The 141,632-nt window shown below is 42.3% G+C and overlaps 5 protein-coding genes across 28 annotated transcripts in view; 4 read left to right on the top strand and 1 right to left on the bottom strand.

Moving 5' to 3' along the window:
* Positions 1–7,770: 7,770 nt before the first annotated feature.
* On the top strand, positions 7,771–46,082 carry ACSL1 (acyl-CoA synthetase long chain family member 1). 2 transcript variants are annotated; one of them, XM_035557884.2, is made up of 22 exons: positions 11,741–11,812; positions 15,308–15,415; positions 16,852–17,079; positions 23,183–23,297; positions 23,692–23,756; positions 25,022–25,123; positions 28,898–28,997; positions 29,154–29,332; positions 31,864–31,896; positions 32,057–32,108; positions 32,887–32,960; positions 34,033–34,110; positions 35,686–35,820; positions 37,412–37,546; positions 38,438–38,533; positions 39,526–39,598; positions 40,277–40,365; positions 42,551–42,667; positions 43,226–43,369; positions 44,035–44,136; positions 44,215–44,286; positions 44,478–46,082. In XM_035557884.2, the coding sequence occupies exons 3-22, from the start codon at positions 16,885–16,887 to the stop codon at positions 44,616–44,618; spliced, it is 2,097 nt and encodes a 698-aa protein (XP_035413777.1). In that variant the 5' UTR covers positions 11,741–11,812; positions 15,308–15,415; positions 16,852–16,884; the 3' UTR covers positions 44,619–46,082. The 2 variants fall into 2 exon arrangements, with proteins under 2 accessions (XP_035413776.1, XP_035413777.1); XM_035557883.2 differs by lacking the exons at positions 11,741–11,812; positions 15,308–15,415 and adding an exon at positions 7,771–7,907.
* Positions 46,083–49,621: 3,539 nt separating this feature from the next.
* On the top strand, positions 49,622–64,505 carry CENPU (centromere protein U). 8 transcript variants are annotated; one of them, XM_035557857.2, is made up of 13 exons: positions 49,622–49,706; positions 49,984–50,139; positions 51,178–51,295; positions 52,303–52,408; positions 53,105–53,192; positions 54,270–54,345; positions 55,361–55,478; positions 55,881–55,959; positions 56,711–56,758; positions 58,189–58,250; positions 59,581–59,737; positions 60,251–60,373; positions 62,600–63,489. In XM_035557857.2, the coding sequence occupies exons 2-13, from the start codon at positions 50,089–50,091 to the stop codon at positions 62,618–62,620; spliced, it is 1,047 nt and encodes a 348-aa protein (XP_035413750.1). In that variant the 5' UTR covers positions 49,622–49,706; positions 49,984–50,088; the 3' UTR covers positions 62,621–63,489. The 8 variants fall into 8 exon arrangements, with proteins under 8 accessions (XP_035413750.1, XP_050566227.1, XP_050566228.1 ...); XM_050710270.1 differs by having other exon boundaries at positions 49,622–49,701; XM_050710271.1 differs by lacking the exon at positions 62,600–63,489 and having other exon boundaries at positions 49,623–49,706; positions 49,990–50,139; positions 60,251–60,559.
* Positions 60,702–79,427, bottom strand: PRIMPOL (primase and DNA directed polymerase). 3 transcript variants are annotated; one of them, XM_035557855.1, is made up of 15 exons: positions 79,347–79,427; positions 76,962–76,992; positions 76,501–76,610; positions 73,704–73,885; positions 72,570–72,661; positions 71,483–71,624; positions 69,923–70,070; positions 67,225–67,515; positions 65,540–65,702; positions 64,376–64,470; positions 63,967–64,053; positions 63,787–63,895; positions 62,571–62,653; positions 62,442–62,488; positions 60,702–61,415 (listed from the first exon to the last, which is right to left on the bottom strand). In XM_035557855.1, exons 4-15 carry the CDS (start codon positions 73,878–73,880, stop codon positions 61,110–61,112), a joined length of 1,740 nt encoding a protein of 579 aa, XP_035413748.1. In that variant the 5' UTR covers positions 73,881–73,885; positions 76,501–76,610; positions 76,962–76,992; positions 79,347–79,427; the 3' UTR covers positions 60,702–61,109. The 3 variants fall into 3 exon arrangements, with proteins under 3 accessions (XP_035413748.1, XP_035413747.1, XP_035413746.1); XM_035557854.1 differs by lacking the exon at positions 76,501–76,610 and having other exon boundaries at positions 79,347–79,412; XM_035557853.2 differs by lacking the exons at positions 76,501–76,610; positions 76,962–76,992 and having other exon boundaries at positions 79,347–79,412.
* On the top strand, positions 79,399–92,768 carry CASP3 (caspase 3). 3 transcript variants are annotated; one of them, XM_035557862.2, is made up of 7 exons: positions 79,399–79,499; positions 85,471–85,563; positions 86,933–87,057; positions 87,554–87,682; positions 89,596–89,771; positions 90,227–90,344; positions 91,255–92,768. In XM_035557862.2, exons 2-7 carry the CDS (start codon positions 85,490–85,492, stop codon positions 91,479–91,481), a joined length of 849 nt encoding a protein of 282 aa, XP_035413755.1. In that variant the 5' UTR covers positions 79,399–79,499; positions 85,471–85,489; the 3' UTR covers positions 91,482–92,768. The 3 variants fall into 3 exon arrangements, with proteins under 3 accessions (XP_035413755.1, XP_035413757.1, XP_035413756.1); XM_035557864.2 differs by lacking the exon at positions 79,399–79,499 and adding an exon at positions 79,874–80,067; XM_035557863.2 differs by lacking the exon at positions 79,399–79,499 and adding an exon at positions 81,546–82,234.
* Positions 92,769–110,615: 17,847 nt separating this feature from the next.
* Positions 110,616–141,632, top strand: part of IRF2 (interferon regulatory factor 2) — a 41,648-nt gene continuing 10,631 nt past the window's right edge. The window contains exons 1-9 of one of the 12 annotated variants that reach the window (XM_035557870.2): positions 110,616–110,927; positions 115,868–115,971; positions 116,738–116,796; positions 127,203–127,329; positions 128,270–128,377; positions 133,810–133,909; positions 134,532–134,706; positions 137,215–137,263; positions 140,882–140,993. In XM_035557870.2, the coding sequence (XP_035413763.1) occupies positions 128,291–128,377; positions 133,810–133,909; positions 134,532–134,706; positions 137,215–137,263; positions 140,882–140,993 (523 nt within the window). In that variant the 5' untranslated portion in view covers positions 110,616–110,927; positions 115,868–115,971; positions 116,738–116,796; positions 127,203–127,329; positions 128,270–128,290. Of the gene's footprint in view, positions 110,958–115,867; positions 115,972–116,680; positions 116,797–125,863; positions 126,400–127,202; positions 127,330–128,211; positions 128,378–133,809; positions 133,910–134,531; positions 134,707–137,214; positions 137,264–140,881; positions 140,994–141,632 lie in introns of those variants that run through there. The other 11 variants (XM_035557874.2, XM_035557867.2, XM_035557873.2 and 8 more) reach the window with 11 other exon arrangements.

A 141,632-nucleotide genomic window follows, 5' to 3' on the forward strand; every position in this document is an offset into this window, starting at 1 on the left:
GAGATGAAGAAAATGGACGCTGAAAAATAAAGGAACAAGTAAGATAACCAAGTAAATGTCTCTTCTTGTAGTTTAATACTGGCCAAATAAATGACAAAACCAGTAGGAAGCATCCAGTAAGGCTGGATACTTGTCTTCAGGTCACCTTGTTATCAGGTGACTAAGAGGGTTATGTGTGTCAGGAGACACAGGTGAGAGAAGAGGAAATAGGAAGACATGGTGGGCACTGTGAAATGTCACAGTGAATGAATGCTGCGTGGCTAAGAATGATGATCAGCCTAATAGTTTAAAATAAGCCATTGATATGGAAGCGCTGCAGTGCTGTAGTACTGCTGGAAGACAAGTGAACTCATGTTAAATCAAAACTGCTTCTGATTTTTTTTTAACTTTTTGAGTGCAGAGCTAGATATGCCCCTAATTCCCCAAAAGGATAGACTTTTTTCTTAGAAAAACTTTTATAGCTGGAAAAATGGAAAACTCCTGGACATAAACCCTTCTTTGTGCCTGGAACAAAAGTGGCAGCTTAAAATTAAGCACTTCATATGGCACATGCTTGGGTGCCTGTCCCTGTTCCGCTAGTGACTCACTGATAATGGATCTTGCTATAGGTCATGCACCCCAGGAGTAGTCCTGTTGAAATCATTGGAAATGTTACTCTCGGTTGGAGCAAGTATGGGACTTCACCCTGTGGGGCACAGGGGAGCACAGCGCTGAGATCCTGACCTAGCTCCTACAGGAGGGCACGTTCTGGGTGAAATGTGGACCTTTGCAAGGGAAACTTGTGTGTGTGTTGCTGAGCCATACCGTTTTCCTTTTGTTAGAAGAGGACAAGAGGATTTATTGACAAATACTGAATATTCTGTCACAGGTGACCCTGCTGGGCGAGATATGTGACAGGCTGACTCTTGAGGCTTGTAGTACGTGTTGAACTCTGTAGTAAAAGAAACTGGATGTGGAAGAAATATCCAAATGGATGATGAACTTTAAATCTTATTCATTCATTTTTCCTGCTGAAAAGGCCGTTCAGCCTCACTAGGAGATAGCCGGTCAGGTGTGTTTAATGCTGAGGGAGAACGTGGAGCCTTGGCTTTAGGAAAAGCCACCCAGACAAGCAGCACAGTGGTTCCACACTGCCAATGGGATTCTGCCTTGTGCTGTCCCTCATCTGTCGGAGTACCAAAAGAAGGGAAATTCTGGGCTGTGAAATGGGTCCTCCTGGGCCAGTTAGTACTAAGACCTCATGTGGTCCTGTGCAAACTTAGCTCATTTCCAGCTCACCCTATCTGTTTCAGCCCCACTTCAGTCCTTCTGGGCCAAACTTGGCTCCAGCCACTGAAGCACTACATTTTTTCTTCTTTCAGATAAGCTGTGTAGCTGTTATCCTCCTTTCAAACACCTGTTTGTACAAGTGATTTTTTTTGGAGACTATTTGAATTAAAACCTCAGAAGTATGTAGGAGATATAGTCGTACAAAATTTGTGTTTTCACACAGAGGTTAAACAACCTTGAAATAAGATCTGCTGCTGTTGCATAGCAGAAAAGATAAGGAAATAACTTATTTTAGACACAGGAATTTAGGTTTCTTTGTCTCTATTAATGTTTGTTGCTAGTCAGATATTTGGAAAATCAGTTTTTTTTTAAGGACCAATGTGCAGGTGTCCACAAATGTTACATAAAAACAAACAAACAAACAACAAAAAAAAAAAAGCATTTCAAACAATAATGTTTTAAAACAGTAAGAAGTTTTTTACACGAAATGGCTCTAAAATGTTCCTCCAGCCCCTTCTCTGTGTAGGACAGAGGGATTTTTCTGCACATCTGTGCCATCCAGATCTCACCATGTTGAGTCAGTGTTGACCACCGTATCTTCATCAAGTCATTTCTCTGGAGTGACCACTGATGCGCAGCCTCTTAGATTGTGTAGGGTAGGAGAAAGGAAGCAACCCCGTGCATGTGCCACTGGGCAGGAGCTTGCACACTGGTTAGGGAGGACAGCTTGCAGGGATTAATGTGCTCCTGTGTGGGGCAGAGGCTGCAGCATCCCATAACAAGGCTCCCTCTGGGATGCTGCGTGAAATGATGCAGGGGGAGGCTGATGACAGGACATGGTCGGAGCCACGGAAGATCAGGGTATGGTAAAGTGAGGTCTCTGAGGTGGGTAGCTGGGGTTGTAAGTGTCAGCATTGGGATGGGACGGGATGGGATGGGAAAACACCAGGTCAGAAGGGATGATTTGACCCACTTTTGCTGTTCAGGAACAGGGTAAGGAAACAATTTTGAAGAGCTACTCAGTGTTTTGTCTCTAAAGCTTGGGTCCATGCATGATGCCAGGCTGCATGCTATCCAGTGCTCACCATCTGGGAAACTGTGCCAATACCCAGTAGCTCTTTTCTGTGGAAAACTGGATATATGCTCAAGGTGTCATCTGATTTTGGTGGTTTCCTGATAGAATACAACAATTATTTTCTGCTTACTAACAATGTTTTACCAGGGAGAGGTATATTTAGCCTGTTTTCTATGTCCATTTCCTTTAAAAGGGAGCTTGGATAGGAAGGTTTGTCATCCAAAGCCAGACCTATTTGTTTTACTGCACAGCATAACTCAGTGACTCACATCATCACAGAGAGAGGGTGGAATTGTTTCCACCCATTGCAAGAGACAATACAGGTAATTTATGATGAAGAGCCTTGACAAGATGCTGCTTTAATCCCTGGGCTGGCTTTTATCCCAACTGAAGATGTAGTTTACTTACGCACCTGGTTGTGGAATACTTTAGTGGGGTGTATGTTGGCCGTGCTGATCTTATCCACATCTTTTATTAAAAATATTCCCAAGGTTCCTCTTCTCCACAACGTTAACCTGTGAGTTGGCTCTTGCCATCACCCTTTCTCAACACAACCTTGCAAAGCGTGAAGGAGTATGCAACCTCGGCCCTGTGGCCAAGGAGATAAAGCCTGAGCTGCTCCAGCTGCCGATGCACGTGTGCTGTGCTTGGTCCCCAGCTCCCAGGCACCCACACAGGGCAGGCAGGCTTTCTGCAGTGTGCTGCCAGGGTGCTCAGCATGGCTTACTTCACACACGGGTCACAAGGTGTATTTGGAAACTGGTGTTTCAGTGCCTTTTTATAGGCGGTGGCTCACGCAGGTGGCTCCTGTGAGTTGTTTCACTTTGCTGGAGCTGTGCAGCTGGGGATCCATCAGCCCCACTCTCCCAACGTCTCCCACTGGTGTCTGCAGGCTTATTGAGACTTTTTTTGAATAATAGGCACTAATTTAAAAACAAAATGTCACATTCACTATATACGAGCTCTTTGGCTTTTAGAAAGGGCGATGTTCTCATTAATTCTTTATGTATTCCCCTTTGGGACCCCGTAGGTGCTAGCATGGAGTTGAAGGGGTTCGAACAAGCCCTTGCCCTGGTGGAGTGCACTGCTGAGCCGGCAGGCTTGGGGATGGGGACACACCTCACCCCAGACATTCTTTACAAGCAGATGTTTCTTGCTTGCTTTTGGGGCTGAACTTGTACTTGTGCTCCAGGGCTCCTTGCAACAGTTATTGCGGGTGTGGGAAGGACGTGAAAACACACCGGGCGCTTGGAGGTTGGATCTGGCGAGGGACTTTCAGTATGCTGTAGTCTTGCACTGCTTTGGGCACTGCTGTTCTTTTTTGTGTTAAACATATTCTGGCGAACTGTAGGCTGTACCAAATAAAACAATTCACTCTTTTTGTCAGCCAGAAAGGATTGTGCTCAGGATATATTCCTGAGATGGTCTTTTATTTTTTGACACAGACACTTCATTTTTCAGCTGGAGTTTAGACATAATAAATATTTAACTTCTACACTTTCTTGCTCTGTTTATCTTTGTATAATATTTTACTTAATATTCAGTTAAGCAGACTGCATTATTATCAGTTTATATGTTTCGGTAGTGTACCTTCACACGTTGTAACTTCTGTTCTCAAGCAGATTTTAGAAGTAAAGAATGCAACCTTTTATCTCCTTTGTGTGATGCCTTTAGCACTCAAAGAGATAGAAAGAGGAACAGTCATTGGGAAATAAATTTTATAAGAGGAAAAGTTAACAAACAGGCATACTTGGCTTGTTTGTATTACCCTGCCATAAGCAAGCAGCAGAACATCTTTCTTATGTTTGAGCTTTCATGGAAAAAAACTCAGATTTGAAAGGCTTCGTGTTGCTGGTTCAGATAAGGCAAGTAGTAAACTTGGGATTACGTACAGCTTGGAGGAGGGAGGGGGAAAAATGCAGCATGTGAAGAAGAGCTCAGAGAAGAAGAACTGGTGGCAAATGAACTGGCTTTGGCACAGTTGAATCTGCTGCTGTTTATGCTGTTTTTTCCAGTCCTATGCCATTACATCACACCTTGTCATTTGAGGAAATAACATTTTTGGTAGCCTGACATAAGCAAGCTGAATCAGTTATGGCCAGGTCGTCTTCTTTTTACATGACAAATGCCATTTCCACAAGAGCCTGCTGTCTCCTTCCTATTTGGGGGATTCCCACTGACTCTACTGCTGTGGAAAGGGCAGGTCCTGTGTTCTGAGGGGGAGCTTTGGCAACTCATGCCTGCTGCTGGCCATCAGAAGATCCCAACCCATAAGCTATATATTTTTCTTAAAGGCGAAAGAGGGGCAGGAGAAGGAGAAATACTTGATAAACAAAGACAGTAAAAGAAAGTGGAAGGCGTAGTAGCTGAAAAATCCATCCTGTGTTTGAAAAGAAAAACACAAAAACCTCGAAACCCAACAAAGTAATTACATATTTAAAACCACGTGTTTGCCATTTTAAGTTGGCTTTCTAGCTATGTTTCTGTTTGGTTTCCCCAAATATCCTCTCTCTATATATTTGAGTGTGCATGTATGCACATATATATCATGTCTCTCTTCTGGTATGCCATAGAAGTTTTGCCGTTATTTTTCTCTGCTTTTATACAGAGGATTTCAGAAACACCCTGTTTTCCTGGTTCAGTATCTCATTGTTCAGAAGACTTGTATTTCACGGAACTCATTAAATTCATGACTTCCTTACACCTGTGTTTCTAAGCTGATGAGTGCCTATGTAAGGTAACGGAGTGGGACTGAAGCACAGTTTGGACTGGGTCCATGCAGAGCTTTACCCAGAGCCCCACCAGTCCTCGTCATTTCACCTTCCCGGAGCTGTCAGAAGAACTGATCGTTGACACCTGCCCTGCTGCTCTGGGACTGCAAAGGGGGCATTGCCTCTGCTGGAGTCCCGCATGGCTCCTCACTCATTCTCCATCACACCCTGGCAATTGCCGTCGGGATTTATAACCTCTTTCCCAAGTGTATAAAACAGTTACAAATGCAAAATGAAAATTATTCCATTTCCCACTACAGAGAGAGCTGAGAAGACATAAGGAGCTGTGCCTGTTCTGAGGATCCAGTAGCTCATGGCTTTTAACTGCAATATATGCTAGACATCTTGAAGTGCTTATTTACAAGACATATCTTTGTTTTTTCTTCTCTTGATATTTCAAGCAAGTGTAAGCAGATGCAGATAGAGTACAGTAGAAGGCTAGACAGTTTATGTTGTATATAAATGATGCACTTGGGATGGCTTTCAAAGAGGAGAGGCTGATTCAGTACAGTGATGTGCATACCCTGTAAATCAAATTGAAAAGAATGCAGCTAAGTGATTTTTCTGCCAGGTGCTTAATTTACTTCATCAATGATAGCTAACAGATGTATGTAAGAGCAGTACTTCATTATCAGTATTATTATATCAGTGCTGGTGAGGCCACAGCTGGAGTGCTGGGTCCAGCCTGGGCTCCCCAGTGCAAGAGAGATGTTTGTTGTGCAGGGAGAGGCTGAGCAAGCTGTAGTGCCTAATCTCAAGAAGGAAAACCTTGGGATAGGGACACGTCTTGTCAGTGTGCATAAGTGTTTATAGCAGGCATGGCAAGAAGATGGAGGCAGATTCTTCTCAGTGGTGCTCAGTGAAAGAACAAGAGGCAATGGGCACAAACTGGAATACTCTCATCCACAGGAGCCAGTTTTGTTAGCTCCGCTGTATAAGATAGCCCAACATTTTATTATGGATTTTATTTACATACAGCTTCCCTGATTTATTTACATGTTTTTCCAAGTAATTTGGTTGAGACTAGATGTGGAAAAAGCCAATTTCAGAGAGTAATGGGGTCCCTGGATGGATAATCTGGTGAGTGTCAAATTACTGAGACACATACTCAAATTGCTGGCAGTTTTGCACTTCCATGTTGATGACAGGAATCACAAAAGGGTACATGCAAGTGATAGAGAGAGACAGACACACAGACGTACACTTCCTAGAAATACTTTTTCCAGTGGGAGACAAGGCAAAAGTAGGTTCACTTAAGTTTCTCTACGAGGGCTAAAAATGTGGTTTGTGTTCTTTTGAGACCCAGATGTGGAGAAGAATGTGATAACAAAGGATTAATTTGCATAGTAGATAAAATCGTAGTAAGTTTTGTTGGTTGGCAGATAGAAGCATTCAGGGAGCAAAAAAGTCACCAGTGCCTGAGATGGTCTCTTTCTACATCACTTGATTGTTGCCTTCATCCAAAACTATGGACATGATGCAAAAATCAAATGGCAGAGGCTGGCTCTGTCTACACGAGCAAGAAGTGTGGTGCGACAGGGACAAACGAGCGGAGTGCAGCTGTTCCAGATAGCTGATGTCCATGCTGTCCGTGCCTTGGGGCTTTAGTTGCGCTGTGGACTCCACGCCCATTAGCAGCTGCAGTGACTTAGATGCACTCCTGGATGACATGTCCCCATTTCCTTTCAGGTGAAAGGGATCTATTTTGCATTTGTGAGACCCTCCACAATGTGACCCGAGTGCAGTTAATCGGGGACTATCAGTACATGCACAAGTGTGCTCCTCCTTTGTGCTGAGAAGGGAGTATAGGCTCTGGGCCTTTGGTAGCATTTAGATTTCATGGCAAGTCCTACACCTGGTATGCTCCAGTAGAAACTAAGAAAGAGTGGTTGTCTGTATGTAAAATAAAAGTACCTCCTATACTTTACAAAATATTATACATGTATAGGAATGTGTATAGTCTTAGCTGACACTTAAGGTAACTCAAAAAAACCCATGAAACAGAGGAGGCTGAAACCCATGGCACTACTCAGTGTGTACGATATGGCAGAACTTTGAGATTTGGGTTGATGATTTACAAACGAAATGGGCCAGTGAAGCACACAGCCAAACCACAGCAAGGTAACTTGACTTTCAGAGGTCCGCTGAAACAACTCCAAGCTCCTCTGTTTTGTCACAGCACGCCTCAAATCTGCAGTCCCCTCACAAGCAAAATTTAGTGGTTGGTAACATAGGGTTCTTGGGGTTGCGATGAGTTCATTATCCGCTTTTATCATGAAATGTGCAACTTTTCAGCATACTTGTACTGGATGCAGACGGCTTTTGTACAGCTGGGAGGAGAAGTTTCCCTCACAAGCTGTCACCTTGGCTTTGTAAGGTATAAAGGGCTGCACCCTGTACCTCCAAATCCCGCGAGCGAGCAAAGGAGGAACAAGGCGGCTCATTGGGGCTCCTTGAATTTAGGGGGATGAAGTGAGAGGGCTGAACCCCACAGGGAGGGAGGGACAAGGCGACTGATTGCCGGCCTGTCCCCGCTCCCTGCGGGGGACCGGGGCTGGCCGTGAGGGGCCGGGGCTGGCCCTGAGGGACCGTAAGGGGCCGGCACAGCCGCAGGCCCCGCGCAGGAGGCGGTGCAAGCCCTCTCGCCCTCCGTGCGGCGGCGGCAGGGGGCGGTGAAGGCGGAGGAGGCGGGCTCGCCACACGCACCCGCCGCTCCCGCCGTGCTCCGCTTAAATAGGGCGGCGCCGGGGGAAGCCGTGCATAGCCCTGCTCCGCCGTGCGGCCGCCGGGAGGTGAGCGAGGCTCGGGGGGAACCGCCGCCGCCACCGGGGAGACGGGGGCGAGGAGGCCGGGGGGCTGCCGGGCGGGTGCCGGCGGCTGTCAGGGCCGGGCCGGGCCGGGGCCTGCCGGGGCCGCCGCCTCGACCTGCCCGCAGCCCCGGGGCCGGGCGGCCTGCTTGGCCGGCTGTCAGCCGGGCTGCGGCGGGCACAGGAGCGGTGCCCGGCCTGCCGCCAGCCGTGGCGCAGCGCAGGCTGCCCCCGGAGCCCTGTTTGCCTCCCCCGGCCTCGCCGGGCTGTGGGTTTCAGCGTCTGGGTGCCGGACCTAGCCTCGCTGGACCCGAGGAGGCTGCTCTCGGATACAGCGTGTTGTTGAAGCAGCATCTGTTTATTTATTTATTTATTTTTTTAAGCGCGCGTGGAAGCGTGGTGTGAGGTGAACCGGCCTAAAATGGAAGGCTGAGGGGCTGGGAGTCCGCAGGCCGCCTGCCCCCCGCTAGGTAGGGATACGGAGCTGGGGGTTTGTCCGAGTTCAGCGATGTTTTTGTTCCGAGGTGCACGCGTTTGTTGTTCCTGTCGAACAGGAATCGCAACCCTGGAAGCCTTCTGAATTTCTAAAGGGCAAGCCTGTGAGCTGTCTGGGGTATTACCAAAGCGCTTCTGGACCGAGCAATCTGCCTAAAGACTTGCCTCCGTTGGGTTGGTGTCAGAGATATGATGGTCCTGTCCTGTGACAGGAAATAGTGACATCTAAACTAACTGCTCCTGAAGCCCTGTGCTTTTATATTTGTGCCTAGGTGAAATTATTCTGTGTGGTGTAAGCAGGCTTTTTGGCCACGTTGCTTTGCAGGGAGCAGTGCCGTCTCCTCAGCCTGCTTGGGAGCTTTTATATTCACACCTATGTGCTTGGGAATGTGCCCTGGCTTGAGGGCTGAGGTTTCTCAGATCAAGAGATTCAGCTCAGATTTCTCGGATCAAGAAGGCATTGAGCTTAGGGGAAAAATGCCTTTCTTTTCTCTCCTCACCAGTAACACCTAATGAGGGGAAATGAAATACGGAGCTCCTCATGGAGCTGTACTGCTGTTGGCTGATTCTCTGAAACAGAAAGATATCAAGTGTGTTTATATTGGAATACAGAAATGATTGGGGGGCTGGATTAAAAGCTTGTAGTTACAAATATCTGTTTTGTGTAGTGTACTCAATTCAAGGTCTTGAGCAACTGGCCTTAGCCTATTCTGGGGGCTGCAGTGACTATGTTGAATCAAAAGGCTGCTTCTAAATTTGGTAGATACTGTTTTACAACTACAAATCTCCCAGCTTGAGGTTGGAAGTAGGTCATCAGTTCTTGAGAAGCCTGCCCCTGAGTAGCCTTTCACGTCAAGGGCAAGTACAAGGTTGGTATCTGTATCAGTGGAGAAATAAAACCAGCAATTCAAATGGAAGGAAAGAAAACTCTCTTCATAATACTTATCTGGGTAAGTAACTCCCCTGTTTCTTTGAGTAAAGCCTCTGTAGCTGACTCTCCTACCTGATCGCTCCACTGCAAATTAATGCTGCATTGGATTTTTGGAGGAGGTAGATCATACACTTTTCAGACCTGAGTGTGTTAATCTCCAGTGGGGAGGCGTAAACTCTTTCTATTTCCCCTACAAGAAGACATTTTAGCTAATGTGAGCAATAGAATACAATAGTGGCTTTGTTTTTGTTTTTTCTATTTATTTTGTACAAGTCTTGATAATGCAGATGACTGGAATGAGTAGACTCAAAGGCTAATGGCACCAGATATTTCAAATGTGCAGCAGAGGGAGAGGTTCTGGCCCAAGGGAATACAGTGCTTGGTAAATTGTGCTTCTGGTAGTGTGATGCAAAGATTGGCTGCCTTATTCTACTTCTGTGCTGTGCTAAACTACAAGTGGAAAGTACACAAAATATTTTATTAAAATATAACCAGTGGTAACTCCCTAGAAATCCTCACAAATGAGAGGGGAGATGGCATGTCTGTAGGTACAGGACTTTGTGTGGGAGTTCCTCATGCTGTGTGGCTGAGGGAAGGGCTGCTGAGCAGTGCTGACCTTTGCAGGCAGCAGCCTGAACCCTGCCTGCAGGTGGGGGGGCTCGCTCTTCTGCAGGTCCTGCCTCCTGGTAACACACAGGCTTCTGCTCTCTTGCTGCCTCCTGTTTTTGGAGTTAGCCATCTACAGAGGGTAAAATACTCACTTTGGTTGAGAATTGAACCTTAGTACTGGTAGTTTGTCCAGCATTGACTGAAAACTGCTTCTATAGTTCGATAGAGAGGAGGAAAAAAGCTCTTTCTTATTGCTGGACTTTCTTATTTAAGGCTTATAGCAGAAATGCATGATGTCCTGTGGCAGCAAGCTGTTTCCAGAAAAGGACTTCTGGCTTCTTACATGAATCGCAGTTCGTAAACCTAGAACTCTTAAGCTTTTCAGCTTGATACTGCATGTGCCTTGTATTTGACAACTTGGTCTCTGCAGTTGGGCTGCATTAATAGGCCGGTGAGGAGGGGTGAGCTTCCTGGAAAAGCAAGGTCCCTTTGGAGGAGATAAAGGGGTACCTTAATACCTGGTGCCAAGGGGGGGCTGCTTGGTTTGTCATAGCTTTCCTGTGGTGCTAGTGTTGGGAGAGCACTGTGGTGAATTAGTTGCTTCCAGTAAGAACTTACTGATCTGTCTGGCCTCAGTGCTGTGGGTTACACTCTTTTAAACTTTCTGCTGAATGTAAACACTGGTGTGATGCACCATGGCTGAAGTATGCCTGACCCAGGTTACCCTTTGCTATGGCTGTCAGGTGACCGAAGCATGAGTAAGAAACTCACTGTTGCGTGGTCTCAGGTGAGTACTTGAAGCATATGTTACCTTGAGGTACACACAGGACTTTCCTGGAACAAGTAGCATGAATAAGTTGGCTCAAGCTGCTAGTGCCACCGGAAAGCTGCCAGCTCAGGGCAGTCCCCTCTGTGGGGTGATCGTCATCTGCTCGGTGTTTGGGCTGAGATAAATTAACAGGGGAGTGTCACGATGCTAGCCAGGGTTGTAGGGATGCAGTTCTAAAGGGAGAAAGTAATTTAGGCTTCAAAGAAGATGTCTGTAAGCGTTTTTATTCCTCATTGAAGAGGATAAACTGGTAAGACTTTTAGTGGTTGCTGTGTGTGTATAGGTGCCAATCAATGGAACACTTAAAATTGGTCATGGTCTCACAGGCTTTAGAGGGAAGTGCTGATTTCTTTAGCGTGGTGTTACCGAGTGCTACTGAAGGGTGCTAACTGCACAAAAGACATCGATCGAGCCACATGACAGGAATCCACTTGGCTTCTGAACTGGAGTGAACTCCAGTGACCTCGCTGGTGTGCACTCAGATTACTTGTTGGGCCTCATTAAGAGGCAAGAATCCAGGTGCTGTTCCGTTTGATTGTAGGAGGGTTGCGGCCAAATGGCTGAGGACAGGGCTGTGACTTTGCCTGTCAGTGGGGGACAGAGCCTTGACACATCCCTGTCAGATGCAGTGCTTCAAGGTTGCAACAAGTCTTCACTGCTTCAGCTGCGGCTTATTGAGTCACCGTGTCCCTCCTGCCTGGTGGGGCTGAATCGAGCTGGCAGGCTGCTTCCCTCCAGCCATCTGCCTTGTCCCAGATGAAGGGACACAGCCCTCAGAGGCAACCTGAACCACTGCACGGTGCCCCGTGCTTGCTCAGAGCCAGACTGGGGGGGCTGCAGGCAGCTGGGAGGCTCAAGGTGTCGAGGGGTGAATATTAGGGACCTGCTTGTTCCCATCTGTGGGATGGGTTCCTCATTAACAGCTTATTGATTCTTTCTTCATCGCTGTTACAGGAAAGCGAATTTGGCAGCCAACTACTTCAGAAGCGGGGTTTGTAGCTCTGAAACCTGGTTGGGAGATTCTGGGTAAGATGTGATATTTAGGTTTGTTTTCCTTGGAGAGAAGGGGATAGGGGAGGAGAGTGGAGTAGTTGATGGGGACCATGTTACATTTCAACAGTATTTGACTTGTTTGGGAGAGCCCTTTGTGGCCAAGGCCAGACTTGCATGTTATATGTGCCATGCTGAGCACCGTGCAACACACCTTGCTGCAGCATTTATGTCAGGAGGCTTAATCTGAGAAATCTCCTCCAGGCCTTAATTACCTGTGCTCCTTTGTGTCTTTAGGGTGCTTGTGGTTTCCCTGCTGGGTACGGCTGGCTCTGACACAGGTGGTTGCAAGACCTCAGTCAAGTTACTGCCTTGACTGCAGGGCAGGGGGGAGAGAATCCTGGGAGGCCTCGTGTGCGGTGTCTGGAGTTACGTGCTTGAGGTGTAGCTCTGCAGCTGGAGAAACCAAGGGGCAGCTGTGCTGTCTCGTTTCCTTCTGGGAGCTAATGGCTATCTGCTCATCAAGCCGAGAGCCGGTCTAGCTGAGAACTAGCATCAGAACTAACCCAGGAAAGCTGGTTTTGCTAGACCATGTCCCGTGTGTGCGTGTACCACCAGCTGAATCCCTGGCCAGCAGAGGGTTGTGGGAGCGTGCATCTGGGAAGGATTGGGCTGGTTGAAACTTAAGCTGATTGTAAATTGCACCATGAGATTAGAATTAGGTATCTATTCAGGCAAGGATTTCTTTTGTCAGTAGCCAAAGCTATTAGTTGCACCCTCTTGTACTCTGCATTAAAGCTAGAATATGATTCTGCACTTGGCTCTTCTTTAAAGGATGAGTGGAAAAAGACTTGAGCGTTAGGGGGACACTGGGAGCTCTGGGGTGTAACCTGTAGCAGTAAGAAAAACAAACTAATTGCTCAACAGCTCTGAGGCTAACCCAAAGGTACATGGGTGGCTGGTAACCTCTTCTAGCCTTTCACAGTGAAAACATCTTGGGGCCATACCGCTCACAGCGAGAGGAACCGCAAGAGAAGCTGCCCTCCTTTCTGTAAGAGCGCCGAAATAACGTGGCTGCTCCTTCCAGGCCGTGTGGGGAGCTTGCCTTTATCACCAGCCACCAGCGCTGGCGTCCCGCTGCCCTCAGTGTTAGGGCAGGGGGGAAGAGGCCATCGGCTCTTGGGGCTGTTTTCTCTGCAGCAAAGGAGCTGACGGCTGCTCTCCTGTTCTCTTCCGTTGCACTCGAACCATGTCTGGCCACGGGTAGACAATGGGCAGGCTGCTGCCCTCTGTAAATAGCCCATTGTGTGCCCAGAGTAGGAGCAGCAAAGAACGGCCGAGTGCTGCCAACTTGGGTCGTTGCCTTGAGATACTGGCTGTGCTGTGAAGAATGAGCCCTGGGTGCTGCGGGGTGTGTGTGTGCAAAGAGAGCTGGCTTTGTCTGAGCTGTGCAGAACTCTGACTGAACTGATGCGATGAATGTAGAGGGATGCTTTCAGGGGCTGGGTTTGGAAACCACTGTTTCTGCAGAGCACAGGTAATTACCTCTGATGGAGTTCTTCTGCCCTGTTACTAGAACCTGTTTCCCGTGTCTGCCTGGTATAGTTTAACTAAAACCAAACCAGCCAAGGTCTATTGGTTGCTTTGAGGAAAGTGGTTTTTTGACCTGCTCAGATGTTGTCCCTCGTGCCCCAAGTAGCAAGCTGAGTGTCAAAGACGGGTGCTTCTCACCTGGGATGTGCCTCCTTTGAGTCTCCAGCCATGACCTGCAGTCAGTCACCACCTACCATCTCACGGTAGGACCTAGTTCCACAGTCCATTGCCTGCAGTCCAGACCCCATGTGGTTAAGAAGCGATTTCAATACCTGAGTTTTTGGAGAAGAACATGGAGCTGCAACCACTGGTCTCGGTGAATCTTGTTGGCCTTGCACAACTGCCTCTGTGAGTGTCCTACCACCAAGTTGTTCAAGGTGCACTTCTCCAAGCAGATGGCTCATGCTGACTGTGCAGTTGGAGTTAATAGCTTACTGATCACTCTTCTAGTCTTCTGTTGGCTGAGGTGAAAGGTGGGGGCAAAACTTCAGTGAAGCTTAAAAATGGGGAGGTCCATAGGTAGCAATTATGGAGTGTCCGGGTGTGGGTGGGCTGCATAACTTGAAGGATAAGTTGGTGCTTTGGGGTGGAAGTAACAGAGGTGAGTGGAGTGTATGAAGCCTTGCTGGGCTGTTTTACTCGTCTGGAGTAAGTAGACTTAGCTGGGCACTTACTCGAGGAAAAGGACTGAAGGCCAGGTCTACTTCAATTGAAAAGACCTTTGTGGACTTTAAACTGTTCTCCTTGATCATGGGGAAGACCTTGGATGTCTGATATGATTGGAGCATAAGGCAAGTAATTACTGGGATGGATCAAAGAAGGCTGAAGGGCATTGAAACCTCATCTTTTTTGAGAGGGCATATTCATGCATGTTTATGAATGTGAGTGTTCTTGTTGCATCTGACTTCATCTTAACTACAGAAAGAGTTGATACGACCTAGTTGATAGTGTCAAAGCTAGGAATTGCTTCGTTCTGCTGAGAACTTTGTCCTGATCTTGCCTCTCTGTGCTGATGAGGCAGAAGGTGTAATGAGTCTCCCTCAATACAAGCGTAAGCAGTGGAGTAAGTTATGTAACTGAAATTCAAGAATGTTTTGTTTATAAATTGCTCTCCAAACGACTGGTCAAAGAAATGAAGAGTGGTGATGCTCATTTTTCTTTACCTAGTCCTAAATTATCCCAGCTTCTTGACTACAATAGGACTCTTATGTGAATTAAATGAAGGTGTTTACTTCAGTTCTTGTCAGCTGTAATAGCACACCAGCTTTCTGAAAGAATAATTCTCTAATTACCCTGCATTCCTGAATTATATAGTATGTGAGCAGGATATATCCTGACTAATACAGAGAGGAAAGCAAGTATTTGTTTAAGTCAGAGCTGCTTATTGTGAGGCTTGAGGAAGAAAGAGCTCAGCTTGCTCTTTGCCCTTACATATACTTTAACCCCCCTTTTGCTAATCTGATAGTGTGGTGTCTAATAGGATATCCAAAACTGATTTGTAAGCTAAGCCTTTCTTGTTGGGATTGACTGATTCTTAGTGTTCATCTATGGGAAGCTAAAACACCAGAGTTTTCATGCCTGCAATGCAAAGAAATGTAGCTGTATGTATAAAAAGCGATGGCATAGTGATCCTAATTGAGTCAGTAATTTTTTATGCTAAGGAAAGATGAAGAGATTTCTTGATGTACTCAGTTCTTCACCTTTCGTTGCTACAGTTTGAGGTGCCACAGGTCTGTGATGTGGTCTGCTGCGTATTGCAGTGCAAATAATCAGAAGGCACTTCTGTAGTGGCCCTATGCAGCATACCTAGGCCATGCAGACAGCTACCCTGAGATATAAATACAGGGGAGAGTGGGGAAAGGCAGTGCCCCCGGGCTTGGGGGGGCTGGGACCTGTCCAGAGATGGACCTGACACCCCTGTCTGTGACCTTATTTCAGACTGTTCTGCTAACGTGCTCTAGGTGACCCTGCTGGAGCAGGGGGTGGACTCGGTGATCTCCAGAGGCCCCTTCCAACCTCAGCTGCTCTGTGCAGCGTTGTGAAACGGTGGGTCCTTTGAACCATCTTAAGGTGTTTTTGCTGTCTCTAGCAAATCCTTCTCAAATACTGGTTAGTCTCTTTATGGACTAGACGACTCCCCTGTCTAGCTGAATAACTGATGGCAGCAACAAAGATTTCATCGGCAGATCGTAAACTTCAGATTTTTTTCCTGTAGAAGTGTGAGATGTTAACCTGGTATGCTTGGTCTCAGAAATGAACGCACCTCTAATTCTGGCTGCTTGGATTTCAGCATCTCCTATACTACCACTGTGCAGTAGTGTATGGCTCCACAGCACGTCGTAGCCATCCAAACAAATCTGACGCTCTCTAGGTCTCTTGCTGTGTCGTCTCTTGCCAGTGGCTGAGCTGCAGGGACCCAAAGGAGCACACCACGGGGCTGAACGCAGGAAGATGTGGCTCTGGCAATGTCCCTGGGCGGCAGGAGGCAGCTGGGAGCTGGCGCAGGGCAGGCAGCCGTCCTTCAGCGCTGTGGGGTGATCGGCTGCGGGTCGCCATTGGCCTGGCAGGGCCCGCTGCCTGCCTGCTGCTGCTCACCTCTAACCCAGTGGGCAGGAGCCCCTGGCTCTGGCATGTGACAGACGTCCCTGGGGACCTTGGCTGGGGAGGAGGGCACCAGCTGAGCTGACGGCGAGGCTTTTTTTCCCGCGGCCGCTTCTGGCTGCGGAATATCCATGTCAGCTCGCGCTGAGGCACGGGCGAGGAGTCGCCTTTCCTCAGCTCTCTGTATGGACGTGACGGGTAAAACGTGCTTCCTGTGCCTGTTTATGCCACTGTTTGCCGCGGCCTCGCAGATGCTGCTTTGTTCTGCCTTGTGTCTGAAGATGAATTGTTGGTGTGACACCGGGAGAAAAAGGAAGCTAGCTAGCACGGTGGGCTATAGGGAGAGCCTTCCTGCGGAGGCTCTGCAGAGCTTTCTGTGCACGACTGAGGGGAGAGTAGGGAAGGGGAGGTGAAAACTCCTGCTCTGCTCCCGCAGGATTAGGTTGCTCTCTGTTGGGTTAGTGCCGGAAAGTAAGCCAACATAGCCCTGCCCTCTCTCCCCCAAGTCCCATGTGACACTCACTCTTTAAGCAGCCTTGTGCTGTAGCTATTCTGTCAGTAAAGGTCTAGCACTTCTGAAAGACTATCCTTCAGACAAAAACCCAATCACAGAATCGTGTTTTGTTACAATGCAATGCAGTGTCTTAAGTGATATTAAAACCCTGGAGCCTTCCTGTCAGCCACACCTGTTTTTCCAGAGTATGAACTAGTAATTGCTTATTTACGTAATTGCATTACAGGAATCTAAAGATATTGCTTGCTTAGTGGCAGATAAAGTCACTTTGATAGTGAGAAGCTGGTAGGACAAAGCATACATTGCTCTCCCATAACAATACTGAATTGAAGCAGAATTTCAAATCTAATTCTTTTCTCGTCAACAGATTCCAGCTCTGGGACAACTGCACTGAACTACAATGCAGGCACATGAGTTGTTCAGACATCTACGGATGCCGGAACTTGGGGATGTCAGGCAGTATGTGCGCACCCTTCCAACAAACACGCTGATGGGTTTTGGTGCTTTTGCAGCTCTCACAACCTACTGGTATGCGACAAGACCGAAAGCATTAAAACCACCATGTGATTTAGCAATGCAGTCTGTGGAAGTAGAGGTAAGTGTCACTTGATGCTGTCATTCACTGAACTTTGAAGCCTACAGCAGTCACTGCTTATGCAGTGTTTCTGAACTGGAGGGGGGGAACACTTCTCTGAAGTGTGGCTTGGGCTCTTTTTTTGGCTTGCTGAATTTGAAGACCAAGTTGAGGTTTCAGGTCACTGTGGTGATAACTAGCATGGGAGAGAGACTGGTGAGAAGAGCTTCTGATCTGAGTGGTGGCAGGAAGCTTGTGACTATTACAGCTGGCACAGTGTAGTTTTTACTTTAAAACTGTTTAGGTGGTGACTTATGAAATCAGGCCTTGGTCAGAGTGTGTATGGTGGGGTATACTGATTAGACTAATACTATTCTGTTACAATATCTAGCTTATAATAGCTGACAGATGAGACTTTATATTAGGTTACAAGCATGAAGAGGGTACTAACTGTCCTGAAATGATCTGCGGAAAGATATGAGTCCTGCCAAGAGAGCCCAGCCATAGAGTAAGTTGAAATTAAAGCAACCATGTACCAAACTCTGGATATGCTAGCTTAGTTTTTGTCTTGATTTCAGAGGCACAATATTGCAGTTAGGTGGTGGTTTTAATACTGAAGTCAAATATGGAAACGGTTTGACTGGGAAGAGCTGTTGCTTAGATGGAAATACGGACAACTGATTACATGGTTGGCTTCCTGAGCAGCAGTTTTATCAATTTCCTTGTTTACTACGGAGTCACTGTTTTATGATGGATTTCATTCTCTCACGAGTGCCCCTCTATTTCCTCAGAGTAGACAAGGTATTTCCTTTTTTGACGGAAGGAGATAGCTTTGGACAGTTGTGATCTTCAGGTGAGGTATTATAAAATATAGGAAAATAAGGGTGACAGTTTACTGCATTACTCTTAATAGTCAGAAATGATATCTATAGATTTCTTTTCATACATCTTTGCAACAAAAGAATCCCATTACAGCAGATTCTTTTGTGTGGCTAGACCCCATTTGGGTGTCGTGTGTCACAGGTAAACTTCATGAGCTTAAGAGAAGATGTGACAGTAAACTGGTATAAACAAATGTGGCAGAGCAGTTAGAAATTTTGCAGTAGGTAACCTTTCATGAGCTCTAGCAAAACACTCCTATCGTAGCCTCAGATCACGTTTCTTTCTCTGCAGTGCTTCATGATAGTGGAACTGAAGAATTGAAGCATCAGTTGGCCCCACCATTCAGAAGCTTAGCTTTTCTTAGTCTTTTTTCCAGTATGATATACTTCTAAGCTTGCCTACAAGTCATGTCACAGTAACGAAAACCAAGTAATGGTCCACTGTTAGAATTGCAGGAAGGAGACAAATGTGTTCTGGCAACATGATAGTTACAAAAACATCTCTCTACAAGAAGCACATGTATTTTAGGGATTCAGAGGCTAGATCTCACTTCTGGTGAGCTTTCCCAATCTGGACGGTGGCCATTTAGACAGTGTATAGAATATTCTTGTAGAACAACATGTTTTAGTGGCTGCAATAAACAAGCAGTGAAGCTTTCCAGCTGTGGAGTGCCTCACTACCCAGTATAGACTGTATCAATGGCAGGCTGGGGGGGCTTTGTGCTGGAAGATGGTGGAACAGCAGCTTTTAACAGGCCATAAACCCAGTGACAAATGTTTATGTGCTTGAGACTAGACAGCAGTCTCAGCTCACTACCTTTACCTCTTCAAGTTAAACTGCTCATCACTCACGGATTCCATGATTAAAATTGTCTGTAGTATGAGACCTCACTAAAAATACTTAATGTGCAATTGATCCATATTGTACTAATTAACATCAGCTCTGAGCAGAGCAGAATAGGTAGAGAGGGATTACTTTTCATTGTCCCTTCAGAAAACACACTAATAGAAGGAATGGCTAGTATTAAATGAAGAAAAGCTGAATGTTATGTCTTGGGGATAAAGAGCTCAAACTTTAATATCTTGAAATGACCACGATCTGCCCAGTTTTGTTTGACAATTCAGATAAAGCCCTTTACAATATAATGTTGTAAGCCATCTCAAACTAATGAAATGAGAATGTATGTTGAAGCAAGTTTCACATCTGTTAGAACTGGTGCTTTTAATGATAGCACCAAGTGTAATGCGGTGCTTGAGTTTCAGTTTCTTGCTATGTTTGCTCAGAATTTCACTTCATGTACTCCATTCTCTTAGCTGTTTTAAGATGGATTCCCACTTCTGTGGGAGGAAGAATGCAAAACGCTGCTCTCAGATTATGCCTTAACTTGATCATCTTTAACCAGAAAAGATGTTCAAACGTCTAGAGAATCAGCAACATGCTCCAAAAGAGATGTAGCAGAACACAAATATTCACAACTGTGAATATCAAATCTCTGTTCATTAATGGTTATAGCTTTGAGTTATAAATGTGCTTCTGCTTAATTCTTACTTGTGACTTATTCTCTTGGTGTCTAATGAAGTTAAATGAAGCCAGTGGCTGGCATAGGATTTCTATGTATTCTGATGATAAGCCTTCATAGCTCCTTAAAGGAGGAAAAATATCCTATTTATTGCTGTTCAGGGTCACTTCGTGGCTCTGAAAAGCTTTGGTTTAGTAGGTCAGCACCCAGTGACCTATTCTAACCAACACTGAGGGAGCATAGAGATTGTATGCAGAGGTAAATGGGTGCTGAGTTACTGAAAGTATCTGCTTTCTTTTAGAGTAGGTGTCACAAAATACGTGGACTGCAGTCTTTGAAATGTACATGCCACAGTTCCATTTCATGAAAAGAAATCCTGTTTTCAAAGCTGTAAACACAATATGAATTTTGTGAGAATCTCTGAGGCCTAAGTGAAAATCTTTCGGGATCCACTTGAATCTACTGTCTGTGGAAGGGAAGACAAGATTAAGAGTGATCATAAGCGTGAGACTACTGCTGAGACTCATGCTGTACTCAGTTGTGCACTGTACCAAAGATTTCAGTGCTGCAATAAGGCCTTATTGTAAGAGTGACTTTTTGCAAAATCATGTTTGTGACTCTTAGGTGCATTTGGATCTGTCTACTTATGGATTGCTTTTAGTTGGTGATGCATATTTAAACAACTTGAACTATTGATTTTAGAGTGCAGGATGTATGGCTGTCAAATATATTACGTCATGCTTCAAAAATGCAAGTACTTCTATTTGGGTCAAGTTCTGCTAGAGTATGTAGAAATACGGTGTGTAAACAGTAAGGATGTCAATATTGTCTTGTAGTAAGAGTTTGGGTTGGACTTCAGCTTTCTTCCCTTAAGAAAAGACATTCAGATATGGAGAGTGGCATTCCTCTCATGAAAGCTCTTAAACCTCCATGCACTCTCCTGATATGGTACAGGAGCTCTGGCTTGCCTTGTCTTTCAGTAATTGCTTGATTAGCCCTGTGATTGTCTCTGTATTAAGGGATTGATTTTTAGCAGTTGTGTGCTCACCTGGGGATTAGCTTTCTCAAAACTATATGGCTAGCTTGAAATCCTAGCTTGTACTTCTTGCTGCTCAGAATGTGCATGTTAGTGACCCAAGCATCGCTTGGCAGCGTACTTTCCCTTAGGAACATGGAAATCATCTCTCAGAGAGGAGAGGCCTGGTTGGGACAGCAATATGTTTTGACAGTACTGCTCATCCTAAGCACCTGTATCAACAAGAAGTAAGCCTATGCCTAAAAGTGGCTGTCTTGTGTTACAATCAGTGCCTGTTTGGGTTATGTAATATATCTCTTATGGAATAAACTTCTTTCCTTAAGATGCAGCTATTACAAACCGATCCAAGGTCTTACTCTTAATGTCTACAAGCTGCTGCATAATTGCTCATCTTCTTGTGACAACCTGAAATGCTGCCCTGGCTGCCTTAAACAAGTAACCCAAGGCTGTTCTTAGCATTAAAAAACTTTATTTCTTGGCTCCTTAAGGACACTTTAAAACTGACAACCCTTCTGAGTGCTTACTTTGTACTGGGTCTGCCTGTTAGATCCCATTCAGGTAACTTGCATGGAATCAGCCAAACATCCAGTCCTGAGGCTGAGATGTCTGACTAGTAATGAGCAGTGTTGTTCACAGCAAACTAAAAAGCACTTCTGCTACAAAGATGTGCCTGATGGCTGCACAAATATTTTGGGTAAGGACCCTTTGTACAGGCTCTTAAAATAGCGTAATTCCAGTCCTTTATACTCCAAAGCAAAATTAGACCAATACCATAATGTCACCTAATAGATGACTTAAAAGTGGCAGCGTGAGGTAAGGTCTAAATGATCTTCAGCATATCAAGGTGTATTTCGCCACATCTCTGAAGAATAATGTTGAACTCCTGATGGTCTTCACGCAAGAAGCTGCCTTCTTCAGTGGAAAGTGAATTTCTAGCAGCCCTAGAGTAAGAGTTTTACTTTGTGTTGAGAAAAGGAATTAAGTAAGCAGGACGATACGCTGATTATGCTTTCCTTTACTGATAGAACAGAACCAATGGGTCTCGGCAGTAGTAGTCTGCAATAGTTTCTTAATTTTCTTGTTAAGAAGGGGAGTGCAGTCAGCCCTGAATCTAAGCAGTGTGCTCTCTGCCTGGTAAGCGTTGTCCTCAGGTTCAGCTAGTGCTTCAGGCCCTCTGAAAGCTGCTTTTTGTAAAGCTGCTTTTGTAGCTCTGAGTAGTAGGACATGTAAACAAAATAGTACCAGCTCAGCTGAGAAGAAAACCAACTTCTTGACTGTTGCCCAAGGAGTGACTTAAGGTGTGATACTCACCTACACAGAAATTGGAGTGCATCGAACATGGTGCCAATACATTACATGCAGATGTTTCCTATGGCTGTGGTCACAAACTATGTGGCTTGATCTCCCTCTGGTTAGCTCCGGAGGTGGTAAAACTGGGAAATCTAGAAGCTGACCCTGGTTATCCAGTGTCTGTGAAACAAGTGCAATAAAATAAGCACTCTGGCTTTTCTTTCCAGGCAGAGATGTGTCCAAGTGATCAGCTCATTTCCTATAGAGTAGATGTTGGTCTGAGGGCAAGTATGCTCTTGAATTTCTAATGTTATGACTGTTTGGAGGTAAGCTAGTCATTAAGTTGTTCTGGGCCATATTCACAGTGTATGTTTCTGCTTATGGTCAAAGGAGTGGCAAGCATTACACATAGTTCTGCTAAAAACAAGTCCAACTTGTTTCAGTTTTAAAATGTTTTTCCTTCTCTGATGAATCACTAATGTGCTAGCTCCTTTCCATGGACATGTGTGATATGACATCTTCAGATAAACCTGTATCTTTCCAGTTATAGATAACAACAGGTGCTCTCTGATCTTCCAGGGTACCTTGAAATCAAAACCAGACCAATAGCCTGGGAAGAGTCTAACTGCATCTGATTAGGTTTTTGACATTGTGGGTGATGATATAATAAATGTGTAGATTTAGGTAGTCCAAAATTTCTTTGAAAGGGCCACAAACTGACTACAACCCCTGATAAAGAGGATTTTAGGTAATATTTGCTTGAAACTGCTTAACCGGCTGTACTGTCTCCCTGTTAAGTCTGCTTGTAAGTGTCTGTCACCTGAACAGAACAAGTATGGCCCAACAGTACTTGCATAATTACAATTTCTGAAACTTTAGTTGGTGTAAAATGAGATTATTTAACATAGCCTATTTTATAGTAGCAGATTAAAACTGACCATGCTCAAAATCATTAAGGTTTTGAAACCTGTCTGAACATGGTTGCTTACTATTTCTAATTGGAAAAGTAAATTAGGATCTGTGTTAACATCTAGAATGCCCCAGTTGAGGTTGGAGGGATTTAGAAAGCTTAACTGCTGATATAATGGGATAAAATGCTTTTAAAGATGATCTTTGTCTAGTGAGGGGTATCAAAGGGCATTTTGTGGTTCTTACATATGAGAGCACAGAGCAAATGTAGCTGAGGGTAGGTTTTTGCCTTGTACTTCCAGTAATGCAGGGAGAAATCACATATCTTTAAATGATGTCCTGGGAAACAGAAATGAAGTTCTCTCAAGCAGAATTTACTAAGACTCATAACAAAATGTTTGAAATAGATGAGAGGTTTTTATTTCTTCAGGAATTTCCTGTTCATTTGTATCCAACAAGTGTCCAACCTTTTTAATTGTCTTTTTTAGGGTGGTGAGCATGCTCGAAGGTCCTCTCTCCTTAAGAGTGATGAATTGTTAACTTGTTACTATGATGATGTGAGAACAGCTTATGATATCTTCCAAAGGGGGTTGCACGTTTCAAGTAAGTTTAAAATTAAAGTTACTCTTTTCAGTGGTGTCAAGAACTGAAGGTCTGGGCTCCTGAAGCCCCGTTGTGGATGGGGGGATGTCTACCCATCAATAAGATGAATGCATTAAATGTGAGCATCTTGAAGGCAAATCCAATTGTGATCTCTTGCGAAGCAGCATTGTGTGAATTAAGTCAGTGCTGTGTTCCTTAGCCTAACCCAACCTTCACCAGCTTCATTCCCTGCCTGTCCCCCTCACCAACTCCAAAATGGGGTTTGCATTCTGAAGGTATCCCCAAAGAATTCATGGGGTGTCAGCTTAATGCTGGTAGGTGTGTAGTTAGTGTGCTGTTAAGACAGAGGAAGCAGGGGTTAAATTTTAAGTAACTCTCTCATTGCTGTTTTTAGATAACGGTCCATGTCTAGGTGTTAGAAAACAAAACCAGCCATACGAGTGGATATCCTATAAAGAGGTAAGTAGCCTTTCTAGCTTTGAGCTAGATCTGCTTTTGCTTACTGAGACCGTTGCCACAACATCCAGTGGTGTGATATAAAAAGACTTAATTATTCATGGTGTTTTAAAGTAACATCAAAATATTGCAGGAAGATTCTAATTCTTGTTAAAATCCTAAAGGAACAGTCACAAAAATGTACAAGGGGAAGAATACCTCCTGCACTTTGTTTATTCATTGTTTTATTCCTGAACGTATTTTGGATTATCTTGGCAGCTCTCAGCATTTTATTGAATTGCGTAGAATTTGGACACTACTACAAAGCTGCAGCCTTTCAGAGGCAATATTTGGAGGCTCAGAATGCTACTATTACAGTCACTCGTTTGAGAGGCTAGTTTTACTTTACAAATGTTACCTGTGCTTTTTGATTATTTGTCTTCAGTAGTGCTGAATAATGCTTGTACAGAGTGTTAATAGATACACTTCTACCTAGTAGCACACTGCTTCTTCATTATTGCTAAAAATACATCTTTATGCAAATCTTCTTTGGGCAGCTCTGCATTTTCAGGTTGTACCCGATTTAGTAAGTGATATCTTAAACTTTGCATAAGCCTCGTCTAGCACGTAGTGCTAGGGTCAGTAAAGACCTTCTGTATATAGCAGAGGTCACTTCCCAAGGTGGTTTTGCTGGGTATTTATTAGGTACAGCCTCTCATTAACAAAACTCTTCTGGTCAAGACGTGTGACATGTAGATTCGAGTCATATGCTATATGGAAGGAGGAATTGGAAAACTACTTTCCCAAAAGCTTTATTTATTGAACTGTTTTGTCTCCTTTATTTTTCTACTTCTTGAAAAGTAGAATGGTATTCTTGTAGGCACCGGGAATTCAGTAGTTCAGTAGTCTTCTGAAAGAAGCAGAAGGATGGCATATGTAATGTTTGTCATTGAGAAGTATAAAGCTGGCTCACTCCAGGGTCGCTTCTGGGGGTTAATACAAACGCAACAAAATAGCATCTTCTGCATGTGAGCATTAAATCTAAACTTAGACTTAATCCAGCTGGACTTTAACTGTTAAGTACTCTTCTGTGTTTTGTGTGCAAGTATGGTGTCTATATTCAGTCTCTAGTTTATCGAGGTCAGAGGACATCCAAAATAGCCTAGAAAACCACTGTCTACTTCACGTTAGTTCTTATTCTTGTAAGACTTAAAGGAAAATGTTCTACGTGGTTTGTACTGTTAAGCTTGTCTCATTTTTTCATTTGGCTTCTCTTTATTTTCCCTCAGGTTTCAGACAGAGCAGAATACGTGGGCTCTGCATTACTCCACCGAGGCTGTAAACCATCTCAAATCCAATACATAGGGATCTTTGCACAAAACAGACCTGAGGTAATTTGATTGACAGTGTTTGTTAGTGATCTGGCTGTTACTGAAATGGCCCACTCTCCTAAATCTATTGTTTTTTTGGCAGCGTACCGAGCTTCCCTACTATCAGTGTTTTTGGAGTTGGGAAAGGGCTCATAGCTGACACTGTAGACCCACAAGCTATAGACATGGCATCTAGAGCTAAGAGCCAAAACTGATAGCTGACGCAACTGTTAGTCTTTTATGCTCGGGATCAGGGAATCCAAAGTAACTTTTCTCCTCTTTCTAGTTCATAGCAAATAGTTCATAGGCCTATGTAATGGGAAGCTAACATAGTGCTTATTTGATTTAATGTTATCACCATTTGCTTTCCCTTAAAGTGATAATGGAGTCCTAGGTGACTCCAAGTATTTGGAAGTTGCAAGATATTTAAACCTTTTAAAACTTAAGACCTTTAATGATGAAATATTTGGACAAGTAAAAGATGGCTAAAGGTGATAGAATTCTCTTTGTGAAAGAGGCCCTGGACACCAAGATGCTGGGTGGCAAAATCTCCTGATAAAGGCAAAAATGGAAAATTCCTTAACTTAACAAGGAGGCAGAAAGACTAAAAGTGATACAACTGAAGATCATCTGACAATGCAAAATGTCACAGACCTTAGGCAACTGTGGGGATGTTTTGATTAGCTGGTGTCTATCCATCTTAATCCAGGGGTGATTCTAGACTGCTGTTACTAAAAGTAGTATGAACTGTTGAGTAAATGTTTGCATATTCTGACTTTGTTTATTAAATCTAGTTAATAGGGGTCAACTTCTCTAACTTGTTTGTGCTTAGAACTTCAGCTGGTGCTTGCTGTGTTAAGGTAGTTTAATCCAAGCCTGTATCAAGACAAGAGGATGATTCTTAACTTGTGTCTAAAATATGCTGTCTCTCTTGATTAAACTCTGGCAGCTGGATTCCATCCCTTAGAGCTGCCTTTTGTGTTGACATGGCTAGAAGCTGTACCACTGTCTCTGTGGTCCTGGACAACACTCTGCTGTTGGATCTTTTCTGATTTCCAGTTTGTCACTAAGCCTTTCCTTCTATCATTTAAAAAAGTGACTTTATACCCCCCAACTTTCTCCTTTCCTAACAGAAAACCTAACTCTAGCATTGTACAAGAAACACTTTCCAGATTCTTAAATCTGGTAACTTGCTTGGATTCTCCTGCTGGAATTCTGGTCCTAACAGCTACAGTTTTTTGTTATAAGGAGGCTGGGATGTCTCCAATTGGGAAGCTGTTAAATGAGTGCACTTGTAACATCAAGTGGAAACAAATAAAAAAAAAAAAAGCCAGATGTTAGTTAGGTAGACCTCTGAGTGCAAAGAAACTGGCCATCTCTTTTCCAAGGTTTTTGTTGATTTGGAAGATAGAACCTTTGACTGTTAGGTCAGTGGATTTTCTGAAGGAGGGCATGGCAGCATGGTCTGCTTATGGACCACAAAACCAAAATGTGCTGGAATTGCTTCATTCCAGCAGGCTTTGAGCTGGATCAAATGAGCTGGAAAGACCTGTTTAAGCCAACAACTTTAATTCTGGGATTTTCCCTACTGAGAACTACTGGATGAGTGTTGTGACATCCAAAATACAATCACTAATCCAGACAGGAGATTATGTGAGTTTTTGTCAGTGATTCCCATTTGTCAGTCTGGGGAACTGCTGGGAAAATCCCCTGAGGGGGAAAATCCTAGCAAGTTACTTAAACGTTCACTAGAAAAATAAACTTTTGGTTAATAAAAACTACTTTCCCCTCTGAGTAACTGAAAAATAGATCCCTTCTACAAGTAGGGAAGTTGTGTTTTAAGTTGAGGGGGAAAAGCACAGTGAAATATGCACTTTCCCTTAATAGATCATAGCCACATGAGAAAAATTGAGACTTTCAGACTGCTGCCTCTATTCAGTACTAGCTGCTTGCTTGGGTTTAGAGAGAGGACTCCAGTGTTGAGTTTTGCTATTTGTGTCTAGCATCTCAATTTAAAGCAGTATTTAAAAATGAAGAAAAATGTCTCTGGTCCAGAAACTGACTGTCAATACACCAGTCAGTATGCAAGAATAGTTGGAGGCTGTAATGGGAAGCTCAGTTGTCTGCAGCTTCTGAAGTCTACTCTAAACTCTAATCTACTGTAATAGACTTACCTCCAATAAAACAAGTCCTAAACTTGAAGCTGCTGAACAGCAATGCAGGTGCCCCATTCTTGTTAGATGTATAGGTGGATGCTGTCTATGGGAAAAAATCCTCAGTGGACCCTGTTACAGCTGGTGTAGGTATGCATGCTTAGACTTTCGTGCAGACACTAGCTATACCAGTAAGTTCCCTGTTCACTAGTGTTGTACTAGACTTTATAAGATGACTTCTTTTGGCGTAAGAGAGAAACACCAGGCATGTTGTATAAGTGCCGTTAGAAAAATTTCCTCTGTTAAAGACTCTCAATCAGTAGAAAACTTAATTTAGGAAACTTGCCCATAATAACAGCTCATAAAACTGAGATTTAGCAACTTCAGCATAGTTTCTATGTTAGGTCTCCTATGGAATAATCAGCTGAATGATGCTTAAACTTGCCCTCATTACAGGGGTGAGGCAACTGGCCAGTGTCCTGCAAAAACACTGGAAAACATGATAGAGTTGGGGTGGGGGGAAATAGTAAAGGAAAACACTCTTTATTAATGAGATCCTTGTTGAATTGTAAGTTTCTTTAACTTTTAAAGATGCATGTTTTATTTAGCTAACTGGAACTAGCTAAAGGTTCTATCTGAGTTTTTGTCACTCTTGAGAGCAAAAACGGAGTTGTTCAGTTCCGCTGGCTGCCTCACTTGCCTAGAGGCTCACACTTAAGGAGTTGCATGCAACTCTATATTTTGGTGTAGCTAGTTGTTTACAAACCATTCCCAATAGCTACTCTACAGAAAAAGAATTGTGTGGCTCTTACCTCGACAGTACTTCAGATGAAATCTGTCTTGCTGTAAAGAATTATCAGATAATATCACAAAATAAGACTGCAGCAGTTTGATTACTATACTTCTTAGCAGATGAATCCTCTTAATTGCAGCTTGCAAGGATGTCCTCTTCTGTGAAAACACAGAATTGGTACGCATTCAACTGCATCTTCAGATTAAACCCAATTAAAGGGGAGTAGTTAGTCTTGAGACATGATGACAAACTTCATGAAGCTGGCTTTCCAGAGAACTCTGAATTCTGTGGTAACTGTATGTTGCATGTCTGGCCCTGATGAGATGTGGGTAATATAGAGGTGAGAACAGACTGTAGAGATGTTATTTATACAATATATAAATATATATTAGTGTCAAGACGTGCAAGTCCTTCATTGATTCATACTACGATGATATAAAATATTGAAAGCTTCAATGGCTTCTGTGATGACCTAAAGATGAGAAACGGTATTGTACTCCTATTCAACTCTTACTCAAAGCCTCTTTCCCTTAATAGGTAGGTTAAGGAGATAGATAATGTATACTGACTTCTTCTAAAACTATTTAAAATTACTCTAAGGACAGTTGAATTTTATTGGATTGGGTGCTTTCTCATAGTTACCTCCTTACTGATTTTTTTCTTCCTCTGACCAATTAAAAATAGGCTTTCAAGGTAAACATAACAGAAATTAGTAAGGAGACCTTTTCATTAAGATTTGTCCAAATGAGCTCTGTCCTAATAGTGTCCTTATTAGGCTCACATTGGGATTACTTCTCGAAGGTCTGTTTTAAGTAAACACAGTGACTTGCATCTCTTTTCTTTGTGCAGTGGGTGATCATCGAACAGGGATGCTATACATACTCCATGGTAGTGGTGCCACTCTATGATACACTGGGAACTGAAGCAATTACATACATTGTGAACAAAGGTAGGGCATTTTCAGTAGTTCAGCAACTGAATATATGATGGCAGAGCTGACTGAGGACAGAACTGTACCTGCCTTCAGATGTTTTCCTTTACATTCACACTTCAGAACTTGGTAGTCCAAACTTGTTGCATTGATAATGTTGTTCTCTTTCATCAGCTGACTTATCACTGGTTTTCTGTGACACACCTGACAAGGCCAAACTTCTGCTAACTAGTGTGGAAAAGGGGGAAACTCCAATCCTCAACACCATTATTATCATGGAACCTTTTGGCACAGATCTTGTAGAACGTGGCAAGAAGTGTGGGGTGGAAATCTTCAGCATGAAAGAAATAGAAGTAAGTATGTTTAATCTTTTCTGCTTTCATCTCATTTACTTGTGGAAGAACAAGGTAGTGTCTATTGCACAGATTTCAGGACTGAACAGTGTGGTAGATTAGTTTCAAAATACCTGTCTCTTGGGTTGAAGTTCATACAAAAACAAATCAACTTGCTAGTGGCATTTTACAACGTGCAAGATCTAAAAATGTACATCAAGATGATGGAAAAACATAGTACAGGTGTAACATCAGATCTGAACATTATCTTACTGTTTCATATGGACAAGGCTTATAGTTATATGCAGTGAATAATACTTCAGAATACAGTACAGTGAATAGACAATCTTTTTCTGAGAACTTTTCTGAGAACATGACTTTAGCCTCTTAATCTTAGTCTTAGTCCTTTTGCTTGTAGTCACTCTTTCTGCTTGGATCTCTTGTGCAAGTTATTTTGTAATCTTGTTATTTGGAGAAATTTGTCCCAAGTACAAATTGCATAAACTGTATCTTAACTGTGATATTATGAAATGGGGTTTAGCCTGGTTCCAGCTGTAGTGCTGGTAAAGGCTTGGCTTATTAGGACCTGCGTATCTCCCAGTAATTGTGCTTGTCTTGTGCAGAGGTGTGTGGTAACTAGTAATTAAAAAAGAACACAATTTCACTGAACTTGTTCTCATAGCAGTCTTACCTGCTATGTTAATAGAGCCACCTTCTGGTAAAGATGCAAAATTGCCCGCATGTTATCCTTTACAACACAGTTAACTGTATCATAGCTAACTAGCCTCAGCAAGGTTGCCAGGTTGAAATGGGGCTACAGACATTATGCAGAGTAAGTGGCTTGTACAGTGATATAGCTGACTGACAAAAGGGCTGGGTTAAATAAGGAAAAAACCTGCAGGAATATGATGGTACACTAAAATCAGCTTCCTTCTATGAGTTGAACTCTAGTTTTTATTAGGTACTGTCCACTGGGTCTTCTAGCTACAGGGGGAAAAAAAAAGGGTAAATACTTACAGCAGATATGCTTAAGTAGCTACTTCTAGTACTGTGTTAGGTCTTTACCATGCTACTGTCCCAACAACACTTGATGTTGGGATTAATGTAGTAATGAGTGCTCCTTTCTCTAAGTCTCAAAAGTAGGACAAACTTGAATATTTCTAACAGTGTCTCAGTGAACAAGAATAAGCCTTAATCTTTTTAAGGGGTAAGAGCTTTTGGTCTCAAAGAGAACTCTGAGCTGTTTAGAAGCTTAGATTAGAATGATTATTTCAAGCTGGTTTTCTAGGTTTCTGGCATGAACTTACTGTTTCCTGTGCTCTATGTGACCAGATATTTATCTTGGTTTCTGATGCTTAGTGTCTGTACTTATGCTGTGATGATTTAGAGCTGATTAGCTGCGAATAAATGGCTATTTGAGAGGAAGAGATGTTGGCCTTCTCTCCTAGATCAACAGAACTGTGTAGGGATCTTAGCTGTGTATTAAGTAAATACTAGGTCTTACTCAGAACAGGCTGTATTGAACTGCTCATGGCACTTGGAATGCAGATGCGGTTTTGAGTAGACAATAATATACTGGCAATTTTCTTGATGTAATGGCACTGTTTCAAAAAGGCAAACTTACAGATTAACTGTTTACAGATGTTCCTTTTTCCCTAAACTTCTTTGTTTATGGGTTATCTAAAGATGTAAAGATTATCTGTACGCAAAGGCTCTTGAATACTCCCGTGTACTTGGAACTTAAAGGCAATGATGAGGATGATGTACCTGCCCTAAAAGGGCAAACCTCTATTTAACAAAAGGTTCACTTTTAACTTCCTGAAGCCCTTAAACAAAACAACTGTAGCTGCTTTTAGTCTTAAATAGATGTGACAGGAATAAGTCTTGATTTGAAACTTCTGAGCTCATCAGTATTGAACATGAGCTTTCAACTATTTCATATTAATCATTATATCACTGATGGTAAAGAGATCTTGATATCTATTCCCTTCAGCCTAAAGATCTATGGCATCACTAATGTTCAGGCATGAGTAAATGTAATGAGGAAGAAGAGGTTCTAGTGGAGAGAATTCCATGCACTCCATTCATCAGTATTAAAAGGACTACAAACCACCAATGAGTCTGCATGGGGAAACTTCAGTCTTCCTTCTCAAAGCGGCGATGTAGATGCAGGGTGCTTCCTGACATGAGTACTGCTCCACCTGGTCAGCAGTTGTCAGTGACACATCTGCATGTGCTGTTGGATTGATTGTCTGCTGTGGCTTGTTAGTAGACTGCTTAACCTTGAGCTTGTCTTATGATTTGACTTCTGATTTACTAGTGGAAAAGAATTTTAGGTATCGCTCTTGTATTTGTAGAAAATACTAGACCCTCTAAATGTCCTTCAGAGCCTTTGTTAAAGATATTTTATACTTCTGTAACTTGCAAAAGCCTTAACAGGCATTCTTAACATTCTAAAGGATGGAATATTATAATGTTTGGTAAGGTGTCTAGAAAATTAAAGCAAAGTAATATGCTCTGACTCGAGTCTCTCCTTTCTTCATTTCCTGTAGGAACTAGGAAGAGCACACAGGCAAAAACCTATGGTAAGTATGAATTCAAGTGATCTAATCTGAATTATTCCATAGATCAAACTTGGAAATCTTCCGATCTCCCACAGTTCAAAAGTAGCACTGGTATTTCAGTGTTTTATCCAGGTAACTTTTTTTCTAGAGATCTATACTAATGCTTTCTTAATTCTCATAGCCTCCGAAGCCAGAAGATCTAGCAGTCATCTGTTTCACCAGTGGAACGACAGGTACATCTCACTACATTATGCAGAATTTATTATCCTGTGTGTGCAAAACTAATTCAGAAGAACTCCTACTGTCTCTTCCAAGACTCTCCCCTACTGCAGCATCTTTTTGGCAAGTAGTATCTAGGGAGGTTTTATGGTAAGGCTCACTGACTTTTCCTGTTGACTAATACAGAGCTGCAGTAAAGGGGGGTTAGGGGCCTTACGTTTTGGGGCTTGGAAATAGGTACTGAATTTGTGCTTCCATTATAATAACAGTTCTGGCTCTGACTTCTGACTTTCAGTTCTGTTTTTGTCCTAGCAGGACTTGCTTCTTAGCTCTTATGCAGGTTATCCTTGCTGTAGGACCAAAACAGAAAGCCAACTGCCTAGGTAACTGACAAATGTCAAGCATATGACAACCAACATTGGTAGGGAGTAAAAGGGAAGAGTACAATGTTGTTAATTATACTTCTAAAGAAGCTCTGAGAGAAAAGTTGTCTGAGTTTGATAGCTGCATCTTCGTAGAAATACTGACTTTTGAATGAGAAGCTTATCCAAGAAAAATCTGTTTCTAGAGGAGTTGCTGTACTTAATAAACTTGAAGGCTTCCACACAAACTTAGTACTTTAGCTGGTAAGTTTTCTTAAATGTCAGCCACGTCTCTGCCTTTAATACCCTTCATTATATCTTAACATCTAAGAAGGGTTTGACTGAAATGCTATTAGTGTAACTACCTTTGCTTGGGGACTTAAAGGATTGAGGAATTTCACTGTTGCATCTTGATGTGCTTCTTCCTTAGGAAACCCTAAAGGAGCTATGCTCAGTCATGGAAATATAGTCAGCAATGCTTCGGCTTTTCTGAAAACTACAGAGGTAAACTTCAAGGTTGATGTTGTAGGTTTATTTGCATGAAGGGGAGTACCTCAGGAGTGAAAATGGATCTTACTATATTAAGTCTAAAATAAGCGAGATTTCAGCAATTGAAAATGTGTGGGCAGACTGCTGTCAAATTACTAGTTTAGGAGTCAACATATACCTAAGGTGCCTTTCTTTACTTTGTAGGCTATCATGTAATTCATGTTAAACTTAATATTTTTTTCTGATTTGATTTCTATGCAAGAGTAGATAAAGCTATAAGGAATAGATTTGGTTGCATTTATCTTAGTTGTTTCTTGTGTCAGTTTCTCCTTAATCTCTTTGCATGTAACTTGTGGACCAGAAATAGAATAGCAACACAGTACTGATATTAATGCAGATCTGTTGGATGTTTTGGGGATATTGGTAGGTGTTTTTGGGTGATGCTGGGTGTTTGTCGTCGTCTTCCCCCTGCCCACTCCTGCCAAGCTGATACTGCTATATTAACAATCATTGGTCCAGCACAGTTTGGGAACTTGTAACTGTACTTGTGTGGATGTGTCAAAAGTTTGGCATGCGTGGAGAAAAGCAGAATTCTCATGCAAGAGTTCTGACATACCTACTTTGCCAAGTACCCTGCATATAGAATTGTTTCTAAATTAAGCAACTGGTCTCATGATTAGATCATGTGAAGTACTTTGATATTGACCTTATGTTAAATTGGGTAAACGAACTTTCTGACCTACAATGAATGTCTGTATTTTTAACCCCTAAGACATACTACTACAATCTCCACACCATCCTCTGCGTTATGTGTATTGGAACTTCACGTGGCTTCTCTCAACTTGCTTCTATTTGTAATCGTATAATAAGCTGTAATAATCAGTTACTGTACGTGGCTGTTACAAAAGATCACAATTTCTGCAGTGTGCTCACAGCAATGATTTCTAATAGTCCTGTTAATGAGTGAAAGACAATGCAGCTGTGTTTCAAACAAAGCTGAAGTGAGGGCTGTGCTCTAGAGTTCTGATATCTCTTTGTATAGTTTAGCTTAAAATAACTCTTCCTCTATTTTGCTTAACACTTTCAGAAAACATTTATACCTACCCCTGAGGATGTTCTGATATCATTCCTGCCATTGGCCCATATGTTTGAGAGAATCGTTGAGGTAGGCATGTTCTTCAAAACTATTGCATTTTCTTACAGAACACGTGATTCCTGAATCCCACTGATAAACAGTATTTGTTTTATACACATATATAAAAGCTTGAGGTAAGGTTCAAGAAAGCATCCCACAACAGTGAGTACTAGACAACTAATTTTCATGCCTAAACATTAACCTTAGGGCTAGGATTAATAAGAAACTGGTTTAGTAGAACAGGACACAATCCTTCAGTATATTTATTGCCTAGAAATTCCCTCTAAGTGTAGTACTAAAAGTCCATGCCCTTCTTTAGTCTGTAAAAGCGATAATAAAGATTTATTGTGTAATGTGGTCATCTGCTCACTTAAAACTATTTTTAAGTTGGTTATATTTACTATTGCTTTCAAGAAACCTCTGGGGGGAGGGGGTGGATTTTGTTTAAATGCAGTTTTCTTCCAGGGGAAATGAAAATGGCTTTTAACTGCAGAATTTGTCATTAAACTACATTAATTTGGATAGCTTTTTTTCTGTAGAGCAAAATCTGGAGCCTCCTTTTTAGAGGATGAGGGAGCTCTGGGCTGTCTTTAATACCAGTAGTCTTAATTATGGGCTGAAAGGTCCTTAGCAGGTGATACACAAGATGTTTGAGGAAATAGCATCATTCTAGTTATATGTATAGTAGAGGCACGGCTGTCTTGTACTTGTTGTTTAACTCATCTCCTTTAGGTGAGATAGAAAACATGAATTGGGACACAACCAGATTCAACATACAAGGGAATAACAGCCTCCATGCAAGTGTGAAAAGATGCATAGGGCTGGAAGCTGTCCCACAGTTTCAGTTAGGAGTCCTGAGCTTTCTACTGAAGGAGTTAGGTCTATACGTCTACATGGTATGTGTAAATATATATGCTTATGTATGTATGTAATTGTAGATTATGAAGAAAGTAGATGTACCCCGAGATTTATGGGGCTCCTTAGGCTTGAAGGAGGTGGTGTGCAGGGAAAGGGGGAAGAAATAAAAACTAGTGGGTACAGAGAAACACAGAAAAGTAGGGATGCTATTAAAAAGAATCAATAAAGAGGGTGTATAGGTGTGGTGGGTAGAGCTTCTAGACTAATGGAGAACATAAAACACTGCAGGATTGTCTGCCTTCCACAGTATAGGTCTGAAGTGGTACAGAAATAAGCAGTGGCTATGCTAGAATCTTCCAGAGAGCATCCTGATCACCTGACAACAAATCCTTGCTTGCATCAATCTTGTTGGGAAACAGTAAGGAAAAGCAGAGTGCAAGAGAATAAAACAAGTAGCACACAGCAGAAATCCCTGCTGGATCAGTACATGGTATATGCTGACTTCAAATGCAGAATTTCCTAGTCTATAGCAGGGAACAAAGTTCTAGTATTTAAGCTTGTTAGATAATTAAAATAGAGTACTTCAATATTTTGCTACCACTGAGCTCTATCTTATTTGACCAACTGCTCCTTTGGTTAGGGACTCTCGTACAGTATTTCTGTCGGTCTTTGCCCCACATACAACAAACATGTCCTGCTATGCTTTATACATGCTGTGTCTTCAGACACTTTGCTATTTTCTAACAGTGTGTGATTCTGTGCCATGGAGCTCGGATAGGATTCTTTCAAGGGGATATCAGACTACTTATGGATGACCTAAAAACACTACAGCCAACTGTATTTCCTGTAGTACCGCGACTGCTGAACAGAATGTTTGACAAGGTAAGTCTAAAGCTGAGACTAAACCTGTGAGGAGCTTTGAAAGACTTCCTGAAGTCTGATAAGGCAGAAGTAACTGTTGTGGTCTGATGTTAAATCTGTGCCAATAAATTGCTGCATCTCTCTAAAAGTGGCTACAGGGAGTAGTTAGTACTGGTTGTATTAAAGAGTTTTCAGACAGCCAGTACTTGCACAGAATAGTCTGACTAGAAGTCTTGGTTCTCTCCAGCATTATGAACTTGCTCAAAGCGAAAGAGTAAGTTTTTTTCAAGTCCAGCCTGCACCATGAACATGAGGCTTAGTGTCCGCATGCCACATTTTTAGCATCTGACTCATGGACGGGGATTTGCAAATCAAGGTCAGGTGTCTGCCTGTGTTTGCATGGACAAGTATAAGTTTCCTACACAGCAGCCAGCATGTTCTAGCAGGAAGAACTACAAACCAGCCAGTCTGAAGCCCTGGAGAGAGGGTGTGTCAGTAACCCTATTCTCTCCTGTGCTTGCTACTAGCTTTCTCAGGGTCATCTGAGATGGGTATTCAGAAGTAGATTCTTTCTTGGCCTTTTTATGGAAGATATTAAATCATTGTTTTTAATACAAATAGCTGACCCCTATGAGAATATAGCCAGAGAAGTTGAAGGATACAAGATGCAGTCTGGCTGCTAAAGAAATGGCAGACCTGTCTATGTTGCCTCAGTCAGGACAGTACTCCTCTCATGAGACTTGAGGAGCAACAAGTAATGCAACATTGTTTGGCCACAGCAACTCCATTTGGAGGGGAGGAAATACTGAGGCCAATTGCCTGTAGTGCTTAAAACTTAGAACATGACAGAAGAATGTAGATCTGTACTGGAATTCTAGAAACAGGGCCGAAGCTTAGAATTCCATTCTCCTTTCATGATCTCTTACTACTTGTTCCTAGTGCCATGACCATTTCATTTCTGTGGCAGTTTCAACCTCACGGCCATGTAGTAATCTGGCATGTGAAATTCCAAGTGGGAAATTGGGGTGGTGAGCCCCATAATGCTGAAGTGCTGCTGGGTCTGTCTTCCTCCAAGGGAATATACTATTCTGTGGTTCTGTTAAGTCTATGTGGCTTCCTGGGAACAACCAGAAGGAGACCTTAAAAAGTGATCTAAAAAGCAAGCTTATATAAGACACATTACAGACCCCTTCAGAAATACCAAATAGCATCTTAGAAAACACTGGTTTTATTGATTTGTATTACTTTACATGTTATGGTGATATGTACTTTAGAATATACTGAAGATTATGCTTAACTCATATTTTAACCAAACTGGAATAGAAAAGCGAGCAAACATCAATTTTTATACATACTTATATGAAGAAACTATACGTTAAAAAGTTGTCCCCATTTGGATGGGAAGAAAGGATGAAAGGATTAAGCACTAGTTTTTGGTCTATACAAGAGGTAAAGAGGCCAAATCAAGAAATGTTTCTTACCTGAATTATTGTGCTTACCAGTAGGTGTCTGACTTGCTTGTTTTTCACTGTAAGTCTCTATGCATGCTACTGTAAAAAAAAAAGTAAATGACAGTTTGAAACTACTAACTGTAAATCATCTTCCTTAATAGATTTTTGGGCAGGCAGATACATCATTAAAGAGGTGGATGCTAGATTTTGCTTCCAAGAGGAAAGAAGCAGAACTTAGAAGTGGTATAATTAGAAACAACAGTTTTTGGGATAAAGTCATCTTCCGCAAAATACAGGTATGCTTGAAATTCTTTGTCTTTGTGTTATATATATTGCATCATTTTTTGATTATTTTTGGAAAAATTCCAAATGTGCTTGCTTAGTTACAGAACAGCAGTATAATGTGTTTTCAAATACTGGAAATGTGAAGCATCACTATATATATACATTTTGTTTTTGTGGTTTATAGGCATCAGTTTGCAATTGCTGAATGTGATATGGATGGTTATAATCTGGTATGGTGTTTATCACTCATTAAAGACCATCTGGTTACTCAGAGTAAAATTCAAAACTTTTCCTACTACACTTCTCAATTCTCCCTGTTCTGGTGGTATCAGGTAACTACATTAGGGAAGTTCCTCTAAAAGTGTTTTGCTACTTTGAAAGCAAAACACCCTCCTTCTGAAGGAGGGATGCTGAATGTTGCCCAGTGCTACATGTAGCCCTTACTGTTTCCTCACTGTTGGTAACTAGCAAACATGCCCCCTATTATGTTTGGTGGTTTGCAGTGGCCTGAATTCTGGTTGCACAACACCCTCCTGTGGCTGCTTTTATAGCATTCAGGATATATGAGAAACCAATAGAAGTCAGGTTAAAAGTAAAAACTCTCGCTGCAGGGCAACAAGTAAAGTTCTTGAGACCTCTGGCTGAGTCTGCATTTCAGTGGCACAAAAGTATAGCCTTTGTAGATGCTGTGTATCTGAGATAAAGTTTCTTCTAGCCATTAAAGAGATTAAAACACTAAAACCTTCCATGAAGGACAACTTGCCATAGGAGACTGAACTTCAGCTTCTAACATTTGTGGGTTGCATATATAAGCAGATAGTGGCTGAGGGTAGAAGAGAGAGAGACTCTGGAAATCTCTCTAAAATGCTTTTGGTGTCCACAGTATCTTGTGTCTGTTGTAGGCAAGTTTGGGAGGAAGAGTAAGGCTGATGGTCACGGGAGCAGCACCTGTATCTGCAAGTGTATTGACCTTCCTGAGGACAGCTCTTGGCTGTCAGGTGAGTTGCTCTTGATCCAAAACCATAAAGATTTTAGTACCTGATTTAAGCTTTAATAGAAGAATACTTCTAGTGGTCTGATTATATAGATAACTTGTTAGCATTCTTTCTTCGAAGCTGTACAAGTACATATCCCTTTCCAGAGTTTCTCTCAGACCTCCAAGCCTTCTGTATTCATCCAAAGTCTCTATGGTAATTTCAACAACCATCTAAGCCTTCCTAAGGGAAAAACTTTCTTAGTGGCAACTATATTCAGTGATTAATGTTCTTGGATTAAGTTTCTGGGACTTGCCTTGCCTACAGAAACATTCATAACTACTATAGAGTATCTCATCAACATGGTGTAGCATTGGTTTGAAGATAAGACTAGGTAGAATCAGACTGAAACTTTGAAGGCAGAAGCAGTTTTGAGCAAAGTATATGCTACTTGAGATAAAATCTGAATAAGATGTTCTGATGGAACAAATGTAAAATAGATTTCAAGGATAGAAAACATGGAAACACTAAAACCTGTGACGTTTTCTGTGACTTGAATACCTTCGGTGGTATGCTAGTAGAGCGATGAGCTCTAAACAGAAGAGGTAGTTCTGTCTTGTATGCAAGAACCACAGAGCTGGGGTGAGATACAGGGATTCCATTCCTGGTTGTCTTGGACAAACCTGTCCTTTAGCAACATGCATGATGTCATTTCTAGTGCATCTGTTCTTAGCTTCTTGTTGTACTGTATTGCCTTCTGACTTAAGAATAGGGGTAACATTCTGATCTAGACAGGTGTCACACAGCATGTGAAATAGAAATCTTGAGTAAATATTAACTGATGGTGGAGTATCATTACTTGAAAGTGTTTATTGCAGTAAAACTTAACTTTTAAAAAGATGCTGAGGATTATGCTAAACTCATTTAAACAGGATTAGAAAAAGAAGCAAAATTTTCTTCTTAATGAAGAAACTTTGAAAAAGCAAGAATCTTAAGCTCTTGGTTTTACTTCCTAGTTCTATGAAGGTTATGGACAGACTGAATGCACAGCTGGATGCTCACTGTCAATGCCTGGTGACTGGACAGCAGGTACAGTGTTTAATGGTCTGCTTGTCTGTTAAACTTCAGGTTGCTATAGAAGCCCCAGTCATGTTATTTAGCCTGTTAACACCTGTTGTAAAGAATTAGATTTTAGTTTTCAAGTCAAGTAATAAAGCTTTCAAAGGATCTTGTGGAGTTCGTACCCCTAAAAAGGTAGGAATATTCAGTGAGTGAAGTTGTTAACAGACTTTGCCCTTGTAGTTCAAGTAGGTGTAGGAGAGAGTCATACTAAAACTTCTAGTCTTACAGAATAGACATCTGTATAAACAGTGCTAGAAATGTAACAGTGCTAGAAATGTAAGTGGCATTTCTGTATTTGGAACAGTCTGCATTTGTTGGCCATTTCATCTCTAGCTCTGTAATTGTAACACTGATACTTGCAATTACAGTAAGACTCTTGCTACTTTAATATGTCCACGGAGTAAAGATCCTGATTATACTAAAAGGATAGCAAGCCTGAATAGATGGTTCACTTAAAGTTCAAGGGATATCTGAACTGAATGTTTCAGTCCCGACAAACTAAAGCTATCAGTATAATGGTATTGATGTGATATGTTGCCAGAAATTGATGTTCCATCTCTTCCATTACTCTAGTATTTAGACAGCTTATTACTTTAAAACCCTGATTAAACCCATTCAGGCTACTGAAGCATTTCTGTTTAATAGGTCATGTTGGAGCACCAATGTCATGCAATATCATAAAGCTTGTTGATGTACAAGAAATGAATTATTTGGCTGCCAAAGGAGAGGGTGAGGTGAGTAACTTCAAAATGTCAAGCTTACTTGGATAAGGCAGGGGGAGTGTAGCTTAAGCAAGCAACTGGTTTGTGACTGCAAACAGTACATAATTTTGGTTATTTGCTGGAGAAAAATCCCTGGGCTACATTTACTAGAAATGCTTAAGGGAAGAGCAGTGTCAAGATTCTTCCATGTTGTGCACATGACCTGATCTCTAGTTTCCTTCAAACTCGTCTTGTCTTTAAATATGCTTTTAAAGTTTGGTTGCTAGGGGAACTGGGTATATATTGTCATAATGAGAAACAGTTAACAAGTCTTAAAATCTTGTAATGCTTCTCTTGCACTTGCTGTGAAACTTTGCTGAATTAGGAGTGAGTTGGGACTTACATAAATATGGTAGTCCCTTTAAAATTACCGGGTATCATCTTAATCTCAGTTTTAACTTCCTCAGTCAAATTCTTCTGGATTTATCAAATGATGTAACTTGTTTCACAGTACTGATGCCCATAGCTGGAAAGTTGCTTTGCCTGAAATAGATCATCTTCTTCCTTGTCTGTCTGTTCTTTAGCTTTTATCTTCAGCTGGATTCAGCACTCCCAGTCTTCCTTTCTGAGAATAAGCTTCTGTTATTCTCAGCTCTGTCAGCCTTTCTTTTCGCTCTTGCCAGTTATCCATGTTCAAAAAAGATAAACTTGCAAGTAGAGTTATATATGTTTATATGCAAATGAGGTCTTAGTGCCAGTTAGCAGGATATAGATAAATGGTTTGTCTCTACTGGGAAAAGCTGTCACCTACTCTTATCCAGTAATTATAGGAGCCATGAAAAGTTTGATCAATCAGCCTTTGACTTAACTAGGACATGCAGAGTTCTCTATACGTCCTTCCAGATAAGCTCTTCTGTAGCAGAAATGACTGAGGTCTTAAAGCATGGCCTCGGTTTGGTCATGAGTTTGGCACTGTCCCTTCAAGGCTATCAACCCCTACTAATACTTTGACCTCTCTTATATTGATGACATCTGTTCATTGTACAGTAGTTCACCTACATGTCTATATTTCATCTTAAGGTAAACACTGAAAAGGCTTGGAATTAATTTTTCTAAGAATTGGCCTCTGAACTGTATTAGTAGCTTCCTATAGTCTGAGAATTGCTATCAGTGTCTACAAATTCTTTAGCCAGTTCCTTGCCCACTCTATAATAGAAAATAATTAATAGATTAAAATAATTAACCTGTGGTTATCTAACTGGGTCAACCATGTTAGTCTAGGTTATTAGTCCCTATTCTAGGTAATTCAGTCCCTATTAGTATTTATTATTGATTTGACTAACTTAAAACTAGATTCTCTACCCATTCTTCTAGACTTACTCTAGAGTCCTGATACCATTGTCCAGACCACTTCTTATTGTCTCATGTGAAGCACTCAGGCCAAGCCACTCGAGTGGGTGTGATGCTCTGAATTCTTTGTTTCTGAGGATTCTAGTATAGAGCCTTCAGATTCTTTGGACACCTGATCCCCAACATTTGTGTACACTGGGGACCTCTGAGTTTTGCTTCAGTCTTGTTTATCTTGCTTACCCCTCTATTCTCTTTTCTAAGGAGGTATTTTATTGTCCTGCTGGTCCTTAAATAACAAGAGCTCCTCTATCCCCCACAAGAATCAACAAACACTTCTACAACTTTGACTATTGAGAAGAAAATACTTAAGTCTTGGATCACCTCTGGACACTCGTTCCTGACTAGTTGCTCTATGTTCTGTTTTATTGAGACATTGCACTAATTGGTGTAGTGGCTTGTAGGGTCAGACTCGTAACTATTTTTTTGTGATGTCTCTGTTTACCAAACCTAAAACTAACATATTCCCAAACTGAGAGGTAATTGCCAGATGAGACATGAATTTCTTCAGATAAAGATAAGCTTCTGATAGCTTGTGATAAATTCAGATTATTCAAATAGCAAGCAGGAATACTGCATTTGAACTGAAACAAATGCATGTGACTGCTTTTTATTACGTTTTATACCAGTGGAAAATGTGAAGTCTTAAAGAGAACCTCAATGAATAGATTTTTTTCTACCAACATGTCTTGTCTTTGTAGTGGTGGTCATTGAGAGCTTTTGGAGAAAGCGTTCCTTGCAAAAAGTGACTGCTGCTATGAAGGCAAGTTAATAGCAAGTTAATACACACTAATAAATCACTATTTTTCAGGTGTGTGTGAAAGGGCCAAATGTATTCCATGGCTATTTGAAAGATCCAGAAAAAACAGCAGAAGCTATAGACAAAGATGGCTGGCTTCATACAGGAGATATTGGGAAATGGTTACCAGTAAGTTAACATAGATATCTGAAACGTACTTCTGTAGCTATTAGCAGTTTTTTTAAAAGAAAAAAACACTTGGTATTAAACATGAATTAGGTGAAAGACAAGTAACTTTAAGAGGGGGAAGAAGAATTGTATATACAAATCTGTATGCCTGGGGCTAAAAAGAAAAGGCAGTATAAATTCTGAGGCTGTCCTTAGTTCAGGTTAGATGGGTGCAGAGCATGTTTTTTCAACATTAGCTTGACAGTGCCCTAGCAGTATCTTACTGTATTGCGAAAATCTAAGTTATATCAAAAAATCTAATTTATATCAAACTGTCTTGGATCATGCACAAAACTTAAGATCATATTAAACCAGAACTTAGGCAGTAGTGCTTCTGGTCCGTTGAAAGCTTAACGAAGGGTGCAGAGTTATTTCTGAAGCAGAAATGCATGGAAGCAAACTGTTGTTCATACACTTAATTTTGGTGCATTATGTGACTTGCTGTGATACACTTAAGCTGTGTAGACTGATTATCACTTGAACTGCCTCTTGTGAGTGCGAAATTATTTCTGTCAACAGAATGGTACATTGAAGATCATTGACCGGAAAAAACACATATTTAAACTAGCCCAGGGAGAGTACATAGCACCAGAGAAGATTGAAAATGTGTACCTGAGAAGTGAAGCACTTGCTCAAGTGTTTGTCCATGGAGAGAGCTTGCAGGTAGGCGTTCTTTGGGTAATTAAAAAAAAAGGTAGAGAATTCTTTCCTCATTCTTCCCTATCCCTAACTTTGCGTCTGAAGTCTTGACACATCTTGTAGAATCAAAATGGTTTGAGCTGGGAGGAATCTTTAAGGATCACCTAGTCCAATCCCCCTGCCATGGGTTGGGGACATCTTTCACTAGATCAGGTTGTTCAAAGCCCCATCCAACCTGTCTTTAGCACTGTCAGAGATGGGGTGTATCCGTGGCTTCTCTGGGCAACCTGTTCCAGTGTCTGTTTAGTGTTAAGACATTTTAGTTTTGAATCCACTTCAGATTCCACCAGTTATAACATGCTTCTGGATCTGGTTTCAGACCACGTAATAGAGCTGGATTAACTTGATTTTTAAGCATGGTAAATAAACTGCTAACAGCATGCATGGAAACAATGTACCTGCCAAGATGTTCAGGTTTTTGTAAATGTAAATTGAAGAGTATTTCAAGAGATTCTTTTATGAGCAGGCTTATGAACCACGCTCCTGTCTTAAAGCAGCAGAAAGGCGCTGATTTTACAGTAGAATCAGAACTGCCACCCAAAACCAGATACTGACTAGTAGGAAGCATGTAGGAACTAGTGTTGCCTTGTATTCAAAATACAAACAAAATCCTTCAAATTTCATTTTAGGCCTTCTTAATAGCTGTTGTGGTACCTGACCCTGAGACTCTGCGCAAATGGGCCAAGAAAAGAGGATTTGAAGGCTCATATGAAGAGCTCTGCAAAAACAAGGTGAGTGATACCTAATTAAACAGTTAGCTGTTCTGCATCAACTCTTTCATGCTAAACAGTGTGTTTTTGTATCCACAGGATGTCAAAAAACACATTCTGGAAGATATGGTGAGGATTGGTAAAGAATCTGGTTTGAAATCGTTTGAACAGGTAAGATACAAACTACAACTGGACACCTAATTCTTTAAACATCTCAATAACGATCTTAGTATCCAGGAACTGGTTTTAATTTGTATCTGCGCTTTTAAAAAGTGGTGGGCTTTGTTATATTTAGATTTTTTTGTTAATAGCCTTGTGTATTCCAAGGAATGTAGCTTGGCTATTATCTTTTTCTCTTCCAGGTTAAAGACATCATCATGCACACTGAAATGTTTTCTATTGAAAATGGCCTGCTGACACCAACACTGAAGGCGAAGAGACCGGAACTACGAAAGTATTTCCAGTCACAGATAGATGAACTCTATGCTAATACCAAAATGTAACTGAGTGGATTGAGGAAAGTGTCACACGTCTGTCTACTGTTAGCCTTCGTATCTGTAATTTGACTACAGCAAATATAGGGAAGGAAACTGTGCAATCATTAACTTGTACAAAAATGGGTACTTGCCATAGGAACACTGAAGAAATGGAACACTGCCTTACTGTCAAGTCGTGTTGCATACTGTTTTTATGGTGACCTACAATTTCCAAAAAGAGCCTTAATTATAAATGGTAACTATATATAAGTTATTTAAGACTTCATCGGCCAAAAATGGACTCTCCTTAAACAAGGAGCTAAGGTTTTCTTATTGCCAGCATGTTTGCTGTCTGCAGTATATTTTGCAGTTGTCAATTCCAAAAGGGATTTGGCAGGTTTGAAATGCCTCTAAGTATCTTGCATCCTCAGAAGGACTACACTAATCTATTCAAAAAAAAAAACCCTTACAGTTGTATAGCTGGTATCACATCTTGCATTGGTCCTAATATTAATTTGGGCAAGGTATTTGAGTTCTGAGTTTCTTCACTTCTGTCTACAGCCAGTTCTGAGGCTTACTTTTGTAAGGTAGAAGTCAGAACTCCACCCAAAGGAGACTGATTAATACAGGTTCAGAGTAAGTCTGGATTTGGTGGTTCTGCACTAGCAGTGTAGATGCAGTAAATTTGGCAAGTTGTAGCCTCTGCTACATTCATGTAATTCCAGAGTGGTGCCAGTCCTGTAAGAGAACAGACCCAAACTCTGGCAAGAACACTAGAGATCCAGAAACAAAAACCATTCAGGAGGCTAGGCTATGCTGACAGGCAGGTAAACATTGCACCTGTACTAGCCACTTGTTTCCTTGTAATGAACGTGTATTTAAAATGCATTTTAAAAAGTGCCAGGTCCCCTGTAAGCAGAATAGCTTCTGCCATAACCTCTGTTTTCTGTGCTCTGTGTATGAGCCACTGAGTATTTTTCACTGAATAGCAAAATAGGTCAGGTAGAATGTTTTTTGCCTGATGCTTTGCAGTAATTGGAAGCATTCAGATATGTCGACAGAACTGTTGGCACTGTATAGGTATTTGTTCAGGGATGAGAAACTAATTCCCAGATAAACTACAAAACTATTTACCTTCTGTTTCAGAAATCAGCAGAAATAAGCCTTATTATGGCATAAGTCTCTTGCTATTCTTAAGAGTTGGTTTTGCATTAGCATTCATTGCTGTTTTTTGAAAACATGGATATATGTAAAATACAAGCACAACAAGGTTTGCACTAAGATTTGTGTGATTGTAATGCACTACTCTGTAGCATAATTTCATACATGTGTGCAATTAAGGTACACAAATCCAAGTCAACTGTTAGAGCAGTAGTTTATTACATTGGAATTCAAATGTTTGCTTAGTGTTGGCTATTTCTATGTTTTATAAAACCAAAACAATTTTCAAAACCAATGAAGGAAACCAAAATAAATATTTCTGCATTTCAACTCATTGAAGTCTTTATTTAATCAAGGAAAGATGCTGCTGACTAGCAAGTAGAAATATAATATGGTAGTTTTAACAAGCTGTAAAACTCCATTGCTACAACCATATTACCTAGCACAGGATCAATGCTGCTGCTTGATGCTTTGTTTAGAAGGTAACTTTCTGCTTTGATCTGATATTTATGTGCAAGTTTTTCTTCAACATCTGTAAGAAAGGGATTCTGCTATGTAATAGCATAAAAAATCTATTTTTGTCAGTACAGTCTGGTGTTCTTTCCCTCAGACAATATTTATGATGGTAAGCTGTAGCTTTATTGGTCTTACTGCTTATGGGTCGTTATTGTTCCTCTGTGTATATTTCTTCCCCCCACACTGTGCATCTGGCCTTGATATGATATGAAGACTTCTCACTATCTAGAGATAATGACTCTACTTCCCTAGGCAGCCTGTTCCAACTTCTTGTCTTTCTACTTAGTGCTTGGGAGAAGAGACCAGCCACCACCTTGCTATAGCCTCCCTTAAGGTAATTGTTGAGCATGATGAGAATTGTAGAACGTGATACTTTACCGCATGTCTCAATGGGAAAAAAGGCTAAAAGATGCTTGAGAGCTGCATCTAAGGCCTGTTCTTGACACATCCTATCAAAAAAAGCTTTCTGTAGAAGCTGTTTATCAGAACAGCCAGGACATAGATGTAGTCTATAACTTGCTTGAAGGACTGTCCATATCTTTTAGATAACAAGCAGTAGTACAAGAAGTAGTCACCTTAGCTTATTCTCTTGAATGGGTGGGGGAGAGTCAGGGGCAGACAGCAGTAGGTCTTTGGAAGAACGCCCAAAGGAAGAATACCCAAACCTGCAGCTGAGGAGTTGAGGAACTAAAAGAACCCCTCCCCAACCTTTTGGAAACTAGAAAGGTTTTGTTCTGTTGACAGATGGCTAAACCTCCTGTTAACTAATTAGTAAGGTCCCCTTGGATTCTGTTTTTGAAGGTATTGGGGCCCATTGCTGCTGGTCACTTTAAGTACCACCTCTTAAGAGCACTGGAGCAGGCACTTCCAAAACGTGAGAAGCCAAGCAAGCAGGGCAGAAGGCTATCTTGGCTGAGCAAGGGTCTTCTACAGCAGATCTTCTAGACTTTAACTGAAAGTGCATTGACAGTGGAAGTGAGCTCAGGTAACTTGTGAGGACTACAAAGATGCTGTTCGCCATTGTAGGGAGAACTTATGTGGCCAAACTTCAATTAGAGTTGAAGCTGGCCAGTGCTGTGGGGGACAAAAAAAAAAAAAAAAAACAACTTAGAAATGTTAACAGCAAAAGAAGGACCAGAGATAACATTGGTCCATTATTTGATGAGGATGTAGACAAAGCAGAGACATTTAACGCTGCCTTTGCCTCTGTGTTCAAAACTGGTGATGGGCCCTGGGATCCCCTGAGTTGGAGGACCGCAACTGTAAGAATAATATACATCCAGCCAGCTTCGAACTTGTGTGGGATTTGCTGTTCTACCTCTGTATACAAATCTGTAGGGCCTGATGGATTCATCCTAGGGTACTCGGGGAGCTGGCTGATGTCATTGCAAGCCTTTTCTCAATTATTTTTCAACAGTGGTAGGAATCTGGAGAGGTCCTAGTCAACTGGAAGCTGCTAAATGTTTCAATGTTCAAGAAGGGTAAGAAAGGAGACCCTGGTAATTACAGGCCTGTCAGTCTCACTTTAGTGCCTGGTAAAATTATGCAGAAAATTATTCTGAGAGTTACTGAAAAACAGCAAAAAGACAAACTAGTTCTTGGTCATGGCCAACGTGGATTGTGAGGGGAAAGTCCTGTTTAACAAACTTAATTTCCTTTTATGACAATGTTGCCTACCTAACTGGCCAAGGGAAGCCAGTAGATATAATCTTTTCAGTTTTCAGCAAAACTTTTGATACAATTTCTCACAGTATCCTGGACAAAATGTCCTGCTTACAGCTAGAAAAATACATAATAGAATGAATACAATGGGCTGATGGGTCAGGCTCAAAGGGGCTTAATGGGGTTATATGGGGCTGGCGGCTAGTCACTAGTGTGGTTCTGCAGGGTTCCACCTGAGTTCTAGTCAATGTTTTCATAAATGATGTGGATGCAGGACTCAAATGTATACTAAGCGAGTTTGCAAATAACACTAAGAGGAACTGTTGACTGTCTTGAGGGGGGAGAGGACTTGCAGGGAGATCTTGACAAATTAAGAGCGCGAGGCAATCACCAATGGTGTGAAGTTTAATGAGCAAATGTGAGCTTCTGTACCTGGGACAGAGCAATCCCAGATATCCATGCAGATTGGGGGATGAAAGGCTAAAGAGTAGCCCTGCAGAAAGGGATCTGGGGGTTTTGGTCAACAGCAGTTTGTGTAAGAGTCAGCAGTGTGCCCTGGCAGCCAGGAGGGCAAGGGCTGCATCAGGCATGGCATTGCTAGCTGGTCAAGGGAAAGGACTGTCCTGCTCTGCTTTGTGCTGCTGCGGCCTCACCTTGAGTACCATGTGCACCACAGTATAAGAAGGGCATAACTCTATTAAAACTCTATTAAGAGAGTGTCCAAAGGAGGGATACAAAGATGGTGACAGGTCTAGAGGGCAAGACATGAGGAGCGGCTAAGGCCCCTTGGTTTGTTCAGCTCAGAGCAAAGCAGGCCGAGGGGAGGCCTCATGGTGGCCTGCAGCTCCCTCACAAGAGGAGCGGAGGGGCAGGCGCTGAGCTCTGCTCTCTGGGGACAGGACCTGAGGGAATGGCATGGAGCTGGGACAGGGGAGGGTCAGGCTGGGTGTTAGGGAAAGGTTCTGCACCCAGAGGGTGGTTGGGCACTGGGACAGGCTCCCCAGGGCAGTGGTCACAGCACTGAGCCTGCCAGAGTTCAAGAAGTGTTTGGACAACACTCTCAGACACTGGTCTGATTTTTGGGTGGTCCTGTGTGGAGCCAGGAGTTGGACTCCATGATCCTTGTGGTTCCCTTCCAACTCCGGATATTCTGTGGTTCTTACAATTTACGCAGTAACTATATGGCAGAGATCAGGAATTACAGATTTTAAACCTGAATCCTACTTTCTTGGCACGCTATTACAGCAAACACTATTGTTGTATGTTTGGAATTGATTTTGTACAAACTGTGGCTAGTTTTTCACCTCGTGTTTCGGGCTGTCCTTGTAGAAATGATCTCTATTGCTCACTTTTCTAGATAGGGAATCAGAGCCAAGCGATGGCTGGCCCTGTAAGTGTTCCTATACAGTCATGGTTTATGAAGCTGCTCCACATGCAACGAGACCCATGCAAGCAGATCCATCGGGTCCTGCAAAGGATCCTCCTACACAGGCACGGCATGTCTATATCCCACACACAAATAAATCTCGGTGCCGTGCCCAAAGGAGCCTCTCCTCCTCGGTAGTCTCTCAGAATAGAAACGGGTGCGCAGTCAGGGTGGCGAGCCGAGCGCCGCCGCCCCCCCCCCCCCAGGCGGGCAGTGCCATGCCGGTCCTGTCAGGGCGCTGCAGCCGCCCTCCCCTTCCCCTTCCGGAGGCGGCCCGGCCCGGCCCTCGGCCCCGCGCCGCTTTGAATCGCGGCGGGAAGGCGGCGGCGGCGGCTGTTGGAGGACGTGAGGCGAGGCTGGGACGGGACGGGACGGGACGGGGGGGAGCGGCCGTTTGGGTCTGTTTAACGGGGGGACATCTGTCTGAGGCTGCCCTCCGGGCAAAGTGCGAGGGTCCGAACTGACAACGGCAGCGAAACAGAGATAAAGGCGTGTGTGGTGTCATGCTTTGTCTGGTTAATAGCTGGATCTCCTTCCTAACCTGTGCTGATCCAGTGAAGTGACCTGTACTGCTTGGGCAAGAAGTTGCGCATAATACATTGAATTAACAAATATTTTTTCTCCCAGTCCCAGGTATCAAGGCGAGGAGAGCAGATTTGTATTCAGGACTATTTTGAGGGGCGGACAGCCTTATCTTCAGTCGCATATTTAGGAGACTACGCTTCATAGTAAATGTCCTCTAAGAAAAAGATGAAGGGAAATCATTCCAGAGATAAATTGAAGGTAATTTTCTCCATTTTGAGCTTAATTGAAACAATAAATTATTCGTTGTCTTACCAGGCTTTTATGTCATTGATTGTGGAGGCTGGTGTATGTATGTTAATGCAGGACTTTGCTTGCATAGATGTTGGGAGCTTTGCTCAGGGACCACAAATTAGTACGGGTTGTGCAGTTTTAGTACAGGCTGTGAAGTTTCTCCTTTCCTCTCCTCTCCTCATTTTTTTTCCTTTTAGGAGTAGTACATTGTCAGGCAAAATGAGCCACTGACTTTCAAATAATCAAAAATTTGAAAACAATTTAGTAAAAATAAAGAGAACGGCTTAAAGAGGAAATAGCTGATGTGTTTATATTCAGTACCATAAAACATGTGAGGTGCTGCTCAGTGCCAGTAAAGTTAAAAGCTTGGGAAGTCAGTGTTTTCTTCTGATTCCTTCTCAATGTACACACAAATTAGCGAGGAAACTTACTCCCATATTTACAGTGTGAGTAGCACATTTAAAAATATTTCCTAAAGTAATGCTATTCTCCCCTGTCTTTCTGTTGTCCGGAAGTGTCTGTATAATGCTTGGCTTACATGTTCCGTCTTTTATAAGAAGTTACGCTTTGAAAAGTGAAAATGAAAGTCATTTTCAAAACAAAAGTTTACATGAAAACCATTAAATTGGACAAAGATGGAATCTCGTGTAAATACAGAGATGACTACATTTTAATGCCTGAAAAGTAAAAGGCCACAGATCACAGAAACTGGATATCAGACTGATCTAAGATCTCTAGGCATATACACTTGGTTTTGTGAATACAAACTACAGTATAGTATAAAATAGCTGTGTATACTAGTTTCATACCATCACTTCTCTTAGGGAAAATAAAACATAGCTTGAGGAAAAAAGTGCATGCTTCAAATACTTTATATCATAGCTTAGTAGTCACTACAGGTTAAATGTACTTCTAGTCAAAAGTTCTTGAAATTCATTGTCATATTCAATCTGTGATATGCTAAGAAGTTTGGATGAGCTAGCTATTAATTTCATACCCTTCCAGGAAGACAAAAGCAGCTCCCGTCCTCGTTGGAAATTACTTCCACCTGAGGAACCAGATGTCTCGAGGATATTGAAGGTGGCTGAAGCAAATCATCTTGAGGAGCTTGACGATTCATTTGGTTTGTATTAACTTAAACGTATGATTTTAATGAACTAACCACGTGTAAACACTGAAATATTTTGTCCTTAGGAAAAGGTACCCTTTCTTTGCCAACAGAAATTATGAGCAGGAGAGAGTGCAGAGAGAGGGGTTTTCTTTGTTTCTTTTTTTTTTTTGAGGGGGAGATGTTATGTTCTGTCATTTAGGAAGTAAATAGAATAATGTAGTAATATATGCCAAGTAAAATTTGATGGAAAAATGCTGGCTATTCAAGTTTTATAGTGTGAATAGTAGAATTTCATGCAATATAGCAGTGCAATTGTGTAAGAATGTACATTTTAAAAGGGAAGTTCAATTTCTTAAGTTATTCTTTGTTAAATTACACAAGTTATGAAGTGAAATTGTCGAAGAGAATATACTGGCAGCAAGCTTAGAAGTTCACAGGGATGTTGTTTTGCCGTTTTCAGATGTAACTGAAGTCCACCACTAAGTCATTTCCCTAAGCTCCACATCCCCACTTTTCTTAAACTCCTTCAGGGATAGCAACTCTGCCACCTCCCTGGGCAGCCTGTTCCAAAGCCTAACCACCCTTTCTGTGAAGAAATTCTTCCTGCTATCTGATCTAAACCTCCCCTGCACAAGTTGAGGCTATTGCCTCATATCCTATCACTTGTCACACTTGATGCCCTCCTTGCTGCAGCCTCCTTTCAGGTACTTGTAGAGCATGATGAGGTCTCCCCTCAGCCTCCTTTTCTCCAGGTTAAACAGCCCAAGTTCCTTCAGTTGCTCCTCATATCTTGTTTTCTAGTTCCTACCAATAGCAGGTAGGTGAGTATAGAAACTATGATGCTTTGACTATTTGAAGATTAGAAAAAATGTGTATAATACTTTTAACAAGACTTCATTTGTGTAAGTGAGCAGGCCACAAAAATTTTAACTGAATGCTAGGCAATGCTAATATACCTATGCTCTTTGCCTCAACAGATGGGAACGGTTTTCATACAGCTTATTTTCTGTTATTCACAGATCACCCTTTGCACAGTACTGCTGTGGATGCTTACGGAGAGGAACGTTCGGAAAGCGAGTCACTTAGTTATGTTTCAGCTCCACAACAGAAAAAGGCAGAAAGAAGGTCTGGTGAAAAAATAATTGCCAGCATTTATTTATTTATTTGTTTGTTTTAGATTAAATGGGGAAAATGTTTTGTCTGTCAGCTTTCACTAACTGCTTATTAGCAGATGCCTAAAATCTCCCAGATGAGAAACCAAGAGTAAGTAATACCCAGGAACGTAAAAAACAAAAAATGGGAGAATGAACTAGAGTCTGCCTTGTATAAGTAGTTACTATATCTCTTTTTTTTTTTTTGATGAAAGGATGGCTTTGTGAGGTGTTAATTAGTCCTCTAAATCCTGGAGTCTTTAAAAAGGGGTAAATAAGACAATAATAGTGCCCATATGAGGTTGTGTATTTTTTCATTTTTTTTTCCCCTCAGCCCTCTGACCCCCCAAAGGAAGATTTCTCCATTCCTGCTAAAATATACCAAATATTAATTTTGTGTCTATTTCAAAGTTTCTCCCTGATACAACATGTCTGTCTCAGTGGCCAGTTAGAAATAGATTTCTAAATTGTTACGAGGTTTGCTGTTGATGGATAAAGATTCTATTCCCTTTTTATACCACTTGAAATTTTTTGTGTAGTTATTTAGGGGAAACTGAAAGATACAGCAGTACAACATGTTCCCCAAACCCTAAGATTTTGTTGTTTGTATATAGAAGATCATTTTTCTCAGTATGTAGTTGGTTTACATATGGATTTTTTTTTTCCCTAGTGAACAAATGCACTTGAAAATGTCTGAAGGTGATGTTGACAAATCCAACTCAGCTGATTCTACGGATGAGCCCCTTAAGGAGAATATGGTACAGAGAGCATTGCATGAGTGTATCAGTCAAATCATTTTTAACTTGATGCCATGCTTGCATTGGATAACGGTGTGGGAGGAAGACCTTTCATTTGCTTTTTAGTACTTAACTGTATGCCAAATAATTAGTCCTCTTAATATTCCTGTGAGATAGCCAAGTGTTAAGTGAAATGCTTAAACCTACATGGTCATTTCAATGGAGGATGTAATGGCTGGGGTCCTGTAGTCCATTTTAATTGCTCGTTTTCTTTTAAATGAGTATATTTACATCTGGAATATACGTTTTTAAAGAATGCCATACTACTTGGTATATAAATCCCTTGTTCAGTATTGAAGTAAGAACATATTTATGAGAGAATTTAATTTTTCATTGATAAAATTAGTTTTGAAGATATATTGGAATTAGACAAAAACGAATTGGTTTTGAATGAGTGTTTTTTCATGCTTAGGCTGTAATTAGTGTAAAATGGTGGTTTTGGCCAGCTTAGCTTCTGGGCTTATGGGGGAAGAATTAACTACTTTGAGAAAGTAGGCCTGTGATAGAAGAAGCAATTCAGTAGTTTGTCTAAAAGCTTTTTAACTACTGAAATTCATTGGAATTGTTGAAATTTGTGTTGTAAAACTCAGGACATAATGTTAGTCTTTTATCAGTGAACTGCACATATGCAGCACTGTTGTTGAATGCTTTCTGTGACATGACAGTAATTGTAAGCAGAGAAGGAATTGGGACAGATGAAGGTGAAAAGGAAGGTAAGGAGGAGCTGTTGGACAGAGGACTGTTGATATTGATGTCTATGCTGAACTGAGGGGCCTTAGGCTCCTTAAAACGTTCCTTAAAATGACCACTGTCTGATGTGTTGCTTGGTTAGTGCAGCCAAGCAGCTGCTGGCCCTGCGCAGTGTAATCGCTGTGCTGTGATTCTGGTGAAACAGACCTAAGTAAACGGTACTTAGTATTTCTTGACTGAAACATCACTAAAATGTTTTCCTGCATTCTGCCTGATTGCTGTCTCTCAGAATTTTAAATGAGTGCATCTAAATTCTTTTTCAAAGTTAATCTGCTTTGTATATCACAGAAAGCTCCAAGTACTGCTCAACTCCGGTTGAAAAAGAAGAAACAACCTTCAGAGAAGAGCACACCAGACTCCTCTGGTAAAGTAGACCTTTCAAAACTCTTGTGTAGTTTTATCTCATTCAAAATTAATATTTTTCCTTAACTCGGCAGTCTCTAACTTCTGATGTGTAGCGGCATACTGCTTTGGGAGGTTGTAACTTTAATTTTGGTCTAGACACTCATTAGCAATGGATAAATCGAGGGGCTGGTGTGCCACACAGTTCTGATCCCTGTGGGTTGCATCCCTGGACTTGCCTATTACTCACTGGAGCATAGGTATGCGTCACCCTTTGCAGGCAGCCTGGCTTCCTTTTGGGGGAAGCTTGGATCCGTACTCCAGTATGTCCCTTGGTTTTGGTGCCTGGAGCGCCAGATTGTGGGGCACAACTTGGAGTAACCCCGCTTTACAGCGTAGACACAACTGTTAGTGTGAAGACCCTTGAGACAAGGAGCTTCAAGATTGTGGCATTTTTTTGGTATGTGGAGAAACTGTTTCTCAGGTGTCATCTTGCTTCCTTCAAATCGTACCCCATTACAGTCAGGTACTAGATTTACATTTGGGAGTGCGTGAAGTTTCTGTGGAATTAGTGGTTAATATTACTGCAAAGTTTTAAAGAAATATATTTGCATATACCTTTTTTAAAGCATATATGGTATTAATACAAAACTTAAACAAATACGATATAACAATTCACGATTCTTTGAGTAATGCAGGTTGCCCAAACTCAGGCAGATAGTTTTTACAGCTCAAACAGCTATGTCACTGGGTAGTTTATCAGTTAGAGTAATGATGTTCTCCTGGACTTCTTTGAACTGATGAAGAATAAGAAATAAGATGTGTGTGAATACTCATTCAAATTTTAAAGTGGACCCAGATAAATATATATAGTTGTTCAGCCTAAAACATGAAATAATTCATATTTCTGCATTTCCAAGTTTCATATTAAAATATTCATAACTCTTAGATAAGTTATTTTAATGTGGGCATAATAACTTCTGTTTCAGAGCATGTACCTCAACTGTGTAACGCTTATCTTTATTCTGTTGTTTCAGTTAATAGCCCGTGTTCTGTAGAGGTTTGGTGTCCCAAAGATCTGAAAAGGTCTTCCAGAGATATTACAGAACTGGATGTTGTTCTGGCTGAATTTGAAAAGATAACGGCAAATTACAGGTAAATATTCTACTTTCCTTTGGCTGCATGCTCACAGTCTTATAAACAACTTACATACTTGTTTTGCTAATAGACTTTCCCTTAGGTAATGCAGTATTGCTTAGTTACATTCTGATGTTATTTTAATGATTGTTAGGCTTCTGTGTTACAAATAGTGTTTGTATGTGACCTTAAGGAAGTGGTCTCCAGGAATTCGATATTTTTCCAAACAGAAGAGCAACACATCTCAGCTGTTTTCCAATGTAGAATTTAGGTTATTACTAGGATATGAAAGACCCACGGTTGCTTGTGCTGATAGCTATTTAACATTGGGTTTTATTTGTATTCAAAAGAATGTTTTTGGATATGATTTCCCCTTTACTAAACCAAGTGGGTTGTGTTTTATCCCCCTGATTTCTCCAGACAAAGCATAGAATCAAAAATTTGCAGAAAAGCTGTCAATGGCTTCTGTTCTGCTTTCAAGGACCAAATCACTGATCTTGTAAGTATACAGTAATATATATATATATTTATATATATATATATGTAAAATATTTGTGGTAATGATCTTAGAGCTGTGTGTTACATTGTATATCACATAGTAAAACTGGAGAGCTGCATGACTTGAAGAAACAAACAATTATGGAAGACATTGTTTTAAGAGCTCCTGGACTGGATTTTTACAGTGTCTCAGCTACTCTGGTGTGTAGTAGCCTGACTGAAGCCTTTAACATAGCTTATGAAAAATAATCCTTTTTAGTTAACAGTGTGAACCTAACTGTCAAAAATTATTAGCTTGGAAGACTCAGAATTCTTCTCGCTAATTACAACTTGTAAAATAAACTCAAACTCTGTTGTGGTAAGTAAAATGGGTGAATACTAAAACTATAGTTCTAAGTGATTCATTAGAGTAAACAAGTTTTAAAATGATGAAATTTATACATTTATATAAAGTTATGGAAAAATTGGCATAAGTAGTATTACACTAATTGGTACCAGCAGTATTACGTGGGCTAACTGGTGCAAGATGACTAGCATTGTGTAGCAGTCTTCCTCTGGTATGAGGAGGGGGGAGAGAATTGATACACAACTGATACACTTGTAATATTCCTTTGAGCAGCTGTTTTATTAAATAGCTTTTTATGTTATTACCAAGTACTTTTTCCAAATTAATTCTTGCAACCATATTTTTAGGAGGATAGAGGTGAAATCCAGATCCATCATCAATCTCTAATGCTTCTTTTCCTCCACAGATAACAGAAGTCCAGGAATTAAAGAACGTGAAGAAAAAAAATGCTAAGGTAAATACATATCTGAAAGACAGGCTATCACTGAAATGTACAGCATACAGATGTGGGTGTTGACATTTCAGGAAGTTGACTGAAAGAAATAAAATAATTCACAAAAAGAAGTGCACTGTTCTACAGAACCAGCTGCACAAATAGAGGATAGGGCACCACCAGAGTATGGATCGCACACTGCATACATTCACTGGTGTAAAAAGAATGAACACACATTAGGATGTGTAAGTATTTATGCATGAGAATTAGACTCTTTAATTTTTTTGAGCAAGCACTGGTGAGACCCCTGGGGAACCAATTAAATATTGGAAGCTCACCTTCAAGAAACACAGATGAATATAAAATCCAGAAGAGAACAGCAAAGATCTGAGAGAATAGAATTAGATCCTTTATTTTAAAGGAGAGTAGTCTTAAGGGAGATGCATTCCCTAAAGACATCAAGTTTTTGTTCAGAGGAGGCAGTTCCTCTGTTCATTCAGGCTTGAAATGCAGCAAGAGAAATACAGACTGTAGGAGAAACTAGTGTGGGAGAAGAAAACATTGGAGTGGTTTCCTCAGGAGAGAGGTAATACCCCAGAGCAGAGAGATTTACGAGCAGGTTAGGCCCGATCTTCCAGAGGCATATTTTAGGTACGGTTGATCTCTCTTGTGAGAAGTGGCTGGAGAGCTTTCTGCCTTCAAACCTGGTAATTGGAAGCAAGAAAGAGCAATTGGACCAAACACAGAAGATTGAAATTTGTTCTCTATTTCTTGATATTACTTTATTTTTAATTATTAAACAATTTAACCTACTTAGCAACCACATGCGGTGTACACACCTCCTCTTCAGCAACCTTTTTGATGACTAAATAGCTTTTAACAATTGAAGTCAATGGAAAGCTTATTCTGTCAGGTGGCAATTAATATGCTAAAGATGAAAAGTCCTAAAAATCTTGTTGAGATGAAACGGTATGCTATTTTGTAAAATGAAAATTTTAGTATGCATCTAGCATTCACAGCCACTTAGCTTCCTTTTTTTTTTGCATCTTACACATTTGTTTAAACTTAGGTTTATAGTTACTAAATTTAAATTTTTTGTGAGACATAAAAGAAAAAAAGGATATAGTTATACTTAATTCCATAGTTATGGCAGTCATACTGAACATACGTTCGTATTCGTCTGTATTCTTAAAGAAACCTGCTGGAGTTTAGCATGTGTGAGTTCAAATCCTCACAACGCCTTTTCTACACTTGTCAAGCCAGTGTTCCTCAGGAGACGTTTTGGATGGGGATGAGAGTTTAGCACTGTAGAGCTATTTAAGGTCTGGTATCTTCCACACCTTGAACTAGAAACATGAAACCTGAAAGAAAAAACAGTCCATGACACTTGAGTTGTTTGCCTGTGAAGTTACTGAAACAGGTTCAAAGACTTTCTTCACTATTTGCTACAGGTAGTGGCAGACATCAAAAAGAAAAGGCAGCGACTGATGCAAGTCAGAGAAGAGCTAATTGGGTATGTTTCTAATACTATACGGTATGTTTTTGTGCAATAATAGCCTGAAAAACTGAAGGAGGCTAGTATTTCATAAAAATCAAAGAAAAAAAATGTTACTTTCACTTCAGAGTTATTTTAATGAAATTAATTCTGTTCTGTTTTGCTTTCTCTTCTTACAAAAGCTCAAGATAACCTCTCCTTTCCATGTTTCAGTTGCCTAGAGTATTTCTTCAAAGTTCTCTCATATAACTGTGGTTACTGGGACAGTATTTCAGACAGTATGTTCATAAGAAAAACACTAATGTTATAATTGGAATTGCAAAGGTAATAATGAATCAAAACTTACAGAGGCAGTACAGAGTTTGTTTTTGAGGGTAGGAGAATTTTTCATCTCATTGCATTTTAGCATGGATGCCTCCGAATACATGGATTGCTACTGTCTCACAGAGCCGTGCAGTTCCCCTTCTACAACATGGCATTAATCTTAAGTACCGTTTAAAAACAGAGAAGCCTAAAAAATTATTTTCTTTAGAAAAATCATTACACTTACCCAAATCCAGTTAGTTAGGAGGGTAAAATTTATACTGAAGCTGCATGTAACATGCATGCCGAGTCTGTAGGGACCTGCATAGACATGGATCCACAAAGGCAGATTAAAAGCCCTTTCTCTGTGGTCACGTGAGTCTTTTTATCTTTGCAGTACTGTGGGCAAACTTCTCTGAAAGAAATAAAGGCATCCTTCAGCCTGGGTTTAAACCCCCCCCCCCCCCCCAGACTGAAAGCTGTCTTCACGTTTCTTGTGTTTTAATCATTTGATCATTCTATAAAAGTTTTTTTTTTTTTTTTTTTTTCTGGAGCTTAAATGAAAATGTCATTTTGTGTTCTGTTTTTGGAGTGTTAATCATGCTTTGAACACCATTTAATAGATTGAGCCCCTCAGCTTGCTTAGGCAGAGGAGTATCTAGTTTGCGGATCCTGAGTGTGCTTCAGCATAGGCACCGACCGCCACAGCCTGCAGGCTGGTGTCTGCAGAAGCACACAGCATAGTTACGGAACTTCACTGGTTTTTAGGTTTAAGTGCTTAAGAAAGATTGGCTATATTGTCAGACTTGACAGTAAGACTTGGAAAAAGGTGGTTTTTTTGGTCGTTGTATTTTTTTTGTGGGTTTGGACCTGTGGTCTAGTTTAAATAATATACTACTTTTTCTATTTAAACAGTATGTTCTACTAACCTATGCTTCCTATTTCTGACCTACCTTTCCTTAAGTCGTCTTCAGAGGAAATACTTTCATAGTCAGTCATGAAATAAATATTCTGATATAGTCATCAAAGCATTGATCTTTTTCAGAGCTGAATCACAACTGGTAGAACTACAAAGAGAATACACTGAGGTACAGGAGAGGAAATCTTCCCTGACACAAGCAGTTCAATTCCTTGCTGATTTGACGGAGCTACACCAGGACTACTTGGATTACAGAGAAGAAAACCCAAGAGAAAAAGTGGTAGTGAGTACACATTTTTGCATGCCCTTCTAAACTGTTCTGGATCAGCCCCTCCCTTTTTTTTTCTCTGGAACTGACAGGTATTTCTATTACTGGTTAGCCTACATTAAGTAGCAGAGTTTTGTTAGCTGTTTTTGTGGAACCAACTTGAGAATCACTACTGTAACTGCAGTCCAGCGTCTCGCTCATGTTGGAAACGGGTTATTTCAGAGAAATTCTGATACCTGATTTTATGTCCAGGAATTTGAAGGACATAAACATAACTGTTGTCCTCAGGTCTAGCTGTTTGTTTTTTTTTAATGGAAACTGAAGAAATATTAACAGTGAGAAAAAAGTAATCAACTTCAATCAGCTTGGTTAAAGATTATCTAAACTTGTCTGTTTTTCACTTTTGCAAGTCACATTGCACAATTTCAGGCAGAGGAATAATAAACAAATCACATATGTATCTGTATTTATTTATTTTTCCCCAAGAATTAAAAATGTTGCTCTGTAACTTTATTTCCTTAACAACAGCAGTATGGAACTTCCAGCCTACCTGCTCTGCTGGTGGAATCACGGAGAATTCTAGGAGCAGAAAGACACTTTCAGAATATTAATAGGAAACTGGAGGATGCTCTGGACGTACAAAGAGGAAAGGTATCACAGAAAGATTAAGTGCTTTTTAATAGACTTTTTGATAATAAGTGATCACTATTATAATGGACTCTGTTTTAAGTTTGTTTAATCGTTGTTGGTCTTCATTATCTACAAAGTCAGTGACTTCATCATAGATTCTATCTTGTCAAATAGTTTGTGTAAGAACTTACTTAGTGTCAATGAAATGAATGAAATACCAATTCCAGTTAATGTAGTAAAACTTCCTGTGTTCTGTCAAAGATGATTTTTAGTCTTGGGTTATTTATATATTGCTTTCAAGATCACATTACTTAGTTTAAAAAGAGAACACACGGACTTTGGATGAACCTAGTGATAAACATATTTTTTATTAAATTTGTATTTGAAATAAATAATTTCGTCCCATTTCTGGAAGTGAAGAAGCGTATTATTTGTCATATCAGTAAAAGCTGGACAAACAGCTAACAAAATGGAAACCACACAGCAGTAAGTCTTAGAAGTGCTAAACTCCTTGAAGCAGCCTTCATGAAGAATGTTCAGGCCAGTATTCTCCACCCCTAGTGTAACCTTCTTCATGCCTGTTTAAGATTATCCAGTTGCAAGGATGCTTTTAGTTCTTTGTCAGTTCTTTGTCTAACAGCTCTCAAAGAGCGCTTTTGAGCTACAGCGCAGTATCTTTCACAGAAGGCATGTGATACACATGTTGTATTAAAGCAAGCTTTGTTGCTACTAGTCTGTTTGCCAGCCAAGTTTCTGATTAGCTGTCATCTTTGCTGCAAACGTCTTGTGTCCTTAAAGTTTCCAAAAGAACTTCATCAGGAATGTCTTCCATGCCGTAATCCAGACTGTCATTTGCAGCTTCTGCTAGCTCCACATCTTCAGTAGCTTCTACCAAACAGGCGTCATCGCTTGCATTGTCCCACTCCGTGTCTGTTAACTGGAAGTCTTGAGACATGCTTTCTTCAAGAGATACCGAGCTTTTTGACAAATCCGCAGGGTTAGAATGGGGTTTTACTTTTTCTTCTGTGTTCCCACATTCATCCATTACCATATAATCTTCTTCCTTTTAGAAACATAAATATTATTTATTACACACTAAAATGTTTTCCATATTTTTAATTGAAACAAGTGCTGAACTCTTGCAACTGTCACATATAATGAATACTATAGAAAGCTGGCTAACAAGACTTCCCAGCAAGTTGATTTATAGCCACATTACCCATGGAAGCCTGTTTCAGTAGAAAAAGGAACTTATTGTTTTTCCAGCAAACTAAAAATAGTCTAGTGTACACAGATTTTTAAAATGATACAAGGTTAAAACTTATTTTACTGTCTATCTGAAGATAGTGTAATGGCTTGAAAATGCATTTAAATCACACTTGCTATGAAATAATGCTAATAGCTATTGATGTTTTGCCTAAGTACAGCTTAATGTGCCATTCTACAGTCTGAAATTTAAGAGTGCAGTTGCAACAGTGCCAACTCTTAATACCCACTGCGTGGAAAAACTTAGGTACAGTGCTTAGAATCTGGGTCAGCATCAGGTCAGTTCAAATATTCTGCCCCTGTGGGTAAACGTAACTGCTTTTATACACTGAAGTTCACTTAAGTGAACCTCAAATTTGAGGGTCACTGACTTAAACTCGACTTTGGCTGAAAGAATTTTGACTGACACAAGTGTTCCAGGAACACTTACACTTTAGCTGACCCCGTATGAAGTCGAATGTGCACAGCAGAGGTTTACTTAGGCCGTTTTTTTCATGCTATGCCTATTGTGGGCTTGCAGATTTTACACTGGGAACTGCTGGCCCAGAGTAAGACAGAAGAAAATCTTTAGTCCCGGGTGAAGTTAGGCTATTCTAGTAATCTAGCTTTCTCTGGGCTGCTAGTTTTTGTGTTAGATCTGCTGCTGGAGAACTTACAAATGAATATATGGAGATACCACAACAGCACAGCTGCTCTGCGGAGCTACTCTGTGCTAGTGTAATTACTGTATGGAGCTCAACAAACTACCGGAGGTATCAGGGATTTTCAGTGACTTGTACAGAAAGCTTTGCTTTTAGCATGTTGATAAGACAAAAGCACGTACCTCTTTGAAGAGAGAAGGCAGACATATCCCAGGTGGTAATGGAAAGTCTAAATCAAAGAGAAGGTGTTTAATTACAGTTAAGATTCCAAAAAGTATTAAGTATAATTGCTTTGAAAACAAGACACATACTTTGTGATCTGAAGTTTTTTTCCCTGCAGACTGGATCGTGGCACTTCTGATACCAGACTTCCTTCTTTAGATCTACCAGAATCCTAGGAATGAAATAGTTTTGGTTTTAATAACAATACATAAAGAAAATAAATATATACAACGTGAAACTCTGACAATAAATGAAGAGAGTTTGTTTGTCCCCAAACTGTGGATGTTGTTTTCACACTGACATTACATGCTTGTTTCATACATAGTCTGTCATTTTCCCGATGAACTTCAGACCTTTTAAGAATACATTTCTTTAAGACTAAGATTTGGAAGTGAAATTCAGTCATCTTTATTACATTAATACATTAAATTCAGAAGAAAATGTCCCTAATGTAAAGCTCGCATATGGGACCTAACTGTAAGGTAAGATTTTGCTGTTGTTGTGCATTTCACAACATAAAAGCAGGATAAAATAATTTTTTTTTGGCAACTGATTAGACAACCCTGCTTTTACAATTGTGTTATGAAAACAACATCTTCAAGTAACCTCAGGAGTTCATCTAATTAATCTAGTGGCTGTAGGGGTTTTTTCCTACTCTCATTTCTCAAAAACATATCTTTTGTCTTTCACTTGGTTTATATTTCATGTAGAATTATTTTTAAGTGAAAATATTTCTACCACCAATATACTGCAATTCTAATATCACCTAAAAACCTGACTTTTCACACTTATTTTGATAAAAATTATGGGAAGAAGTCTGAGTCTTTACAAAGTCTCCGCAAAACTCAGTTTGACTGAACTGGTGGCAGGACTTACCTTTTAACAGTTAAGAACACAATTTAAGATGTACTGTAAATGTAAATTTTTATATTAAAAATGGTCTGTTTTCTTTATCTTATTTGTAATTAGCTTCCTATCTGAGAAATGTCAATGTATAGTACCATTTAATAGCTTTAACATACTCTACCTTGTATGTTAGCATCTTTAGGCACAGATTTTAAATAGTGTGAAGATGTATTTCTAACATAAGATCTTGACTTGATAGAAATATCACAATAAATTTAGGAAAAAAAAGAATGAAAAAAGCACTGTACACCCAGAGTAAGATAGCCATAATTGTAACAGGTGATGATTCTATCCATAAGAATTTTTCAGCGTTTTTATAGAATTACAATTGAGCAGAAAAATAAACAAAGCTGTTTTAAACTGAACTTAGAGTGAATACTGAACAGTTAACGAACATACATTATGTTGTTACTTTTGTGGGCTCTTCCAATATTTTCACACCACCGGTAACCAGAAATATCATACACAAGTATTTCCTCCAGAGAGAAATAACTCCATTGCCGTATCCCTGGGGAAAAAAAAAAAGTTAAAAACTACTGCTGCAGACTATTTGTTTGTAAATCGTAACATGGTTTTTACCTCCTTGTACTCCGTCTTTATTAACCAAAGAACGAACAAAATAATCGATTTCTGGATACGGTGAATCCTGATAACCTTCCACGGACTCTATTAAAACAAAAGCCACACGTTCATCCTGGTTTTGTAATTTTAATGTAATTCTAATATACCGTTACATGATATATAGGCCATAGACACGATTCACACCAGGTCCTTAAATAAAAGCTGGGACCAGGAGAGGACCGTCTGTGGCATTCAAGCACTGCGGAGCACCCATCAGGCCATCCCTGCGCTGCCTCCTGCAGAAATGTAGCAGGAGAAAAGCCCTCATACAAGCTATCAGGTGTGTAAGTAAGTCACAGCACAGCTGAATTAAACATACTCCCCCCCCCCCGCCCCCCCAATACAGCAGAGAAAAGGCTTGCAGTACCTCTATCACTTCTGGTGGCTTTACTCTTTAAAAAAGCAGACATTCTTCTCTCCTCTGAAAAGCTAGATGACAGAACTCTTGTGTCACCCTCAGAGCTGAAAAACAGGGAAGGCAAAGGAAAATGTGTGATTCTCACAGCACAGTACAGTACGGCATAACCATCTACCACAGCATGCTACGACAACAGAGTAGCTGAGGGGAGCAGCCTCCAGAGAAGCCCATCTCGCCTCATCCACGCTGTGATCCAGCCAGTATGCTGCTACCTCACAGCCCCGCAGCGCCTTCTCGCAGTTTCCTCTGACTGCGCAGCAGAGGGCAGGATCTCCTCCTGCAAACAAGCAAAACTTCCCTGGCAAAAATCCCAGGAGCCAGCCATTTAAAGACTTCTGCTCCACACTCTTACACTATTTGCTCGAGATGCAATATTTAAACATGTATACCCTTTGAAAGGTTTCAACCTCTTTTTCTTCCTTTTTTTTTTCTTCCTATCTGCAATGAGCTGCTTTTTCTTTCCATACTGCTACCCGCAAGCCAGCTGATTACACAAGGCTAAATTCAACGCAGCAGAATTTCTCACCCGCATTTACATCAGACTCAGCTGATACCTGTGCTATGAATACACTACATTGTGTATGCTATCAGGCTACTAGCACCAGTTCAGGAAAATGAACATTTTATAAAAACTGAAGTCACAAAAAATAAGTTTTAATAAAAATATTATACAGAGATTTGTACCATTTTAATCTTTCTGCTGCAACGATTACTCATTACAGTAATTACACCTTAAGCCACAAGTCAGTACAAGGAAAAATATATAGAGATAAGAAAACTGAGGTTATTCTATGAGACCATCACCAACCTGAGGAGGTATCTGTAACACATGAGAAATCTGGTGCACAAGTAAATGTACAAAAATCCTTTTTACTTTTTAACAGGCTTTGGACGTTACAAACTACAAGGTAGGTTAAAGCAGAAAATTGAGTTCCAAGATTTTTTTTTCTCCAAAACCAAAATAATTCTACTGGAAACTCCTAAGTTACACTGTAACAATGTTCCTGGAATACCTGCTCATTGATAGCAGTTATTCGTAACCGCTGGGGGAGAAAAAATTACTGAAATACGTATTTAAAAATATTTAAAACTCTGCTGGAACTAAATCATTACCTAATATTGCAGACCAAAGAGGACAGAAAATATGCTTCTTCCAAGGACACATTCTCTTCGCAAGTAGGGACAAACTTATTATCCTCTGCTATTGTCAGAATCACGTTTTTTCCTGCTTTTGATGATTTATACATCCGTAAATTTCTGTTCTTTGTATAAACTCCTACAGGAAAACAAAATATTTCACAACATAACTGTACTGGCTAGGATTTAAGATACTTAGTGTTTGTAAATTAAACAATTTTTCTTAGACCCAACTAAGGGCCTCAGGAATGGACAAAAACTATTACTGATTTCAGCTCGCCTCCCACAGAAGAAATGCAGCCAACCAAGGCTGTGCAAACATGGACATTTTTCATAGTACAGAATTAAAACACCCAACACATCTAGGTCAGCATCACTCTGATGTTATCACTGCTAAAGGTTTATCTTCAGTATTAAAAAAAAATCGTGCTTTCACAATAACTTTGTGAAATACAACTAAGCTTAAAAAGCTACAAAGTTATTTCAATCCGAAATGACATCATATCCATCAAACTTCCTGTTTTCTGCATAGCAGACACCGCTTGTCTGAAGTGTGCAGGAAAGTGTATCAGGGAAATCCAATTCCAGTCTCAAAAACAAACAACAAAATTAAAAGTATAGTAAACATTGCCTAATCTGTCTCAGAATTTATTGGTGCGCTGGGTGCTTTATTTGTAGGCTGCATTTAATTTTCATGAAGGTAAAGGAACTAAGTAGTTACTGAATTGACAACAACAAACTTTTTCTTTAATTTCCACTCACTAATACGCTTGATGGAATTTTGAACAGTAGATGCAGAAAGTAATCCTGAATCAGTAATGGAGAAGCCTAATAAACATCCAGCTTTGGGACTACATTTCAACAAATCTGACATGCTCAAGAGTCTTGAGGTCAGCAATAAAAATGATCCTGTACTCCACAAGAAGAATTTGAAGTAATGGGGGTTCTTCAGAGAAGTGTGAGGAAAGACATGATAATCAATTGTCTTCACGTACACAAATCGCTGCTGTAGGAAAGTGTGCTAAGATATTTTCACTTCACTAAGGGCAAAAGGCAGAGAATTCAGATAGTGTTGGAGGAGGGTGGAACTTTCAAACTTTAGTTGACCATGGGTGTTGTGCTCTTTGAGATTTTTAACATTTTAATTCCATGAATAGGCAAAGAACAGCTAGGGCATGAAGTGCCCAGCCCTCATTTCTATTATTCTATCATCAAAACCCAACAACTGCCATTCCAAACAGCGGAAGAAGCCTCAAGTTCACATGTGTGTATCGGTACAAAAAACCACACCTTTAAGACTTGTTCTGTAATCAAGCAGCTTCTAATTCAACTGAAATGATTCGAATGCAATATATGCTGTCCCCTTTTAATCAAAATAGGTGCGCTAAGTCCTTAGGAATGAAATTAGAGATGTGTGGCAAGAATTTCTTCCAACTTCTGAACAAAATAATTAAATGTGGTAATATGGAAAGTTCCAAAGGCAAAGAATCTAAGACTCCTATAAGTACAGCATTTATGACCATTGTTTCAGCATGTATTGTATTTGAATTAAATTCTGAACGTAGGGACAACATGCAATCTGTAATCAAATACTAAAGAACATATCACTTGTTAACTTTTGCTGCTCCCTAAACAAGCTTAAAAGCACTTGTTATATTTACCTAGATCCACAAAAAGTTGCTTGTCCCCTTCTTTATCATTTACTATTAGAAAGGAAAATTCAGAATTTTCTCCATGGTTTGATGTTTCTATTTCCTTTGTTTGGTGAGCAAGGGCTGGCCAACCTTTGGAAGCATCTTCAGCTGCTGTGAGGTTTGTAAGAGAACCATCTACTTCAACTGTGGATGAAGAACACTGGAAAACACGTTCTGCTCCTTCTTCTGGAATCACAGCAGCAGCATTACTCTCCATTAACCTTATGGCAGGCTGCAAAATGGTTCTCACAAAGTTACCTTAAAAAAAAAAAACAAAAAAACATATAACCCTATGAGTCAAGAAAGAACTTAATAGTTCCTGTGCAAACATTTTCAAAACAGCCAAGATGGAAGTGGTTGTAGTTGCTTGGGTTTTCTTTCTCCTCTGGGATTTTTTTTTAAAAAACCTTTTAGACCAGCCCAGTACACAATCTTTTTCTTGCTAGTAAATAGGAAACCCATGCTTGGCAAGAATTTATACCTTTTTTTTTTTTTCTCCCAACACAAGAAAATAAACAATTCTGCGTGTATTAATTGTGACGTATGGCCACAATCTTCCCATTTGCAATTTCACTACCAGGAACAGAGAGAACTGAGAAATTAGTTGGTTTGAAAATAACCTCATTAGGAATAAAGATAAAATAGTCACACAGAAATGCATAGGCTGTCACTGCAGTTTCCCTAGCCAAACCTCTGAACCAAATTAAATCTCAGTTAAAAGTGCAAAAATGAAACAAATGTCTTTTGTGGCTTTCAAACAATTTCTCCTAGCCTTCCTGACACCTGTACCATTGCAGTTATAGACTCTGACAGACAAGATCTCAATTTTAAGCCATCATTTTGTGCATGACTCCTGACAAAATGCTTATGAAATGATGTTATTGAAGATGTGATAGTTCATCTTCCAGAATGACCAACATCGCAATGATGAATTTAAAAACACTTGAATGTGCCTGAAAAATATATTAGCTCTTTTAAGTTAAATATTAGACCAAAATCTTCATGTCACATCAAAGAATATAGATATATTTCATGAAGATTCTGTGAAGTTACTTTATGAAATTGTCTGCATTTCTAGATATATACTACAGCAAAGTATTTTGCACACAGAATAAAGCTAAGCTTTAGGCCAGGTTTGTCAAATAGGTTACTAAAACACCCCAGTGAAAAGTCTCGACTGTAATATTACTGATATCATACACAGATTTAACTGACACATCACAATTATAAAATGGATGTGTACTGTGACTTCAACGTTTGTTAAAAAGGCAAAGGCAGAACATGCATACACAACCTAAATACATGCTTTAGTCTGATAGTAAACATCTCAAATTCACTTAACAGTGGAGACACAAAACACTCAGCTAATGGACTAGAATAAATAGTTCAAGCTTCTACTGAAAGAACTGACTAACGCAATTTAGTTATCGGGATCACAGGCTAAAATTGCTGTCATACCGAATTATTTATCATCCATGTCTTACATAAGAGTTTTCTAGTGGCACAGGAGTTAAAGACCATACTCTTGAAATACAAATTGGAATGATCCTATTTCAGTCTTTTCTGTTCATAACTGTTGCTACAGTGTCACGTAACAAACAACACTTCTGTTATAGGGACACAGATTGCACTGCTCCTAAGAATGAAAAATAGTTTTTTAACATTAAAAAAAACAGGTCTGAGAAATCCTGTTGCCTTTGTGTTGAAGGATCTGAATTTTGCCTTGGGGTGATGTTCAGGCCATGAACTTCGTCTGTATGTTACAAATATTACGGGGGAAAAAAATGTACATGCACACAGACCTACAAGATCCAGCCTCTCCTTACAGTTTGTTTTACTCCTCCAGTTGTTCATGTTGACAAGACCTTTCATAGATGATTTCTCAGAGCAATACATACGTGTTGACCCCAAACCCTTTGATTCAACAGTACACGTGTTATCTACACAGAATGACTAGACACAATCCGAAAGAAAGAGTAAGATTTTCTTTAATGCTTTACGGGGCTAGAAAGAATCCTGGAACACAACTAAAAGCAAAGAGCCCATCTTCCAGGATTTCAAAAGTATGTTCAAAATACTCCTGTGAAGTATGGAGGTATTATTGTAACTATTTTACAAATGTAATGAAGACAACCCTGAACTGACGATTGTTTGTGCTGGAGTTGCTGTATGCCATCAAATCCCAACTTACATCAACAACTAAAATTGCTTTCAGCTTTCTCTGAACCATGTTTATAAGTACTCGTGGCTTGAAGCCATCTTTGTCCTGACTTTCTGACCCTGTGCAGAACACAAACCAGCTGTATGTAGAGCCAATAATCTTAACTTTAACTGTTAAGATTTACAAGAATCTGAAAATTAATCGATTACTGTACAAAAATCTTCCAGCCAAAAACCAGTCTTGCCAGTGGTATCACAAATAAACCACAGAGACATGAAAAAGTTATGTTGTAAAAATGCAAATGATAATTATTGAAAAAGGAAGTAGAAGATGAGTTGAGGAATGTGAGGCTTAATTAAACAGAAATAGTCATTTTTGCTGGGAATACATGGTTCTTTTCACATGTAATTCAATTAAAATAAATATTCAAATGTAAGATGGCACTGTGAAAAGTCAGAACCTCACCTTTTATTTCTAGTTTATAAGTGAAAAGAACACACTTACCAACATGAATATTATCCTTAAATACGGTCTTGTGGGGTAGGAATATTAAGTGTCGACTAAATTTTTCATCAGTACTGGAATCTAAATTCAAGACGTCTTTGGCTGAACAGTTAACATCATAAAGTTCTTTCAACTTTTGGCTGACAAGCTGAAAATTACATAAACATTCATTAGGCTGTTTTCTTTAGCATTTTTAACAGTAGTGTCTATAAAACCTAACACAAATGCAGATTCTACATTTTTTTAACCTTTTTTTTTTCTCATTTTGATGCAAGTAATTCAAATTAACTCACAATATGCCAAATTTTAAAGAAATTTGTCATATATTGTATCTTCCGAATTGAGCAAATCACTGAATATACTAACAGTGATGAGGTGAGCAACTTTTCAGGTCAAGGTCTAATGTAGCGGCCCTATCCCTATTTTTCTCCCCCCCAACAAAGCAGTTTACACCCACAGTGACATTAATTCTAAGGCATGCTTACCTAGTATCTAAGATAGAAGCTAAATAGAAAAGAGAACTAGCACACCAACACTTCATATTAGAAGACCCAACAAACAGTAAACAAGCAGAAAACAATAAATGTCCAGCTCTAAAAACCTGCTATAAGCTAAATGTGATTACTCATGTTTAGGACTGGGATTTAGAACCTGAGGGTTTGGAAGTTTATGACTATAGCATCTCATATCCTCCCCAACCAGCAAATCCAAAGATCTCTTCCAAAGCTTAGGAGTATCCAGATTTGAGAACTGATCCACAACGGAGTAAAACCCTCCAGATTCTTTACCAGCTACGTGTTATTTACGAAGAAGTAACCTCATTCATCTTACTCTTTCTGTTCTAGTTAGAGACACCAGATGTCTCACAAATGAATGGCCACTGACAAAGAGATTTTATTGGAACAGAAGACATTCTTCTGAAAACCTGCTTTATTTTCTATCTCTGACATATTGCAGTTGCAGTGCATCTCGTTTTCCAGCTGAATTTGCAATAGGATAGAAATTTGCACTACTTAATAAAATTTATAATTAGCAAACATATTTAACTTTAGGTGTCAAAATTGATGACTACAGTCACCTCCTGCTCTCTACATCATAATTATATAAACTATAATAAAATTCCATTGAAGGTGTCTTAACACAGCAGGAATTAATTTAAGCCGTGATATATGATTGCACCTGTTAGAAATGATTTGCAGAATATTCAAATAAAACTTTTATTGATACTATTCTGAAGAATAACTAAACACTCCTTCAGTTTGACAGCTTTGAAGTGGCAGAGCACATAAAACAATCTGCAAACAAACTCACCGTAACAGTAAACCTACAGTGAATACAAGCATTCCAACAACCATCATGCTCTAGCATTTCCTTTTGTATAAAGCAGGCAACCCATGCTTTAATTAAAACAGTACTTTTCACTTCTTTAAAAATGCCCACTAACTCTATAATCCTTTTTCATTTTACTCCAGTAATCAAGACAAGGCGGTAAATACTTTGGTTTTATATTAAACCAACAACAAATTCAAATTAGTCTACAACATGACTGTGCCAGTTTACCTCAATTAACTTTGCAACCATACTCTCGCCGTCTGCACCAGGATTTGCTGCTTTGTAGAACTCCAAATCAAAATAAAGTTTGCAAGCATCTTTTTCAGGAATCACCTCATAGCAATGCATTAGACTTGTTTTACGACCTTGGCTAAGGAAAAAAAAAAACAAATTACAACCTCTGTGATAAGCTTTATACATACCTATCAACTGCAAACACCAATCCACACGTACTACACAATGTTTTATCTCTTAGTCAAGCATTCGCATTAAAACCAGTAACAGCTCCATAGTGCTTTGAAAAAAATGTAACTAACTTCAGAACTAATTTGTTGACATTTGCTTGGTCTAAAATTTAAGTTTGGAAACTGTTCCCTCCATCCCCATCCCTGAAGTCTTACAATATGTACTATCAACAGAAATGGTTTGGGAATTTAAATAATGATATAAACAACATGAAAAAAAAAAAAAAACCACCAACCAATGTTATCAGTCCTAAGTCTTAAGCACAAAAAATAATAGTACATAGAATTATTTTTATTTTTTTCAACTAAACTAAAAATTAAGAAAGCTTAATCTTCTTTTCAAATTGAGAAAAAAAATCAAGTCTACAGTTCATACAAACATTGATTCTTACACTTCTTTTACTTCAAAACCAGGTATTTTATTGTAAAACAAAAATTGGAAAAAACGTTCAACAAATTTTCAATACCTGAAACTGCACCATGCAAAAGCAAAACCATAAAAGGGTAATTGGACATTTATATTAATACCAATTTAAGTTCATATATGACTAATCATAGAAATATGTTTGCATCATTTGTTGACATGATTCCCTGAGGAAAGCTGACAGTAAAAGCAGATCTACTGCTATTAGATTTAAGTTCAGTAGATGGGGTCCTTAATTCACAGGAAACAATGGCAGTCTGCAGCTCAAAAGAAAGTTGAAAACTACTGTAGAATAGATTGGATTGGCATTATTAAGATTTTCCCTACGATCAAGATCAAACCTTGGGCAGCCCTTTACAGCTGTGCTACTCTGAGCAAGACTGACCTATCCCCCAGTAAAGTATAGCATACCTTTTCAAGTACTTACATGTAATAAAACCAAAGCTCTTTGTATGTCGTCACGAGGTAAAACCTCTGCCCATTTCTGGTGTTCTTCTCCAAGGCAAATACATGAACATCCTTTGTAAAGGAAAACATTGAAGTGTTTTGTTTTTTTTTTAATTACTATTCAGAAAGCTAATTAAACTCTTCAGAAGTTCCTACTTGACATTCATTTCTTTGGTCAAAGGTTAGTTAATATTAAGAAACTAAGTAGCAGATCACTTATCCTTTTTTGACCTAAGTAGCATCTGTTACATGAGTGAAAACGTGAAGCTTTTCTTTGCTGTGCATTCATGTAAATTCTGTTTTCTCAGTAGTCTCTTTTTGTCCTGAACAGTAGCAAGTACCTCTAATGGGAGGAAGAACAATGTTCTAAAACAAACACTGTAATGGGTGTATGGCAACATATGGCTTTACAGCAGACAGTCTTCAGACTCTATGTTATTTAAAACCAAAAATAGAAATCCCAAACCAAAACAAACCAACCAACCAAACAAACAAAAAGCACCACTACCAAGCCAGTGAAAGTACATTCAGGAAAACAGACTCATGAGTACTTGAACACCTAGCACAGCAGAAAAAAAAAAAAAAAAAGACACGTTGCATTATATTTCTTTAAAATTGGCAGTTTGAAAAGTATTAAATATAGGGAACTGAAAACAAAGGATACATTTTACATAATGTATTTATTTGGATCGTTACTTCTCAGCATCTTGCTACTCTGATGCTAGTAGAGTTGCATTGTTCTTTTTGTCTCTGCCTCCTGTCATTCTCTTTCTCTTCCTCATTTTCTCCTCCTCTTTCTTCCTACCCAACTCACTTCCTTCCCATTCTCCTGCTACCTTCCTTATCTTCAGAAGGAAATAATCACTACTATGTTGCCAAAAAAACACTTCTACTGTTAGAGGTTAACTCCACATCTCAATTCTTATGTTACAACTAATACTTAAAGCTACCTCCAGTATAGCATGATCTACAAAGGCAAGAAAAAAAAAAAGTCTCATGATTGCAAAACAGGGATTTTGCAACTGATAAAGACTTCACTGTTAACCAACTTTTTAAATCAAGATCATCCTTGAAAGTACCTGAAGCACAGAGACGTTCACCTAACATAATTTACCTCTTTGCAGGTTTTTACGTAGCTGAAAGCTTCAGCCTGCCGACAAAATATTTTCCAAACAGGGGATGGCTGAAAGGGGGACAGCTTTGGTCTATAAACTGCAGGAAGTGGGTTTCTTTCATAGTGAGATGCTAGTTCTTCAACTTTCCTCAGCCTTTCTTCCCATTTTCTCTTCATTTGTCCTAAAGCAATTACAAGTAGATCAGTATCAATTTTGGGGTTCACTTTTAATATATTCTATACACATTGTTGCCTTTTAATTCCATTTTTGTTGAGCATACTTTATTTAACTAAGAGTAACCAATATCCCAAATCAACACCCAGTCTTGCTACGATTCTCTTTTCAACATTAAATCTTTCCACACAGTTTTGGAAGATAATTTATTTTCATATTAATAGCATCAAAGATCAGCACAACAGGATAGATGTAGTAAGGGAAGGCCTAAGAAGTTTCATTTTTGCTTACAGAATGGTATTACATTGCTCCTCAAAAAGTATACAAAACTGTGTAGTCACACACACCACTAGCAAGGAGTGCAAAAATACTGTTATTTCTGCTTGTATTGGGTTTATGTGGCAAGGTAGATCAGAGCCAGCTCCAAAAGGGACCCACTGCTGGCCAGAGCTGAGCCAGGGAACAACGCTGGTTGGGCCTCTGGGAGAGCTGATTGAAGAAAGGGGGAAAAACAGCTGTGTAACAGCAGCTGGGAGAGGAGTGAGAAAATCTGAGATAGAGCCCTGCAGACCCGCAGGTCAGTGCAGCAGGAGGGCAGGAGGTGCTCCAGGCACACAGCAGAAGTTCCCCTGCGGCCTGTGGAGAGGCCCCTGGTGGAGCAGGCTGTCCCCCTGCAGCCCATGGGTCCCACATGGAGCAGATCTCCACGCTGCAGCCCCCCGTGGAGGAGCCCCCGGTGGAGCAGGTGGATGTGGCCTGGAGGAGGCTGCGGCCCATGGAGAGCCCCCGCAGGAGCAGGCCCCGGGCTGGAGCTGCAGCCCGTGGAGAGGAGCCCATGCAGGAGCAGGGGCTCTGGGGGGAGCTGCCGCCCGTGGGGGACCCGTGCTGGAGCAGTTTGCTCCTGGGGGATGGATGGACCCCGTGGTATGGAGCCGTGTGGGATCAGTTCTGGAGAGCTGCTGCCTGTGGGCAGCCCCCGCAGGCTCAGTTTGGGAAGGACGGCATCCCGTGGGAGGGACCCCACGGGGAGCTGGGGCAGAGAGGGACCGTGAAGGAGCGGCGGAGACGAAGCCTCAGGGACTGACCACAGCTGTTCCCCTGTGCTGCTCAGGAAGAGATGGAAGAACATGGATGGGGGTGAGGTGTTTTTAGTTTCTCACTGCTCTAGTCTGCTAGTGTTAGGCAATGAATTATATTGAACTCCCTACAGTGAGTCTGTTTTGCCCATGACGGTAACCAGTGAGCAATTTCCCTGTCCTTATCTCAACCCTTGAGCCCTTTCCATTGTATTTTCTCCACCTTTTCCTTTGAGGAGGGCGAGTGAGAGAGCGGTTGTGGTGGAGCTCAGCTGCCCAGCTGGGTGAAACCACCACACTGCTTTATAGGTGGAGAAATAAATGAGATAATTGATTTGTGTGGGAAATGCATCACAGGTTCCAGAAAAAGTTAAAGATTTCAGTGACTCTAGCTCTGAGCTTTTTTACTCTCAAAGCAAAAGATCTGACATCCAAAATGAGCGCTCCATTCTCCGCTGCCCACCTCTGTTATTGATCTGTAATATGTTCACACGTTTTAAAACCTCACCTTCTATATAATTCCTTGCAAATTTCAAATGGCAATCTTATCTTTTTCAAGAAATAGCATGTGATGCAGCAGTACTTCCTATCACGCGACCTTTAAACTCCTAGTCATATAAAGTAATCCAAATACTACGAAGTGATGTAGTAAAGCAGAAAAGCAGATTAGCGTAACACAAGTATCGTTATCGTTAAGTGTTATTAACTATCTTCTGGGAAAATTCATTGCCCATCTGCACTTGCCATCTGCAAATGGCTGAGAGCTCTGCTAAGAAACTGTGAAGCAGAGCAGGAGCGAGAAGTAAAAAAGATTGAAGGTGCATTTTTTGTTCTGCCTGGCTTAACCACTCATCAACCCTTGTTCTCAAAACAAGGATCTCATTGCGATGGAAGAAAAAAATGAAACTAATGATACGTAAAAGTATTCTAATCTTAACAAGATGGATCCACAAGGCGAGTTTACGTATTTAAATGTCCTCGTGGGCTCCAAAGCCCAAATTATAAATTCTCTAAACCCCCCTCCAAGTTTTCTACAGAAAAGTTTCCTGGACACCTACATCTCCGTCCATGGTACACTTACGCCTGCCTGTGTTTTGATCGTTTAGTGCCTTTTTCAAGCCTTAAATAACAGAATGCCTTTTTATTTTTTCCCTTTTATAGGGGTCAAATATTGTCTCTACAGATCTTATCAGACTGCTGACCTATGAATTTCCTCCACTCCTTTCCTTCTCAGGCTATTAGTTTCTTCTTTGGATATGAAAAGTGAAATCATACAGCAATCAGCATTTCTCAGAAGTGCTAGCAGAACCTTTAGTTTCCTTTTGATGCTGTTAGTCGTGCTGTAAGTTAACTGGATGCAAAAGCACAATAGACATTCCCTAGATCAGAACTTTCCCACCAGGTGACCGTTAAAATTAGGGAGGTAAAGGAGAATTCCCATAATTCTGAACACATTTTAAGCTTCCTATTTAGATCAGTACATTCTGTGGCAAAAACACAGCTGCTAGAAGGGTATGTGAACCTGGGTGAAGGTTGATGGCCTTACTTTAAACTGAGATCTGTCGCTGTCACTTCAGTCCAACTGGCTCTTGACTTCCCAGCAGTCTAACACGTCAGGTTTTTCCACGGTAACTTTACTTCCTGTATCAACTATACCTAACATAACACATCTATTTAGAGCATGTACAATTTGCACATACTGACTAATAAGACTCCTGAGTTTATCAGGAAATTCCCACTTTGTTTTGGTCACTTCTAGCCCAGCAGAAGCAAGGGAAAATTATTTTTATTTCACTTGCCAGAAAGAAATTTTGTCACCAACATTCAATTCAGCAGAACGATAGCAAGAAGACACTGGAAAATATATCTTGTGGGAGATGACTTAATAAACGTGCTATTTCACTTCCCCCTTTGATGAAAGACTACTTTTTTAGTGATGAGAACACAGCACATATTCTATTTCTATACCTTAGACTTGTTATTCTTTTGGTAAATGAATGAACTCACCATTTCAGACACGGTGATTTTCTCCCTCTTGCTACAGGCAAAAGACAAACACAAACACATAATTTTGTCATATACAACCCTATGTTTTTGTAAAAAATAAAATCCATACTCAAAAAACTGTAATGCTCGTGGACAAAACACTGTCCACACCTGCTGCAAAATGAAGCTTAAACATGCAAATCAACTAGTATTTAAAACAGCATATTTACATTGGCTTCCTGGCCTGCACGACTCAAGCAATGTATCTGTATGGCAGAAATTCATAGCCCTCAACACCAAGAAATTATTACAGCCTTAGTTGAATGTATTAGAAAACTTTCACCCTAGTACTAAATTTCTTAAGATGAATGCAAAATAGCTTTATTATCCTTATGTTGAGCTGAAACGTGGCATACTAATGAATGCTACTCATCTGCACTCAACTGTAACAAGGAACATAAAATTTTTATCTCACACTCCTAATATAAGAAATAGTTTCTTCTACAGATAAGAAGCTAGGAATTTTGCACAAAATGCAGGATATTAGACCTGGTGATAAAACCTCAAAAAGTAGGATTAGGCGAGGATAGGGCCTTTTGAGAGGCCAAGAAACTTAGCTTCTAATCTTAAACTTACCCCAACTCCAGGTACTAAAGGCCAATGTACAAATAAGGAACTAAAATAGTAACCTTAAAGTTCACAATGAAGCTGAAACTAGTCTGCAGGTTCAAAGAGCTATTGTGACCCACAGCGTAGTCTTAAACCAAGGAAGACAAGGAAACCTCAGAGAAAACAAGGAGACTAGTGGCTTTGAGCTAGCAGAAGCAAGGGAGATAAGGGATGAAAGCTAAAAAGCAAGGAGAAAAACAGCTGAAGGAAGATTCCAGACTGATCTGTGGCAAGCTTTTGCTCCTTAAGGGTCATTAACTTATTAAAAAACACACTAACTGAAATGCTAGTGCATGCAAATGTGGGATTTGGTGTGTCCCACCCTCTGCTGGTCCTCTGGAATGCACAGACTCAACAGAGATAAGGTAGGCAAGCTATAACCACCACTGAAAAGTAGCCAGAGAGAGTTTCACAAGTTAGCTGTGTATAAATAACAGTGATTCAAGTCAGAGGGGTACTTGCTTTGTGAAAGATCACCAAACACCTGATTCTGCAGAATTATAATTAATTACTTAATTAAAATACCTTTGTGGGGATTCCGACTCCGTGTGCTTATTGGCTAGGCACACCAGGCACGAACCTACAGGTAATACTTTTGGCATCCCAGCTGGGACTCCTAAATTAGTTTTGCTCCATCTAGCTTGTCAGCATTGGTGCCAGAGGGGAGGATGCCGGAGACCAAGAGCACCCTAATGATTTTACTGGGGTCTGTCTTTTACCCTCTGAAAGTCTGGGGCAAGTGGTACACTGCTCTGAGGAATCCACCAAATATCGGGATAAAAGGGAAATCACTGGACTAGTGAGTATAGTCTGTATCTTCCTAAGGGTATTTGCAGAGTGGATTGTCAGCCACACAGGTAGGTGCTGTGGTTTAGCAAGAACAGGAGATGGCCCCATGAGCTACCTGACCCAATTGATGGGTTAAAGTTACAGCTGAGCTACCAAAGGGACAATGGGAAGCGGTCAGTCCAGAATCCTCCCTTCTGACCCCCCTTGGAGTACGAGGGTCAGTTATTGGTACCCTCAGCACCACTGATGTATAACCCAGAGGTCTCCCCTATTTTTGAGACTTCCGTGGGGACATCAAGAGGCCAACCTGGGGGTTGGATTTCCAAGGTTTCTGCCAGAACATCGGACGCCTCTCCTGAGGCTCAAGCTGCAGAGGTTCCTGCAGGGACATCGGAGGCCTCTTCTGAGGCCCAGACTGCTTCCAATTGTAGCCCCATAGCAATTCACATCCAACAGGAGCTGGGGCCAGCTATCCAGGCACTGCTAAGAGAGGGAGATCCTGCTTTTGTTCATTATTCCATTTAACAGATAGTAGCAGTTTTATGGGAAACGGACAGTGTAAAGCAGGATATGTGGCCACGACCCTTTGGGATGCAGCAGAATCAAAGTCACTACCTGATAATACCTCAGCACAAGAAGCTGAACTAATTGCGTTGACTAAGGATTAGCAGAGGGGAAGACCCCCAGCGTTTATATGGACTCTAAATATGCCTTTGGAGTTCTGCACGCCCATGGAGCCATCTGGAGGGAGTGAGGGCTACGCTGACTTAGGAGCCAAGGAAGCAGCCAGAGGAGCACCAGGAGACCTCCAAGAAGTAACCCCACGCTCTGGAGAAGCGGAGAATAGGGAGAGCCGCGGTCTCCAGGCGTGGCCGCCCACCTCCCACCCGTGCGGGGACCCCGTGAGGGACCCGCCGGCCGCCTGCCCGTCCCCCCCTCCGCACTCACCGCCACAGGCCGGGCCGCCGCCGGGAGGGACGGGCCGCCCGCCCTCCTGCCCGCCCTTCCTCGGGCGGAGCCAGCGGGGCGCGGAGGGAGGGAGGGAGGGAGGGGATACGGGAAGAGGCCGAAGCTGGAGAAAGGGGCGGCGGCTGGGCCGAGGTGAGGTGCGGGGCCCGGGGGTCTGGAGGTGGGTGGGCGGGCGGGGAGCCTGCCCGGGCAGAGCCGGCGGGGGGCGGCCATGGCGCCCCTGTGGGGCCGGCGGCCTCGCTGCGGGAGGGCGCTGGGGTGTCGGCGGGGTTTTCCTCGGGTTCTGGGCAGGGCGTTGTGCCGGCTGGGGGGTGTTTGTAGGGGATCTGCACGCATCTGAGGGAGCGAGCTTTATTTTTACACGATCTCTAATGTCCCTCGGGTAGACTGGCAGCTAACTGGAGGCGGGGGGAGGGGGGGGGGGCTAGAGCTGCAGCCGGGTTTACCAGAGTAAAGCTTTGGAGGCAGCGGGTTAAATCGTGCCTGGAAAATGGCTCTGCTGTGACCCAGATCCTAACAAAGGCTGGAGTGTGCGCTAGCTGGGAGTCATCCCTGAGCGAGGCTCACGGTGCGATCCTCACGATGGTGGGCGCTAATACACTGAGCCGGGAAGCCTGGGTAAGAGCCTCGGCACACCTGAGGCACTCACGGCGAGAAATTGCACAATAACTTCGTAGAGCACATGGAAGCCCTGTCCAAGGTATTCTCAGCCTCGGTGGATTGAAGGATGGGGCTGGTAATCCGGGTTTTTATCCTCCGGTTAGTGATTCTGGGGAGGCCTCAGTGCGGCCTTTCTGTACTTAAGGGGTCCTGTAAAAAGGATGGAGAGGGACTCTCACTTGGGTAGATAATGATAGGGCAAGGGGGAATGGTCTTAAACTGAAAGAGGGGAGATTTAGATTAGAGGTTAGGAGGAAATTCTTCACTCAGAGGGCGGTGAGGCCCTGGCACAGGCTGCCCAGAGGAGCTGTGGATGCCCCATCCCTGGAGGTGCTCAAGGCCAGGCTGGATGGGGCTTTGGGCAACCTGGGCTGGTGGGAGGTGTCCCTGCCCATGGCAGGGGGGTTGGGACTGGGTGGGCTTTAAGGTCCCTCCCGATCCAAACCATGCTGTGATTGCTGTTCTCTAGTTCTCATTCCTGGTCAGTAGTGTCAGGTTCAAATATAATACACGTACCCCTAATAGCCCTGTCAGGCTCCATAGCGTTATCTCTTGCAGTGGTGATGGATTAATAGGTGTGGACGGATGAATAAGGGAGGCTTCCGTCAACTCCCAAAATAAATTCAGGTCTTACTCATTTTGCAGGCTAATGATGATAAATTAAATTTGGTTTGGCTTTGGAAGATTAGAGTGCTGGCCCAGGGTGAGCCCTTTCCAGCAGCCACATCCAGACCAGAAATAATTGCGAAGGGCTCTCACAATGCTGGCACGCTTCCATCGGGAGTAGCAGCTTTTGGTGGTGGTGTAACGCCACACAGGAAATATAATGCTGTATTTCAGATCTGTTTAGTTTTTTGTACAGTCCGCTATGTCTTCCTTCCATTATTAAGCATCTAATTATCAATAATTTTACATTCTGCTATGTATAACTGATTTTGCATATCTGCGTTAGCATCACAGCGTTCTGTGTGTGCATAAAATATCTGCTTTCAGTCTTTAACAGTCACGTAGTCATAATATTGCAGTCATGTGAGCTGGAAAACCGTGCCCTTTTGTAATCTTTGAGGGCATGTTTTATGATTGTGGTTTCTGTTTTGGGAATGTATTTTAACACTGTTACAATCGGTGCTTTGTCGCAGCTGGCATGTAGTGAACATGTGTTGTCTTGTCTACTGTGGCTTGCATATTTCAAGACAGTATCGGTAACTAGAGACAACTCAGTTATTTGCTTCCTTTCTTGTCTGAGAAGCTTTGGTATTTTCATCGCTATATTGTTAACTTGTCTCCTAGGGTTCAAAATTCAGACAGAGTGCTCTAAAGAGAAACTAGTTAGTTCTCATATGGCAGTGGTGTGATATATGATAAAGTGAATTTAATTTCATTAGGTCCAGGTAGAGTAAGTTAGTCCAGGCTGGAATGGAGTAAATACATTGTTTCATCATCTTCCTGTTAAAATAAAAGCATTGGAACAACTATTTGTATAGGGCAAAATACATTTTTGTTTTTGTTGTTTTACAGGGAAACTGTGGTTCATTTCTCATAGCTTGCTGAGCATAGTTCTGGACCTCTGTCAAGCACTGTGGTTTTCTGTAACCACTTAGTGCCTCTAAACATCATCGTAGGATCAACTTTACATCCTGTATCTGTCTCATAGGGTTTGTTTGTTTAATTATTATACCTTTTTTTCTTTCAAATACTGAAAAATAGACCATTAAAATAGGCTTCCTAAAACCTGCATTACATTCTCTGCTAGATTAAAGAAAAGCTATTGCTTGTTTTTGCTAGATTTATTTTTTTTAAGTTTCCTGACAGGTGAAAGCTCTTCTTACCTAAGCTTTCAGAGAAAAGAATATTAAGGAGCAGAATAACCATTTTCGATTAAACCCATAAAGCCCTGTCCTGATTTTTTTTTTCCTCTATTCCTAAATACCATGAGCTCATTCTCTACAGGGAAATGTGAGTTCTGCTTGACAGAATGATATCACTGCATTACCTCAGCTGAGATGAGGCAATTCTTAGTAGTCTGTCAGAATCACCATCATCCTCCAGAGAGCGTTGCTGTTCCCCTGACTGGAGCTTGAGAGCAGAAAACACGCGTTTTGTGCCTAGCAACAAATCAGGCATCTCTTGGTGGATGCCTTTTGTTCTTTGAAGAAGTGCAGGCGGCTTGGTGTGTTAAGGTGCTCAGAAATCCGTGGATGTTAAAGGTGAGTTCCAGATTCTATTCTGAAGATGAAGCATACGTATTTTAAATGCCCAATGTATTATACTCAGTTTTTCTTCATTATCTCTCCAGCTTCTGTACAGATGCTTGGACAAGCTCATCTCAAGATGCAGCAGAATGCAGTAGGCTTTAATGCTTCATTAAACAACTGAAGCTGCAGATTATGAGATAGGCTTGCAAATGCTTTAGTTAGAAATACTTCTATAGTATCATGCTGCAAAATGCATTTTACATGTTTCAGAAACAAATTACTGTAATTCACTATAATTGTAGTTTCATGCTAGCCACTTCTGCAAGTTTCATTGTTTCCTTGGCAGTGGATCAGGGAGAGCAATTTTAAATTAGGGTTACAAAAGAGTCAAGGAGATAAGTGTTTATTTAAGGTCACTTAAACGTTGAAGATCTTTGTTTCTTACTGTTTGCAACATGAGTTAATGTTTGTGTTATAAAAGCAGTCAGCAATCCTAGGCTCTGCCTGTTCAACCCTGCTGCTGTTCATCAGTGTTATACCCACTGAATACTAAAACCAGGCCCTGCTGGGATGCAACAGTTAGGTTGGAGCCCACCTGACGTGAACCCAAAGCAGCCTGACAATCTGCTTGCCCTCCCTAACGCTTCTACACTCTGTGGGCCAGAGAGTTGTTAGCTTTCCCTATACTTAAGCCAAGTCTTTCTCCAGGGAGTCACTGGTAGCCCAGGTTGGCTTATGTGGTAGACAGGGTGTGACCGCAGCTCAGGTAGTCATGTGTTTGCTGGCTTACACTAGCGATCCAGGTACTTAAACACTGGTGCTGCAGATCTTCGTGGTGGCCAGAGAGCCACATAGATAGCTGGGCTTAGCGGAAGCTGAACGCTGTGTGAACACTGTGTCATCGAGGCTATCAGCACCGCTCTCACTACGCCTGCTGGCTAGTTTAGATAGTGGGGTTGCTGCGTGATATTGTGCCTTTTTGTGTGTGGTGTGTGTCTTCGTTACTGTTGGCAGGCAAAGAACACGCAAGCAAACAAGTTGAGGTTTTCCCTGTCTCTCCCGGTGTGGAAGGGCTGGGTTGTGCTTCTGCACACAGTGCTTCTCCTGAAGGAGTAGCATGAAGTGCATCAGAATTGTGCTTTAGTCTGGTTGGAGGCTTTCTTACAAAGTACGATTTTGTTCAGAAGACTCAGAGAGAGCTGAAGAAAGCTGGGAACCGAAGACAAGGATGACTGTGGTAGGGACAAGGTGAAAGAGGCACAGAAACTCGTGGAAGCTGGTCTCTGCTGGACCAGGGGGACTCGTAGCATTCTTGTCAATGAAAGCCTTTCCTGCCTGTGCCTGGGGTCAGAAGTTACAGCTGACTGTGGAGACACAGCTTGTTGCTCAAGACTCGTTTCCTGTCAACACTAGCGCTCCTTGCCTAATGGTCAGGCTTAGGGCTGGATCACTGTGGTGCCACAGGGCTCAGGTAGTTGAATTACCCTTTGGGAGTGCTTGTCTTTTTCTACAGAGGGACCTTCTAAGAGATTAAGATTCGCAGTTAGGCCGAGTGAACCCAGATCGTGGTGCTAGGCAGGCAACATCAGCATCGTAGACCTACTTTCCACCCAATGATATTGTATGTAAAGGACATTTCTAAGATATAAACTGAACGTGTATTTTAGAAACTTTATTTCTAGAATAACCAGCTTATTTGATGCTTCTGTAATTTGGTTGTCAGACCTCCTGCGTATTGTTATACGATACGGTTCTCAAGTCTGGAATAATTTGATGAACAAAATTTCTTAGTTACATCAGTGCCCCAAGGTACAGAGAAGTAGTATTCAGAATAACCTTGAAGATCTTTTGAAGCCACTAAAAATGTAGGCAAATGCCTTTTAAGCAACCAGGAAAGAGAAGGTTGTACATACCCAAATTAGTGCTTCTGATGAGTAATTGCTCTACAGAAAACATGTGGGCCCAAGGATATTTATGGTATATTAGAGTATAAATAAAAAGATAACAGACGATAATATGACAGTGTAAGGTGGCAAATATAGTTGTGAGTCTCACATTAAGAACCTAAGCCCTCAATAAGAATCTCTATCGTGTCTGACCAACAAGCTTTACTGCTGTCTGGTTACGTGTACATCCCTATTTACCGTAAATCTGCCTGTTCAGCAAATTTCTTTAAAATTCATACCTTGGACCGCCTTGTCTTGATGTCTGAGCATTTATTTCACTTCTAAGCATTTATTATTCTGTCCGATCTGGTGGTTTAACTTTATGATGCTTCATCCTTTTTCTGCATCCTGAGTTAAAGATAACATGTGGTGATGGCTTTAAACTGAAAGAGGGGAGCTTTAGATTAGAGGTTAGGAGGAAATTCTTCTCTCAGAGGGCGGTGAGGCCCTGGCACAGGCTGCCCAGAGAAGCTGTGGATGCCCCATCCCTGGAGGTGCTCAAGGCCAGGCTGGATGGGGCTTTGGGCAGCCTGGGCTGGTGGGAGGTGTCCCTGCCCATGGCAGGGGGGTGGGACTGGGTGATCTCAAACATCCCTTCCAACCCAAACCATTCTGGGATTGTATTGTAATGTGTTCTGTGAGTATACACAGGGTAACTGGGAGGAAGGCGTAGTGCTTTTATGCTGATTTCTGCCTTGGTATCATTCATCCTTTTTTGCCCTATGTATTGATCAAAAGTAAACAGCAGTCCACAGTGCAGGAGTCATTCCACCGACTATTTAAAGTTATATTGTTAGGTTTTTACATTATTTATATTGCAATTGCCTTCGTTTACACTGGTTAGGATTGGATGCAGTGATATTTTATGTGCAAACAGATTGCAGAGAAATACAAAATACTATGTAATACTCAAAATACTATGACCTAAGACCTAATGTAGTGTGTGTCTTTGTATGTATCAAATAACTTGTATTGCTTGGTTTTTAATTTTAATTTCTTGGTTTTACTGAGATGGAATGATCCAAATATGGTACAATATTCATAGTATTAAAATGCTACTAATGCATTTAGGGATGTTTATATATTTTTTTAAGATTACTTTCCGTTTCTTTGACAGAAAGCTATTCTGTGTGAATATCCCCTTTTAAGTCTTCTGTTTTCTCCGTAATACTAAAAAAAAAAAAAAAAAAACCCAAAGCACTGTGCAAAGCTTTAAGGAGACCTAACAAAAATTAAGCAATCTGAATGTATTACGTTGTATGAAAATTAAGTTACATATTTCTGTTTTCTTATGTTTTCAAGTTGATAACCGAGAACCACAATGGCAGACATAAAAGATGGACTACACCTGGGGGAAGATCTGGCAGATGCAAAATCTTTCCCTGGTTCCAAAGGGTAAGTGAGGTACTTTTGTTTTAAGTCACTGTGCGTGCTGAGGAATCTTGTGCTGCAACTGAAGATGAGAACTGTAGAAGAAATGCTATTACCATAATCGACAGCTTTACTTTTAAAATTATAATAATTAATGTATATATGTATAAATTGTTGTACAGGCTCTGAAAATATACCATCTCTGATGAAACAGGACGTATGTATGTACAAGGAACTAAAAAGCAAAACACTAAAGGTGCAGTTAGATTTGGCTTAGCAGTATTACCAAGCAGTTAGCTGTTCTTGAAAAGAGGATTCTCTGTCTCACCCTGTGCTGGATGTTCACAGCTTTCCTTGGACTCCTTCTAGTGCTCACCAGAACTTGTAGCAGCCAGTGCAGTTGCTTAAACTGAGCTGCTGTAGATCTATGTGCGAGAAGCACTATTGCAAGGGGAATTTACTGCAGTGGAAAGGAAGAAGTCCTGTTCTTCCTGGTGACAGTCATTACATTGTAGCAGTATGATCAGATTACACCCTCTTTGGGAAGCTGATTTATTTCTGAAGTGGTTCTTCTTAAATCTACTTTTCATTAAAATACTAAGAGCATTACAAACTTTTTAATTGTAAAATACAGTATGACAGCAGGCCCCAGTCTTGTAACCACTTACTCATGTGCTTAACTTAGGAAAGACATACTGACTTCAGGATGTGTTGACTGAGTAAAATTGAAAGCAGCTCCAGAGTCACAAGAGGTGCACATTGAGACAAAATTACAGCTACATGTAGAGTCTTTTATAATTTTCTAGCTTTTGAATATTTACGTGTGAAAATTCAGTGGTAACATGGCGTTTGGTTGGAATTCAGTTCTAGACTTAGTCTTAAAGCTTGTCTTGCCTCCAGGTACCTAGCTACTTAAAGACAATAGTTTAAAAAAATTTCTTCTTGCTATGATCATTGGTTTCCTTAAATCACTGTTATATATTCTCCTGTGCAAAGGCATTACCATTGTAGCTACAATGCTGCCTTGATTCTTTTAATTTTAAGCTTGTTACAAGTTGCACAGAGGATTACTAGAAATACAGATGACTCTTATTTATTTGTGTGTGTGTGTAGATTTTACAGAGCTTGAAACTTTTGTTTTATTATTTATTTGGAAGCATAACTAAACATAGCAGTTTTATTGCTTATTTCAACCTTTGGGCAAGTACAGTCTTCATTTGTCTCACATCAGATCTATCCACTGATTTCACAGACGTATCTTCTATGGATCAAAAAGCAAGTCTTACCAGTTCTGCTGTTTTTGCTAAAATAATAATTTGTTTACTTATATATTTAGAAATTAGTGAAGAGAGAACAGAAAGTAACACTTAAAGGTTGTCTGATTTGTGTATAGAATGAACCTACCTGCTAGCAAGTCTATGGACTCTGGAATTCTGCCAGACTACAGCTACAGAATGGATTATCCAGAGATAGGAGAATGTATTATAATAAACAATAAGAACTTCCACAAAGATACCGGTAATACTTTCAATTTTTTATTTATTTTTCCATATTTCAGATAAGTTGGTGGCATGTATTATTCTTCAGAATTAAATATGCAGTCCAGTTTTGATTGCATTCTAAAATTAAGTGGTTTGAATGGCTGTGATTCATTTCAGTGTACTCATCTAAATATGCATAGGGAGAACATGTTAGAGTATAGCTTTAATGGGGAGAAAAAATGGGTGGTGGTGGAAGTCTGTCTTGCCTTTTAGTCATGACTTCTGTTACGTAAATCTTTTTCTCAGTCCTTATATAGATAGGTAGATATAAAAATAAGTGATAGATAAATCTATGAAACAGATGCAGAGAGGGGTGGGGTGTGCATGTGTAACAACGCACTGTTTTTCTATTAGAGTGGATCTGGAAAAATGGAATAATATTCTAGACTACTGCAGGTATAAGAGAAAATAATTTGGCTGTCTTGGAGCGTTCTATCTACATCATATCAAAATAACATGTCTTTTATGTATAGGACTGGCATCTCGTTCAGGTACGGATGTAGATGCTGCAAGTGTCAGAGAAGTTTTTATGAAGCTGGGATATAAAACCAAGCTTAGCAATGATCTTTCATGCAGGGACATTATTAAAGTTTTGAAAAACGGTAAGTTATCATATGATATGGATGTGTGTTAAATCCACCGCTGTTTTCAAAAACACCTCTAGCCCTCTTATATCTTCTCCTATGGTTCTTTTACGTGATATTTCACATCTCCCCATGATTTATTGCTAAAGATGTATGTCATTGTTTTTATGTTTTTTCATCTTTGTTGTTTCTCCATCTTTTGTGCCATGACTGTCTCAGTCTCGTCTTCCTTTCTCGTCTTCTAAAGAGGGATGGAAAAACATGCTGAAACGTAAATGCAGGCTGATTTATTTTCTGACCTTTGGATCACTGAAACTCTGTGAGTTGGAAAGAAACCTGCTTTTTGGGTAGAATTGGGTAGAAGGGTTCTGTGCTATATGCTTAGTGGTGTGACCCAGGTGGTATATTATGATCAAGAGACCAAAACTGCAAGTGTGTGGACTGAATTACTCTAAAAGAAAAGTAACTCATGTTTTGTTTGAATTGTGAATCAAAACACCTTTATCTCAAGCAAGAACTTTATGCTATTGTTTGTGTTAACCCTGTTTTGTTTGGAGCTGGCTATACCTGGGCCACCAAATTAAATGGTGCCTGGAAGTGCTGCGTAGCCCTGGAATGCAGTCTACTCTAGTTAAGTGTTGGAAGGTTCTCTGGCACAACTGTGGCTCATATCTGTTTGCACTCTCCTGGACGATTCCTGGTCACAGTTCAGCAGTGAAAATGTTCCAGGGATTATTCCCAACAGCCAATTAGCCTGCAGCAATCCCCATTTTAAAATTTGCATGTTTGCTAACATAGATGTAGGCCCTTTAGTACCAGAGAAGGCTTCCAGGCACGGTTAATTTGACGCCTGTCTGTTGACAGTAGCTGAAAGTGGAAAGTCATGTTCTCTGATTCCAGGCTTCTGTCTTACCTGTGGTATAAGGCCTCCAAATGTACAATATAAACTACAGCCTGACTAGAGAGTGCCCCAAACTAGCCTTTTCTGACACTTCTAGATGCAGTGCTTATCTTTAGATTATAGAAATACCTTAGTGTGGATTTCAGGTGAGAAAAATAAAAAATAGTTCAGTTTTTCCAAAGTAGAAATTCAGTATTTTGGCAAGCTCTAGGACAGAACATTTCAGTTTGTGGGACATTTTTCATCTACAAACTTATATTTACTTGAGGTTCTCACAAAAAATAATCCTTTTGGATCCCTTCTTTTAAACCTTTTTTTTTTTTTTGTATCTTTTCATATATTTAAAATATTTGTCTTGGTCATCAATTTTAGGCAACAAAAGACATCATAGAACATCTGTTCTATGTTCTTTACATACCACAAGATGAAAAAAGAAATCTATAAATGCTTTATAGCAAGCTTAAAGGTCTTCAGGTACAAAACTCAGAGGCCTGAATAATGTTGCTAGACTTTGCTACTAGAGGACAAGAGCAGAGAGGAGTGTCTAATTTTAGTACATAGGTCCCCCAGCAGCCATAACTTTCATGATACATTCAGTTCCCATGTAATCCAAGCAGTTGAAGTGTCCCAGACTGGAAAGAGAGACAAGGCTTCCCTATCCTTTCCCAAAACTCGGAACTTCCCATCAGTCTGATCCCATATGCCATTACTGTATGAGTGAGGTGTACCATCTGGACTTCAAGACGCTGTTCAGAATGGTACAGCTTTGTTTCCTCACTGTGTTCATGGCCTAGTTTTGTGTCCATGTTTTACAATGGGTAGGGCTGACCTTTAATTTAGGGACTTCTGTGTTCAGACTTCTGAAGTAAAGTAGGCTGGCTCCCTTTGTTCAGAAGTGAAACTGGTTTGAGGTTTCTACATGTGGGAATAGTCGTTCTTAATTTAATGAGTTCCGTCACATAGTAAATACCAAACGTTCAAAGCTTTCGGCTAAATGCAGTAAGTTATGATATTTCTCTTTTCTTCCAAGTTTCTGAAGAAGATCACAGTAAGCGGAGCAGTTTTGTTTGTGTGTTGCTAAGCCATGGTGAAGAAGGACTCATCTATGGTACAGATGGCCCCCTCGAACTGAAAGTACTAACGAGCCTTTTCAGAGGTGACAAGTGCAGAAGTTTAGCAGGAAAACCCAAACTCTTCTTCATTCAGGTGATGTAAAACTGAACGATGATCTTCAAATCATAAGAACACTTCAAAAAAAAATTCCCATTAGTTACAAGTACAAAATAGTTAATTATTCCTAAAATTGCTATAAATGGAATTACTTTCAGAATAAGATTTTCTTCAGGCTTGGTATTGATGCAGTCTGCCCTCTTAGATAGGCAGCATTTGTTATAGCTGAAATTGTTATGAATTAAGGTAATGCAAAACGTTTCTCAACACTAGTGAATATTTTAGTGAGTTTCTGAATGTACTTTTGAATGAATATCTATTTTAACCAAACTGTGTAGTTAATTTAAATAAATGTTTGTTTCTTCTGAGTCTGGTTAGTCTAATACCCTTCAGAGCTGGAAAAAAATAAATCAGTGTTCTGATCATTGTTATCACTGCCTTTTTCTCATTTATATTTGATTTTATTTTCCACTCTTCCTTCCAACAAATAGGCTTGTAGAGGGACTGAATTAGATTCTGGTATTGAGGCAGACAGTGGACCAGATGAAATGACGTGTCAGAAAATACCTGTAGAAGCAGACTTCCTATATGCATATTCTACTGCTCCAGGTGAGAAACTTGCAAAGAAGATCTTTATTTCTGAAACTGTATCTATATATCAGCTTGTATGGATACTGAGCATGGCAATTTACAGTTTTGTCCATTCGGTATCTGCTTACTTTACTTGCTTGAAAATATGAATTTGAAAATGTGTATTTTCTTCCTTCTATCTTTTCTTCTCCTTGATTTCATTTCCTTTTGAGGTAGTTGTTACTTTCAGTTCCTACAAAAACAGAAAATAATCTGATTATACGTCTTCCTCACTGGCAAACCCTCAAACGTTCCTTTGCTGTAAATTTGGTTGATCTGAGTTGTGCAAATAACTTAACAGCAGGAAACAAATGGTATTATTAATTCTGAAAGAAAAGAGCTGTTGGACATCTAAAGATGTATATACAGAAGTGGTGCTAAACACCAGCATATTATCTGTCTGTCAGCTCTACTTTCATACTAAGCGTGGCAGTGGTGACGGAGTCCTTAGTATGCCCATTACGTCATGAGTTACCAGAAATAAGCTCCAGTCTTCAATTCATTCATGCAGACCTGAAAATAGTGGCACTGAAATCCATTTTGCATCTTGGCTCCGTCTGTCCTGTGTCTGTTCCTTCATATATGTGTATTGCATGATAAAATAATAAATGGTTAATAGCTAAGGCTGTTGGAGCAGAAGGTAGTTTTGATTTTCCACCTACTTAATGTTTTCTTAGATTAGAAAAGAATGAGACGGTTAGAAAAATCTTTTGGGTTGAAACTTGATGAGACTGTTAAATCTGATAGTTGATTAGTGGTTTGGGTTTTTATCTGTTTATTATAAAACCTTAACTGCTATTGGTTACGTTACATTGTTCTGCTAATTGCTATCCTGTCCAATGTCAGAGGCTGCTACATCTGATCATTTTGGTCTCTCTGTCTTCCACAGGCTATTACTCCTGGAGGAATGCAGCTGAAGGCTCCTGGTTTATTCAGTCTCTGTGTAGGGTGCTGAGGGAACATGCAAGGAAACTTGAACTCATGCAGATTTTAACACGTGTAAATCACAGAGTGGCAGAATACGAATCCTACTCCAATCGGCCGGATTTTAATGCCAAGAAACAGATTCCATGCATTGTCTCTATGCTCACCAAAGAATTTTACTTCCATTGCTAGAAGAATTGCACCTTGCAATTTCTCACTTCACGTTTTTAACTGTAATTTATACACTGTTTTAATATGGAATACCACTTTTAAATCTGAATTACTGTTCACTACTGTGTGTGGCATAATGAACTATCTTAAAGTTAGATATGTCCAATATTAGAAGTAAACCTTAGTATGGATATGCTAGAAATGCAAAACTGAGTAGCTGAAGCACAGGCAAATTTGAAAATAGTGATCTGATAATCTGGAATAATCAGGAAGAAGAGACAGAAAAAAAGGTCAAATCACTTAATGAGACCTACTTGGTGCTACATTTCCCTTTGCAGAAGGAGCAGAGAAAAGAAACAGTTCTTGTAAATATAGTTTGGTTCCATATATTTGCCAATAAGAAGATTCTGAATGTGGTATGTTTGCTAATCACGGTAATATGATAAGTGTCATCACGCATTTCTTTTTTAAAAACTCTTATTTTTTGAAGTTTAGGTTATAAACTAGCCTGAACGTATTTTATAACTTAAGAAACAAACTGTGGAAAATGGTCATTTCATTTTTTTACATACAATTAGGAAGCATATGTAGAATAAATTCAACTTTGTCCTGATTATTTTATAACGCTTTGTATGGAGTATCAGGTAAAGTAACTTTATCAACACAGTATCCGTTTCAAAATAAATTTTGTATTTCTGGCCTTGAAGCTGAGTGACTAAGGAACCAGTCTTCCAAAATGCTATTTTTTTTTTTTTTTGCAGCTCCCTAGGAAAGGATGCCTAATACAATTTGGTCATATTTGAGGCCACAAGATTCAGTGCAAAAGGAAGTCTGCATTCTGAGTAGTCTGATTTCCTCTTTCTGGCCATAAATTAGCGTAGGTCTGCTTTCTGCTGTGCACATACCACGTATAATCTTTATAAAACCTAGATATATGGTACTGGAGAAATTTCCTGTGTTTATTATCAATTGGGTTAATTATTCATGTCTTTTATAAGACTTTAGCTGAAGTATGTTAACAAATAGTAAATTTAAATCTCTTGATTTTGACTGAATTTTGTGGAATAGGCTTTTAGTAAGTTGTAAAAAAAAAAAAAAAACAAACACGGTTTTGGTGATGTTTCAGCTTGTGGCAGTTTTATGATGAACAAAGGAAGACAATGGTAAATGACTATAGGGTGCTTACAAAACAAGACTTAAAACTTTTTAAATTGTGCAGCATAAACAATGTTAGCAAATTGATGTTTGCTTCCAGAGGCATTTGGATTTTTTTAACTTAAATTAAATATTGTTACCTCAATTGTATAATGTTTTTCTATATGTATTATTTGTTTAGAATCTGATAGTTTTTGCAAATTAATTTTAACGTGAATTACATCAATTTTTTCTCAAAACACTGCTTTCTCTTTTCTTCCCCATCCGCTTTAACACCTAAAGTTGAAGGGAAGCTTCTTTAAAGCATTGTATATGTTATAGCCAGGTGGTGAGCATAGTGATTGAGACATGGGGCATGCAGGTTCGAAAGTTATAGAGGAGGCAATTTTAAATGTTGTAGATAAGCACTCTGACTGCTTGCTGAATAGGAGGAACCTCATCTATGTCTCTTTCAGAAATGTTTTGTGAGAGAGGTATAGTCTGTCTTAACTGATTGAAGTTTAAGTTTCAGGCAGATTTATTACTCATGCTTCTATTGAAAAACTGAGTAGGACCCTGTTAAATATACTTAAAAAATAACATTTGCAAAAACCCATTTGTGGGATTCTTCATATAGTTTGCGAATTGCAACAAGCAGCTGCACAGTGAGATGTCTGAAATGGCGAATGGGAGTTCTGTTACCCTACTCCAAAGTGACTGGGAACAGGAATGTTCCTTGAATTCTTAGGGTACTTCTGTTGTGAGAAAGTCCTGTCACTGAGTATGCGCTTCCCTTGGATTTAAAAAGGTCTTGATCTTTCTGGTCTCGATCCGTCTTCATGCTCTCTAGTCCCATTTTTCCATGAATTGTGTTTCTCTTGAAGTATTCATTTATCTTCTTTCTCTACCTCATGAAGTATTGACATCTGTGAAGTTTGAATACAGTTCTCCCTTTAAATTTGCTTGGCAGGTATTGTGTTCATATCCTAAAATAGCTGATTAATAGCAGATTGAAGGTGCAGCACATCCATCTTTTGCATAATTAACTAAGATTGCACTCTTGGATCACTTTTGTTTCATCTGACACCTGTCCCTCCTTCCCCCAAAAAAGGCAGGGGAAGGGAAGCCTGAAGAGGTGATGTGAATACTGTAGCACAAGTAAGATGGAGTCATCTCATTATGTAAAAAGAAATATAAATTCCACTGAAGTCTGCTATTAAAAAAAAAAAGTCAAACTCTCAGCCTCCACATATTAACTTTTTGAGCCGTGATTAGCAGAAATAAAAATTGAGTGTCCCAAAATGCATAAGCCTTGCATTATGCGAAGTCAGCTGTGTTTAATAAACAGAAACAAGTTTGCTAAGCAGTTACAAAGGTTAGTACTTAGAGCACCATGGTTTTTCCAAGAGCGGTATACAATCGCACATTCTGTCCCAGCTAAAGCAGTAGCATTTCAATCACAGGGGAAAGAGCGCTAAAGAAAGCAAAGAAGTCTGGCAGTTAGTTTGATCAGTCAGACGTTCTGTTTAAATCTGGGCACCATTTTTACTGCAGAGGTATTTCAGCCCCACAAATACTATTCCAAAATAGCTGCTTTGACTGGAGGAGCTCCTCCATCCCCAGGTCCTGAGGATACTGCAGAATCGCACTCGACTTTTGCAAGCTGAGGCTGGATGTACAGGCTCTAGTCTCGTCTTTGCTACGTTGTGGTGAAATCCTGGGTAAATCCCAACTCTGTCCTTTGCAGCCCTACAATATTAGAATCAAACCACCAGCAAGTGCTTCAGGATCCTTCACGAGAAACCTTGTGTAATTCAGACTATTGCTTATCAGAACTGTTACTTAGTCCTGTCTCACAAGACTTAGCCTACTGAAGTTGTCATTACAGACAATAATCCCGTTTTGGATTAAAGGAGATCACTAAAAGAAAAATGATTCTACAACTTTTCTAGTGTTCACTAAAATAGAGAAAAACAAAGTCAAAGCTAAGCTGCAATGAATTTAGGATATTTAGGAAGATGTATAGGTAGGGTTTAGGGAAAGAGGCGATGTTCCCATCAGTCCTTTCCTCTCAGTACAAGAGCTGCGTTTCACTCCAGGTGAGTAAATTGCTCCACGGAGCCAGGAAGGCTTTGGGGTTATTTCTAGCCAAGGGCTGGTGTTCCCATCAGTGTGGCTTAAGGGCAGAGAAAGAGCCAGCTGGAGAAGGGAAGGGGTGGAGGTGAGAACATCCTTGAACACCATCTGGCAAGGAGGATTTTAGGTCTGGATAGAACTTGTAAGCTAAGCTCATGGTAACTGGAAAAAATATGATCTAGTCAAACAGGTGAAATCGGGGCGGTGTGTAAAACCAAAACAACCCCCATGGCATTCATAGCATCCATCCCAGCCCTCCCAAGCTGCAGTCTGTGGCTGTTGCCTCTTGCTATGGCACCAGTAAAAGAGTTGGTTCCACTGATGCTGTAAATGCCTTTCAGGTAGCTGAAGGATGCAGCCAAGCTTTCCATTAGCCACTCTTTCACAACACTTCTTTGTATTTTTCATCAATTATTTTTTGTTTGCTTAAAAATAATTTATCTTGATAAAGCAGAACTCAAATCATTCAAAACCCCACATACATTGGTTTGCTTTCTCTGGACACACATACTGTAATCTCTTCAGTTGCAAATACCTTTTTATATGCAAATTATATTTGTTAATGCAATCTTACATTTATTTATTTACTGCTGCAGCCAGGCAGTAGGCATACAAAATCACTTCTAGAAACATTAACAGTATGGGTAGTAACGGACAAATTATAACAATGACAGCAGAAGGGTTTTCTCCTTATATCCTGTAAGGAATTATACTTAGTCCAATGAAAAACTCCCTCTCAGTGGTATATTTTCTCCTGTTATTGACTATCTGCAGCAGGACAGTCATAGCAGAACAACTGTTTCTCTTGCGATCGAGGTTCAGAAACAAACTACTGCTTCATCACCACGGGGTGTCACTGTAGGTAGCACAATAATCCATAAAACTCACATTAATGAACAATTTGAAAACAAAACCGAAACCCTCCTGCATGACGCAACCCTTTCACACCTCCCAGTGGCTGCTTGCTGTCAGCCTGGGTGTTTATTGCTGCCGGGGACTTGCATCCCAAAGAACACGGGAACATCACATCACCAATGGCCAAGAAAACCTCCCCCCGCCTTTCTCATCACATATCAAAGCAGAACTGAATCAGCTCGTTTTAGGGCAAAAAAGGGGCTCTCTCTGCTATCCTAGACCCACTATAATATTTAATAATTTAAAAATGCATCCCACCAAAAAAAACTCCTGCCATACCTGTGGTGATGGTCTTTAAACAGAAGGATGTTGCAATAACTCGTTTTGCCTGCATCATGAAAGGTGATTGCTGAAAACAGATGGAGAGGAAAACTTGCTTTGTAAGCTCTCAAATATTATTTTTATGTCTGTGAGCCTTCAAAATCTAATTCAGTAGTTGGGACTTTCCCGGATGACCATAAAACTAAAATTAAGACCTAACTTTTCCAACCAAATAAAATATTTTATTTTCCTTGCTAGAGACCGAAATGTTCTGTCATAAAGTCAGTCGCATAATTAAAGTGCCTCAGAAGTAAGAAAGATGCACAATATTCATTTACCAAAAGTATTTTGGTTTGTTTAGTGTTTGCAGGCAAGACTTTGAACTGGGCTCACTAACTCACCGCTGCTGCCCCCAAAGCTCAGAGGACTTGTTTTGGCCAGCAATGGTGCTCTGCCTCTGCTTGCTGCACACACAAGGCCACAAAGTTTCCGTCTAGCTGAAGATGTTGAGCTTCGTGTGGACTCAGCTGGTGAAATTCAGTAGCATGGGGTGTAGAAGACCGACCTAGATGATATAATTGGCCCTCCTGGTTTTAAATTGTATACGGAAACAGGCCATTCAAAGTTGTCTCATTACCTCTAAAAAGGACCAGGCAGCAGGTTTTCCTTCGTATGCATAAAATAGGAATATTAACTGCGTGGCCTGAGAGTATCTGATGCAGGGATGGGCCTGTGGATGAAGAGTACTGCCACAGCCCTTCATGGTCATTAAGACATAACCCTGTCACCATCTGAGGAGAGCAGTGGGAATCACCAGTACTCTGCAGTTTACACTTTTCTGCACAAAAACATAGTTAAAACTAAACTTTGGCAGCTGCCTTACAGAGGAATCTGTTTTTGTAGGATCCTTCTTAACAGACACCAGAGTTTCCTCTTTCCCTTTCAACTTCTGGTACCAAAATGAGAACGCTTTGGGTTCCCTTTTAATCCCATTCAGCTGAAAGCAGCTTCCTCAAACACACATCCCACATCTCTTCTGCATGGCACCGTGCAAAAATGCTGGCTAAAGGGAGGTAAACCTTGCCTCGCTAGCAGGAGGCCTTAACGAGGTAAAGGCCTACTGCAAAGGCCCTGAACCCTTCTGTGCCTCCTTCTCCCTGGCTGGTTCCTGTGCTCAGCACGGTGGTTCTCCTGGCCCTATTGTCCAGACTGCAGGTGAGGCTGGTGGCCCCATGTGTGCAGCCCTCTCCGTGCCCTTTATTAATACAAAGTCCTCAGAAGGCAATCAACAACCCCAGGTGAGCTGCGGCCTCTTCACGCCTCAGGCCTGACATTTAATGCAGACATACGTTCACCTGAGGTCCCTAATTCTTGGCTAGCCTTTGCCTGCCTGCCATAGGGTATGTATAAGATTACATGACACTATTATGATGAAAAAAGTCTCCTGAGACGTGTGGAAGACCAGAGAAGCAGTAAGGGAAGGCACCAGTTTCACCGAGTCTCCGGCAGCACTGGGCTGCTCTCAGGGTGCCTGTACCTTCCTTTCCTGGTGCTACCGAGGGAAAGCATCCAGCTGCAAAATGAAAACCAGACTCCCCCTGCTTTCACTTCTCACCGTATTTTATGCCTGCTGTCCTCCTGAGGGCTGTATGTGACGTATAACCCCTCTCTGACTGGCACCCTGCTGTACTGGGGCTTTTTGGTCCAGCTGTAGACCATCCCTAAGAGGCAGCTGTTGCACTTCTCCAAAGGACCATGGGTTTCTAAAGCCAAGCCCAAAAGGTGCCCAGACACCACAGGGAGACGATTCATGAGCTCAGCTGGCTGGATCAGCTGTGGGACCGATGCTCTGCCTCACCCACATCCCAGGAGCCGCCACCTCCACGCAGGACTGCCTGAACCCCACAGCCTTCACCTGATGGCAACCTGCTTGTTAAGGCCAGCTGAAGTGGTATGGCTTCATTTTGTTGTGCTGGGCTTGGTTTCTGCAGGGTTAGGGTGAGTGGCAGGGGCAGCCCAGCTGTACTTGCTGCAGGGGTGGTGAGGAGGAGGGTGGCCAAAGGGACAAGGACAGTCTTTTTTGCAGCCCACATGAAATTGTTGCTTGCCATGACAGATACCTTTGAGGGCCTCAGTTCCCAATCTCACTGAAAAGCAGCAAGGTTTGGGGTTGTGCTGGAACTGGCTAAAAAAGACAAGCAGGGAGCTGTGAGGGCGGCTGCGGGCTCTGCTCCCAGGCTGCCCACGCTCCCCTTGGGGCCAGCATATAAACACCCCTTGCTGGGGTGTACGGTGTGCAGACCGTAGCGCAGGCTTGACCTGCTGGGCATGCCAGCATGGGTATTTTTAATCAGCTTTCCCTGAAGGTACCTCCTCTTTCCAGGGCGCAGAGCCACCAGGGGAGATGCAGCAGGACGAGCTGGGGCAGCGAGAGGGGGGACGCCGAGGGAGAGGTGGCACCTGGGGCTCCAGAGGCCGGACACCTTGCAGCAGCTCTGCGAGCTCTCCCCGGGGGACAGGGGGCTCTGCAGCAGCGTATGGGCCGCTCCGAGTCTTTTGGGCTGGATGCTGACCTTAGGAATGTAATCAGAGAGCTGATTATAAATAGTTTGTGCAGTTGTTGATGAGATTAAAATGTGCTGCGGCAGGCAGTTGGAGGCAGGGGGTTACTCCAGTGTGTGCCCAGGATGCTGCGTGCTCGTTAATCTCCGGGTGCACGTCAAGCCTGAAAAGGGGAAGTGGCTAAAAAAATGCTCAGAAAATGCTCCCAGGGAGGGGGGGAAGGAGGAAGCAGCCTGGCTTACAAAACAGGGGGTCTGGGACAAGGGGGAAGGGGCCAGGGAGCAGGGAAAATTAAGGAGTGGGGAGGATGGTCGCTGCAAGCCTTCAGGGTGGTGAACGTCCTGCAGGCACGGGGTGGGCTGAGCTCAGAGCCAAGACACAAAAACCTGCAAGGAAAAAGGAGCAAAACCATAAAACCAGGGGAATGTCCTAAATAGCAGAAGTAAAAACCTCCAGGTAAACTGTCAGTGCTGGTTTGTGTCCCACTGGCGGTGTGCGATGGGGCTTGGGAGAAAGGCAGGGAAAAGGTGGAGGGGAAGGAGAAGTGCAAGAGGTGGGTAATGGAGCAGGTCAGGGCACAGCCACAGCTCTGGCAGCATGTGGGACAGGCACAGCAAGGCTCTGGGAAGGGCTGACTGTGAGTTTGGGCAGGAGGTGCTGCCAGACCTGTGCTGCCCCGGTGCGAGGGGGAAAGCTAATGCCTCCTGGGAAGCCCCAAACCTTCCCACGTTGCAGCCTCAGAGGCTTCAAGCCAGGTGGGTCCAGAGAGAAAGGAAAAGGGATCGAGGAGATGGTGCCGGGCAGTGTAAGGGGCAGCAATCTGCCATGGGGTTTTCTGTGGTTACAATGAAGAGTTTTAAGGAGAAATTTAAGGTAGCCAGGCGCTGGGCAAGATGCATCTTCAGAGCATCTTCCAAGTGTGAGTGGCAGCTGGGAGTAAAGCAGAGGAGCAGAGATGGTTTTGCTGGGCAACAGGCACCAGGAAAGACCTCAAAAACCAAGAGAGGCATCCTGAGTCAGAAAACCATATTCAGAAGAGAATGGTGAAGCTGGGTGCCGAATGGCCGGAGTGGTCACAGAGCAGGCACAGAGGAATCTCCAGGAAGAAGGAAGACAAGGAATCATATATTATATACATTAATCTTTTTGCTGACAAGAGGAATCATTGGGGAGACTGCCTGGTTTTTAGCATGGCAGGAGAATTACGTCTGGAACAGACAGTGGGTCCGTCAGTTAGCAGGGTAAGGGACAGAGCCAAATTTGTGTTTGTGGATGAAGGAGTCCTGGAGATGAAGTGTGCAAGAACAGCAGGAGGAGATAAGTGGCTCGTTTACCACGTAAAGCCTGAGGATTTGGGGGAAAACTGCTCACCTATGTAATATATAGATGCCGGAATTTTGCTGAGAGGAGAAAAAAAGTTATGAAGGATTAAAATGAGCGCTCTGAGAAATGCCACAAAGCTCATATTTTCTCCCCCTTACTTCAAAACAAAATAGCGGTAATTAGCCTTGTCGTGATGACTGAAATGCAGGTGAAGCATGCCTTACTGCTGACCCCTGAGCACGCACAACAGCGGTGACAACAGCAACTTTCACGGACACACAGCTCTGAAGAAATTGGCTCAAATATTGCCACGGAGCCAGCACTCCAATGCTCTGCTTGGAGCTGTGCCTGGGGCTGGATCTCAGCGCCCCTGATGTGAATAGATAGGGGTCGGGGTTACCACATTATAACACTGTGAGAATCAGGCTGGAAAACAACCCGTCACCTGAAGGGACTAATTTTTTCTTTCCCAAGGCCTGAGCAGAGTGAGAAGTCGAACGCTCTCTCCTGACACGAGACATGGCAATAGAAATATTAAAAATAATGCTTCTATGAACAGTGAAACTTCAGTAGTCTAATTTCCTGTGGCTTTGTGCTTCCTGTTTATGTTCCTTTCATGCCACGTGTGGTGAGGGGTGAGCTCTGAGCAGAGCTTGCTCGGGGCTCTGCATGCTCCCCGGCTGGGCTGGTGCCACAGCATCCCCTCGGTGCAGGAGCTGCCCCCCGCCTATTATAAACCAAATCGCTTATAATCAGGCCTGCAGCTGAATCATGACAGTAGAGGAATAAAACCATTGTGTCATCGAGCTTAAATTGGGAAAGTAGATCCTAATGTGGACGCGAGTGCAGACACTGGCACGGAACAGCAGCCTATCTGTGTGCAAGGGCGCTGCAACAGATGGGAGCAAAACGGCACAGACCTCTGGAACCCCAGGATGGGATTTGGAAAAGCGTAAAAGCGAAGAGGCAAGTTTCTGCTGTTCCAGGCTTATTGTTCTGGCTGTGTCTCAATCCGTGCATGACTGAAAAGACAGCATATCTGCAGCGGAGTTCGCCATTTACCTCCTTCCTGAAACAGAGGATCGTTTGTTTGGCCACCCTGCAAAGCATTGCAGAGCACTCCAAACACCGATGGCAGACGTAAGCAGACTCGATCGCAGGTGCCGCCCATTTCCAGGCTGCTTTCACTTGAAGCCTTTGAGGCACAGATGAAAGGCGAGGGCACGGCCAGAGCAGCACCGGCACAACGGGCCTGCTGACATCCCTTGGGGGTGTTAGCAGGAAAATGGAAAAACTGCAGCTCAGAGCTAACGTGATTAGAGACCGACAGAGCTCCTCCGCGCTGCTGGTGAGGCAGGGAAAATATCCAAAATAGAGAGGAAAAGAGTTGGATCAGGCTTGCAGAGGTGGGGAAAGGGTAGAGGGATGAAGATGCTCACCTATCCCTGGTGTTGCCATGGTTCACGTGGCTGTTTGCAATAAACAGAGCAAGGGAGATGGTCCCAGGCTAAAAGGAGCCCAGTGATGATGGACACTCAGGAAGCCCTCCAAGTTCTGTGGCTTTTGTCCTCTGGGCCTTTCCCTCAAGCTAGCAAAACAAACAGCAGCCTTGCACATGAGCAGCAGCATCCGAGGGCTGGTGGGAAGCCAGAGAAGAAGGACAAGTGCTCCGCGCAGGGCTCGCAGGGCGGCGTGATGCCTTTCACCAGCACCACCAATAAAGCAGAGAAGAGGGGCACCTCTGAGCAACCTGCCTTTTTTCGCCTTTGTCACGTCCTCAGTTCATTGTGACTAACACTACGCAAAGTCTGTGACTTTGGGGGAAAAAACACGTAACAGGCCACCTTGATCTTCTCTTTGGTTGATAGCTGTGCTGGTAGGTCAAGGGGCAGGAGAGCTACGGTGAAGCTAGAGTGTGCGAGTGAAGGGATGGGGTGGCAGGCCAGGCAATGGAGCTCTTCTCAGAGCTACCCTCTGTGCCCATTCCCCCTTTGTGTCTGAATCCGTGGGACACAGCAGCATGTGGCTTTGGCCCAGGGACATGGGGAGCAGTGGCGCAGCTGGACAGGGTGGGATGCTCCGTGCCACCACCATCCTGGGACGCCCGGGGACGCTGGCCATGAACATGGGCTTTAAGGAGATGCTTTTGGAGCAGCTTGGAGCAGTGATGTTGCTGCTGAGAGGGACGGGCGCTAAAAATCACCACAACTGGCCGTGGATTCCTGCTTCAGCGCCTGAGAGTGCCAATGGGGTGCTGGCAGGGCAGCTGGAGAGCTTGCCTTCATGGACAGAACACCCCAGGTTGGGGAGAGAGCAGGGACAGCTTCATAAAAACCTTAAATACAGATCAGAAAGAGAAGAGGAAGCTTGCAGGAGCCTCACCGCCATAGCTGCTAATAGCTTTGGTGTAAATGTTATTTGCAAGTATTCCACAAACTATTTATGACTGTTTTATGTGCGCTAAATGTTTGCTCGCCAAGAAATGACACATTACCGTTTCTTTGAAGCTGACTGGGAATTATTACCACCTGCTTATCAGGCTTTTACATATCTAGCCCAAGGTACAATGCTATAATGCTTTCCAACAAAGAGAACTCTTGACTCTGCAGCCAGGTTCGCTCCCAAAGCGAAATGGTGGTGTGGGAGCAGAAGAAATGCAAGAAAATTATACATAATTGCTTTTCCTCCAGCTCTTTTATGCAGGGAACAGGTGACTCAGCATTCCCATAAAGCTACCTTAATGGGAGAGGAGGAGCTCTGTCTTGAACTGGCAGCTGTCCGCCCTTGCCTTTGCTTCTGATGTCTGCCTACTAAAACTTACCTTCGGGGCCGGTTGTTGCTTATCAGTGCCATAACATGCATACTTGCGGAGTACTCCTTTCTTCTTTCATTAAAAGGAGGATTTCCCACCCCGCATGAAATTATTTAAAGCAAGGTGCAAATAGGAAAATAATAACCACAAGGTTCTGAGCTTTTTCTTTTTTTTTTTTTCCCCAAAAAATAATCCCACTGATTTAACGTGCTAGTGATGTCTAGCTGGGTTCACGGGTCCAGCTGCTGTGCCATGTCTTACAGATCTAAGGAAACAAGCCTGGTTTGCTGTCTCCTAGCTTTACATGACCTAAGTAGCTGCTTTTTGGTTGCTGTTGTTTGTTTCTCTGAGGTACTGAAAACACAAGGACAAATATAACGTGACACTGGAGAACCACGGTGTAGAGCAATATTACTATTTGCAGCACCGCACAAGAGCAGGGGCCCTGAAAAAGCAGGGCACATTTATGCCAGGCACTGCAAAACAGAACAAGACGAGACTCCTCAGCAGGTGAAGTGCACCGCGAGCCTTACTTCTGCGCTGCACGACGCTAATTAAATAAGCCCATTCAAAACAAAGCTCCCACTCATATTTGCTATTAATAGCCAACAGTTTTCCTCCTCCGTCCCCTCCCACAACCTCTCTCTCTCTTCCAGTGATAAAGCAGCCCTATGTGGGGGGCTGAGACCTCTCGCACACCAACAGGGGTTCAGCACCTCGCCAGCTGACTCACTGCCGCCTTCCCCAGGGTGCTTTCCCACCCCATCGGTGATGGCAAATTCTGGGAACAGGTGGTTTGAAGTTGGTGTTGGGTCTTGTTCGTCCTCTGACACTGGTTTTCTGCTCGCCCCTTGTATCCCTCCTCTGAAGGAGTCTCTCCTTGGCTGTGCCGGCTTAGCAAACCTGAGAACAGGGCAACGGTCAGAGCGACAGAAATGACTTGTCAAAGGAGAAGTGCAGCACGATGGGCTTCAGGAGAGATGAGTCACCAGCGATCTGCACTCCAGAAACAGCTCACCAGAGCCAGCTGCTGCGTTTCAGAAGATGATCTTACTGGACTCTGCAGGCTAGCAACAAAGGTGCAGTAGGGGAGCTCAGCTTCAGCATGCAGGAGTTGTTGCAACTGCCTGTACCTGGGGAAGACGGGCAGTCAGGGATGTGGAGGCTCTCCAGAGGTCAGCCTTGCTGCTTTGGAGATGCACAGGCAGTCAGCAGGCAGGGCTCCCTATACAAGCCCTCGCTACTCTCCCATTAATCACTAAACACTGACTAGAAAAGACAAAATAGCCAAAGCTTCAAAGAGGGTTCTCACTTGGAAATGGCCTTGTAACTTTCGGTGGCCATTTTTACTTAAGGTAGAAGAGCCTAAAATTAAATGTTTATAATTGGATCCTTTTTTTTTTTTTTTTAAGGGTCACATTCGGCCATCACCCAGTCTGTGTTGCCGTGTGAGATGGGGACCGCACCGAGGAGGAAAGGCTCGAGCTATATTTAAGTAGCCCCACAGACGTGTGGCCCCAGAGGCTGCTGCAGGCACGGAGCACTGCCTGGTTTGCCATCAGGAGGCAGCCCGAGCTGGGATGCCTGGGATGCTGCTCCACGTTGCACCCTTCCGTCACCCTTTCTCCTCTAACACAGCCTGGGCACCCACTTGTACGAGACAGAGGCCAGAAATGGGCTAAAAAGACTTGAAATTCTTCTCTCTGTGCTGGTGGGGTAGGAGCTGGTGGGGTGACGGCCCATGCTGCTGCTCTGTGAGGCTGGTGAGGGAATACGCCTGGTGAGCACTTCTGTGATGCATGCCCCGGGAAAGACTTCCTTATATATAAAAATCCACTACAAACAGAAAGTGAAAAGAGAAAAAAAAATCTCTTCCCCATCAACAAAGAGAATTGGCCTGATTTTAATAACAAATAAGTTTTGAATCCATTAAATCAAAGCCTGTGTTTACACATGATATGAAGCAAAGCTCTTAATATCTCATCATCTTCTGGAAGAAAAGAATTTGTTCTGCTTTGTCAAACCAACAGACAATGCATCACTTATCTTTTTATTCTGCCTCAGTTTCACTGGGAAAAATGCCACAAAAGCTTCCACTTGGGTGAAATGCGCTGCTACAGACAGGGTGAGCGGGACTAGTTTCAGGTACGATCTACTGAAGCAGCCTGGCTCCAGTCCATGCTTTCTCTGCCAAGCTCTGCTTCAGCCCTGAAATGTCAAGATGCTGTACCTGTTTTTAAAGAACTGCTTTCCTCCCTAAAATTTGCTGTATTGAGCCAAGAGACACGGGTGAGTAAAAATGCCTCACAATACCGGTATTAGCAAACTCACTGCTTTCTCCCTTCCCTCCTGTTAAAGGCACAAAACTGGGCACAAACTGGAACGTGAGCTTCTGTCTAAACGCCAGGCAGCACTTCTGTGCTGCGCAGGTGCTGGAGCACGGACACAGGTTGCCCAAGTTGTGGGGTCTCCCTCCTTGGAGATCTTCCAAAGCCACCTGGACGTGGCCCTGGGCAAGCAGCTCCAGGTGGCTCTGCCTGAGCAGAGGGGCTCCAGAGGGCCCTGCCAGCCTCAGCCATCCTGCGACTATCTGAAACCTGTCGAGGGGCATTATTTTGTCTCTGGGCTCTTTCAGACAGAATCCCCTAACGGCTGGATAAGGCAGCACCTCAATGAGGGCACCTCAGTTACAGAACGTGTGAGAGGCTTTGTGTTGCAATGGAAAAGATTTATTTTCACATTGGTCTTTTTCTTTTTCTTCTTTCTCTTACGCAGTATTGGCACGCTTTGAGAACTGCACACGCTGCTGGCTAGAGAAGACAGTGTGTTTACAGTGTTGATTAAAAATATCTTACTCAGAGCACTTTCTTTAGATAATTCAGACATTCCTGTTCTGAACTCACCCTGAAACATACTTGCACAATCCTAAAATAGCAAAAGATTTTTCCATCTTGGAATGGTCTTCTGTAATTATGACTGTAATTATTACCAATAAAAACAAAACAATGCTCCTATCATCTACTTTCTTAGCAATCAGAAGATGAGCACAGCTGAAAAATATGAGAGCTGAGGAGTACTCCGTAATATAGACACCCTGTTAAGACTCTCCGGGCAGGTCTCCTCGCCAGCATAACCTAGCTGAAGACAAAGACGTCACATGGATGAGTTTGTACAGAAATGCCTTAAAAAACCTCTCTCCGTGCTGTGAATAGTGTTGGGGTGGTGCTGCTGGCACACGCTACTGCTGCTGTCAGCGGGTTCCTGCTGTAGCTGCCTGGGGGCTGCTCAGGCCATGTGTCTGTGCCCTCGGATGGCAATGACTGTGCCCCACCAGGAGCAGGCAAGGGACCACATCCCAGCTCGTGGAAGCATCCTGAGCAAGCTGCACGCCACCCTGCAGCCAGGGGAGCACAAAAAAAAAAAAAAAAAAAAAAAAAAAAAGAAGAGGAAAGACCACAAAAAGGTTGAGTTAAGGAATCCAGGCAAAATCAAGGCAGTGAGGGTGAATGGAGAGGCTTTCCCCCACCCATGTTCTTGTGTGCACACATAACTTCAGGCATGTGAGGAATCCCTCTGAGCCCAGTAGCAACTGGTCATGTCCTTACACTTAAGCACACGCTGGAGTATGTGCTCAGTCGGCACTTAGATAAGTTAGTCTTTTTTCATGCAGTTGTTGAGCAACAGAAGAAAAAAAGCAGACAACTCTCCAGGTGCACGCCGAGATGTGCGATGATTTCCAAGGACTTCCTGATGGCCACTGCTGGGCCTGTCCCCCTTCTGATGCCAAGGCTGGGACTGCAACGAAATCGACCAAGGAGCACCCTGTCAACTCTGTCCTTCTGTCCCTGGTGAACCTTTATTTTCTGTTAATTTTAACACGACCATAAATACTCATAGAACACTGCAGAAACAGCAAAGACCAAACAGTCCTTTTATTTATGACAGTATAAACACCAAGTAAATAAATTAAAAAATACCCACCCAATGAATAAAGCATTTATTTCAGAGAATAAATGCATTACAATAAGTTGTTAAACAGTTAAACAGTTAGCCAGCTTTTTTTTTTTTTTTCATTAAACTTGGGGTGATTGTTTGCGTTAGAATATACAAATACTTTTAATTCTTAACTATAATCAGAAATCTGTTGGGCTTTCTTTTATTATAAGTAAGATGGCATTGCTATGTAGTATCTAAAAATATCAGTATTACAGATTACATCAGCATCAGAATGTTTTCCACAGGACAAATTAAAAGTGCTAAGAAATTTCCCTGTGCATCAAGATGAAAAATGGGTGTGGGCACTCAAGGAAGGCATGGATGTGTTAAAGCAAGAATTATGGGAGACTTGCAACTAATTTCTTCTCTTGCTAAGCACTCACCTGTACTGCAAATTACCAACGTGGTTTCTGCTGCAGAGCTTTCCTACTTTAACATACCAGAAAAATATGCAGGCCAACTGTGGGTGAGTACATAGGCTTGGGACCCAAATCCATGAGAAAATTCAGCTGTTCACCTTCAGTGCTAGTGACAGAAAGTCACGGTGCAATGGATCTGAAGAACTGAACTGATGGAATAGTCAGCTCCTCTTAAAGGCTTATTTACCTTCTGGAACTTCAGGAATTCCCATTTTCAATTTTGTGTTGGTTTTATTTTTGTTGTTTTTTTTCACAGAAATGAAGGCCAGGCCAGAACAGTTAATCTTTAGTGAATGAAAGGCAGGATGCTAGTGGAATCAGCTGATTCCCTAAGGAAGATGATTAATAGTGTAAGCTGCAAACTTTGGCAATTCTGCAGGGTGAAAAAGATCTGGATTTTTGATGCTTCTTGGTTAAATTTTCTGATTTTAAGGATGTCAGATCTTACTGAAACAGCAAAGTTGTGAATGGTAAGTCTCTCTTTTTTTTTTTTTTCACATGGAATGAGTCACTGTTGAAAGCTATGTTTAAAAACCAGAAGCTGTCCATTCCCATTACCTTTCAACATCATGAAAGAATCACAACAGAAGATTTAACTTCTAGTACATCCTGTAAATTTCTCATCATAGAAGACGTGGAGAGAAATGTCTTTGTGAATGCCTTGAATGAGCCCAATCTAGATCAGCTGAGGGCAGTGGGAAGAAATGGAAAGTGCGGGCTGCAAATTCTACTAAATGGCTTGGTTATTGTTTTCTCCAGTAAGCCACTTGTGTTTTCTGTGACCGAACACAATTAGTGTCATTCACAGTGTTGCCACTTTGTGAATAAGTAGTCCTCCGAGTGTGAGAGTGTGAGACTAAATTATTAATACGATTGTAAGCATTTTTCCCACAGTATATGCTGGTACCTAAACTACAGACTTTCATAGCTCACTCATTCTGTAAACGAATTAAAAGTATATTACTGGAAATGACAACAGCCACAACACTGCAAAAAGCAGCCTGGGCTGCCGTTCCCTTTGTAAGGAGTGAGCTGTGTGAGTGGCACTGGGCAACTCCCATCTCCTGAGCAATTTGCAGGCATTCACAATTAGGCCTTTTGTAACCCTTAGAACAAGGTGGTTGGAACAAAACTGTGTCTTATTAAGTTATTCCTTCCAAACTGGCGTGTGCTGTAAACCTGTGAAGACTTCTGCAAGTTGGCAGGGTAACGTGGCATGTAAGCAAGCCCACCCTCTGGTCCCTAAAAGACAAAGCCCGTGTTTTCAAGAGAGCATTTTGTTAACTGCTATACATTTCCAGAGCCCTGATTTGCCAACAGGTCTGCCAGGACACGTAAGGCTACTCCTGCTTGCGTATGGTGTTGATACACAACTATATGACCACAAAAAACAACTCTGAAGTACAAGTTAGCTCAGAGATCCATCCTGCTGTGACCGACACACGTCTATGACAGCACGTAGCATGGCAAGGACATACCGAGGCACCCACAGAATGGCTTCCAGCCTCTAGCAATCTGCTGCTTAGGGGACAGCTTGATGCAGAGGCTGTGTCTTTACATTTAAAGCACCTCTTTTTTCTTTTTTTTTCTTTTTTTTTTTTTTCTTTTTTTCTTCTTCTTCTCTGAGTGCGCTCGGGTGCTTTTTTGATTCCCTGTGAACTTTTGGCACCTTAAAGCAGGAAGTGCCACCGTTTAATTACCTGCTGTGTGAAGAACCACCTCCTCGTGTTTGCTTTAAATCTGCCACCTGCTAGTTTCACTTGATGCTCTCTAGTTCTTATATTAGAAAAGAAAGCAAATAATCCATCCCCATTCTTCTCTATTCATGACTGTGTATTTTCTCTCGCCTGACTTTTTTGCACTGGCTCATTTCTACAGCCTAAAAAGTCCTGGTCTGTTGAGTCAGTCTGGGTCATTCTGTATTTTTAATTACCTTTGCTGTTCTCTGATTCTTTGCCACTTCTGCCATACCTGCTGGGGGGTGGAAGGGCTCCTGGTCTCATTCCATCCCAACATTTCCCAGCTGCTCTGCAGCAGTTTTGGGTCACCAACCTGACCTGTCTCAGAGAGTTGGTACTATCATCTTACTCCTTCCATTTTCCTATGGAGATCTTAAGTCTTATAAAAATTCGGTTTTAGTTGCTAGTTTTAGCTGATCTGACTGCTTCTTTTGGAGCGTATAGCCCCCTTCCCTTCAGACACAGCCCAGCCTGACCCTCCTACACAAGTGTATCTTGTTATTACAGCATCCCCCTGCTCTCCTCTCCAAGCACATCCATTCTGTCAATGTGCTGATTTAAAGCTAGACACTCTGGGCCCTCATCTCACTCCTGAGGCTGCTTATATGGCACTATCTTTTCTGACAGTTTTTCACCATTCTCTGTTTGGCTCTTGTCAACTTTCATCCTGTCTTTTACCCAAGGACACTGAATCCTTGTGATTTCCCTGCCAGGGGATGCACGCTCCCAAGTGCTCTTCAGTACCTGTCTACTTTCCATCTCTTTGGTCTAAAACTCCCCCTGTGACCTTCTCAATCTGAAGGCCAGCCACACAGTCCCACGAGGGCTTCATGGAAATCAGTCCGTCTGGGCTCTTCTCTTCTGGAAGTACCTGGGAGTGCCATGCGCCTCTGACCCTTCCTTCCTTGCAGCTCCTTCTCATCTCTCCTGGGACCTGTCCCCTTTCCCATCGGTGCTGACCTCTCCATTCTGTTGTATTTCTGCAGGAGACGCAGAAAAAACGTCCTGCCTGGCACTCTAAACCTTGCTCCCTAAACCTCTCACTTGCCCTTTCCTACTTCACAGATGCACAACATGGTCCATGGCCTCCTGTGAGGCCTTGGTGTTTTTGGGGAGGTGGTGGATTCCTGACGGCCCAAATGCTTCTGTGATTGCCTTCTCCTCAGTGTGAAGAGATCACATCCTGGCGAGGAGGACTCATTGCCCACAAGGGCAGACACCTCAGGCTCCTGCGTGTGGCCAGGGCTGCCACGGCTGAGGGTCCTCACAGCACCTGCGCACCCAGGGAACACCTCCACCTCCTTTTGCTACCCCAGCAGAGAGCAGGGTGCGAGCAAACTGAGGTGTCCCGGCATGCATCCACACGTGTGTGCGCCACTTGTTCACCTGGATAAATGTGTAAATGTGTAGAGGACACGTGTAGGTATACGTGTATGTGAGAAATGCAATGACACACTGTACTTACGCAGGACCAAATCTCCTATCTCCCAGTGTCCCTAACTCACTGGGCCTTCCCTTCATCATGGGAAGGCCGGCAGCGATACCTGCGACCTCCCCTGGGCCAGTTTTACACCCTGCAGCCCCTCAACCTCTCCTCAGCCACCATGACCGAGGGCGGCTTTGCAAACCCCAAGAGGGCTCCGGCCGCCCCCCGGAGGCCCGCTGTGGGGCTGTGGAAGCCGAAGGACGCCCGCGTTGACAGCGGGGCCCCCTGAGGCGCTGAGGCGGCCGCGCCGGGCCCGGTGGCGGGGCCGTGCCGGGCTGCGGGGCCGAGCCGAGCCGTGCCGTGCCCTGCCCGTCTCCGGGCCCGGCGCTGAGCCCTGCCCCCGCCGCCTGCGCGGCCGCCCCGGCCCGGCCCGGCCCGGCGGGGAGGGAGGGAGGGAAGGAGGCGGGGGGATTTCCAAGCGCCGGCTGCTCGCCGCTTCCTCTCCTTGTTTTGCTTTCGATCTGGCCCTCCTCGCCGCCCGGGCGGAGGAGGAGGAGGAGGGAGGCACTTTTAGTTTTGCTCCCGCGATTATTCAGCGCCTGTTTTCATTTCCAGCCCGCGTCCCCTGGCAACCGGCGGTAACCTTGAGGGATCGCACCGAGCCGCGCCGGGAAGGGACGGCGACGGCGACGGGGACGGCGACGGGGACGGGGGCGCTCCCCGCACAGCGCTGCGCTGCCGCCGGTACCGCCGCTATTTCCCGGATCGCTGCGGGTGCGGGGTGCGGGGGCAGCGGGGGGGGCACCGAGGCCGCTGCAGGAGGAGGAGGAGGAGGAGGAGGAAGGGGGGGGGAGGCCGCGGCGGCGGGGCACGGGCCGCGCTGCTGTGGGGTGTGCGTGTGTGTTTTTTGGGGGGGGTGACGCCCGATGGCCGCACTTGTTGCGGGGCTCGGGGGCCGCGGTCCGGGCCCGCAGCGGGCGGGGGGCGCTGGCGCTGCCCCGGCCCCGGCCCCTCCCGGTGGGCCCGCGCGTTACACAAGCGGCGGCCGCGCCTCCGCCTCCCCCCGCCCCGCGGCGGGCGGCGCCTCCGCCCCTGCGGCCTCCGGCAGCGCGCAGCCACCCGGCCCCGGCCCGAGGTGGGCCCCGGGGCCGCGCCGCCTCGCCGCCGGCCCTCGGGCCTGCAGACGTTGCCGCGGAGGGCGAGCGGCAGGCCCTGCGGTGCGGGGCTTGCAGGGGCTGTCCTGCGCGGAGGGCACCCGGAGCGGGCCGAGGGCCGGGCCCTGGGCGGCTCCGTCCCCGGGGGAGAGTTATGAAGGGGCGTTTTGTTCGTGCGGGGTGCGCGGGTCACATTCCAGGCACCGCGCTCCGTCTGGGCAGATGCCGGGGATCGGAGATCTCTGAGGGATTGCAGCTCCGAGCCCGGCTCCCCAGCAGTATTCACATCCCTAACTCCTGCCCTGATGAGCGACGGAGCACCTACACAAGGCTCCTGTATTGATACGCACCGCTCCTATAAAGGAATCACTGATTTCATCCCCTTGCCCAGCACTTTGCTCCCAGTTGGCGAATGGCTGTCATTTACCGCTCAGCTCACCGTGCTGAGATCTTCTAGACAGCGATCTCCTGAACGTAGGAGCAGTTGTAAACTGGGACCTCCCTTTCCTGAGATGAAATACCCATCTTTATAGTTACTAACCCCTAGTAGATTTGCATGTAATGTCCTTTGCAGAATGCCCTTGTTAGCACCATAAAAAGGGAGTTGAATGCGGCAGCAAAATTTACATTCTCCCTAATACGGAAATGGTGACATAATTATAAAACTAGCGCAATTGATCTGTGGGGCAGATGGTTTCTGTCTGAATCACAATCTTTCCGTGCCACTGGCCTCTTCTGAGGCTTCTCTGTCCTCCTCTGTCCCACACTGGTGATGTCTCTTGGGGGAATTACTCCATGTGTCCCTTGCATGCCCTGGGCCCTTTTTGCTGTCAAAAACGTGGTGTGGTTGGTATGAGAGCACAGAGCCCTTTGAGGTGATGGAGCTTCGTTGCGATTGTATTTTGTGCTGCAGTTCTTCAGCTAGCCACAGCCACGGGCAGGTAGCAAAACAGTAACAAAACAAAACAAAACAGGGATCCCAGCTGGTCGGCACGGGTGTTGGGATGGTCAGCCGTCACGTTTGACATACCTCCCTGTGTGGTGTCTCTATCAGAAGGTGGCAGGCCGGTCTCTTGGGAAGGGCTGTTCGTCACAGGCCTTGCTGCATGGAGAGAGGTAGATAAGAGGTCTGAGAAGTAAAATATAGCTGTTGTGGGGGTAAAGACCCAAATCTACGTTGTGTGGAGGCCTTCAGCTCTGTGGTGGGACCAGGTGGTGTTGGAGAGAGGTGGAGTCTTAATGCACAGTAGAGAAAGTGATGCAGAAGAAAGGGGATAAGATTCAAGAGGAAATATATTTGGAATAGAACAAGTCTACATTAAAAAAAGGGACTTTAATAAATTAAAATTTAATAAATAAATTTGCAGCCAGGCTATGTATGCCTTAAAATGAAGTATAAACTTATTTATATGTAATATGTATAAAACAATATAAGTTTTAAATCAAAGCTTTAAACCTATAGGAAAGACCTATAGGTGAAGAACGTGGTTTGCTGGGACACATCCTATCTTGGAGAGGATCATCCCTAATTAAAAATATTATTAAAATAATATAAACATTGCATATTAAATATTATATAATATAAATATTGCATATTAAGACCCCTACTGAAACATCTCCATGGTACAATACTTGGAGTACCAGAAGCTTTGTAGAAGCTCAGAGAGTGTAGTGACAGACTACAGATGGCGTAAGGAGGACAGAGTAGCTGACACGTGCATGGAGCGGGATGCTTTTTGTTAAAGCCTGTAACCGTTTCAGGAAGTAACACAGGATCCCATGAGCTGGTGTTCCAGGCCCAAATAGGAAGAGCACAGGTTAGGGCTGTGTGACTGCCTGCCCAACCAAGGTGTTGACAGCGACTGTCATACGCTAAGGGAGATCAGAGAGGATGCAAAAGGAGGAAATACAAAGATAATGGAAGGCTTCAGTTGCCCCCATGCCAATTGTCACGTTCCAACATGAAATTTGCCCAGGTCCTAAGTTTTTAGGTGTTTTCTGGGTGTAGCTTGTCAGGGTACTCTGTGGGTGGCAGCTCTGGGCAAGATCCTAGCCAGCAGGAATTAAGTTTGGAATTTTACATTAAAAATGCTCTGATGTGACAGTGATCCTAATGCGCTGAGATTCAGCGTTGTTTCAAGAGGAATAGAGCCAGGGGCTGTTGTGGTGGTGGTTAATTTTCCACAGTAAATCTTCATAAGAGGAGGGGAAAAAAATGAGTAAAATGGTGAGAGGCAGTCAAAAGTGTAAAATATTTGCAGGTGGCATGTAATGCTTCAAAGACGCTGTAATAGGGGCTCAGAGCAATTGCATGGCATCTGTCAGAAATGCCAAAAAAGCTGAACAGGCTGAAAAGCAAAGTGAAGGAGTTCAGCTGAAGTCAAAAGGCATCTTTCAACAAGCTAAAGCTTTGCCTTCAAACGAGAAAGATGGAAAAGAACATGAAATCTGCGTTAAACACAATAAGGTAGGCCAAAAAAGAGTCACGGAACAAGTTGCTAAAAGCATGAAAACAAACAATAAATCCCCTTTGAAGTGCATCAAAAGCAGGAAGCCTGCTGATAAATGATCCATGTGTAGAAGGAGTGCCCAAGGAAGATAAAGTCATAACAGAAGAGTGAAACAAGTTATTTGAGTCTTGTTTCACTAAGGAAGAGTTTAGGGACATTCCCTTGCTAGAGGTTTTTTTTCCCTTTTAAGAAGGAGTGAGCCTGTTTGAGGATTTCTCTCAAACTGACGTGTCTGTAAGAGAGGATATCAGAAGAAATTGAGGTGATAAAATAGATGGGAGGAGGCGATCCTTGTTCAAAACTTTTGGAGGAACGTAAATTATGAAATTGCTGATCCGTTGCCTCTTGTGTAACTTGTTGCTTAGACTTGGCCTTGGTGCTCCAGGAATAGGAGGTGACAAATCAGATGCCAGTTTTTCAAGGTTTCTGGGGACACTGGGAATTCCCGGGTGGTGTTTTTGTGTTTGTTCGCCTTTTTGTTGTTGTTGTTTGTTTGCCAGGGTTTGGTGAATGCGGTTAGTGAGCAGGAGGTACAAGTGTGATACACCGACAATGGACTGGGCTTTTGTTGAGGAGAAGCTGTGCCCCACCAGGCTTCTGGGGTTCTTTCAAGGCGTCGCTGAGCTGTGGTGGAGGTCTCCTTGGTACAGCCCTCCTCAGAGCAGGGCTGGTTGCAAAGTCTGCTCGGTGAGAGGAGGCTCAGGTCGTCCCCCAGGAGCCGGTCTAGAGTCCGTGCCACTCGGCTGGTGCGGGAAGAGATAGGTGGTGGTGATGCAACAAGTTTCCTCGTGGTATGGACTCGCTGTTCAGAGTAGTAAAACCTCTGAAAGACTGCGGAAGGACCTCACTGTGTTGAAAGTCCAGGTGTAAGATTGCAAATGAAGTTCGGTACAGACCGATGAAATGTAAGGCACATGGATGGGAATGTAATCGTAATGTTATGCGCAAAAGTGAAGTTTGAATTATTTTTACTTGGGAAAAGATCACAGAACACAGGTATTCCTGTGCAAAAGCGAGCTCTGTGCCCAGTAGTGGCTAAGAAAGCAGAGGGCAGCTTAGGAATTATCAGGAAGGAGTGCAACAGGGAATAGGAAACACTGTCATGCCTCCGTAAGTCCATGTTGCACCCCTCTCCTAAACAGAGTTAACAATTTCTGTTCCCCCATCTTGGAAAGTAAGACTTGACGAGCTGCAGAGAAGGGCATCAAGGACAATCAAGTGTATGGAACAGCTTTTGTGAGAGTCAGAAGCCTTAGCTCGGAGAAGAGGTGACAGAAGAGGATGTGGGAGTGTTCCTTGAAATCATTAGCATCCTGAGGCGAGTGAACAGGCAGCAGGGAACAGCACAGGTAAACACAACCCACATAAAAGAAATGGGAGGCAGCCTCACTGCGGGAGGAGGTGTTTGTCATGCAGTAAATAAATTGTGGCGCTCGTTGCCTCACGTGTCACGCATGTCACGAGCTTACGTAGGTTCACGAGCGATTAGGCAGTCTGTGGAAGAGAAACTTGCTGCGCGGCTTGGCAGTCAGTGCAGTTCAGTTTCAAACTCTGAGCACTGAATAGCCACAGATCACTGCAGGCCTGATCAAGGATTCTTTCTGAAAACCGTGAGGGAATTTTCACCGTAAGAATGAGAAGCACAGGCATAAAAAACGGTCCATTTGTAGATTACATAGAGATCACATAGACTGTGTATTGGCCTTTGTTACGTGAATTTTGTGCCGTAAGTTCTCAGGAAACTTCCTGAGAACAAAAATGATTTCCATGATGATCCCGTTCAGTCTATGCTTGTTACCCCTGGACTTGTTAACCGACACAAGTTGCGGTCAGGTTAAATGCACTGTGTGTGCACCGACACTGTGGTATTCAGCAAAATTCATCTGCTGGTTTCAAGATTAGAACCTCATTATTACCTCATTAGAACCTCAGTTTATATTTTGTGGATCTTAAGTATTGAAAGCCAGGATCCGTTTGTAGATGAAGGAACAGAACTAATCTCGTGTTGCTCTTTTTGCAGGACACTTACTTATCTCTGTGACTTGTTAAAGATTGACCTTTTAAAACTCCGTTCTTCAAAGGCCTACCTACAATGATTGTGATATTGAGGATGTAAGCCATAAGGTAGTGTTTACAGAAGTTTTATTACAGCTTATGCAGCTATAAACCGTGATTAGCGTAATACGTTTTCTGTTTTGCTCTTTGAGATCACAAGTGCGAAAAGAAAACAAAAAATTAGCTAACCGAAAAGATTCTGGGTACAGTGCATGAGAAGAACAGATTTATTACGTTGCATATTCCTTATGTAACAATAACATTATGGAAAAAAAAACAGTCAATGTAATTATATTTCCCCTTCTGTTTCAGAAGTTTTGTTGAATTATTACTTATGAACTGTCTGAAGGTTCTTCCTTGCTTTCACTGTGTGAGCTCGTGTGCTAAGATTAAAATAGCCAGTAGGAAAAACTAGCACCGACTATTAGCAGTTATGAACAGTTAGAGGAAGGGAATGCATGTTAATAGTTAAGAGTTTAATGTCTACATTGATATATATATAAAGTTACATGTTTTGTGTATAGCACAATTGACATGTACAGCACACGTTGCTCACTGATAGGCTGTAAAACACTTAACTTGCTCTTTCAGTTAGTGCTGGTTATGTTTTCAGCTTCTTGGAGCTGATGAAAAATGCTTTTTTTTTTCAAATGAGCTGGGAAGAAAATGCAGAAGTGGTGAATGAGAGAGTAATGTTCAGTTTCTTGTGGGTAATACGCTGCAAGCGGGGTTTGTGTGTGTTGGAAATCTTCTGACCCCGTTGTTTGCTTGGGGGCAGATTACACCGAATGTACAGCAGTCTGTAGTACAAAGCAGACGTTTTATCGTGTTGCAGCTTGGACACAGGCACCCAGGAGCAAATCCACCTGCATGTGACATGTTGTTTCACCCAAGGTACAGAACTAATTCTGACTTTAAATGATTTTAGCATTCTGTTGTTGCTGTACAGGCTACTGGCTTTCATGCTGTGCTTAGAAGTAATAATTTCCATGTTCTCTCCCCTTACAGAATAGAGCAGATTGCGGGTTCGGAGTTTTTCAGGTAACCTTTACAGGTTTGATTTGCAGCTACATCTGGTGTTAGGAATGGAGTTAAGCTGTGGCAAAAGCATTTGCATTTGTCCCTTAGTTCGAACCGCACTTGACAGTGGATGTTGTCTAACCATTTCCGTTTTGCTGTAATATTATTTTAAGCAGTTTTTAAAGACCTGCATGCTTAGCACTGACATAGCACAAAAGAAGGAAGGTTTGCTTACGGTTTGTTTTAGGAAATTCTGAAAGCGTGGCTAAGTTCTGCTTTCTGATGTGTACGGAAGGGTGTCTGTGAGTGGAGGGGCTTGATGAGTACAGGGAACACAAAATCTGTACTGTACTATTTCTATTAATATTGGACATTGTTTGACAGTGTTACAGGCAAACCTCTTACAGCTTTACCTAAGCAAGATAATGCCTTAATTCATCAGTAAGGTGAAGTAGCAGCAAGTTTCGGTCTGTATGCACATTCGATGCACATATGTAACGTGCATTTGGTGCGTGATGTGTGCTTTCTGTCCGTGTGGTGCACTGGCTGCTCCTACTTTTAAGGTGTCCTTTTGAGTTTCACAAATGTGCTTTATGTGCAGCTGGGAGATGAATCAAGTGGAAAGTACCGAACTATTGAATTAAATTGGATGTGGCATATGCATTTGTAAAAAATCAAAACAATACCCCCACCAAAAGCATTCCAGAATTGTGACAGCATCTTAAAAAGTTTATCTAAAATAAAAATAATTCCAGAGTATAAAAAAAGTGGGGGATAGGAGACAAATACTTTCAAGCTACTGAAAGCTTTCCTGCAGGATTTGAAATCCAAACATTGTTATGTTAAAAACATGAAAGCAAAACTTGAGGATAAAATTGAAACCAAATATAAACAAAAGTGAAACTGACTCCATTGGTTTTCGTTTCCCAGTTGGCAAAAATGAGAAAATAAACACAGAGCAAAGAAGCACGAGAGCTGAACTTTATAAAAATGATTTCAGTGTTATTATTTATTTTATCTGTTAGTAAATTTGACTTTTGCAGGGCAGCATTACTTTAACAGAATACACAATTAGGAATAAGAGCAATTTTCCCAGGTTTTCCAGGTAACTCCTTTCCCATCCAGCGGTCAGTGTGATGACCCTGCAGTGCTCTGTGTGGTGTGTGTGCGTCTTTCATGGAAGTAACATTTGGAAATGTGGCAAGGGGGTACACAAGGAGAAATAAAGGTGGTAACATCAATATCATGAAGGGGAGTCATTCAGACGGCAGGTGCGCTTGAAATTTATTTGTGTTGAGATCTGAATTGTTAATAGGATCAGGTATAAAATGTATGATTTTTTTTTTCCTTCACCTTTGGGGTCATCCACTGAGATCTGGGCCAGATCAACAGTAACCCAAAGATGTTATCTGCTGTAAGCTCTGCTGATCCCCTGAAATGGCCGGGAAGGGGTCTCACTCAGTTCCCGTGGATCAGTCAGCAATTAGAAGGTCCTTTGTCACTTTGAGAACTTGGTGGTAAATTAGTCAAAAGATGGCCATGGGAACTTGAATGAATATCCTTCTCATATGTGGAGATGTATGTTCCTGGAATGTGTTGAACAACATAAAATGCCGTCTGGGTATTGAGGAGAAGCTTGGACCATCCCTGCCCTTCTGAAGGTGTACGAGGGTAAAAGGAAGGACTTTAATTCCAGAGATTTAATTCTCACACGTTTGACAAGCATTATGTTCAGGCATATCGGAACTGAATTCTTTGGATGCCGAAACTGTTCTGGAGATTTGAGATTTATGGGGGAAGCTGATGAAGACGAGCTTTGTTTAGTTTAATAACACTTATCTTGCTTAGAAGCGAAATGAAGATGAGTTCAGTGGTCTCACTCTAGCTCAGTAGTATTTTAGGAAACTTCCAAGATAGAAATAGCTGCTGCAGATCAGGAATTGAGGCTGTCTTGTTGCTGTTAGCCTGTGATCAACACAAAAACATCAAACTAAGAGCACATTTTGTAAGGGAGCCTATTAACCATTCATAGCTCAACATGAATGAATGAAGAAGTTCCTGTGTGTCCTGTGGTGGTGGAAAGTAATGGTTTTGTAAAAAGGAGGCTTACAACATACTGTTTCAACAAGTGTCAGCATTAAGCATTTAATACTTGGTACTCTGTAAAAGCAAACCTTTAAAGTGTGTTTACAAAATAAAGACATTTCTCTGTTAAATTCTCCTGTTCCGGCCAATATCTCTGTAATAACTAACTCAATTTAAGTTAGTTTTTCTGCTCACACATCTGCTTCTTTCATGGTGCTATTTTTGTAGGCATAAATAAGTGCATGTGACAGACATGTTTCCAGCTTGCAGTGTGGATGATTCAGAGTATCCCAGCCCCCAAGTCTGTGCCTTCTGTGGTCTGTCTTTAAAGCAAGCATGTTAAGTGAGTGGGAGAAATGTTTTTTTTTTCCTAAACCGAAATAGCATATACTTCTCTTTAATAATTGAACTGTCGTAGTCAGGGATTTGGGATTTGTCCCCTCCCTTGGAAGTGAAGGAAAAACTGATTTGTGGAAAGGACTGGCTTCGGTGCTCACTGTGAAGTTAAGCAGAGGTGGTTTACGTCTTTTGCTCTCTGGATGCTGCGCTGCTGATTAGAAGTTAGGGTAGCAAAAGTAGGTGTGGGTTAGCTATTAACTTCGGTGGTAGGAGCTGCCTTTGCCCAGACAATAAAATGAAAGCTTTGAGCAAATACTAAATTGTACTTTAGTGTAGTGTGCAAATAGTTTTTGCTGTGTGTCGCAGAACAGTATGTTATACAAACAGAGCTGGCTGTGGGAAACAAGTCAAATCTGAGCAAGGTGGATTACATCAGGTTCAGGTCGTGGCCAGTGAATGGGAAAACTCTTCCTTGAACGCACTTCTCAGCGTTCGCTGTCCGAAATAATTTTTCTGCTTCTCTGAGTGCCTTTAAAAAGTAACCATCTTTTCTGGAGGCTTGCCTGAGCCTCACAAGCCACCAGTGTGGGAACGTTGTGATTAAGGACTTGTGTTTTACAATGGCTGCTTTTCTTACTCGTGGTGTCCTCTAAAGCTCCGACCACGTATTTAGTCAGAGAAGTGCTAGACAGGACGTGGAGATGATGTCTGCCCAGGCTTTAGAAAGGGTTTTTACAGTTCAGCATCCAGATCTTGTAGGTACTTGCATGTACGATTTTGTGTTGCTTTCAGACAAACCAGTTTCGTGTGGGAAATGCAGTGTGCTCGGCAATGTTTTAGGGATGGATGTCTCCTGTAAACCTAGTCACAGAGCACTTTGAGGGAGCATTGGTCTAACAGAGCCACGGAAAGACTTTAAAACTGCTGTTGAGCCGTGTTAGTATGATAAAAGAAGTGATTCTTGGTAATTGTTTGAGCCTTAACAGCCTTCTAGTTTTCATCAGCCTGGAAAATTCCTTATGAATCAGCTGTCAAACGCTGAGTTTTCCTGACAGCCTTTAAGAAGGCGCAGGGTTTGGCCGCGGCGGATAGGGACTGACACAGCTAAGCCGCATCAGCTATTATATGTGGGTGTTCAGGAGTGAATTCGTGTGTGAGCAGTTAATTCCAGATTAAAATTGATTTATTTGGGGATAACTGCTCCCCAGTGCAAGGAATTAATTGCTGCCTGACAACCCTGCCAGCGATTTTCTTGTTGTAAACAAGCTGTTCCCAAACTCGTCTGAGCGAAGGAGGGATCTACCACCGAAAAATGACCACCTTTTCTTCTGGCAGCCTTCGGGGGAAAAGTCGTTAGACGTCCCAGATGCTGAAAACAAATCTCGGGCCGTCACCAGACGTAAAACAAAAGCTCAGGAAGTAAATAAATCAGGTAAAGTTTGTGGCTGTATTTCTGAGGTGCCGGGGAAGGAGTTTTCTGTAATCACACGCCGCTTGTTGGCTGTCACTTGCGCAGAGCCGCTGTCATCCCGACGCCATCTGAAGCTGATCATCATCTCCATCTTGAGTCAGGGCAAGACCTGGGAAACAAAGGAAAAAAAAACAAGAGGAAACAAAGTATTCCTTTAAAGTTGGAAGTGAAGCAATCGCTTTGTGTTCTCACCAGCTTTGCAGACACTCGTGTGTGTACGGATGATCTTCGTGGCACAGATGCTGCAGAGATGATCGCTAACAATCTATTTGTTGGAAGTCTGGGCCAAGTTCCCAGCTGATGTAAGTCACTGTGATGCCAAAGAAGTGAATGGGCTCAGCAACAGACATCGTGTTATTTAATCTTACGATAATGTTCAACGTAAGAGCCAGTGGAAGGGAAATTTACTGTAGGTATTGAGAAACTGAAGCATTATTTCATAGCAGCTCAGTCCAGAGGCACTGACCAGGCTCCTGGTTCAGTTGTATTAAAATATCGTGGCTTTTCCTCAGTGCAGCTCTTGGCTGTAAGTCCGAGGGCTACCTTTAGCGATGCCTGAGATCACTGCAAAATAACAGCTCACGTCCTTGCTGCCGAGGGAAACTCAGCTGTGCATGGAAACCAAAGGAAAGAGTCTGTTTTGATGTGTAATGTCTGAATCCCAGCCAGGACATGTTAACACCCTTTGGGTGGAACAGAAATGCTATAGGGCTGATGAAACACACTCTCTATACAGTATGAGTTCCCATTGTACGTTTTCCTGGGCATGTTTGTCAGGCAGTCTGTAACGCCGATTTCTGTACACATTGGAGGTATTTGCTGCCTTTGTTTTGTTCTTTTGCAAGGAATGTTGGGTTGGTTGGGGTGTTTTTCACCCTCCAGCCCTTGAGGACACAAGGGCTTTTTTTTTCCTTCTACCTTCCTGCATCTTCCTTGTGTGCAGCAGCATGCCGGATTGATTCCCCTGTCCCTATTTAATAGTGTCAGTATTCGTAGGGAGCAGAAAAGGCGCCATAAATACATGAGATTAAAAGACCAGAGAGGGAAGGGTTGCTGTCTAACTATCCATGAATCTAGATAGTCTTTTCTAGGCTTCCCTGTACTTTCTTGCCTTGTATCTCTATTGTACAACTCCAAGAGCTTCAGGGTTTTATTTGGAGCCTTTAGCCCAGGCTACTGCGAGAATAGGTATGCGCGCTTTTCCTCATTTACTCCTTTAATTAAGTGTTTTGCTGGTGGTTCCAAGGAAGATGCATGTATTTGCATAATTTGGGGTTGTCAGAAAGCAGGCACGTTAATTCTTCTCGTGCAGTGTCAGTGGTAAGACTTTCGCTCTGCTTTCAGAAGGTAAGAAAAGCAGAGGTCTCCTGGAGGCCGCAGCCAGGAAGATTTCAGGTGCCTGAAGTCAGAGTACCTGCAGTTCAGTGGTGTGAGTTTCAGCTTAAATCTCACTCACGTTTCGAAGTATTTCAGAGCAGGCCACATTAGCAGGTTTTCTTACCCAGGAAAAGACACAGGGTGGTCCTGTATACGAAATCCTGCGTGAAGGCAGAGTCCAAGCTGCGACACAGGGACAGAATTTTGCTGTAAGTACTGTTCCTTAGAATAAGATCATGTTTCTTTGTATCCTGGAACACTCTTGGCACACGGACAAATACAGAATCCAGTTCCCTGAATCCTAAAATTAGCGTATGGTCTCATTTCAGCATATCTGTTTGGTCACACAGGGTGATTGATGCTTTTCTGAAGTGCATCAGCATTAGGAAACAAAGGGAATGATTATCAGCAAAACACAAACACAAGATTACTTCCTTTTTTTTTTTTTTTTTAATATTGTCAGTTCTCTATTCACAGATAAAAGAGAAATAGATCCCGTGCAATATTCTGCACAAGTCCTCTGGGGAACAGATGTTTTTTCACAGCTCTGGGGAAAGGCTGTGACCTACTTCACAAACGCACCTCTGAGTATCTTATCCCACCTTACCTTCTCACAGCCATGAGCTACATTTCCATATACAAATCTTTTAACTGGGTACTTTATGACAGGGAAAAAAGAATTGCTTTTTTTTTTTTTTCTTACTACTGTAGAAGTAAATTTCAAAAATGTCCATGATGTAGGCATAGAGTAGTTTGTGGTTTTGAGATAACCTACGTGTCTTTTCAGTTATCCAGATGCTGACAGACGGAGTGAAACTGAAGGGAATGGAACATCTTGTACTGCTCAGATTTAATACATGCTGTGCTGTTGCTTTCACTTTCTCTCTACAGCTGCCATAATTCTACTGAAGAGCTCTTCCTTCTCAAAGGCTGTACTTTCTGTATGGCAGCAGTGTTATCAAGGGAAAAACAAACTTACTGGTACGTTTTAGCAGACAGTAGGGAGGACTACAAGCTCTTTATTGAACATTATCGAGTGAAAATATTTAAAGCTATATTTATATATAGAATATAACCCAACCATCATTTACGGCTTTTTAAATATTTCTTTGAAGGGAAATATCTCTTGAAAATAACCAATATTTTTGTAACTTCTTTTTAAAAACAAATGAGTACTCTGGGTTTCCTTTTGAAGAGTCTTACATAAAGAATCTTGGAAAAATACATCTTTCAGAGAAGCACGGAGCTAAAATTCAGTATGACTTGTTATGTCTTAAGGATGGTGTAGTGACAGCTACTTGCTGAATGCCCTTTGTACTACTACTTGTAAGAACATTGTTATGCCCCTGCTTCGATCTCTTAACATTGTTGTGACTCTTTTCCTTCAGCTGTGTCCTTTAAGAGGTCGGTTTGTACTCGTGACCCCAGGCTGCTGCTAGGATTTCAGTGTAGAAAGCTCATTTTCAAACACAACATGCGGTAGCAGGAGCCGTGTTCTGGCTGGCCTCCTCCAGGTTTCTGTGTCTGTAACTGGGTTGTGCTGGCCTGACTTCAGAACTCCTGTGCTCGCCGTCTTCCACAACACTTTTCCTCTGAGTCACGTCTGCAGAATTAGGACAGTTTATAGCTTGTCAGGGAGGAGATTCCACCACGGTTTTGTGGTGTCTATTTGCAAAAAAATAGAGTGAGCTGACTGCAGAACTAGCTCAAAGTGGTCAAAATGCTCTTATCGTGCTATTGTAGTGTTAATGCTGTTGTGTGGTACTGTTTGGTACATCCACATGTCTGCCGTGCTCAGCGCTTGTATGGGGGTGATATCCTTCATCTCTTAGTGCCCGTCAGTGTGTTTCTGCTCCCACAGCCCCTGGTTTTGACCCCAATTAAGAAGAGGTGTGTGATAAAAATGGAGCAAGAAAAGGGAAATGATATTAACAGAGCTGTCAGGCTTAATACATCTCTGTATGTGTACGGTTACAAGTTGTGGTTCTTGGCAATTGGCTTTCTTGTTAGGAGTGGCAAGTGTTTGCAAAGCGAATTCCCGGTAGGTAGGCCTCCCTTCACGTCTAAAGGAGTCCTCCTCTTCTTATAGGACAGAACAACGTTTTCTTAGGAAAATTAGCAGTCGATTGTGTTTCTTGGCGATTATTCTTTCCCTCCCCCCACCACGGGACAATTATAAACCAGAATTGAAAACAAACAGAAATGATTCTCAGCGTGGTGCCAGAAAGCTTGATTTCAGCGCGGGTCTCTGGGAGCGCTGAGCGTTTTGCTCCCCAAAGAGATGCTGGAGGTCAGCACAGTCCAAGCTTGACGCTGTGGCTTAAAAGCACGGAGGCTTCATTAGTGTTTTTGGGTTACGGGGATCCTACCCGTCCCCTCCAGCTGCTCCCATGCTGCGTGCTCCCTCTCGGCTGCGCTGCCACAGGCATTTCCAGGCAGGGTAGGAGCGTTGGGCAGGGTTCAACCAAACAAGCCCTACAGAAAGAGGTGCTGCTTGTAACCCAGCTCAGTTCCCTCCTCTCATTCACAACACTGTCTCCGCGAAGAATAGCCTTGACACGGGACAAAATTGGCGTGGGACCAGAGGTGGGAAGCGAATGGAGTCCACTTGTCTCAAAAAAAACCAAAAATGTGGGCACCTGCATGCAGCTTTGACTCCAGGGGTGTAAATCTGAAGGGGAAGTGCACCGTTAGCGTTGATCAGCAGTGGGTGGTAGGTGCAGAGGTGCTCCTGGTGTTACAGGCCTGCTTCACATTATAGATGTTACTGTTTCGTCCTCCTTACAAGGACCCTCTGGTTTTGCTTTTTCCTTTCTGCTGGGTCAACACTACGCGGGGGCGCGGGGACTTGGCATGCCTCGTGTTTTGTATGGCTCACCTTCGTTTCTGGCTTCGTGCATTTGCTTTATAATTAATGTGTGCTGATCTAGGGCGAAGCTGGCTTTACGTTAAGTGATGGCCAGTGGAACCTTACGTGCCTTTGCTGCCTGCTTTGGAGAATTTCAGGGGTCTTTAAAAACTTGAATGACTTTGAATGGCAGAAGGTGTTTGTCCCGCTACTCACTGAGAGATGGGCTTGAGGTTCTTCCCCCAAAGCCAACAGTGAAGGGTACAACAACAAAAATAGCACAGAAAGGAGCCATCAAAATAGGGCTCTCAAGCGCACCCATTAACTCTGCCTCTTAACCGTGTTACACATACTGGGAGGCAGTACTGAAACACAGAGGCTACTTTTTAAGGCACGGCAGGACGTGGCGTTTCTTACTTTACAAGTAAACCACACGTTTGACAGCTCTGGAGGGAAGACGTGGCACCTTCGTTTCACACAGACAATTGCTAGAGAGAGCTGACTCGTTATTTTCGTTGCAGAGATGTCGCTGACGTGCAACTGCCAAAAACCCCGCTACGTTTTAGTGCCGTTGTGGTCAGTGCTGTCCCAAGGCATTGTGTCTGGGAGTGTCTTCTGGCTTTATTTTCTGCAGCTCGTGGCCACAGAGGAGCACGGGCTGTGTTTTGACTAACAGAAGCGCGCTGCCTTTGCCCTTCTGTGAAGCATGGTTCCCCAGAAGAAGCCCACGGTTCCTTCCAGGTGGACATCGCTGCGGGTTTATTTTTAGCTGGGTTTGGTTTTACTTTCAGATAAACAGATCTCGGGAGCCACTCACAAGCCAGACTTCTTTTGTGACTACCTCCAATTAATTTGGTGCGGTGCGGGTGATGGATGTGAAGGTGTAAGCTGACGGCTGCAGATGCTGTGCTGGTCCCAGAGGCCTCTGAGTGCTGGGAAGGAGATGAACCCTGCCACGTCTGTGGGGAACAGCTGGGCAGCCCCATGGGACACGGGACGGACAAGATAAATGGCTCTACCTCGCCATCCTGGGCAGGACCTGCTTCCTTGTAGTAATGTTGGCAGCTTTCTCCTCTCCTGAAGTGCATTGCTTTTACACAAACACAGCTTTTACCTTTTTTCCGTCCCAAGCTGGATTTGCTGCCGCTGCCTTGAAGATGACTTCCTTGCCTGTTGCCTAAATGGTTCATTCAGACAGGCTTGAAATTTGTCTTAGAGGCTCATTAGCCACAACACGAGACGTGTCCCGCTGCAAACAGGAGCACTCACGTACTGAATTCTGAAGCTTATACATGGTGTTTCCAGGAATTATCTCAAAGTGCACGTATATTGAAAGAAATCTCAAGAAGAAACGCATGTAAGACGATAGTTGCATCTACATGCTCCTTTCCTGACAGATGAATAGAAATGTGCTCGCGTTTTTAGTACAGTCATTTGCATTTTTTAGCTTTGACCCTGCTTCGAGTGGGAGGGAGATGGTGGTACTGTGTGATTGAGATAAGGCAGTTGGTGCTGGAAGGGCTGCTGGGGCCTGCTTGCATCTGCGTTGTAAAAAGTGCTCGTACTTTTGCATATCTGAAAAGGGTATCGTGCATTTTAGGAGCGTGTCGCTGTCACTCAGAAAACTGCTTTGCTCCTGCACAGACCAGGGCTTTGCAGCAGGATCCGGCCATTGCTGCGCTCCGGGGCTGGCTGCTTTTTCATATCTGAAGTGAATTTGAAAGGGAGCCGAGCAGTTGCAAACATTTTCTGAGCTATTTTAGACATTTTTGGTCATTGGAAAAGGCTGAGGCTGAAGCTATAGTGACCAGCTCTGCACAGCAATAAATAAAATGCCAATAAGTTTGCTAAGAGATTAGCGTGAGCACTGCTGCTGGTAAATTCTCTGAGCGTATCAGGGAGCCTTATTGTTGCACTCAGGTTTTAATTCCCTATTAGTTTCAGGAAATACATGTCCTCAGAGCAATGAGAGGAAACTTTGAACGTTTTTCTTCCTCTTGTGCTGGGTGTGGGCTTGGTACTGCCTAATTGTTAGTCTGCCTGATGCCTGGACTCCCATAGGAAAAAAGAACAAACCCATTTACATTTGTGTCATTGCCGTGTGCTTTCAAATATGTAGCCTAGTCTTTTTGTTTTTCTCTCTTTGTTTTTTTTTTTAAGATCAAAGGTGACAAGAATAGCAGAGCAGAGAAGTTAAGAGTGATGCAGTGAACACAGATGTAAAGAACAAAGGAGAGAGGAAGGAGCTGAGCCTGGTGTAGTGGGGGAGAGAAGAAGAAGCCTAAATGCAAGTACTTGCACGTGGAGATGATTGATTGCAGGCTGCTTAACAGGAGTTTAATGTGGTGCTTTAATCTGCATCTAGTGCTGGTTGGCACTTTCGGAGTGGTGCCTGAGATAGGTTAATGTTTTTTAAATTATCTGTCTTGGCTTCAAGACTTTGGACTCTTATGTCAATAATTTACCGTTCTAAACGGGGAAATGGCATCGGGGTCACGTGCACGTGTGTGAGAGAGAGAAAGAAGTCGGTTTGAGCCCTGACTGAATAGTGTAACGCGGCCTGGTGCAGCTGAGGGGCTGTGAAGCACTCGCTTCCTAGCTAAGCAGTATCGAAATGTAGTAAAAAAATCTGTGACGGGGTTGATCAGAGAAAGCTGGAGGGGGCGTGGAACGTCGTCCTGTGCAGCCAGAACCAAATTTGTCTGAAAAATAACTGTGATGTGAATATATTTTTCATTCTCTTAATCAAGTTTACGGGACAGAAACAGCCATCTGAAAACACTCGAGTTAGTAGATACATCATTTTAGCTAGTACAGTGGTGTTTCCTGTGTTTGGTTTTGTTTTGGTTACATTTTCTGTGGCAAAAAAAAGTCTTCTGCAAATGCAGGTACACGGGCCAAAAAAAGAGGTCTCTTGGAGCGTAACTGATTTTCTTTGTGGCCTCTGGTATCCTGCCTGTATAAGCAGAAGAGCTGTTGCCATTGCCTTGTGTCTTCAGGTGAAGGGTGTACTAATACAGGTGTACCAAGACTGTTTTCTTCTGTGAAGAAAGCTTCATCATTTCTGTTACTCCTAGGGGAGGCTTCTACATAGATCCAAAGTCAGCATAATGTTTACGATTGTTCAATGCCTGCAAATCTTTAATAAGTCTGTATTTTGTGCTGGTAGATGGAGGAACCGCAGTTCTGCCAGGAAAACAAGTAACGTTGTCCCTTGTTCGCTTCAGCTCCTTCCAGTGCAGGTAACAATGCCTGTCGAAAGAATGCGGATGCGCCCATGGCTGGAAGAACAAATAAATTCTAACACAATACCGGGGCTGAAATGGCTAAATAAGGTAAGGTGTGTGCGCACATGCACATGTTTGCGTGTGTGTGTGTGTGTGTGTGTGAAAGAGGTACTTAATAGCAGTGTCAGAGGTTTGCATAAGTAAATCAGTGTTCCTGGTTTTCGAGGGGGCAACATAAGAAGGGAGGGCAAAGCTGAATGCTTCCTGCTGAACCTGTTCTTCTGGCCTCACATTCCAGATCTGAAGCTCTCTGTATTTGCCTGCTAGATTTGTGGCTTGTTTGTAAGCATTTTTCCTCCTCCAACTCTTTGTTGGTGAAACAACCGTCCTGAAGACTCCGTTAGTTTTTTTTAAGCTGGAACAAATTGCTCACCGGGTAGCATCAGAGAGATTTTGAACAAAATGCTCTTCTGAGGTGGAATAGTGTATTTTGCATTAACCTCCGAGTTGAGGTGATGGTCCCTTCTTTCAGAATTGGGTGAATGCTCTTACACTTCTCAAAGCAGTGAACCTGGGAAAAAATCAGTTAAGTTTTTCTGTTTTCAGGCCCAAAACTACTGTTCCTTGTCCAGAACTCATAGTGAGAGCACTAGATACTCTGTGAACACAAGTGTGGGCTCCAAAATGTTAGCACCCAATTAGAATTCTTCTTAATTGGCTGAATAAAACAGTGTATTTGAGACTTTGAACAGTAATAAACCCCAAAAATACTACATGCGTTCTGCAGGATGCAGAAGTGCAATTCACCACACTGAAAAGAATGGAGCAGTTTTAACTACAAAGTCCACATTATTATCAAAATGAGTAGAAATGCAGTAAAGTGGGTGCAGAAATACAGAAACTGCCATTCTGTCTAAGACACTAGTCCAGTTTGTCTAGTATCCTCCCTGTGATAGTAGATGTTGGGCTTAGGTGTTCATTTTTAAAACTGGGGAATGGCAATTAATATTAATATTTTTATTTCAGCTTCCAAAGCTAAAACCACTCGTGACTATAAAATTATCAGCAGCCCTATAAATTTTAGCTGCAAATTTTGTTTCTCAGGAACATCCTGCATCAGTTACTCTCACATGCTGTGACTGGGTAAATAAATATTGCTTTATCCATTCCCAAGGTATCTGCCCTGTGAATTTGAGTAGGTCCTTGTTCTTGCATAATGGGGTCATAGTTGAAGAGGAGGAAGAGAGCAGCTTTTACGGTTGTCTTTGTAATATGAATACCATATTCAGGTCCCTATGGATTCTTCTCCTTTGCTATCTCTACTTCTGTGTCAGGTCTCTCCTGCTAATGATCCATCTCTGCTGTCCTTTCCTGAAAATTTCTGTTTGATTCCAAAATAATTTCTCTATCAGGGCACGGTATTTCAGATTGGAGCAAGTTACTGTTAAATATAGTGGTGGTGTGCGTTTGCAGGTTATGTTCACGTAACTTTTCCCAGTACACCTTGGAAGTACACTTGCTCTGTGAAAACACTGCCTCTGTGCTAAGGGATTCACTCTTCAAGTTCAGTCCACTAGCCTACAAAGGCGTGTTGCAAGGCATGTCATGTTGTTTAATGCTGGCAGCTCTCTGATTGTGTTGTTGCAGCGGTTTCTGCCTTGTGCTTCTGGCGTAAGCTGTTTGCATGCAAGAGTCGGTAGGGGATTTTGTCCTTAGTTAGCATATTCTATGTTGATCAATGCTTGTCTCACAAATAAAGTATTTTGAAATTGAGTTTTTTTTCTTAGAGCAAAGCTCTGGCCCCGATCAGGAGGAGGACACCAGGCTAAATGGCCTGCGCTGACGTTTGTTAAACTTCAATTCCCCACTCTACCCTCAGATTTGGTATCATCCCGAGTTGCTTTTTCAAGCTAATTGCACTTCTGAGCGTTTCTGTTTAAAAATGCTTAAAAATCCATTCCAACAATGAATCATTAAACCAAAAATATTTCTATTTTTACTGTAAATCCTGACCATAAACAAAGCCTTGCATGGAATCTATGATAAAATGTCCTGTGTCACAGCACATTCTGTACAAACAGAATTGACTCTGGAAGTTGTAGGATTTCAGGGTTTGTATATTTCAGTCAGAGTTTGGCAAAGGACAGTTCACATTAAAGAAAAGAAGACGGGGCAGATAGCAAGAGAATGACACTCACTTGTGTGCACAGCTCTTAAGGAAATAAGATTTAACTATTGAAGAAATGGATATCACTCCATGTCATTGTCTGTCTTCTTGGGAAATTTTTCCAGACCAAGGAAGGAATTAAACCTCTCTCAGTTAAAAATGACAAGTCAGGTAACAGCTGACTTACCTAATTCCTTCCTCTGCTGTCAGTTAATCACATTATACCTCCTGCTTTGTTCTGCACTGCATTGTTAATGTTTTCCCCACCAGAACAAACCCTTCTGTACAGGGCTTAAAAAATAAATCCTTGTGCACCTCCCTAGCGAACATTTTATCCTGCTGAACAGCATAAGGGAGAAAGGGAATTTCTTTACCATCCCTGGGAGACAAACTGGAAGGAGTGAAGGAAATTACATAGTTCAGCAGAGGGCAGAGGTGGTGTGAGGAGGGGGATAATGGGAGGTCAGCGTCCCTCATGGATCTGGAAAAGGAAATTAGAGTGAAAACATGCAGAGTAGCTGTAACAGGAGCCGAGAGGCAGCCAGCTGCTTTGATGGCTGCTTGGAGTATTACCATCCAAACGGAGGTCACTATTTAAAATGTGTCTTATGACTTTCTAACTAATCTGTGATCTCATGCTCATTCACCCGACTGGAGCATTTTGCACTGTTAGGGTTTCAAGTGTTCAATACTGTTTTCCTCTTCCTGCTTATTTCTAAGAATGTGACACCTTTTCCCTTTCGATATCCCCACTGGATTGTGCTAGCAATTGCTGTTACGCAGCAGCAGTTTTCTGGGTTGTGCTTTTGACTTTGGGTGAGCCTAACTTTTTATACAAACTCAAGACTCATGCACAAACGTGCGGTGATGAAGTGCAGCATAAGAGAGCTCTTGATTTTCCAAGTCTAAGAAAAATCAGTGCTGAGCCTTTTCCTATTAATGTCATTATTAATAAACGTGAACTGAAGAAGGATTTGTGAAAAATATTTGATAATGTGTGAAATAAAAAAATAATATTTAAATAGGGAGGATCTAGGTAAACAAGAGCAGGACGCCACGGAACCATAGCCACATGGTTTCGTTGCAGTAAGCAGTCTTGTGGGGCTTCAGATAAAATCAGATTTTTACATAATTGATGAGAAAATGTTTCTGTATGTAAAATTATTTATATTTTAAAGTTATAATACATGTAGATTCTATGATTTTGTTATTTATATTAGAATTTGCTGTGAGTCCTTGTGCTTCGAGACACCTGGAATTAGGAAGAACTTTATGTAATGGACACTTAGACTGCTGTTGAGAAGGTCCTTGCACCTTCTTTGAAGCAGTGAGTACCACTGATGGTGACATGGTGCCATATCTGTAGTCTTATTCAGTGTGCAAGTTCCTAAAGAACTTCTTGGATTTCGTTGCAGACTATGAAATCAATTGTATAGCCTCCATAGCATCATGTAGCATTGTTGAAACTTCTTCCTATTACCAAACATGAGAAGACTTTTTAGTCTGGTCTATTTGTGCAGTTCGTGGTGGTAGATTTTTTTAATGGGCCTCTGTTTTTTCCACGCTAATCATTGTCTGCAGGAGAGTAAAGGCAATAGAGCTTATTCTCACTTTGATGAACACAGTAGAGCTGTGGACCACAGGAGAGTGGGGTTGAAGCTTTCTTTAGACCAACTTTACTTGGGGAAAGAGGAGAGCATATCTATAGGATGTTTTAAATATGTAGAGGGGGAAGAGATAGGAGGCAAAAGGCACGTGAGGCAAATGGTGAAGAACAGATGAAGAGGAAGAAGGAGTGTGTGAGAGTGTGAAGGAGAATGGAGAACATGTTAAATCTGTGATTTCACCAAATTAAAGAAAAGATGAAGCAAAAAGGGAAGAATGCTGTTCTGAACAAATGAATGTAAATGGGAAGGGATTGGAGAAAATAGTTGGAGGTGACAAAAAATGCAGGCTCAAAAAAGCAAAGATCACCCAGAAAGGAAAGGAAATAAGCCTAACCTTGACATTAGTGAAATATTAACCTGACAGACAAGGAAGAAAAGCTGTTGTTGGAGGAAGGGGGGGAGGGCAAAGGATTTATCTCACCCGACCTTAGACATCTACAAAGCAGTCATTTAAATGAGAGCTGCCTGTCTAAAGTTGTTTGCAGTTAATGGAGAGAAACAGGCACTTTGGGGTTGTAATTCAGTTGGTGAGTTGAAGGAAGTTGTGCCCTGAAAGTGCTTTTCTCTTCCCTAGCTGTGAAAGAAATCTAAACCTGTAGGGGTGGCGCTAACAGTGTAAGATGTCTGTATTTGAAGCCGGGTAAGGTGTATCCTGCCCAAGAGGAGGATTTTGTTTGTGGAGCAAAACCCTTTTTCATGGCTTTGCAGAAATGAGCATAACGTGTTCTTATACAACCCCCTTGGTCATTACATAGCAATTCTTTCCTGTGTTATACGATATGAAAGCACATCTGACCCAGCATCCATCTGGCCTACTATCCTATCTTTGATGATGGCCTGGGCGAAGTGCTTGTGGAAGGAGTAAAGGAGACACCACCAGGGGAATATGATTCTTCCCAGTCCTGTGCTGTTTGAGCTCTGAAAGGCATTGTGCTCCCAGAGGTGGAGTTGCATCTGAACCCATCATCTTTAACAGTCACCAGTGTACTATCTTCCACAAGTTTTTCTGTTCCCTTTGTGAATCGGTTTATACTTCCACTATATAAGGCACGCCCTGGTTTAACTATGTGTTGTGTAAACAAACAAACAAGCCTTCCTTTGGATTGCTTTAAATCTGTTTTTCTTTGACCTAAAGTTTCTGAACTAGAAGAAGTTTAGCTACTTTTAATTCCACCCCTGCACATGGGTGTCCTATATCTTTTTTTATCCCATTGCGGAGAAGTCTACATTTGATACACATCCTGTTTGATTAGCTCATAAATTTTAGATAGCCCTTTCTTTCACCATGCTAGTGTTTTACTGGCTGAACTCTAAATCCCTTGAATTAGCTCTGTTCCTATGGTTGTTTACTTTTGTATCTGATTTTTCTAATCATAAAAGTGTCCGTGCTGCCAAAACTAGCCCTCGTTTTGAATGTTTAGAAATGTGTAGCACTGAATGTTTTATCCATGTGTCAGCTTGGAAGGCTGCCAGTCTCGTAGTCCACGAAGGGGCATCTGAGTATTTCATATACTTGGGGCTGTATTCTGCTTTCACTGATGCCAGTGGATGTTTTCCTATTGAGTTCAGTGACAGCAGCACTGGGTTAGAAGGAAGCAAAACATTTGCAGATGCTGGAAATGCATTTTTAAATGGGTGACTTAAAGTCATCAGAAAATCCCTCAAGTCAATCAATATCGGCATTTCCTGTTTGTTTTCCCTTCCAGGAGAAGAAGATTTTTCAGATTCCATGGATGCATGCTGCAAGACATGGGTGGGATGTTGAAAAAGATGCTCCCTTATTTAGAAACTGGGCAATTCACACAGGTATTGGGACTCTCTTTTTGCAGGACAGATTTTCACTTTGTTTTCCCTTTAAGAGTTGTATTTTCCTCCTTTCATGTCTTTGCTTTTACTAACACAGTAAATGAATTGAAGCTTCCAGATCTGTGGGAGGCTAAGTGCTTTTTTCAAGGTCTGCAGTACTCCCCAGCTTTATTGAATGGCCATAAGTCATTTGCATTTGAGGAACACAGTAAAACTTAATTGATTTAAACGTTAACAAGATCGGGTTCAAAATTGTTTGGAGTAGAGCATGCTCAGCACTTTGTAGACTTGGGCCCTTAGGCTTTTTATGTGTTTCTATGGATTTGAGCCAGACATAATAAAGGTAAATGCTGTGCAAGCTTTTCCACGTTGTGGTAGAGTTCCATCTGATCCGCAGTGCCCTAGGTCTTTCTTGAACAAAAACTGTTTTTAATCATGTGTTCTAGAAACATGCATGAGAATGAGATCGCACCATTCGCTTTCTCTTGCAACCTCAGCTGTTGTTTGAATGCCCATCTTGAGAACCAAAGACTAATGCCTTGGAGTTGACCTGTGTTGCTATTAGTCTGCCTTAGGTATTCAGTTGTGCATCGTATGTGCCTAACTCTCTTTTCTTGCTTAGGAAAATACCAATCGGGGGTAGATAAACCTGATCCAAAGACATGGAAAGCAAACTTCCGATGTGCTATGAACTCTCTGCCTGATATAGAAGAAGTGAAGGACAGAAGTATAAAGAAAGGAAACAATGCCTTCAGGGTGTACCGGATGCTGCCACTATCTGAAAGACCTTCTAAAAAGGTAGAGAGTTTGTGAGCGTGAAATCGGTGTTGGGTGCATTGCTACCATGGGGTCTGCATAATGTGCCAGTTTTACTTCTCCTACTGTAAAGTCAGACTTTCCTGTCCAGGTGTTCCACAGAACTTAGGAACTTCTGTATGAAAAATGGGCTGCATTCAATTAAGAGAACAAGCTACTTTGAGAGAGGATCGATAAGATATGATAACTGGTGGTCTGTGTAAATGGTGATAGTTCTGTTAAAGCCGATGGAGCTGTGTGCAGGTGCTAGTCCCATGTACCTTGCTTAAATTTTGGGGCTGCCAGTAACTGCTGCCAAATGGGCCAAGTTTGATAGGGGACAGTGATACGGCGTAAGCAGCTGAAGATTTGCAGAGTGACAAACACCCCTAACTTGAATCAGGAAAAATGTTTCCTGCGGGAGGTGTTAATATCAGTGCTGAACTAAAGCACAGTTTTAGGAAGCTGAGAATACCACAGAGGAGAGCCCCTATTCATTTTTCTGTGGCACCACTTTCAAAATCACAGTCCCTCTGAGGTATCCTAGCGAATGAAGGCAGCATAAAGCCTTATCTGCTTATTCCCTAACTCTCATGAGAGAACTGGGTCTCCTTCAGTCAAGGAAGCTGAATAGAGGATGTTCGACATCCGTGCATTTCACACAGTAAAGCTCATTCAGAATATGGTGGCAGGCAATTTTCTGTCTTTTTCCAAGCAAGGATAGAAATAAACTCACACTCTTTTTAGCTGAGTGGGAGCAGTACACTTCAGCATAGCTGTGGCCTACATAGAAAAGCTGGTTCTGTAGGTTGCAGGGACCAAACTCAGATGCCATGTGGAACAGGGAGCTCAAATTCAGCATCTGGGTTTCCTATATAAGGAACAAACTCCCAGGTTTGACATCCTAGGTTTGACATCCTTCTCTGTTCAGAATGTTAAACTATGGAGCCACTTCTTTAGTTACATAGGTAAACTAGGCCATAAAAAAAAAAAAAAAAATAAAAGGCTGTCCTCTTTGCCCCCACAGCGTAGTAGTGGTGACATGAGAAACTGTTTAAATTCCTCAGATTTGGCTTAGGTGTTAGGTCTCCTACATGCCAGGAGAAGATCCAACCACCAGGTCAATCTCATGAGTGATTTCTTTTTGAGTAGAAACACTGGCTTCTTTATGGCTTTGTTATTGTCTCACGGAGTAGAAGATGGGCTTCCTTGTTCCTCTGGTATCTTCTAGTGCCTAGAAGTATTGGATGAAAAGATAACCTGCTATCCAAATGCATAATGCTCCTCTAAAATCAAATCCAGTTCACGTAGTGCTCAATTTGTTATTTTCTCAACTTGAGAAGTAAAAGGCACATCTTAAGTTTAAGGTAACTGTGATTGGAAGCATTTAACTCTGGCATTTCGGGGGCAGAATCATACTGTGAAATGAAGATCAATCTGGAAAAAGTAGAATTTTTGGTTTGGAACTGTTTCCGATCTCTCATCTGTGTTGCATTTTGTACATTCAGGCATATATCCATGAACCACAATCTGTCCCATTGTGGTAGATTCCTCTCATAGCTGTAAGAGCTAGAAAAGTTCATCATGAAAAATGAGATTCTGGAGCTCTGTGCAGGAGAAGATTCCACTACAAATCCAGTTACTATACAACTGACATACTTTGGGCCTTGTATATATTCTCACTTGCCCTTTCTACATGGCATGTGGCTATATTTATGTATGAGTGAGGGCAAAAGAATTTGTCTGCAAACATTTCTAATTCGAAGTGCTGTCTTGTAGTACGGATGGGAGAAATTCCTGGGACACGTCTGTACAAACAGCGGGGTAGAGCACAGCTTGCATCAGCAGGTCTGAGCTTTCACGTTAGGGTCTCTTCAGGACACAGCAGGGGCAGCAGTGCTGAGGTCTGCCAAGGCACGGGAGGTTTGGTGAGGGCCATACACCTTGGGTTTTCTTCTGCATTCTCAAATCCAGCATGATTACATAAACCACTTTTGCATTAATTATAATATATAATCCTTCTCCCATGTTGCAAGCAGTTACAAAAATGCATTGAAAATTGCTGTGATCTCACATGTTAAATTAAAGAACGATCTCCCTTTTCCTGTTGCTGCAGTGAGAGTGTCTCAAGTGTGATTAGGCATGCATTTTGATTTTTTTTTGAGCATTTTTCTCAAGTTTGCTTCTCCTTTAGCAGTCCCTGGTTCTTAGTATGTCACTCTTTCATATTTTTCACCTTGCTTTTTTGAATGAGATCACTTTATTTAGTCCATTCATGGTTCTTTTTTGCAGTCCTTCAAAAATGAAACACAAAACCTGAGTGCTCAAGGTGAATTTTTGACTGCCCAGGCCTTATAGTGAGCTTAAAATTAAACAAAATGAGTTCTCCCTTTCCTAGGAGGTGCCACTATTTTGAGGCATATTTGGGGGCTATTTCTTAGTGGATATAGAAGGCATATAGGAAAACTCGTGGCATAGAGAACTTTAAGAAATCTTCTTTCTGTTGTTGCAGGAAAAAAAACAAAGTCCGAGAAGGACGACAAATTCAAACAAATTAAGGTAAGAAGTGGCTGTTAATACTGTAAGAGCTTGTGAAAACAATCTGTTGCAATATTTTTTAATAGCCCCAGTAGTATCTTGTGGATATTTGCAAATCTCCTATGCTTGTGGTTTGGTTAAGTAGTTACAGTTATTTTGGATTTTTTTTTTAAACCTGAAGCCTGTTACAGCCATGACTAACGTCATCAGTTGACACAGCCCTTGTGTTGCAATGCCTGGAAGTTGGAAAACTGGCAGCTTTGGCAATACATCTGCCATTTGTTTGTCTGTGTAAGTAGAAATAAAGTAATTACGGAAGGAATGCTTCTGAACAATGCGACTACCTTTTGGAGCAATTAGTTTTTGTGTAGAAGGCATTGGAAATTCATTTTCGTTTAGGCAAGGGGGAGAAGTCTTATCGGAGCTGCACGTTCTGCTCATGCACTATAAGTTGGAAGAATTCAGTTGTAAAGCTCATCAGGTAGCATATGAGATTTCTTCTCGTTCAGAGCATGGACCCAAACTCACATTTGCTTTCCCTACAAAGCATGGTATTTGATAGGTTTCACAGTTCTGCTGAGGCCCCTCAAAGAAGATCCTTGTTAAATAGTGGCAGGATTTGGTCCAACTTCATTTTTTTCATAAAGTTTCCAGACTTTCAGGTTTCACTGAAGTTTGTGTTCTTGGGTCTTTCATTGAAATCTGGGATTGGAGTACTGAAAGCATGGCCTGCAGTAGCATGTAGCAATGTCCATAACAGAACAGCTCGGTCCTCCGCTGCTTGCTTGTCAGGGACTGTGGCTCTCATTCCTCAGCCAGGTGAATGCTTGAGGCCTGGGAAAATGACTTGATTGCAATTGGATTTGGAAGGCAAAAACTCTTGATGATTTGTGACTTGTATAATTATGTGTCAGAGCACTGCGTTATTCTGGTAAAGTCCTTTGGTCGGTGTCGGGCAGCACACGATGCCTCCCAAACCTGGCAGGAGCACTTTGCTGTTCCCCTTCTTCATAATCTTTCTTTTAGTCAAAATATTAAATACCTGAAAAGCTGTAGAGGTGCTTGAACAGTCTTGTCCTCTTCATTAAGGCTGATCTCACAAATACTGCTTGCTGAGAGAGTTCCGGTGATGTCTGGGAGATTATTACACACAGCATTATGCCTGTGAGTAGGAGCCTGCAGGGAGGCGCTCGCAGCTTTTGGGGGTGCTTTCTTGCAGCTTGGTTGCCCTGAACTGTGCAGAAGTGTTGAGCCACACGACCCCCCAGCAGCAGTAAGCTGATCTGGCCGTGCTTCCAGCACATACACCTGCCACTGATAGCTATGAATATATGGCTCGCCAACCACTAATTATGATATGGCTGCTTACCTCTTGCAGGCTTTGATATGGGGCCAGGTAGTATTCCTGACTGTTCTCCCTTATTCTGAGAAGTGTGTACATGAGTTGACTTCCAAATATGCCTGGATTTTTAAAATAGGCACTCATTCAGTGCTCAGCTACTGCTAGGTGGGCTGTTGAGTGCTGAAGGCAGTAACTGTGAAGAAAGATGGTGGATGAGTTAATGCACATGCACATTTTTGAACACTGAAAGCTGCTTAAATTTCTTTGCTTGCTGATGTGGATTCCTAAGATCTGAGCTGCGTGGTTTTTGTTGAAAGCCTTGCAGTTACCTTGAAAACCTCTGCTTAGTGAAGATGAGCGGGAGGTTGTTCCACGACCTGCCTTTTAACTTCTGTAGGGTAACAGGGTCACCACCGCCAGACCCTGTGGGTGCCCAGAGCTCTAAGGCAACCACTGGTGGGGGTGAGGAGAGCTGCCGGACCTTGCTGGTGAGACTTGGTGCCAGACCTTGCCGGGCTGGTGGGGCCGAGCCCGAGCAGGGTGCTCAGTGAGGGCGCTTCCTTCCTCGTCCCCGCTGTGGGTGAGAGGCCTGGCCTATACCTAATCCCTGCTCCACTTTAGGCAAGGGGGACTGAGAGCGGGTCTCCCACCTTGCAGATGAATCTCCTGGGGTTTTGGGCAAATGGGGGAGAGGCCGTAGGTATCTGAGCAGCCCAAAGAGAAATAGGCTCTTTCCTTTGAAACAGAGTTCAGGGCTGAGCTGCCTGCATGGGGCTTAATCTACACCTTATCTTACGTGTAGTTTTGGCTATGCGTGCAGCTTCCCATTCAGACGTTTGTTTAAGTCGAAGTGACACCTTTCCCTGTCCTTTCAGTTTAGCTTCCTCCAGGCATAACTGAAAAGTTAAGTGCTTTAATAGTGGCTATGCCAGTGTCCACGTCCCTCTGTGGATCTGGCACTGTCACCTGAGTTGTAGGATGAATATTTATTTCTGCAGCTTGAAAGGGCAGCTAAATAAACTTCTCTGTAACTAAGCCTCAGCAAAGCTGAGCGAGTTACAGTGTGAGCAGCATTCCCATGGGGGCTGCTGTGTTTGCCAGGGCGTTGCACAACACCAGGGCTCCAGTGCAGAGTCCTCATCTGTCTCTGCAGTCGGTATTCGTGTATGGATCAATAGCAGCTAATTTTATCTTTTCTGTTTTTCCGGTCCTTTGACTTGTGGGCTGACACCACCAGTGTGGCTCATCGAAGACCCGGTTGCCACTAGTGCTTTACTCTCCTCTGATTTTTCGTCCCCATGATAACAGTTCGTGTGGTTCGTACTGTGAAGGGGGCTGGCGCCACAAGTCTTGAGGCTTGCCTTTGCCCTACGCTTGCTGAAGTGATTTGGAGCAGTGAAAATGGGCATACCGTGGCATCAGATCACACCGGCAGTTCTGCACCTCTCTGCAGATGTGCCATGAGGACAAGAGCCATGCAGAACCTCACTTTTGGTGGCGGCACTGCCTGCCCAGAATGAGAGCAGAAGACTTTAGACTTTCTGATAGCCCCACAAAGGAACCCATAACAGGGAGGAGGTTGGACTTGTAGTTAACTCTTTAAAAGTCTATAACTTTTTAAGAAGTCCCGAGTTTGTGCAATTAAAATTTTGGCGTCTAGTCTGAAGGGAGGATTTTAGATTCCAATTTGAATGTACCAGACCTACAGAGTATGCGTCTTGTGGACAGCTCAGTGTATATAGAACAGGTGGTGTTTGCCCAATGCTGTTGCCCCATGGTAATGTTTATGATGTGATCTAAAAGGCTGTATTTAGTGTAAACATTTTGGTTTGCTTTCAGGCTTGCTGCAGAGAAAAATTAAGACTAGAATTTAGTAATTACTATGCTGAAGCTAAGGCTTCCTTTAAGAGAGTGCTAAGAGATACAGCATGTTTGGAAGGGAGAGAGGATGAATATTAAATAGAATACATTTTAAAGCAATGTTTCTTCTTTGTTTGTTCCAAATGTTAATCTCTTGTAGTAAATAGCACACTACTTTCTTGCTCTCTGAAGGCTCACTCTAAATCTGAGAATTAAAAATAGCTTTAGTTTCAAAGCTGAAGATTTGGAAATGGAATAAACTCTGGCTGCTTCTCAGAGAACCAAATTACTCGTTCTGAAACTGTGTCTAACAGAGCAGTGGCTATGCGGCAGGCAGAAGCGATTTAATTTATTACCATCTCAGAAAAAAGGGATGAACTGAGTCCAGGCTCCTAAAATAAATCAAACCTGACCCAACTGTACTGTTTTCATTCTAGCAAGAGCCAGTTGAATCATCTTTTGGGATTAATGGGCTAAATGATGTCACTTCTGACTATTTCCTGTCCTCCAGTATAAAAAATGAAGTTGACAGTACAGTGAACATTGTAGGTAAGTACTACTATGCTTTTCATATATGCTAAGCATACAGGTGAATTAAAACACGATTTCATGAAATAGGTGGTACCAGAAATAAACTTCTGACTCTGCCAAACTCACCTTTCCAGCAGTATTTCGCACTTTGGAAAACAACACAGTTATAATTGTCTACATGTTTTTTGCTAGCCCAAGCCATGCAAGGTCCTGCTTGCGGGCCAGCCCCACCACCATGCCGAGACAGTGAGCAGCACTTCTGCAGCATGGTTGTTCCCCTGAGAGCCAAGCACTTACAAACTTTTTCAGGTGGCTTTTCCTGACATTAACTTAGTATACAGGGTAGTCTTCAGCTATGAGGATATTGTAGCCAGTGTCTGTGGGAGTTAAACCAAAGTTGGATCATGGTTTCCCGTTGCTCAAAGAACAGGTTTGTATAGGTTAACATTTTATTTGTGAATTTAAACCTACAGATGAAATAGAGGACCTCAGTTCTTTTACCTCAGAGTCCATTCTTAACATCACAGAGCTAACAAGAACGATCAGTGAAGACTGTATTTAGAAACCAGTACGTTAGGAATTAGATGTCATCTTTGAAGAATGTGAATAATTGGACCTTGGTAGAATAACGGGGCTGTTCTTGACAGCTCTTTTTTA

The sequence above is a fragment of the Cygnus atratus genome, chromosome 4 (assembly GCF_013377495.2).
Source record: "Cygnus atratus isolate AKBS03 ecotype Queensland, Australia chromosome 4, CAtr_DNAZoo_HiC_assembly, whole genome shotgun sequence".
NCBI lineage: Eukaryota > Metazoa > Chordata > Aves > Anseriformes > Anatidae > Cygnus > Cygnus atratus.

Excerpts from the sequence above, each read along its gene's own strand:
- ACSL1 (XM_035557883.2), top strand. The coding sequence starts at position 16,885 with ATGCAGGCACATGAGTTGTTCAGACATCTACGGATGCCGGAACTTGGG. Across the intron at positions 29,333-31,863 it reads TCAGCATGAAAGAAATAGAA|GAACTAGGAAGAGCACACAG; the intron begins GTAAGTATGTTT and ends CATTTCCTGTAG. Across the intron at positions 34,111-35,685 it reads TGTTTGAGAGAATCGTTGAG|TGTGTGATTCTGTGCCATGG; the intron begins GTAGGCATGTTC and ends ATTTTCTAACAG.
- CENPU (XM_035557857.2), top strand. The coding sequence starts at position 50,089 with ATGTCCTCTAAGAAAAAGATGAAGGGAAATCATTCCAGAGATAAATTG. Across the intron at positions 58,251-59,580 it reads GTCAGAGAAGAGCTAATTGG|AGCTGAATCACAACTGGTAG; the intron begins GTATGTTTCTAA and ends GATCTTTTTCAG. Across the intron at positions 60,374-62,599 it reads TGGACGTACAAAGAGGAAAG|ACTGGATCGTGGCACTTCTG; the intron begins GTATCACAGAAA and ends TTTTCCCTGCAG.
- PRIMPOL (XM_035557855.1), bottom strand. The coding sequence starts at position 73,880 with ATGAAGAGAAAATGGGAAGAAAGGCTGAGGAAAGTTGAAGAACTAGCA. Across the intron at positions 70,071-71,482 it reads TGGTTGCAAAGTTAATTGAG|CTTGTCAGCCAAAAGTTGAA; the intron begins GTAAACTGGCAC and ends TGTAATTTTCAG. Across the intron at positions 63,896-63,966 it reads TAAAGACGGAGTACAAGGAG|GGATACGGCAATGGAGTTAT; the intron begins GTAAAAACCATG and ends TTTTTTCCCCAG.
- CASP3 (XM_035557862.2), top strand. The coding sequence starts at position 85,490 with ATGGCAGACATAAAAGATGGACTACACCTGGGGGAAGATCTGGCAGAT. Across the intron at positions 85,564-86,932 it reads TCTTTCCCTGGTTCCAAAGG|AATGAACCTACCTGCTAGCA; the intron begins GTAAGTGAGGTA and ends ATTTGTGTATAG. Across the intron at positions 90,345-91,254 it reads TGCATATTCTACTGCTCCAG|GCTATTACTCCTGGAGGAAT; the intron begins GTGAGAAACTTG and ends TGTCTTCCACAG.